Below are 144,179 nucleotides of genomic sequence, written 5' to 3'. Positions count from 1 at the left end.
AAAAATTTCAACATGAAATAACATTACATTTTTTTTCGAATAAGCAACGGAATTAAAGTACTTTCAAATTTGCTCAGTTAGATCTGAGTCATTGTGTTTCCGGATAATTTACAATTTCTACAGTTTGAAATTGAACTTATGTTTCATACCAAATTAAAAAAGAAGTACTTAAATTGTATCCAAACGGAACTTTTTTTTTAATTGAAAATAATTTTGGATTACGCAAACTAGAATCATGGATTGAAATTTAACCAAACGCATAGTTTTCCGGATAATTCTATTCGAGAATAGATCTTGTGGTGAAAAACATCAGGGCTTTCAGAAATGTGTCAAATTGTTTTATTTATTTGTAAAGTTGCCTCACAGGCAATTGTAACAGCTTTTTGGTTACTGAAAGTTTGGGCGATTATTTTACTCGTGCAAAAAAAGTTGGAACGATGTTTTTGATTGTAAAAATTACAGTTCGAATTCAGCAAAGTTCCAGTTTACTTTTTTTAGAAGGTCTTATAAACATTTGAAACACAATAACTTATAGGGCATTTTCAAAAAAATCTAGGAATGTAAAACTAAGATGCTTACAACGACAAGTGTCCAAATTTTGAGACAAGATTCAAAGGTTCAAATAAAACATTTTTGATCTGCACTGATTGCACGTAATTTGTAAGTTGCTTGAAGCAAAATCAGCAACAACGCACGCCTAGTTACCATCAATTACGATCACCCAAATCGCAACGCCACGTGGTGCCGTCAACGCCGACGACGACGAACGGTTTACCATATTAATTATGCCATGTTTATTGAGTGAAAGGATAAAGTGAGGGCGAGGAGAGGGTGCTGCACAATTAGTGTTGTGTTGTGACAAGTGAATATAACGGAGGTAGCAATTTTCGTCGCTTTGACAGTACAAAACTGGGGGAGAAAAGAACTTCACCGCGCGTTACAATAAAATCAAATCACAGGGTTGCGGTGGGCAAAAGTGTAATTTGGGATGCAAAAAGAGTTACGGGGATGCGCTGTAGAGTTACGTTTTGAGTTGAGAGCTGTGGCACCTGCTCATTAAAAATGTCACAATTGTAATTTTACTGGATGGAAGGAAAATTTAGCTTTTCAAGCATCGCATTCAACATTTTGCGGTTGAATGCTGTGTTGATGTTCTGACTGATGGCGGAGATTGATTTAATTATGATCCGGCTTTTGTACTATTAGGAGTTCCTTTTTTCCGTCTGAACCTGGGCATAATTTGAGCAAAAGGCTGACGGTTAGGGTTGAGTTCGGGGCATTTGTCTGGATATAATTGAGGGAGGGGAGGCTGAGCTGTGGGTTGGCAGGAGACATTCTTGTCGAGACGCGGACGGCCGGTCGGCGACATCATGTGGGTGAGCACAGGACAAATCGGAAATTGCATTAACCCAGGGCACAATACCTTTTGATGGATTTATTTATTGCTGCCACACTTTTGCTAGAATGGAAATGAATTTTGTAAGAGACTGAAGAAATGAGCAGAGATCTGATTTTATGAAGTACAACAATTCAAGAGTTATGTTTTTTTCTGGTTTCTGAATAATGAAGAAGAAGAAATCAAACTAAGTTACTTGATTTTATAATAATTTCAGATATTCTGTTATTCATATCCAATTTTCACGTGAAAATTAATCCGACGTGCCACCGACACCAGAAACAGAATCATTTGCACCTTGATATTGATTGATTGCAAATTTGCATTCTCCATCATCGTCACCATCGTCATCGCCAACAGAGGCCCGTCCATCTATTGCACTTTCGGATGATTCCATACCCATCCAAACCCAGTATAGAGATGCACTTTGAATATCAATTCTACGCACACGGTCCCAATTGGAAAAGTCCCGGCGACAAACAGTAGTACCTACCGGCGAGCCACCGTTCAATTCCGACCATTTGTCCCCGAGTCGGTGGAACGCGCGTGACCACGTATAAAATACTGGGGGCGAAATTAAATTAGAATCCCAATGCAGCTACCTGCAGTTTGAAAATTTCCACTTCCATATCGTAATCCACCAAGGAATCTCCCGACCCCAATCCCAGCACTCTTGAGGCCCCGACCGAGCCAGAAAAAGGCTGAGCAAAGAAATATTTCAATAATTGATTGGTTATGCATAATAAGATATCCCTTAAAGGCTATAACATTCGATTTGTTATTTTCAGATGAGATTTGCGAATAAAATAAATATATTACGGTTCCTTTATAAATTGCATTGGAGGCGAAGAAATGCAATTCTTGCGAGGCAGCTTGACCAGATGGAAGTTTGCGTTGAGCCCGCGTGTATAGTCGCACACAGTGCCTTCGAGCAACAGTGCAGAACAACAACTCAAAAAGGGTTAACATATGTACACACATAAAATCATGTTTACAGGTTGATTTACCGATTATTATTATTTAAAGTTGCTTCTTTAAAGTAATTCTGCGGGTTCGATTTTTCTTCCGCGAGCGGTTTTCGTCGCGGGGCCAATATTGGAACGACGAAACGGATCGTACTCGTTGTGAGTGGTTTTGATCTGGGTGCTGAATAGTGGTTCGCAAAACGGCCTCAATTTTGAACTGTCAAAATGGAACCAATGTACTGTTCGCCAAAAATAGAGAGTATTGTTATCGATCATTATAATTATTTTATTGTTTTTTTTTTTGCATGAATGAAAATTTGTGGCTTTTAAGGCCTGGAGTTGAATTTAAGATATCTCAAAAAAGTTGAAGGCCAGATCGTCATTTTAGATAATTATGAATGAAATTTGTTTAGGGAGTCGATGCGGTTATATGCATCTAGAAGCTGTCTTAATGATCCTTTTAAAAACCTGCTGGTTTAGTGAAAAAGAAAAAGGATCAGCTTTGCTAGAATAAGCGATGTTTTTTCGCTGGACCAGGAAGTGCTGCAGGATTCCAAAATCAGCCAGGAAATTTATCTGCGACATCGCAGAATGACACTCTCGCAGCAGTTCTTCGTCACACGTAAAATAGAAAAACCTCTTCTTACCGATCGAAATCGAAAGCACACACAATTTTCCAGCAAAAAAGTCAAAAACTAGAGAAAATAAATCACATACAACTGATTATAAAACAGCTCATTTACCAGTAAGAAAAAAGTCATGCTTGTGCTTGAACAGTATCCCACTTTGCAGATGTAAACAAAGTGGGATCATTCAAAAATCACGTTACGCATTCTCTCTATTCATCACCCAGGTTTTGATGATGTTTCCGTTTTTTGACGAGGGGTGGCCAAATCAGAAGAATGCCAAAATAATTATAACACTGTTTGAAAAGACAGACAACAATTTAGATTTGAATTTCAACAATTTGAACAAACTTTTATTTTTCATGAGAAAAACGTTTTAAAATAATAAAAAAGTTATGCAAAAAGTTGCAGAAACAAGTTTTTTTCAGCATGAGTCGGACATTTATCTATTGATGTTCATCGGAGGTTATTCTTTGAGAATAATTTTTTAGGCTCTACTAGATGATTTCTGCCCGAGCCCGAGAAAAAGGCTGATAAGCATTTTGATAGCTGATATTATTTCGCAAATTCCAGGCCAACAGGTAACTTTTTCACAAAACTCGATGTGTTAAACAATAGCTGGCATTCCCAGCTACCTTCTAACGCTGCGGGTTTTGTTGAATAGTTACCTGTTGTCTCGAAATTGGCAAAATAATTCTAGCTGTCAATTTTTGCTCCAGATTTGTGTTCTGTAGAGCTTATCGAAACACACATTTTTATTTTAAGAATATTTGTCAAAAAAAGGTCATAGCAAAAAAAAAAAACGCAATTTCGAAATCTTTATACTTAAACAATGAGAAGAAGCATCTGAAAGTACACATACTATAGTACATTTGCTCAAAAATATTTTGGGTGTTAATTTTGTTTAACGGTGCACATCAACCAGAGATTTTGCACCAAGATTTTTGTTACAGATATTTTAGTATTTTCGAAACTACGGGAACTATCGATACAATTTTTCATTCATCCCCTAAAGTACTGTCTACTTAGCGATTTACAACAAAATTTGCCTATTTTAAAATCAGATTGTTGCAGGATTGGGTCCGTAAGTTTGACAGATTTGGAATAAAAAGACAACATCTTCCTTGGTTGCTGTACACCCTTAACTCATTTTATTTTAATTTCAAAATAAGCCTTTTTAAACCACTTTTTTAACACTGTTGATAGAATTTATTAAGATTCTTACTTTTATCATAAACAATTTCACTTTTACAAGCTTTACAAATGAGCAATCCATCTCCAAATTCCGGAAATGGATTTAATTTGTATTGACGTAGACTTACGTCTTTGTCGAAGGTACTGGGGTGTCATTCCAAAAAACCCGGGCCGAAGGCCCTGGATTACTGCGTCATCCGTCAAACGCTTATATCTTCCTTCCCTCTAATCGAATCGACACGATTTATGTGCCATTCGATTCGAAAATTATTCAGCAATTTGCTATAAAACTTTCATTGTTGGCAAAATAGTTTAACTATTGAAACAATTGAATGTTTTAAAATGTTTTCAAAATGCAGAGATTTTGCAAGCAAAATGAGCGCTTCCCACTCACGGACGGGAATGTCAAGTACCTATTTTGAGGGGAAAATCATCCGAGCAACGCGACCGAGTGTCGGTCGCAAAAAGGAGGGGAAGTAGCGGGCCGAAATCATACATAAGAACGTGCGCCAGAGCCCATTCCATCATTCACGTCTCAGACGTCGGACCGGCAGCAGCAGCAGCAGCAGCAGGAAAGCTCAGCCCAGAGCAGCAGCAGCAGGAGAGAGACCAGAGCAGCAGCAGGAAAGCTCAGCCCAGAGCAGCAGCAGCAGGAGAGAGGGACCAGAACTGGAAAAGAAGTGCGCATCGCCTTCTCGTCGTCACCGTCAGCCAGTTGCCTCTCGATGGCCGGACCGTTTGGATCTTTCGTGGTTGCTGTGGTTCGGAGGTGCTTCAATCCCCATCCCTCGTCCCACCCGGGACGAGGCATCAACAAGATGATCAACAAGATCAAGCGCGCCTGCTGCCTTCCGCCGAAAAGCCTCTCGTGGGCCAACTAGCTCGTCGCATTCGCGGCGAGCGCTTCTGAAAGAGTTCATCTTGTCAAATTCTAGAGTGTTGAATGAGTTGCCTTCGTCCCACCCGGGACGAGGCAGCGAGCTAATTTCAATTTAAATTTCAGGAACAAATTTTGGTCTTCGGGGGCGACGGAATGCACAGCTTTCTGAGGCTGCTCTCGCCCCCAACCCCTATGCCCCCCCCCTCCCCCCCCCCATTCGGCTCGCTAAAATTCCTTCGTCTCTTTCTTTCCTCTCTTTGCCGTTCGAATGGGTGTTCCTTCCAATATATATAGCTAATTCTTCAAATTAATATATGGAAAACCCACATGTCCACATATCTAAATTTTACGTAAGTCTACGCCATTCCGGTTATGTCTGTGACTTAACTACTTTGACTTTTTTTTTATTTTGAACAACCTTTTTAAGGACCTTCCCTACGATCAAAGAAACCATTTTGGTTTACCCATTCAAGTCTCCATACACTTTTGGCAGCTGTCCATACTAAAATTATACGCCAATATTTGAAAATCTGTATCCTTTGATTTTTTTTGTAATGGTGTTGCTTTTTGAAAAAAGTTCCTCCTCTTTTAGAAGAACTTGTTTGGAATTTTGCATAGATGATTCCCATCATGTTCTACCCGTGCAATGCAATCAAAAAATATAACAGAAATTTTGATAAGGTGCATTTTTGAATTTTGCGACTAAAAGTTTGATTTTGACTCATAATTTATAGTTTTTCTTTTTTTTAAACAATTCCCATGAGTGACCATTTCTGAAATATTTTTTTTCCGAAAAGTTCACAAAATATCCTGAAATTTCATAAAAGAAACATTGAAGAATGGAACTCTGGTTGCTGAGACAGAGCGGATAAAAAAAACAAACAAGAAAATTGAAGTTTCAAATTCTATTGCCAACTAATATTCCAATTTGCAATGCTATAAAAATAAAACATTTATGAAATTTTCTGATCTTTTTGCAAAAAATGATTCGAAAATTATGGGATCAATACTAACATTTCAAAAGGGAAAAATATTCAATATATTTTTTAGGTAAAACTTTGGCTCAACAGTTGTAGGTTTTGTACCCGTAAACGTATAAAAAATATAGATTTTAGGAAAAAGATTAAAAACAATTGGTAATTTCAAAATCGTAAAAAAAATATTTTCATGTACCTATTTTTATGATAACTCTTCAATACCAACAACTTTGCTGAAATTGATCAGAAAATTCCTTCAAAATGTACATATTTTCGACTATTTACCAAATATTGACGTACCATTTTTGTATGGACAGCTGTCAAAATTCTATGGAGACTTGTATTGGTGAACCAATGTTGCAAAATGGCAACTTTGGCTATAAGGAAGGCCCCCACAAAGTTGAGTAAAATTAAAAAAGAGACAAAAAATAAAAATTTACAAATTCGACCGATTTTGTAGAGAATTTCTTAAAGAGTCTTGAAGGTCTCAAAGTTGTACAATGATCATGTTGTTTTAAATGATGGAAGAGTGTTAATTCAGTTAATTGTTTATTATTTTAACGCATAAACTTTTGGCAATTTGAACCATGAAACCAGCTTTAGAATCCTATGCGGTTGATGTATTATAGAGAAAAAAAAATCAAATATTAGCTTTCATTTATCCGTAAATTTATGTCTGGGTCTCCTTTCTTGAAACTTCTTAACAAATCTGTTCCTAACATACACATGATATTATATTTATATATATTTCACGAAAATGTACTTGATTCCATCGGTTTTCAAAGATTTTATCTTAGAAGTGCCCTTTAAAATTGAAATTAAATCATGCAGTAACAATATAATATTTCCCTCCACGAAATAATTTGATTTTCAAATAAAATGTCAAGAAAAATACCCCCTCTAGTGCGGTGGCAAATATATTTTATTCTGGAAACCTCGCTCGAAAAACTACACCATTATCAAGTTCAATAGTATAGTGCCCTGCATTGTATAAACGGCTGCTATTTTACTTTTTGCAAAATCGAGTTTATTCCGCCTGGTGTTAGAGGACGTTCCAAATGTTTCTCTGGAAATAGTATTTTATTGAAATATGGTTTGGTATTCCATTCTATAACGCGGTTTTCTCGGAATAATTGTTTTGGCATAACAGCTGAATATTAAATAACTTTTTTTTTGTGGAAACAAACCATTAAAAAATTGCAATAAAAGAAATTATTACATGATTATTTCCTGTAACATTTTTAAATATTTATACACATAAACTCCTGTTGGATCCCTCGTTCCCAACTCTGAATACCCATACCGTCCTGTTCCTGTGCAGCAGCAGTTTGTGCTCGGCATCGAGTAAAGTGCAATTTGAAGAGCATAAAAAATGCGCATCATCAGGAAATGTGCTTCCATCTCGCAGGAGCAAATCTCCACCGCCAAGAACCTTACACCATCAGGCCCCAGCGCAGATAGGGTTGAATTCGAAGCCGCTCAGCTCGCACAATGCAAATATGAGGAAATTTATGATTGTTATTTATTAATAAACATAATTTACGGCTTTCTTTCCTCACCTGGAGCTCCCGCGTGTGTGCTGCTGGAGAATGTGCCGAGCAACAGAGTTGTTGATTTACGCGAAAGAAGAGCGAAGATTTGCGCGCGGTTTTCGGACCAACTCCGGGATATCTTTAATTCAATTCCTTTAGCGCGGCCACGCGTGATATACTTCACTGAAAGGGTTTGCGGGACCAATTCGTCGCACTGGACGGCCGACGACGACGACGGTTCCGAAAAATTCCCGGTGACCTCTGGTGGCGGCACATCGCTTCTGGGTCGAAGCCCTCGCTAGGAGAGTCGCAGACCCTTGAAAAATCGACGATTTATGTTTCATTGAAAGACTCCCCCGAGACCGCGGAGCGCGAGCGATTTTCACGGTCGATAAATCTGGCTGGTCCGCACGCGGTGTTCCTGGCAGGATTAGGAATCGAAGAACCACTTGTAGGGATTTGCGTGTAAGAGGTGGGTGGACTACCTACTGACAGGAGGGAAATCAATTTTTATTCAATTTTGCATAGAGTGAGGATTACCAGTGCCAGGTTGAAATGGCAAAGAATGTGTAACATTGTTTAAAGTGCTTTAGAGAGAAGTTTTTTTTTTAAGAAACTGATTGTTGCTTAATCACGAATTTTAGATATATTAAATTAATCTCCCAATTTTATTCATTGACTCAAATCGTAAATCCTGTCTCGTGCCAAGCAAATTGATTCATTTGAAAATTGTCCCCCGCGGCCATCTCAACCCGGGGGCTCTCGAGTAGGCGGACACCACGTGCCACGTGCCGCGTTAACTCTGCCTCCCTAAGCCTGTAATTAGCCATATTTTCCACGTTTTCTCAATTTAAAGCACACACGACTGTGGGTAACGCCTTCGGGCCGCCGACTTTTTTTTATTCACGTTTGACGAACCGTTGCTAATTCCACGCTCCTTTTTTATGTTAGTCACCTCTTGTGGATTGCACCAATTCCCGGCTAATCCTTAGAAGAGATTGCTTATCTCTTACGAGAAGTCCATTGAAAATACGTCCCAAAAGTTCTCACGCTTCGTTAATCCGGTTGATGGATGAAGTGGCCATTTTACGAGCTCCGGACTCCCAAGCCATTCGTCGTAAAATTGTGCTGATTTTTATTGAAATTATTACAATAGTATAGTGCGCGGAGATCAACCTGTTTGTCGTTTCGAAGAGTGGCAGTTATCCTAGGTCGGACCGTTTTTACGATGCCTCTGTCGGTCCGGATTCCGGTTCCAGGTTCCTCCGGACGATTCTGGAAAGGTAGTGCCCAAAATAAAAGTGTTTCCCAATAACGACCATGCATTAAAAAGCGAAGTCTCCACTGCGCTTGCTCACGGTAACTCATGAGCTGGACTTTATGTTTGTTTGCTTTTTTCGGATTCCTGTCCAGTCGAGGTGGGACAGATTTATTGTTTTATTACGCCTTCATAAGCGATATCAATAAATTCTATTAACAATCTATTAAATGCTCCCAGAAAGAGATAGGTGCTTCGATTGTTTATGAGTGTCAGAAATCAAAACGCCTGTTTTAACATATATTTAAGAAACTATTTAGATAGACGTCTCCGAGACAGTTCGCGATGGCGTCAAGTTCCGTCTGGCGTCGTCGATTTGAAGTCGACATCGTCTTGTGGTCATCAAATGCACGATTTTATAGAGGTGTCAATAAAACTGATAGCTCTGTCAGCGTGTTCCTGACAGTCGGGTGCGCGCTTCGCTGGTTGGTGGGTGTAATAAACACACCGTGGACGAGAGTGGTTCAGCTGGGTCACCTAAAGGTTTTTGAAGAGCCGAAAATTCTTAAATTCAATAAAATGCAATACTTGCAAGAGATGCAAGTATTTTCAAACCGAAATTGCAAAAGATATTTTCGAGACTGAAAAATCTCTTCAAAATTTAAAAATGGTCAAAACCATGTTTTTAAAATTTTTGTTTTTAAAACCGCTGTATTTTTAATATTATAGGACTTAGGAAAGTGGTCAACTTCGAGACTTTTCTGTAAAATTCGGATTAAATTTTTTCACTTTTCAAGAATACGGTTTCATTTATTAATTTTAAATGAAATTGCGAGATACTACAACATTAACATAGCATACGTTCTTTTCGAATAACATTGTTGAGTGCAACTGGCTATTTATATACAAATATCGCTTATATTAGGCAAGCACAACATATTTACATATTTTTATTAATAACGTACACTGAGAAAAAAGAGTTTCAAAAATCGTGAACAACACAGAAAAAAATGATGGTAATATTCATCAGTACAAGGTGATGATTCTAGAGATTTTCTCTTTCCCGGGAATCGAGAGTTGATTTTTGCTATAACCCGGGATTTGGTTCAAAATTATTGGTACTGTGTCAAAAATCTGATTAAAAGTAATACATTTGTTATATTTTAATGAATTCAAATACATTTAGTTTCAGTTATTCAATCAAGCATTACTTTAAGTAACCTTATCGTTACGTCGTGGTATTCGATCTACACAGAAAATAATATGTGAATTCAATTGAAACGGAAAAAAATAATCACATGTAAACTCAGTTGATGTAAACTTGAGATTCGACGTAAACGGTTGAATCACACGTAATATAATGTTTTTACGTATAATTTGTTTAAAATTTACATCAAATTACATTTAAATTTCATTGTTTAATGACGTGCAAAAGTGTTACAGAATTTAAAAATTAAAATGGAAGATTTTAAACCCTTCCAGATGCATATAGAGTTTTGAAAATTAATTGAATTTTGCCTTAGTTGCAGCCATTTTAAGATTTTTGACATTTTTATACCTTTAAATTCGGAAATAAAATCATCTACATTATTACATCTTTGATTTTTTTTAACTGCGCAGAAAACGTATATCACTTATGTGATCCATAATTCAAACAGTGGTTTCTGATTTTTTTTTAGACTCGTTTATAAGATTTTCAAATTACCTATCCAAGGATAAGCCGTTTGATGAATCCGAAATCTTGTTTTCACACAGATTTGGCTGTCAAAAAAGTACATATTAATATTCCTTAAGTGAATATAGGGATGCCAGATCTTCAAACTTATTGATTAATTTGGAGGTTATTTCGATCAAAAGTCTAACGATAGGTCTAATGATAAAAAAAACTTTTTATAATAAGTGCACTTTTTAAGCAGCACCTTAGGAAGGCAATATGAAACATAAGTATTTTTAATGGTTTTTTAACCATTGTACTACTCGCCGCGCCGGGAACCGTGGTGTAGGGGTAGCGTGGTTGCCTCTTACCCAGTCGGCCTGGGTTTGATCCCAGACGGTCCCGGTGGCATTTTTCGAGACGAGATTTGTCTGATCACGCCTTCCGTCGGACGGGAAGTAAATGTTTGCCCCGGAATAACCTAAAAAAAAAGGTTAGGTCGTTAGCTCAGTCCATGTGTAGGAGTCGTCTCCCTGGGTCCTGTCTCGGTGGAGTCGCTGGTAGGCAGTTAGACTAAAAATCCAAAGATCGTCAGTTCGAATCTCGGGGTGGATGGAAGCTAACGTGTAAAAAGAGGTTTGCAATTGCCTCAACAATCAAGCCTTCGAACACCTAGTTTCGAGTTGGAATCTCGCAATCGAGAACGCCAAGGCAATGCTGTAGAGCGAATAGTTTGATTTTTTTTTATTTGATTTTGACTACTCGCCGCACAAAAAAACAATTTACTGAGATATTCACCTCCTCCTTTAGTTGAAAAATCAACCACAAAATAAAAAAATGTTTGTTGATGTAAAATTCGGAAATATTTTTTTGTTTGTAATTGTTGAAAATTCTTTTTAAATCTGCAATTACAAGATCATTTGTAGAGTTTTTTGGACTCAAAACTGTACTGTACTTTTTACAATTCTTCATGCTTATTAAATGTTTTTCCCTTTGTTTAAAAATCTGTTTCACGCAGTAACCATAAACTTGTTATAAGATTTTTGTACAAATGTTTAAAAAGCTTAGATATAAATATTAACAATTGGCTGAAAAGATGCAAAAGATGCAAGATTTTTAAATGTAAAACTAATAAAATTTTGGACCCAAAGTTAAAAAACTGGTTTAGTTTATTATATCTAGGTTGTAGGTAATTGCAAATTATTTTTAATGGAATAATTTGGGCTTCCCAACTTGGCAAAAAGTGCCAAGATTAATTTTACTTTTACTGAATTACAAATTTATAGAAGCATAAATACAATTGGCTTTTTTTTTATTTAAATCAGCGATTCTCAACGGGGGTACCGGGCCTACTTGATTTACACGGCAGGGGGTACCAGCCTAGAAGAAGGTTGAGAATGGCTGATTTAAATGTATAAAATATAACTTATCTTCAGCTTTATATTATTTTACTTCAATATTTATAAGAATCAATTTCCCGGAAATCGAGAGTTAAAAAAAACTTAGCGATTTCCCGGGATTTTTATCCAGTGAATTCCCGTTCGTCACCCTCTATTCACAAGGAAATGGTGACAAATTTTGTGTCAAAAAATGTGTAATATTACATCAGGAATTGGTAAATTTTCATCAGTTTCTGATGAATTTTCATCAGGTTCACATTTTTAAACATTTTTGAGTAATATTACTCAAAAAAGAGATAATATGCAGCCAACCAAAATATAACTTTTTTTTTTGCTGTGAAGCGTTCATGAAAATGGGAACCACGAACAAAGTATTTGGTCACTTGGTTCATTTTTCAAAAACGTACCATGGGATTTGAACATTTTGTTCGTGGTTCCCATTTTCATGAACGCTTGGTCACGATTTTAGGAACTCTTTTTTCTCCGTGTAGAAGGTCGAGTAAAACGTTCTTGTTTTGAGCTCAATTTTTTTTTACTACGAAGTGGTGTAAGGTTTACTTTTTATTCCAAAACACAAACACTAAAAACAGAGCCAAAAATTTACTAAAAACTAAGATGGGTAATTCTCCGGCAACTCACATAGCAGTTGCACCGACCCTTTTCGAATTGTGCGAAACTTTGTACTAAGGGTTTTTGACCCTGATCACGAATCCAAGCTCCATTTTTCGATATCTTGAGGGGCGGTACGACCCCTTCTATTTTGAAACTTTCAAAAAAGACGTGTTTTTCAAAAAAATGCAGCCTGATATGGAAATTTTGTGTCAAAGGGACTTTATGTAAAATTTGAATTTGATGGCGTACTCAGAATTCCGCAAAACGCAATTTTTATCGAAAAAAAATACAAAAAAAAGTTTCAAAAATTCTGCCAGTTTTTGTTACTCAACTATAATTTTTTTTGAACTTTTCACTTGATGGCAAATTTAATGTGTTTTTCGAATCTTTAATAACCCAGAAGGGATTTTTTTTATTCAAAATAAATATTTAAATTTTAAAATTTCATGTTTTTTGTAACTTTGCACAGTTATTTTTTAGAGTGTAACTATGTTTTAGAGTGGCAGTGCGTGGCCGAATGGTTACGCTGTCCGCTTTGTAAGCGGATAATTCTGGGTTCGATTCCCATCTGCTGCAACCTTTCATCGGATGAGGAAGTAAAATGTCGGTCCCGGCCTCCATGCCATAAGTACAAACAACACACAAAACCAAGCCTACTCCGGTGGAATCGCTGGCGGCGGTTGGACTCGCAATCCAAAGGTCGTCAGTTCAAACACTGGGTTGGAAGGTTCCTTGGAGTAGAAAGAGGTTTGGGTGCTCTCCGCATTCAAGCCTTCGGACTCCTAGGTTCGAGCAGAAACTTGCAATAGAGACCACAAAAGACCCGGGGGTCGTTAATGTGGATGGTTTGATTTTGATGTTTTAGAGAAATGTAGAGGAAACAATTATAAAATTACAAAAAATGTGAGGACATATCGTTGAGGGGTCGGGGCAACTTTTCCCGATTTCTTGTGAGTTGGCGGAGAATTACACAAATTCTAAAACAATGTAATAGTCCTAAAACCGAAATCTAAAAGGTACGCTCAAATCCATCATTTGGTTATAAAGATATATTCCAAATCTTGAGGCTCGCAATCGAACTGGCATGACGTCTCCCCGAAGTTTAACGTTCTGTGTTCACTAATTTATTGAAGAACAGATTCTATCCTGCTGAGATGGATATCTGACGTGGATGAATTCGTCATCGTTCACTAATCGACAGAATAAACCTTCCTTCTGAAGGTGTTCAGGAATTGATCAGTTTCTAAAAGTAGTTATTACAGTTGAGGCATTCGTTAGGCTATAAAGTGAATCAAATATTGAAATTAGCCAGCACTTAAGAGTAAGAACAAGCTGTTGTTCATGGAACAAGTTTGTTTCTTATAAATGACTAGATTTATTCCTGCATTTATTAGGATTGCACTATTGATCGAGCAACTTAATAATCCTTCACAGCAAATCCCCTTTTCATACAGAAAAGCCATCAATCGGCTTAGCTTGGATAACTTAACTCAGCCCGGTCGAGACCAGCCTACAATGTATCGCCACAAAGGACACGCCGGGTTGAGCCCCGTAATCACGTTTTTCACACCTTCACGCTCGGGTTGTTCGAAATCTCTTCAGAAATCTCGACGAATCAATCATGAAAGTCGCGGCCTGGGGTTGGGAGGTGATTTGTAGGCCACTTTGGTACGAGGGACTGACCGGGGCCTGGCGTTACTCGATTTTGATTGGCGATGATAAATCGCGTGGCTTCGGACGCTCAAGATCGCTGTGTTCAGGACAGTTTGGGGTGAAATGGACCAAGCTGTTTGGAAGTAAACATTTTGAACATCCTGTTTGAATCTCTTCTAAATCAAATGACCTGACGTTGTAAGGTATAAATTTACTTTTTTCCATGTGTAATCAAACTTTTTCCAAAAAACACATTTTGAGTTTTTAGAAAGTTTTGACAGTGTAATAATAACAGCAAATTTTATTGTTTTTTAAGTGCGAGTGAATCCTTTTTCTATCATTCAATAAATTTTGTTAGATTGTTTCAAATCGAATTATTTTTTTTGTTTAAAAAAACCAAATTTTATCAGAGGGCTTTCCCGCACCACACTCTTCAAGCTCAATAAAATGTTGCACAATTTGAGCTTTGAAAATTAAATAATCCATCTACAGGAAAGTATTGCTCCCTTTTATCTTCACTGACTGGTCAAAGTCTGACCGTACTAACATTTTTAATGGATTTTCATTTTTCACACTTCGAAATCGTCAGATTTTGCCCGGATCAAAGGTTGTCCTTCATCAATGCACAGTGGTCCGAAACCGAAATCTAGCGTGACAAAATTGATAGCGGCCACACGTTAAGATTTAGAGCTTTGGTGTCTTCGGGACAAATGATCAGGGTCAATAGGGGCATCTTTTGGTATGGTGGACATTAGGGTGGTCCAAATTTTAGGGTGGTTCAGAATTTTTATTTTGGCGAGATGACGAGATAGCGCTTTGGTGTCTTCAGAAAAGTTGTAGGGAACACCATTCTGAGCAACTTTGCTGAAGGGCTCAAAGCTCTATCTTCAAACGGGAAGTTTCTAGAGCCATTTTTGTAATTTAGGTTTAGGTGTTTATGAAAAAATGAGTTTTTTGAATTTATCAACTCAGGCTTATGTCGTAGCGAGTTGGTGTCTTCTAGACATTTGAAGAGCTTATCAAAACACACATTTATCTTCCAAGAGAGCGAAAATCGGACCTTTTAAACGAAAGTTATAGCCAAAATACGACGAAAAAGACGCCATTTTGAAATGTGAATAACTCGAAAAGGTGGTGGAGTTTGACCTCGCTCTTAGAAGCATCTGAAAGTACACATTCTAGAGTACATTTGCTGAAAATATCTCGGAGGTCTTTTTTTGTTTAACTCATTTAATCTTAATTTGAAAATGAGCATTTTTAAATCGTTTTTTGCCCATAACTTTTGATAGAATTGGCCAAAATTCGTTTTTCAAGAACACAAATGTTCATTTTGACAAGCTCTACAATTGTCTAGAAGGGCTCAAAAATGTACAAAATGATCTAGTGGTTGTAAAAGAAGAAACAAGTTTTTACTGAAATATTTCAGGAATAAATTTAATTATTTTGTTGATTCCTGAAATATTTAGCATAGCATAGCATAGCATTGGTGTCTACCCGTAGCTGCTACTTCGTTATTGACCAGGACCCCCAAAAATTGCTCCGTGGATCACAGATGAAAAGTAGGAACCAATCATCACCCCTTCGCAATTTTCAAAGGTCCCTATCATGCTGATCAATACCGACGCCGGCCACGACCAGTGGTAAGACACGGGGAAGTGGATGGGAATGTTAGTCCGATACTTGAGTGATGGGACCGCCAAATCGACTGCGTCTCCTGTTTATCTGTTGAAATTTTAAAAATCTTAGGCAGCCGGCTGCGGAAAGATACACAATCATTGATTTAGAAATAGTTTTCATTCGAACGCGGCGCCAAATTATCATTCATTCCCCCGTCGGCGTGCCTTCCGAGCAACGACGCTGTGAGAAGGGCTCCTCCTTTTACTATTTAAGCAATATATTAAATTGTATTTTCTGTGGTTTCCAAATGAATTATATCAAAACATTATAGTGAGGTTTGCAATGATTTCATCGTGTTGCAGGATTTTATGACGAAATGATCCGAAAATAGTAATCTACGAGACCGACAGAATTGCGAAAAATAGTAACTGAAAGTTTTCGTTACGAGCAGTTATTAATAAAGTGACACTATCACGAATGGTACATTTTTACGAATGGTGCATTTTTAAGCCGAAGTCGTTATAGTTAGTTATATCTTTTACGTTATATTTATGATTATCGGAAAAATAAGATCAGAGTAAGAGGAGAACGAATCCGTAAAAACGGCGCATGAACTCGAGTTAGACATTCTCGTTTAACGACCGATATATTATTTTTTACGTGACTTGAAAGAAGGAATTCCTTCTTTCAAGTCACGTAAAAAAGAAGAGGGAGAGTGGGGAAAAATATGTAAGATATAAGATACATACAAGGATAAATTAAAGTAAATAGATAGATTGAAATAAATAAGTTAAAATAAATTGATACACTAAAATAAATTGGTCAATAAAAAAAAAATAAAAATAAAATTAAATCCATTCATGCTTCCATCCATACATGAGCCAAATGATAGAGTTCACCAATTGTGGAAACTCACAAATGGCTCTTTCACAAAACTATTCATGCATCCACATCACTCGACTCACACATACATGCACACCAGCAAACTCACCCAGGGTTTCCAGTGTCGCATAAAACACGCTTATACACAGTTATAAGACACTCACCAAGGTATGCTTTTCCGCCTAAAACACCAACGTTTGCATGAGCTTTCCGAAAGCTTTGAGATTGACTTCTTCTGCTGCACTATGCGTCGACATTCATTGTTACGATTCAAAGCTTCCACCCACATATGTAAAGTAGTATTCGTGTCGGTTAGCTCTTAAACTCATACAACTAAAAACATGTAGCAATTATACGCTTGTCCACACTTAAGCATCGTGCCGTTGGCTTCAAAAGTTCACGAGGTAAAATTTGTTCTAACTTTATCTAGGAAAAATCATTACCTTAAAAATATTTTCCAGATGGAGCTTTACAAAAATAACTTAGGAGACCTCATGTGGGTGTTGCCCATACCTAAAGACGGCAATTGTCTATTCGGTGCCCTAGCACATCAATTGTACGGAGTCACCCCCAGCAGCGACTTGTTTCCTATCTTCCGGGATCAACTTCGTAAAAATGCTGTTGGAGAGATTCGAAGCCACCTTCCGCATTATTTCTTAAATCTCGTGACCAATGCTGCTGGGCTCCCTGGAAATGCCTGCCTTAAGGAGAAGGTTGAGACATTCCTCGTAAAGCTCGAGCAGCCCGGATTTTGGGGAGGGGAGGAAAGCATCGCGGCCCTGGCCAACTGCCACTCTACTCGGATTATTGTTGAGCAGGACGGCACCAAGATAACCTATTCCCCACGTAATACCACAGCAATCTCCGAATGCCACATTCTCTACCGCGGACAGACCCAAGTACGGAACCATTATGACAGTGTCTTGTGCTCGCGGTTGCGTCAAAGTGTCCTAGGTGCTCTAGCTGGTAAACGAGTTGACATTGTTAGACCCACCGTTCATACCCCCAGATGGAGGTTCTCGTTGTGAATCCTGGCCGCCAGTCGCTAGAAAGTGCCATACTACATCAGCTGACGCGAGAAGAAGCTGGTGTAGATATTTGTAGCAACCTTCGCTGTTTGATCGCTGAAGAAATAGAACGCCAGGATTCTACCACCTTGACCTCCTTAGGGATCCCTAGCAACCGTGATGCTCTGGAAAACTACACTTTTCACGTGAGAACCGGCCTGACCAATGGAGGAGATGCAACTCTTATCCTACTTTCTTCGATTTTGCGCGTAACTATCTACCTGCACAAGTTCAATGAGCCGTCTGTTCGACTGGACCCTGCCGATCGCCGAGGAACCCTTACAATACATCTCTACAGGAATGCCGAAGGTGACTACAGCAGTGTACTACGTCTCATGACCAGCCCAGAATCAGTTCAAGTACCTCGATCGCAATCACGCAAAGAGTCTATTTACCTTGCTGATAAAGTATGGCGAAAAGAACAAGAAGGTTCCCAGCCGGACATAGCCTCGAACCTGCCCATTGGGCCCCAGGGACTCCGTTTGTCCTCTCTGAATGTGAATGGGTGCCGAACAATCCAGAAACGGAATGAAATTGATGCACTTCTACACCAACACCAAGTCCACGTGGCTGTCCTCCAGGAGGCAAATCTACCATGCGACAAAGTACTGACCGAACACTATGAATGGAACATTGGCGGACGGGCCAAGAATCGCCGACGCGGACTAGCAATACTGCTTAATCGAAGTTATCAGCTGGAGATCTGGATCAGGAAGAATATTCATTGTGACCTTCAGTATGTACAGTTGATCTACAAGGTAAGTAATAAAATATATTGAAAAACATCAATCAAATTAGAAAAAAGATAATGGTATAAAACTTTTAGGAGAAGGACAACACACGATACTTGGATTTGGTAAATGTGCACGGGCCAAACCAGAACAACGCTCGTTTCTTCTCACGACTGGGGACACTAGTAGGTGAGTTGGCGAGTTTACATCAACTGATCATACTTGGCGACTTTAACAGTCAGCTGGCGAACGTAGGCCTGACCGAAGAGGAGAAGCAGCTGATCGGAACTTCTGTGGGACATAACAGCTTCAATGAGAACGGCTCACAAATGCGGTTTTTCCTCGGACTCCATTCCCTCGTTGCGCGGAACACCAAGGCCCCATCTTACTTCAAGGTCACGTGGAAAAGCGGTGATCGCCACAGTCACTTGCCGACGCAGTTGAAATTAATCACCAAACTTCAATGTTTAAAACAACAACAAAAAACCATTTCAATCGTTAAAAAAGAGCCCTCCTTGCCCTGATAAAAGTCTAACTAACAGGATATCGTTGCCAAATAAAATTACTATTACTACGAGCCGGCGACGACGTTTGAACTTTTTTGTTGTTGAATTCCACTATTTTGTTGATTCCTGAAATATTTCAGTAAAAACTTGTTTCTTCTTTTACAACCACTAGATCATTTTGTACATTTTTGAGCCCTTGTAGACAATTGTAGAGCTTGTCAAAATGAACATTTTCGTTCTTGAAAAACGAATTTTGGCCAATTCTATCAAAAGTTATGGGCAAAAAACGATTTAAAAATGCTCATTTTCAAATTAAGATTAAATGAGTTAAACAAAAAAAGACCTCCGAGATATTTTCAGCAAATGTACTCTAGAATGTGTACTTTCAGATGCTTCTAAGAGCGAGGTCAAACTCCACCACCTTTTCGAGTTATTCACATTTCAAAATGGCGTCTTTTTCGTCGTATTTTGGCTATAACTTTCGTTTAAAAGGTCCGATTTTCGCTCTCTTGGAAGATAAATGTGTGTTTTGATAAGCTCTTCAAATGTCTAGAAGACACCAACTCGCTACGACATAAGCCTGAGTTGATAAATTCAAAAAACTCATTTTTTCATAAACACCTAAACCTAAATTACAAAAATGGCTCTAGAAACTTCCCGTTTGAAGATAGAGCTTTGGGCCCTTCAGCAAAGTTGCTCAGAATGGTGTTCCCTACAACTTTTCTGAAGACACCAAAGCGCTATCTCGTCATCTCGCCAAAATAAAAATTCTGAACCACCCTAAAATTTGGACCACCCTAATGTCCACCATACCAAAAGATGCCCCTATTGACCCTGATCATTTGTCCCGAAGACACCAAAGCTCTAAATCTTAACGTGTGGCCGCTATCAATTTTGTCACGCTAGATTTCGGTTTCGGACCACTGTGCAATGGCGTCCTCTCGTCTGAATATCCCTTTGGATACATTTTCAAGCAAAAAAACATGCAGTGGGGAATAAGGAGAATGTGCAATAACTTTTGCCTCCATAAAGCTCCACGATTAATGGGGCTAATTTATCACAATAATAAAAATGAGCGAAAAGGGACCGACAAAAAAATCTTCCGGTCTACTGCTGGGATCAAACCTTGAGACCAAAGGGGTTGTGATAAACCTTTCCAAATTTGTTTCTTCAGCTTCTTGCATGAATGAACAAAAAAAAAGTTCATAAAGAATCCTTTATTTCAGGAACTCAGGAAATGAGTCGGAGGTCCTCAACAAAAAGACCACAAACTGTGTGCGTTAATTTGTATTGCGTGCTGCAGAACAATTTCCGCGAGGGGCTCCGCGTGATACCGGGCATAATTTAGAACACCCAAATGTTTTGGGTTGGGCCTTCAAGTAGGGGGGCGAACACCTTTAATCAGGCTGAGAAGTGCTACCGATAATAAAAAAAATTCAAACAAATTATCGATTTGTGTCTCAAATTTATAAATTTCCTGACATGAAACTAGCTAAAAAAAAAACAAAAGTGGGTTATAATTGAGAAAATTCACTTCTTAGTTCAATATCAACAGTAAAATATGCGTTTGCATTTTATCCCCTAAGTAGAAGGGAGAATGTGAACGAAGGGGCACAGTCGCGTCATCAGCACAAGTTCAAAGGGAACGCGAATCAGGCCTTTTAATCCAATAAAATCAGAATTTTAGATGACAAACGAGGTTTTCGCGTTGGTGAAATTACTGAGCTGGGTGGAATATGAATGAGAATTTGGCCGAATAGAAATATGGGTGTACTTTAATGTGATTGTTTATAATTCATAAAAATTGTCTTGCTAATAACTTTATACCAATATTTAATATTACATTGTCAAGATGTTCATTTAAACTTAAGTACCTATATCAACTGTCTAAGAACATACAAGAATGCATGTGAAAACACAATACAAAAATAACAGCTTGTTTTAGTTGATTAAAATTCTAGTTTTGGGTTGGCAGAAACTGAAGAACATTTCCAATTAAATTTGTTTTCTGTTAAAAATATATATTGTTGTATACAACATGACTAGAAATTGTAAATCTAGTTGGAACAAGTTATCGCAAGGTTGTGTCAAGCTAGAATGTTTTGAAATGTATCAGATAAAACATGTTTTCATACCGTAAAACATTGAAGTTTTTAAAATTTACGATTTTAAGGGATTTAGACTGTTGTAAATCTCTAAACCGATTTTTGTTTGCAAAAAGTCAACAAAGCAGGTACATGAAGTTATAATTACATGTAACGAATTTACACATAACTAAGATCGTTGCAAATATTTTTTGATGAAGATCGTTGCAAATATTTTTTGATATGTATTTTTTTCAACTGTGGTCAAAGTTTACTGGAATAAAAAAAAAGTTAATTGAAATATCAAACCCATGCTTTTATAATTTACACCAGTGCAGTGGTCCTCAGCCAACTGAACCTCGCTGGCCATTTTGGAAGTTTTTCGTAGAATCTTGGACCGATTGTAAAACACAAACAATTGGATTGTCTAAATGCAAAATTTTGATAAATTTAGGCTTTGCACATTTTTTTGAATATCGAATGTAATTAAATGTTTTCTAATTTTAAAATTAATAAAAATAAATAGCCATATCAATATTTCTTTCTTATAAAATTTCTTGTACAATAATTAAATTTTCATTCAAATCGATACATTTATATGAAAAAAAAAATAATAATTACACTTAACCAAGATATAAGATTTTTTTTGGTAAATAATCTCTTTTTTAATTCTACAAATATATTCAGAATGAACTTTTTTTTAGCATAATTTGAATGATTTGAGACTTATTTTTTTTCCTAATTGTTAATTTAAATCAAATTTCATTGAAAATTATTTTTTTCAATTGAATCTTACGGTCGTTGAAGGTGTCCTACACTTTTGGGGCAATGACTGTCAATGATGGTTCTGAATTCAGAATCCAGAAATAGTAAATTGAAATGAAAAAATCAAGGGTTTCCAGAAGCGTTTATTACTTGCCAGTCTGCCAGTTAATTACTCAAATTACTGGTCAAAATTGATTAATTACATTAATTACTTAATTACTTTTCACTACGATAAAAAACATTTAATTTAAACTAAAATATTTATCACCTAAACTCCCAAGCTCGAGAAAAAGGGGGAATTTGTATGGAAATTCCCCCTTTTTCTCGAGATTGGGAGTTTGGGTGTTTTAAATAGCTCATTCGATAGCTATTCGAAAAATTATGCTGTTCATTTTTTTTTGTGCCAATCTGGATATTATGAATTTTGCGTACAATTTTTATTAAAAATAGCTATAGGCGATCAAACGTCAAAAATGCCCTCCACTAGAGGGCGCTGAAACTTTGGGTAATGTTAACAGCGATGTTACAGCGAATTAATTGGTTTGAAATTTGGAATTGTTTTATTTTATTATAAAATTTACATTTTATTTAATTATACCATTTTCAGGTAAAAAATAACTAGCTCAATTGATATTAACAATAATATTTGTTTTATGGCCAATTTAACCTGTTCATTATCTGATTTGAAATTCCATTATGTTTCACGTTTCAATCAACCGAACCCTTATCAATTAATTGCAAAAGAAGATTATTTAAGTTGACTTACGTGTTTTGAAGTCGTGTTTGTCATAAAAGCAAAAAAAAAAATACTGTACTGTTTTACTTCAATGTATGAATTTTAATATAATTAATTAATAATTTAAAATTGTTTTCAGTTTAATGCAAATCGAATGCCATTAAAATATAGAAGTTGTTTGAAAAAAGGTCCCCTTATTTTTCGAGCCAAACATAAACTTTGACAAATATTTGCAGCAGCTCTTCATGAAAATGAAAATGGAGTCCCGCCCGTGTGGATCAATCGGACCGCGCACTGGACTCACAATCCAGAGGTCGCCGGTTCGAATCCCGCGGCGGGCGCTCTAAAATTCTTTGTGTAAATATGGGTATTCGGTGCCGTCGCTCCGTGCCATACTTTCATACACTTAGGAGCCCAGGGCGGCGAAGTCCTTGTAGATAAAAAGGAAGACACTAGTGGTTGGTACTAGCAATGGTGGCCGACAGCTATAAAGTCAACTTCGTTTTTCATGAAAATTGTGAAATTCATCAAAATAATGTTAAGTTTTAAAATGTTTTTCAAACATTGGTTTGACATTACTTTGCATGTTTTTTTTTCTCAAGCAAATTAAAAAAATCCATTACTGAAAATACGGATAATGTGAAATGTGACATTTACATTGGATTTAATTTCTGCATCTGAATATTGGTCGATTTTAGTTTCACTGAGTTTGTTTTTTAACATTGAAACATTTGTCTCAGAAATATTTGGGAATTTTTCGGGGAAATAGCTCTTAATAGAGAGATGTTACAGGACTGTCAATTCCTGCAGATTATGAAAAAATATATTTTTATTTTCATTGATTTTTAAATGGCTATCACTTGAAAACTTTGTTTTTATCAATGTATAAGTATATTTTGGTTTTAAATATTTGATCCACATAAAGTTAAAATAATTTTGACTGCCTATTAGAAGGAAAAGCATAAAAAATTAATCAATTCTAATGTAGTTCTTGCAAAAAAAAAGAAACATATTTTCATAATTACTTAATAAAAATGAATAGATTTTGGATTCAAAAAACATTTTTCACTGGGTAATATATCATGGCGTTGCCTTTTGTTGTTAATCAGCTTCGATAAACAACATGATTAAAAAAAATTTTAGGAGAGTTTTAGGAGAGAACTATGATGAATAAGGCCTTCCACATACAGAACCAGTATATTTTAATCTTTGTGTTTCACTCTTATTTGAAATTAATAAAATACTGTTATAATAGATTATATATAAAAAGTAAATAGTGTTGTTGAAGAAGTACAATTTAAAATAATCAATTACTTTAATTACTCAAAAATTACTTTAATTACCAATTAATTACTTTAAATTACTCTAATTGCCATGAATTACTAAGTAATTAAAGAATTACCTAATTACCAGCTGAAAATCAAAGTAATTATTAATTACTTGCCAGTCTGAGGCCTTGCTGGAAACCCTTGGAAAAAATAATCACGATATGTAAAATGCTTCTACAAACAACACAAAGAAAACCATTTTTTGATTGATACATTCTGAATCAAGATTTGAATGTTTTTCTAAATCAAACATGGCCGCCAAATGGCCGATTTGGAATGATGCCTTCCAGAGCCTTAAATGGTTCTCGTTGACGGATATTTGAAATTTGATTTATTTATGTTGTACTTTTTTAGAATCTGCATAAAAAATCTTTTTAGAAAATAAACCCTTGTTAAGTATTTCCCATAGTTAAGTTTTAAATGTAATTGCAAGTCCCATTTTTTGATGATCTTTTTTATCATTTTAAAACTAGTTCATTATTTTACTGGAGAACTTAACATGAGGATTTATAAGTGGGCCGGATTTCAATTGAGCTCAAATTAATTTTAAATTACATTTGCATTAAAATAATAATATAATACATATTTTTGAAAATTGTCTAGTATAAGCTGCAAAGCTGACCAGCATCTTCAACATTATTAAGTTTCAGAAAATAACATCTCAAACGGCCTTATCACAAAGTTGTGACTAATTGGAGAAGATTTAACGGGAAAGGTTTCACTAAGATTACATGAAAAAAAAATCCTGCTGGGTTGTTTCAGAGAGATTGTTTAAGTATCTAGTTTATTCCAGTTTCAATGAAAGACAAGAGTGGAAATTTTAAAATTAAGAAATTGTATTTCTTTAATTTGAGCGATTGTATTAGTTTTACCAATGAAATTTTTTTCATTATTTTTATATTTTCATTTAGTTTTAACGTCAATGCTACAAATGTTATGAGAAAAAAATTTGGTATTATAATTCAACAGGAATAAACTTGTTTGAATGCAGCAGAAACGGGAAAAAACAAACCACTTTATTGAGTGTTTTATTATAAAAATGTGTGATTTTTTCTAAGACACCTTTAAAAAATCTGACATTTCCAGTAAGAAAAAACCCCAAAAACACTGTCCACTTTAAAATCCCTCCCCAACTCGTACAGTATGTCCTTCCACGGCGAAAACCGAGCCCCGCTAAAGTCATTATTTATTCGCATGGGGTAATTCAATTTTCGATTGCTCTCAATAAAAAGGCAAACTTTCGACAACAACAGGACCTTTTTGCATCGAGGTGGGGGCGGAAAAGCCATCGCAAGCAAAAAAAAGCCGTCCCCCACTCGTGGGGTGCTATCTTTTGTGCAACTTTAGTGCTATAAGGGATCTCGCCGAGAGCCTTTGGGGTGAATAAATGCTTAAATATTTTTTCGAGGGTGTGTGTGTGTGTGGTCCAATCCAATACCCGCTAACCGGTAGCGAAATTATGGGAAAGTATAATTTGTATCAGACTGTGTACATGCCGAATGCTGATACAGCTTATCTCAGTCCCGGGTATTAGGTGGTGACAGCCCTCGCGCTGCTTCCAACGACCCATTTCAGAATGACAGAGCTCCTTGCGGTCCAATTCCGAGGTCGCTGGGCATTGTTCGGCCCCGCCTAAACATAGAAGCAAGCATCTGAAGGAAACTCGATCTATATTTAGACTTCCAATCCCCTCAGGCAAATCAGGGATCAGCGCGTATTTAATAATATGAGAAGAAGAGAATAACATGTTTCAACACTACGGATCAATTCACTGCTAGAGTGTAAACCTTCTGATGGTCGACTGCTTAGCGTCCCAGACCACCACCAATCCAAAGGTGTGAGTTCGAATCCCACCTGATTCATTTTAGTTTTTATTCATATTCAAGTTCCTGATTCCAAATTTCAAAGGTACCGACCGGGATTTTATCCCTGAACCTCCTGCTTGGGAGACAGAAGCCGTAACCATTAAGCCACGGAGCCGGTTTGCTTAAATATTTTTTCGAGGGTGAAAGAAAAGTGAGAGAAATTTCAATATTATAATAATGTTAAAAGAGAGAAAGAAAGAAAACTTAGTTGTATGTGTTGATATTTCCAGCCACGCCCATTTTTGTTTATTTTATGTTTCTCATTCGCTTTCAAATTACTCGACTTATGTACAAAATTCAAAAGAGAGCGAGAGAGAATTGTTTCCATGTTGGCTCTCTCCCGAAAGCTCGCTCTTTCATATGGCAAACATAAAAGAGAGCGAGCAAAGGAAGATGAGCTTGGCTTTCAAAATGAAAGGGCTCTTTTGTGTCCGACGGAGGGGGTGAGTGTTTTGTTCATGAATGGACCTCACAGCATCCGCTGATCATCTCGAGCGAGCATTATGATGAGCAAGCGTGTACGAAATGATGGAGTCGCAAGCGACGAACGCAAAATGAGCGAGCGCACGTAAACGAGAAGAAAAAGAGCGAACTTTATCTCGTGTGAACGGGCAAAATGAGCAGTCTTTCGATTTGATCGGATTCGGTCAGGTGTTTTGCGGCGGACGACGGCGTCGGCGGTTTTTCGTTTGAGTTCGCATTTGTTTGTGGTGGCGTTCCGTCGGCGATTTCGTCATCGTTGTTTTGCCGCGGGACTCGTGAGCGAAATTGACGCGCGATTGACAAGCCGCTGCGACGCGTTTCGTGTGCGTCACAGTTGAGCAAAGGCGTGAGCATTCATGAGTGAGTGAGAATTTGGTTAGCGACGGTACTTTTATAAACGGGAAACTTGGGTGAAATTTTCAGTAGTTGCTCGTCGTTTTTATCTTTGGGAGTACAGGAAAGACGTTGACAGTGATCATGAATTGAGTGGGGATAATGTGATAAGTGGTGTCAAGCGAAACGAATATTTGCATTGTTTTTAGTTGGTGTGAAAAGCAACTTATTTTTCGACGCATCATAGTTAAGTTAAATGGATATAAAAGTAGAACAAATGAAGGTAAGTTAAGAGATTTGATTTCAAACAAAAAATCTGTAACATTAGTTAATAAAATCTTACTGATGACTGGTTAGTTGATTCAGCTTAACAACAATATATTTTAAAAAAACTTCAAAATTTCAAAGGAAATTTAAGTGCAATAAGCTGAAATCATTTTAAAATGCATTCCCCTGCGTTTAGAATCATTTTAGCATGTTTGGGTTTATTCAAAAATCACTTAAATTTAGTGTATTTTCGAGGTACAGTACCGCAAAAAGTTTTTTTTACATAAAATTGTTTTCGTCAAATCTTATTTTTTTTAAACTAATGATTGCATCAAATGTACGGGTGTATAGTGCATTTAAAAAAAAAAATCATTGAAATATGGGAATTTTTGCTTGTAAATTTCAATTTTACTTATTTTTATGTATTTCCAGATTTCTAAATTTAAATTAATGTTTTTAAAGAAAATTTTCAGATTCCCGACATTCAAATGGGTTTGATTGCCAGCCTGAATGTAATGTGAATAATTGTTTTGAAAAAATCCACGAATATTACCGTTCAGACTAGTTTATTCAAAGTCCGTAAAAGCATTTTACTTTGGATAATCGAATCATAATTTTTGTTGCTGTTGTTATTTTACTTAAGATCTTTGTGTTCAAATATGAGTCCAAAGTTTAAAGTGTTTTGGGAATTTTGATTTTCATTTGACAGTTAATCATGGCCTATCTATAATCACTTTACTTAGAAAATTGCTCTTAGCTTAGGAATTTGAATCAATGGAAGGAAATGAATATATCTTCTAGAATGGAAAAGTAACCAAATTAGAAACTTGACGTGGAAAATTTCAAAATCTATTGTAGGTTGACGTTTCCATATCAAAGGTTAACAAACAACTGCATAGCAACCTATATCACCCAGCAAGTTTTCTAAGTTTATTATAGTTGACGGCCGTAAGTTGCGTACTTTTTTAAGTAACTTATCTATTTTACTTTACTTATATATTCTAAGCTAAATGATTGTAGATAAGCCATCACTCGAATTTGACTTATTTGGGGTTGCTATGCTCGAATTTGATCTGAAATTTAATAAAGTAATAAATAATAAATAATTTATTTATTTTTCCATCATCCACATTAAATCATCCGATGTTTCTTGGAAGACCCATCGGAAAAACGAACTTTGGATAATACAAACATTGAATAATTGAGGCTTCGGATGAGAATTTTTTTTGGTATGTTGAAATTCTGGCTTGTGATTTCAATTATTATATTTGTTTTATTCCCCTCTCGACCTCGACAAGAATCAAGGGACAAAAAATTTGAAAAATAATGTTATCCTAAGTAAAAAAATAACATTTTCCCAAATTTGGTGAACGTTGGGACCAAATAAACAAAAAATATGCCCAATATAAAAATATACACGTCATCCGCTAAAGACGTTCTTCATATTTAAATGACTTTAACAATCAATAAGATTTGTTCTAGAAACGTAAATCTTCCCAACACAATCCTCCAACCATAATAAGGATTCATTGATAAGAATCTAAGAAATTGAAAAAAACCGTAAAAATCACTTTGATCCGTTGTCACCCTCACTGACGCTTTTTAACAATTTGACTGCTTTTTTTAAGACCATAATCTAACCTATCCACCTTTCAGCTTCATTTCGTTCATTTAATATTTGAGAGTTTAATTTCACCAAAAAGCCCGCAATTCCATTCCAATTTAACTGCTTCTGTTAAGTATTTCTGAAAGTTTTATTTCGAGAAGAAATTGGATGGTCTGCATATCCGCTGACAATTAGGTCTCTATACACATGTGAGTGCAAAGTGAATAATTTATTTCATTTATGAGTTTAGAATGCATTCTTGAGATTTAATTGTCTTAATTTTAGGTATTTTTTCACTATTAGTGTATTTCACCAATGTTAGGATCTGTTAGCCTTTGAAGAATCCAAATTTATGAAACGCAAGATTACTCAACAGACAACATTTTGAAATGTATAAAGGCAGCGGTATATCTTTATTAATCAACATATGCCAACAAAAAGAAGTTAATCATCCCAATGCCTTTTTTTTATGCTAAAACATCGAAGCAAAAATGAGATTTTCCAACGCTCTTTTTTTTTACTTGAAAAAATTTCTTGGAAAATTGACGACAAACTTGAAATTACTTTTATTTTTCCCTGCAAATCGTGGTACCCCTTCAGAGTTTTTTTTTTAATTTGTTTAACAAAAACAATCGTCAAATGCCATTTTATTGCACCCGCTTTTTTTTATAACTTTTATCGCGCCTAGTGAATGCAGATTTTTCATTCAAAACTGCGATTTTGTCTTGAAATTTGTGAAGCATTTTTATTTAAAAATTGATTTATTTTTTATAGATTTAAACAAAAACATTGAAAAAAATAGCATTAAAAATATGTCGATGGAAGATGAAGAAATTCGAAGATCCCAGAACCCAGAACCAGGCATTTGCACCGAAAAGGATCAAAGAAAAATAAGTCAGCGAATAAAATATAAATAATTAGATGATATAAAAAAAGAATATTTTGCTACAATTTTACGAGTCTTATCTTTTGGCTGGCGGGCCAGACGTGGTTGTGTACGATATATTTAGTTCTGAATAATGTCCAGGATTGTTTGTCGAAAATTAACTAACTGTGTTACTTGATACTCGCATGATGATTCAACTAGTAAAATTAGAACAGAAGTAAAGTAAAACAATATAAATGTACTAAAAAACACGGAGTTACAGATAGAGAGAGTAAATTTAAATTTTAAGAATAAAATCTTAAGGTTTAACTTAAAAAAACAAACAAAAATTTTGGTTGTGTCAAAATATTTCCGGACGTAATGCACCTAGCTATTATTCAATTAAGCTTGATTCCAATGCCAAGGGATTTGTTATATAACTCTGCTAATAACTTTACGGCATCCCCCGTAAGGCTACAAGCTGATTTGCTTCCGCGTCATACCACGCGCGAGGCCAACCATAAAGCAATAAAGGGAAAAAGTGAGTTCCTCGTCCGTTCGAGCCTTGCAGTCGTTTGCAGTTTCTTTTTTCAAAATATAAAACAAATTTGACCTTTTTCCAAGATGAAAAGAATGAGTCGATTCCATCAAAACCCTCACACAGCAATTGGACGAGGTTAAGCACGGCCACGGTCTCGTCACACTCGATTCCGCCGTGAAAATTGGGATCTACCCGTGGAGAAATCACGGTCACAGTTTTTAAAGCCTTACGCCCCACGAAGAAGATGCCGAAGAAAAACAAAAAACCTAAATCTATCCACGCATAAAAATTATAAATGATCCAGGAATAATGTTGGAAATTTTTCTATAAAATCCTAATGCCTTCTCGATCCTCAAACGCTTTTTTGTCGGTTGGTCTCAGCATCCCGCGGTCAAGATTGAGTAATAGCTGAGTCGGTTACGGACTTTACCGAGACCTTGGAGATGCGCCTCGGCGAGATTTGGAAAAAAAACTGTAGCTGAATTTGGGGGCCTTTGGCGTTTTCTCTAGTTCTTGCGGCGCACCACTTGAAAAAAACAAACAAATGGCCATTCATCGATTCATTGCCGCCACCAGAATCCTGCTGAGTGTAACGAATTCTTTGGTTCTTTTGGGCGCGTGCAGTAACGGCAGATGAAAATCGGCCCTCCCTCCACTCTGTTATTCGTTGCCCATCATCGCCGGTCCTCAGCTGTCCCCGAAGCTCGTACCAAACTGCAGATTTTCACACTAATTTCCGATAAAAATGTTAATAAATAACAAATAGTGGAAAGATGGACCGAGACCGAAAAAACAAAAAATAACCATAAACGAACCCCTAATCTCACCTGGGCCTGACAGTTGTGAAATTTGGCAATCGAAGTCCTTCGAAAAAAAAACAACTAACAGTTTTACTACACACACTTTTGTCCTTTTTGGCCGAAATATGGGTGTGAGGAGGGAGCCGGAAAGGACGAATCACACAAAGGTGAATGACAAGAGAAAAATTACATCAAAAATTTTATTTGCTTTTGAAGGTCCGTTTTGTCTAGCGCTAACCTCACGTTAAGGGTGCGCGCTTGTTAAGTGGGCCGTTTGGCTTTTCGTACCTTGGGATTTGGCTTGTTTTGGAATGGTCGAGCACTTTTTGGAATAGGGTCAGTGCTTCTGCTGTTGATCTAAATTTTTGCTGTTTAATTCGCTTGAAGTCGAGAATAAAAATTTTTGCACATAAATTTCTTATGTTTCATTGGCAAAAAATCAAGAGTGCTCAAAAATTTTCTGAGGGTGTCTTAGCCGAAATAAATAGACCCGTATTTTTTTGTTTACCGTCCCAATAACTGCCATTTTCGTAAATTTTCGCAAAAACCACCTTTAAAAAAACATAACTCCGCACTATTTCAACCAATTTTAGTTGTCTTGGACGCAAATGAAAGGTGATTAGTTTGCCTTTCAAGGAAAACTAATTTGAGGACTGAAAAAACTTGCCAAACATTTGAAAAGGTCGTATATATGAAAACTTAAAATGGTGTTTTGACCGTGTCTGTATAGTCTGATAGTATCTTTGTCGGGTTCCTCGGAAAATTTTACATAACATATAGAAAAATTGGCGATGTCAAACCGTACATTTCCGAGATAAAAACAGAATTTTTCGACGCGCCTCGCGCGATTTTATAACAGTGCAAAATCTGGTTCCGGAATTATGATTATTGGGTTAAATTTTGGTGTTAGAAAATCTATTTTTATCCAGCAAAATTTAATTTGCAATCGGAAAAGTCTTCACAAATATTTATAAATGGTGCTTATTTTTGAAGTTTTATTGTTTTTGGTTAATTTTTTAACAAAAGTTCATGAAATATTATATTGAGGCTGAGAAAATTTCATTCAAATTTATCGCTGAGACTTCGTAGCCAAGATGTAAAATTTCAAAGAATTCAAATTGATAAAAAAAATAATTTTTTATACGTTACCGAAATAGCCTCAATTTTTAACTGACATTATCTTGACATCAGATCAGGTTCTTTTGATCAGCTTTTCAATCGTAAAATTTGTATTTCTTGTTATTTTTTCCGGGAAGCCGGGAACCGTGGTGTAGGGGTAAGCGTGATTGCCTCTCACCCAGTCGGCCTGGTTTCGATCCCAGACGGTCCCGGTGGCATTTTTCGAGGTGAGATTTGTCTGATCACGCCTTCCGTCCGACGGGAAGTAAATGTTGGCCCCGGACTAACCTAAAGGTTAGGTCGTTAGCTCAGTCCAGGTGTGGGAGAGTCGTCTCCCTGGGTCCTGCCTCGGTGGAGTCGCTTGTAGGCAGTTGGACTAACAATCCAAAGGTCGTCGGTTCGAATCCCGGGGTGGATGGAAGCTAAGGTGTAAAAAGAGGTTTGCAATTGCCTCAACAATCAAGCCTTCGGACACTTAGTTTCGAGTAGGAATCTCGCAATCGAGAACGCCAAGGCAATGCTGTAGAGCGAATAATTTGATATTTTTTTGTTAATTTTTCAGTGAAAATATACGGCAATACACATATTTTCTAATAGCTGCTTAACATTTTAAACTTATTTAAAATAATTGTTTGGGATTTTTGTTAAATTTTTGAGACAAAAACTTTAAATAATATTTGTACCAGCCTAATCGAATCACAAAAAAAATTCGTTGTCTTGTTTTTGATTGTTAAGCTTGAACATTCTGTAAAGTGATTCAGATTTTTTAAATCCAAGATGGCGGCCAAAATGTTGGTGATGAAATATTGGAAAAAAATGCTTTTCTCATGGAAGTGGCGTGTATTTTTCTTCCAGTGTATTTTTTTCAGAAAGCCCAGCGGCAACGGCTTCGAAATACAGTAATTTTTAAATTGCAAAATACAAAAATATTTAAATATCTTACGCCCTTCTCAAATGTTATTTTCGAGTACTATTGGCTCAAAATACACAAAAATGGCTTATATAGGCCTAGGATAACATGTCTACAAAGTTTCATTGAAATCGGAAAGGGTCGGGTACAAAAGTATCAGAAAAATTCCTGATTTGAGCAGGAATTGCTCTTATTTAAAAAACTATTCAGATTTGACTAAAACTGGGTAGCAGAACTCGATTTTTTTTTGTTGTTGATTCGATTATCCGAAGTCTCATACAAACCTTCGGATAATCGAGTGTGGACTTTACTAAATAGCTTTGTTGGGCAATGCGATAAACAAAGTTTCATCACAAAATACAACAAGTTTAATGGAAACCCAAATATAAAAGTAGACTTTGCGTTGCAAAACCAGTTAATTAATTTTTTTTGTTAAACATAGATCATGATATAAAAGGTATTTATCTTTTTTTATAGGCAAATACGTTAAATGTATGTTTATATTTACTTGAAAAATAACAGAAAATATATTATAGGTTGACATCCAAAACTCATATTTTTTTTTTAAATTCTGATTTTCATTTTATATGAAATAGATCAAACTAGAATGAAAAGGTAGTTGCAAACCAAAATTAAATAAAAACTGTTAAATTTTAAACTATGATTTGCATCAATTTAGAGAAATTTCGGTAGAGTTTTGTTCTAAACACAATCAAATGCACTTTTGAATATTTCAGTTTATTTTATTTCACAATTTATTTAATTTTTGAAGTATTTTAATTCTTTGATATTTGTTTTTTGCTTCCAGAAACGACCATAGTTGATTTAAAATACTGTAAAAAATGAGTTTTTATTCTAATGTTTTAATTGATTTTAGTCCAAAATTACTACCCTCACCCTGCCACCAACGTGTGTTCCCAACGACCGTTCAGCCCAGGGGTCTCCGTTTGCCGAAACGGCAGGGGGGCACTCTCGGGTGCCGAAATTTATTGCTTTGAAACAGATGATACCTCCTCTCGACGAGTGTGTCACTGCTGATGTTGTTGTTTTTTCATCCTGCCTTTGCTGATGGGTCTACCTTGTGTTGTGTTTTTCTAGTGAAACAGGGAAGTGATATTGGCCAATCGGTTTCTAATATGTTTCGTGAAGTGGGCTCGTGGTACGGGGCTTCTTTTTTTTGGTTTGGTTGGGCCCCGGAATAGAGTTCTGAAGTGCAGTCATAAATTTGCTCAAGGGTCCTCTCCGGGAAATATGGTGGTAATAAAAATAATAAATTCTCGAATATTTGTGAAATGTTGCGCGCGCAAAAAGTGAGAAACGTGCCCACATAAACATGGCGAGATATGACATTTTATGCAAATTAAGCCGGGGCAAGGTGAATTTGATGAGTGATTTAGTTCTAGTTGAAAACGATATAAAGTTGAGAAAAGGGTTCTAGGAATTATTTTTTTTTTGAAGAATTGTTAGGCACTGCCTCGTTTAGAGATATCAAGCACCATTAATATTCACTAATAATGCCAAATATCAGAACATCATACATCACGACAATGACTTGAAGTAAAGCCAGAGTTCCAAACAAAACCCCCCGAGTGAGCAAACACAACAGACTCAAATCCGCCCCAACCAAACGCCCCGTAAAGCTCAACGCTGTGGCATTTCAAATATTTTGACATGCCGCCCGTCAAAATCGCCGCGATACAAGTCTCCGGCTTCGTGGTTCTTGTGCGAGTTCAGCTGAGGTTGTCGCGATCGTCTGATCTCTCCGATCAGTGTCATTGGCAGCGCCTGATCCATCTTGACCGAACCGCGCCGGCAGATGATGACTGGCCAAATTGGGTTCGACCAAAATCACTACGCCACATTGTAGCAGAACCTTCACGTCATTCTCCGGCAGGTTTTGGGGGTCGCCGCCGTGGCCAAGCCGGTGCGCATCTTTCAACACCTTTTAGTTAAAAATACCGAACGTTGCTGGACCACACTCTGTCTATTGTGAGAACCGTTCAGGGAGGTTAGTTTGAAATGTTTAAAACCATTTGTATCAGAAAATTTACAGGAAGATAATCCTGGACCAGGCAGTCATTTGATTTTTTAAAATACTTTACGATAACTCAAGACGGAAGTTATTTTTAAATAAACTTACTTCAGCTTTGACAATTATTACAAAAATCTGCCCAAATTTCTCCACTTTACAGTATCGATTCGCCCGAAACAATTGTCAAAAGCAGCGCCGCGTGCGTTCGTGATGATCTGCGTGGCGATGCAAAGTGCGATAAAATCATATTAAAAGCTTAAATAATCGAAATGAAATGATTTGGTACTTTTTCCGCTGCTCCTCGGTATCGTCGGCATGCCCACAGACATTCCCAAGCCTGGTCAAGATATTTTTTCTCCATATTTTTATTGTTCATAAGTTCCAACATTTTATTTATTTTTTCGTCTCCCCAGCTCAGATCTTCTCATTGATGGGATTCCAGCTCGATATTCCCCCCTCATCAAAGTGCAATCGATGATGGTTAATGGTTGGGCCGATTGGAACCAGACTTGATTTCTCACCGATTTGCATCGCTGCAAGCATTTAATTCATTGAATGGTTTTTATGAAGGTCAATTGCTCGACATGGTGCCGTGGAGCCGGTGTAATGGCGATCGATTTGCAAGCATGCAAACGCAGTTGATTTCCAGTTTCTCAAAACAAACATTGAAACGAGGCATATCTGTAATAACAAGAAACCGTTTCGTTTGTTGACGTTGCAACCGACATGTTTTTTGCAGATCAACGTCATTTTAATGTTTGCTGAATTTGTTATTTTTTCATAACTTTGCTTCAAAACTCTGTAATCTTGGTATTCGAACTCACGTTAACGAACAAGAATCTTAAACTAGATGGCTGAATTTTTTTCCTCTTAAGAGATAAGCTTTTTTTTTTTAAAACGAATTATCAGAACTAAGTTTGTGTGAAGGCAATAAAAATGAATAAAATTGTTTTGGATATTTGGATACTTTTCCCCCATCATCAAGACCAAACTTCACTAACAGTCACCGATGAACAAGCTATCATAGACAAACAAACGTAAATCTCATTCAAATTCCACCAATCACAAATTTAACGGTCGAATCGAACGATAGGCTTTTGCCTCAGGAACAATATTTTCATACAACGAAAAAATCAGAAAAATCATTTAGAATTCGCGATTTACGATTTCCACAAAAAATACCTGTTTTTGTAGAGAATATCTTATAATGTTCTAAATCATTCAAAAATAAGTTCAAAATGCTCCTTATTTCCCGCCAATAATGTTCTGTATTTTTAATGCTCCAGGAAGTCGTCGTTTTCATTGGTTACATGTCAAAATTCAAAAATACAATTTTAATTGATCTGAATATGTGCGCTTTAAAGAAGAATGCATTTTAATTTAACCGTACCGTTATCAGGGGTGACATTGGGTCTGAGGGTAAGATTGGGTCATACAAAAATGCTATTTACTACATTAATTTTGTCAATAATTCGCCTTTTGTATACAGCGAAATCGGCCGTATTTTTTTGTATTTTTTGATTCCGCTCAAACTTTGTGAGGGCCTTTTCTATGACCAAAGAAACCATTTTGTGTCATTGATTCACGCATAAAAGTCTCCATACAATTTTGGCTGCTGTTGTGTGTGTGGTCCAATCCAATACCCGCTGGCCGTCAACAGATTATGCTTTTGGAATCAAGACTAATATTTCAAAAGGGCCAAACATTCAATACTACGCCCATTTGAAATGTTAGTCTTGATTCCAAAATTTTCAAAATAGTTTTTTTTTCGAAAATATCATAAAATTTCACAAATGTTTCATTTTTCAACATTGAAATTTGCACCATTGATTGCTGAGATATTGGCATTAGAAAATTTTGGAATATTTGGGCGAGACTTAAAAAAACATGAATTTTCTTGTTTCTGTTATTCGCTGTATGTCAGCGAATGAGGTCTAATCTTTAATATCTTTAATCATGAACACTATTTAAAAAATGGAAAAGGCTAAATTCAGATAAAATCAAACTTTAAGTGGTTATATTTTGAAAACGGTGCACATTATTGAATAATCTGTAAACTACTTTGCGATAGCATATTTGATTTTACATTTAAAACTGAAGTAAATAAAAAAAGACTAAAATTTATTTTTTTTCACAATTTTTTGCAATAAATCATACTTCTCGATGGCTCTATGGCTTTCCTTCCTTAAAAAAAAGATTTTGGGAAATTGATTTCCTGTTAAAAAAGGTAATATTAAATTCGGCAAATGTTTTTTTCGTGAACCTATTTTTTCTGTATAGTTCTCATCAATACATGGGTAATTCTCTACCAACTCACACAAAATCGGGTAAAGTTTTTAAAACTTTTTGAGTGTTTTTTTTTCGATGAAAAATACGTTTTTTCGGAATTCTGAGTACGCCATCAACTCGGGCGTACAATTTTACATAAAAGTCTCTTTGACACCAAATTTCTATCTCATCACCGTTTCAGGCTGCAAATTATTGAAAAACACATCTTTTTTAGCATGTTCAAAAATGAAAGGGGTCGTACCGTCCCTCCGTCACGAGATATCAAAAAACGGACCTCGGATTCGTGATCAGGGACAAAAGTTACCCCTTAGGACAAAATTTCACGCAAATCGAAGAGGGGTCGGGGCAACTGCTGTGTGAGTTGGTAGAAATCAGAAAATTCCTTCAAATTTTTTTTTCGAATATTTACGAACCATTGACACAAAATGGCTTCTTTGGTCATAGGGAAGGACATCACAAGGTTTGAACCAAATCAAAAATGTATAAATAAAAAGCCTTTCCAGTTTAAGTGGAGAATTGCTCTATGATAATATATTATTAACAAAAATGCTTTGATTTGAATCCTGACTTGACATTGGTTATACCATTTTTGTGTTCATATTTTTTACGAGCTTTTTGACATCAGTTGTCAGTTCGACGTCGTCGTGCTATCTTGTCGCACCCGCCATTTTGATGTTCCGAGAAAAAACGCGTTTTAATGTTTGACCTTGAATATACAAAAACGAGTGCACGCAATGTAAACAATAACAAACACGTTTTGTTTGGCTGACCATTCTGTGCATTGTCCCAAAGTTTGGTTGAAGTTGGTTGCTGGAGTCCCGAGTTATAATTACAAATGTTTACGGTAGTCTAGCTTGTACGTGCGACAAACGCATCCTGACTTTTCTGGCCTGAAATCCCTTTGGCCTTTTGTCGCACTTACATCAATTTTCATGGAGTGACAAGATAGCACGACAAGATTGAAACTACTTTCATATGTAAAGTGACAAAAATGCACGGAGTTTTTTCGGTTTTTGTTGAATATCTCAGGATTGGAATCGAATTTTGGGGATCTGTGAAGGTCAAAAGGTGAGGCATTATGAGCTGCACAAAATGGCGTTCTTAACTCAATTTGGCCCAAAATGCACGTACGACAAGTTAGCACGATGGCGACGAGTTGTTAGATGATTTGGCACCCGTGTGGGTGTACTGTACGCTGACTTTCTTCAGACAACCCAGCTATGTGCAACAAAGAGGTTTTATTCGTGCTACTCTTCATGCTGCACTGTGCACAATGTGGATGCATTATATCATTATTAAAAACTGTTAATTTATGTCAACAGATTAATTCCAATCAAAATCAAATTTTCACCCAATCAAAATAATGGTCACCCACTACCGACCGCGGCGAGGGGTTTTCCATTTTCAGACGATCACAAAGCCCCACCGCGCATTCATCTGTGACAAAACTGTGTAGATATGATGTCCATCGGCGACGGCTTCACGCCGTGGCCCCTTCCGGCCGCCTGTAATCTTTAAAGACAGTTATTAATTTCTGTATCATAGGCTGCGCGCGCTGGGCACCAAAAGCCATGTCATCGGCGACAACTGGGTACCAGTCCAAGAAATTAATTTATTTCGTTTATGATTTCCTGACCGCGCGAGCGCGATGAAGACGACGACCGGCCCGGCTGAGATCAAGACGACGCCGGTCAGTGTCACATCCCAGCAGGCGGTTTCCTTTCTCCGTGAGACCTTGTGAATCTTAGGGGAGGACCGTCCTAAATGGGATGGTACATTTTACAAGATTGTCAATGGATAGTTGTTTATTATCTTGGTTGGTTGCTCTCCCCTAACTCTATCCCAGTTCCAAATACGACACAATAATCTCCCGAAGTGATGCTTTGGATGAACCTGATCGAGCAACTTAAGGTCCACCTTCTCCTCCCCCTGCTATATCGTTGATGGCATTATAAGGCACTATAAGTTTCGTTTAAGGTACGTGAAGACCTGACTCGGGCTTGGAATCTCCCGGATTTGGGGTCTCAAAAAATGATCCTCGATCGTTCGCGCTCCTCGCTGGATAAAGACCTTCTGCCGGGATGCTCTTTTTATTGATTTATTGTTTTATTGAAATCATATATATTTCATGTTTTTATGATAATAGTTATTAATCGCTGTGGCGGTCGATCGCTTCGAAGCGAGCATCATGTATCGAACCGATTTGAGTAGGATGTGCCGGCTTCGGAGGTTCGCAGCTATAGAGGCGTGTGGGAACTCTGAAGATCGCAGTGGCAGTGGTATCATTTCTGTACAATAAATACGGGTTTTTGTTACAAACAGGTGGCAGCGTTTTTTTTTTCACCGCCGTAAATCATCGCCAACGTATTGGCTTTTGGAGGGGGGTTCAGAGTGTTTATGGATTTTTGGGCGGAAGTCGTTGGATTGATCGCTACCTGTGGTCGGGCGAACGCTTTAGGATGGATACATTTGGGTGGTGAAAGTGATTTCATTATTGTAGAAGTGAATCTTCTGGAATTTTGAACTTTTCTTATTCCTATATCTACCTCAATCCTCAAAGTTTTCGAAAACTGCTTAAACATGTACCAAATTTTAAGAAATGTGCCCTAAACATTCCTAAAATTGTCCAAATCACAATCTTCAAGCGATCATAACAACCCCTAGAAAACATCAAAACAAACCATGTTTGGAGCTTTCATTCACACACGTTGTCCAAACAGAACTCATTGTTTGCCAATCCACGTCCAAACTCATCTCAACCACCTTCTCAAGAAGCATTAGACTTGTCAGCCCCTGACAGGCTGGACAAACGCCCCGAAAGCTTGGCGCGCACAGTTCAAAGCTCCAACCGCCCCAAGTGCTCTGATATAGTGCGGCGGGGTCTCACCCGAAAAAAAGCAACCGATCCTCCTCGAAACTCGGCTAGGTTTCAAGAGGAGTCCCCACTTGTGGAAGCTACACGCGAGAGAGAGAGGTTAGAAGATCGCGCACATCTGTGGAACCGCGCGCCTCGGACATCTTTATAAAAATTTCTTTCGCGCGAAGAGGGCTCCCTCTTGAAACGTCAAACCACTTGGGGCTGGCGGGGACTCAAGCGCCCCGAAAACGTGGGCCAGGTTTTGGGAGGAGTGCCGGAGGAGACCGGCCGGCGGTTGTTTAGAAGAAGCTCAAGTGGTAGCACTCAAGTGGCCCTATCGGTAACAGTTTTGTTTTGGATCCGTGAGATCTTGGCGCTTTGGCCGGGCCTTCGGGGTTCGATCTTACCGCCCGATCCTCGAGTGGGCTCGGGCTCGGCCCAAGGCTGGTTTCAGGGTGCCGCCGCGATCAAGAGGAAGAACGTACTACAATGTTGTGAGAGTGTGTGATCTGTTGGCCAGATCGAAGCTGACTGTAGCAGGGTGACAATTCTTTTTGTATCTATTTTTTGGAAGATTTTTTTTTCATTTTTCGGAAATTAAAACATATTCCTTAAGAGTTTACATGTAATTCAGACCAAGAAATTTTTTTAGTAAAAATTATCTAAAAAATCAAATTATTCGCTCTACAGCATTGCCTTGGCGTTCTCGATTGCGAGATTCCTACTCGAAACTAGGTGTTCGAAGGCTTGATTGTTGAGGCAATTGCAAACCTTTTTTTACACCTTAGCTTCCATCCAACCCGGGATTCGAACTGACGACCTTTTGATGGTGAGTCCAACTGCCTACCAGCGACTCTACCGAGGCAGGACCCAGGGAGACGACTCCTACTCCTGGACTGAGCTAACGACCTAACCTTTTTTAGGTTAGACCGGGACCAACATTTACTTCCCTGTCCGACGGAAGGCGTGATCAGACAAATCTCGTCTCAAAATTTGCCACCGGGACCTTCTGGGATCAAACCCAGGCCAACTGGATGAAAGGCAATCACGCTTACCCCTACACCACGGTCACGGTCATCTCATTTGGCTGTAAATTAGGCTTTCTATCACTTCTGAACATTTTATAATTTAAGCGAGATACATACGACTAAGTTTGTTATCAACCTAAGTGGTTATCAACCTTATTCGATTCATTCCCCCTTTGACTTTTCAACAAATTCAATTCACACATGTCAAAATTTAGACTGTAATGTTTGTAGAAGTTTTGCCTTTCTTACTAAAGAAAGGTATAGGTTTTACTTTAAGCCAGGACGTCATTTCCATCTTCGTAATTATGTCGATTCAGCGTGAATTTTAATCGGAAAAATCGTCAAAAAATCACACTGCATCGATTTTCGACGCTCTATCGATTCACCTTGACAGAACTCGTCTATCTCGAATCCTCGAATTTTGAGAAAATAAATTCCGTGGAGGTCGAGTGATGTTCGTATGTGGTAAAATTTTGCCAAATTTTGTGTCGCGCCGTTCTCAGCTCCCATAAATCCGATTTCGATTCTTCTGAGTGCAGATGAAAGCTAGTGTGCTGAACCTGGGCGAGTTGCCACGCAAATTTCGAAATATCCATCTGTTTTCGGATGCGGCCAGACTTTTCAACAAAATACACAGTTTTCAAATGAAAATATGGTAATTTTTTTCATTTTCATATTTTTATTTATCTCAAAATTGCATTTTCGAGTTCTACAACCTCCCAAATTTTCATCCAGATCCATAATCTGGTTCTGGAGTTAGAGCCGTTTGATTAACCTACCAAAAGAAAAAAAAATCCCTAAAAAAAGGTAAAAGCCCACCTGGTGACCTTCGCCAACATTTTTCATTTCTGATTTTATTCGAAATTTCTTGCTACATTCATAGTACAGACCATGAGTGAGCATCTGAAACAAATTCGACATCGATCGGCAATCCCGATCAATTTTTAGAACGATTTACTTTTTGCCTTTCTTACTAAAGAAAGGTATAGGTTTTACTTTAAGCCAGGACGTCATTTCCATCTTCGTAATTATGTCGATTCAGCGTGAATTTTAATCGGAAAAATCGTCAAAAAATCACACTGCATCGATTTTCGACGCTCTATCGATTCACCTTGACAGAACTCGTCTATCTCGAATCCTCGAATTTTGAGAAAATAAATTCCGTGGAGGTCGAGTGATGTTCGTATGTGGTAAAATTTTGCCAAATTTTGTGTCGCGCCGTTCTCAGCTCCCATAAATCCGATTTCGATTCTTCTGAGTGCAGATGAAAGCTAGTGTGCTGAACCTGGGCGAGTTGCCACGCAAATTTCGAAATATCCATCTGTTTTCGGATGCGGCCAGACTTTTCAACAAAATACACAGTTTTCAAATGAAAATATGGTAATTTTTTTTCATTTTCATATTTTTTATTTATCTCAAAAATTGCATTTTTCGAGTTCTACAACCTCCCAAATTTTCATCCAGATCCATAATCTGGTTCTGGAGTTAGAGCCGTTTGATTAACCTACCAAAAGAAAAAAAATCCCTAAAAAAAGGTAAAAGCCCACCTGGTGACCTTCGCCAACATTTTTCATTTCTGATTTTATTCGAAATTTCTTGCTACATTCATAGTACAGACCATGAGTGAGCATCTGAAACAAATTCGACATCGATCGGCAATCCCGATCAATTTTTAGAACGATTTACTTTTTGCCTTTCTTACTAAAGAAAGGTATAGGTTTTACTTTAAGCCAGGACGTCATTTCCATCTTCGTAATTATGTCGATTCAGCGTGAATTTTAATCGGAAAAATCGTCAAAAAATCACACTGCATCGATTTTCGACGCTTCGTCGCCAAGTCGCCAAGTTGTCAAGTTGAGCTTCGAATACTGGCGCGAGAATGCTGGCGCATATATTTTGAGGCTCGACTTATACTCGTTTTGTATTAGCTTGTCTACCGATGTTTTCTACAACATGTAAGATATCGTAGCTTTTCGGTTTCTTTTGCCCTGTCCGTTTTTGCATTTCTGTCCAATGTTTATTCAAAAATTTTTGTGACATAGGACATTCATCCGGCTACAATCAATTTGTTTCCCGTGCGCTCCTTAAAACGCCTAAATGTAGACTTCATTTGTCGTAAGTTTATCTAACAGGGTTCATTGGATTCCAATAGGAGCTTTCCAAGCTTTCATCGTTTATATCGTTTTCAAAGTTTTCAATGCTGGCGACGCCAATGGCTTTCTACCTAAGGTTCTCGCGATTGAGTGTGTAGTGGTGCGGTTGTTGAAATTAGCTATCTCTGACTCTGTCACTTTCTTAGAAGCTTCTTAGGCTAGCTTCCCTGCACCGTGCGGCACACGCGTTTCACCGAGGCTAAAAAAACCAAAACCGCCGTGTGCGTTGTCACTGGCGCATGGGAAGCTTGCTATGATCGCGTTTGGCATAAACGCTTGTTTGATTACAAACGTACAAGCATATTGTACGATTGAATATTTTCTTTTGGTGAAAATTGCGTTTTTTATTTCTTTTGGAAATCATATCATTTATAATACTTTGCTTTCATCATAAGACTTTCTTGACGTTATAAATAAACAAAGTCGATGTTATGAATTGAAAAAAGTTCTACCATTGTTATATTCTTTAGTAAGAAAGGCTCTGTCTCACCCCAGGTGGGATTAAATCGGGTTTTTTTTTTATACTTTTGCATCAATTTACAAATAACACCGACCAACAAAATTTCTACGCAGACTCAACTCGAGAGGAGGCATAAGCTTTGGAGTCCCCAGAATTCTACAATTGTTTTCGTAGAATCTCACAATTTTTTGAAAACTAATGATTGCAAAACATCTGAACTAGTGTAAAATGCATTTAATTTTTTTTTTTGCATGCAAATGTTGAAACTTTGGCTTTTTATTTTAATATTTATATATTTTTTGGTATTTATTTGACAGATAGTAGAGTAAAAATTTAAAGTAAGGAAAACTTGCAAACTAATCAACTGTTGTATTTTGCTTAGGGTGTACTCTCATTTTGGCATTTTTGTATGACCCAATTAGAGCGTTCCAATTACAAAATTCCTGGGAAATGGGAATTTTTCAACAAATTTCCCGAAAACTCCCGGGAAATTTGAAATGTAATGAAAATTATTCTGATCCTGTTTCTGATTATTATTTTGCAACAGAATTGTATAGATCAGCAACTTTAATGGTCAAAATTAGTGTGATGATCAATTAATGGCTTGACTGCTTGTAAAAAATCATGTAGCATTGAGAAACATATAAATATTCTATTTTTTTATGCTGACTTTAAATCATAACTAAATAAATAAAAATATTGTTAGTATTTTTTGTTGAGAAGTATTTTTTTAATCAAAGTGTTTGGACAGTGAAAATCTATGCTCCACAACAATAAAATTGCTTTTAAATTTGTCTCAGTGACCATAAAGTTGAAATGGAAAAAAATCATGCAGAAATAATGTTTTTCATGACAAATAACTTATTCCAGAACAAGTATTTTCAACCCGTGAATAAATAGATAATCATTGAATTTGCCTTAAAAATCTAATTTCTAGCGTTTTTTTACTTGAAACACTATTTCATGAAATCACAGCTCAAAGTTTTAAAATATTTTAAAGCGAGTTTTTGAAATATGGTTGCATTCTTCGGGTAAATTTCATATGATACGAAGTTGTTTTTTAATGATCTTTCATGGTTCCATTTATGGTATGCTTTTAATTATATGGTTATATGGCCTGATAAATTAATGAGATTAAAAAAATTTCATAGTGTAAAAGTGGTAAAAATTGAACGATTTTTTCATATTTAACCCTCTTACACCCTGTTAAAATAGGTTGTCAAAAATAAAATAGTTAATATTTATTCCATAAACCGTAAATTTTGTTGCCCAACTATTATGTGAATCAAACCTTTACATGAAATTTACAGACAAGCTGATTAGTTCAATATGAACAGTAGATTGAAATGAATAAAATCAAATCAGGTAAAATAATTATTATTTTTTGCATAATTTCAAAAAATTCGTGCCAAAAAGGTAGGAAAATGTATACTTTCGCTTGTATTTCGGGAATTCCCAGGAAATTTACAATTTCCCGGGAAACGGGATATATTTTTTCCGGGAAATCCCGGGAATTCCCAGGATTTTTTCCCGGGACGAGAAATTGGACGCTCTAGACCCAATCTCACCCCAAATTTGGAAAATCGCATTACATTTCAAAAGGGCGTAATATTGAATGTTTGGCCCGTTTGAAATGATAGTCTTGATTTAAAAATTTTGAAAATATTTTTTTCGAAAAGATCGGAAAATTTTACGAATGTTTCATATTTTAACATTGAAAATCGGACCATTAGTTGCTGAGATATCGACATTAGAAAATGGTGGGTTGTTTGGGTGAGACTTAGAAAACATCAATTTTCCTGTTTTTTAACCTTTGCATGGCAATATCTCAGCAACTAAGGGTCGTATCAACAAAGTTCAAAAAAGCAAAATATAGAGAATTTTCTCAGCTTTTCAAAAATATTTTTTTCAGAGGTGGGCAAACATGGGCACTAATCTGAAAAAATGAAAAACTGCGACTATTTACAACAAAGTTACCTAAAATGGCTATAACTTATAAACGGTGCACTTTATCAAAAATTCTCTAAAGTACTTTTTGATCGCAAATTCGATTTTACATCGAATACTGAAGTTGAAAATTTTTTGCCACCAATATTTCGATTTTTTGAAAAAATCTGTATTGATTCAAAAAATCATAACTCGGTCAAAGATTTTTGCCCATTCTGAAAAGTTGGCATTTGATGTCCTCTTAAACATATCAAAAAATAAAAAAAATCAAAATAGTGTTTATGTGCAAATCAAGTTTTAGTGACAAATAGTGAAATTAAAAATCACCATTTTTTTTTTCAGTGTAGTCCTTATCCATACCTACAACTTTGCCGAAGACACCAAATCGATCAAAAAATTCCTTGAAAAGATACAGATTTTTGGATTTTCACATATCATTTTTAACAGCTACCAAATTTGTACATTTTTACAGCTGCCAAATTTGTATGGAAAATTATATGAACGAACTAATGATGCAACATGGATTCTTTGGGCATACCGAAGGTACCAAAAAAGTTTCAGCCGGATTAAAAAATACAAAAATTAAAATTAAAGAAAAAAAAAACCGATTCCGTAGAGAATTGCTCTTATCTAGAATATTACTGCTAAGTGGCCACCCTGTACTGCACCACTAGCGGAAAGAGTGAAAGGGTGTCTGGACCTCGGCAGCCTCGGCCACACGGCCATCATCTCGATGGCATCGCCAAACAGCCACCGGATAACGACCGTGGTCGACTACGGCCCCGGTTCGAGCCCGAGATCAACAGATCTCTGCCTCCAGTGGTGTATCGATTTCAACGCACCTTCCTCCTCGAGAGTTATGGTCCCAGACGCGCAAAACTGAATGGGAATGGGACTCTCTCTACGCGCGCTAATTGTCATTCAGAGAAAAGGCGAATCGTCGTGTAACCCAATATTCGAGACTATTAAAAGGCCATAAACGACCTCGCCGGGGCCAGATTCGGGTTCTGATCGGCATTGGTAGCGTCCAGCAGCAAACGTCAAGATCAAAACACAAAAGCTAAAGAGCTGTCACGGGGAGGGGGAAAAGAAAACTAGTTCGGATTTTCGTCTTGTTATTTTATTTTTTGGGAAACTTGTGAACCATTCTTAGCTTGTTGTTCCGCGCCGCGCCGCCACCGGCAGCTTATCCGTGCAAACCGATTTCGTATGTAAATCGTAGCATAAATAATGTAAAAAGTCACAGCATTAGCATAAATATGAATAAAATGTAAATTATCTCGTCGTACGTGCTCTCTTTTGGGTGGAACCTGGACCTGGAAGTTAGTCCATCTTCCAGGCGAGTACCAACCATTTAGAAGAGGGTTTTCTTGAGGAGAGAACGTCTTCGGTAGATCATGATGAAGAACATTACCGAGCTCAAGATGAATGCTGAAGAAAATAATCGAATTGTATTATCTCGGTTAGCAATTTGTTGGAGCTTTGTTTCGTGATTTCGCAACTTTCATGTTGAGATTAGGTTTTTAGTGGAGATCTGATTTTAGAACTCTTCTCAAAGATTTCAAGAAAGCAAAATTTAAAGCTTATTTCAATTAATTTTGGTTATAACAAATATTAAAAAGAAGCCACAGAGTAACCCAGAGGAAACACGGGCAATTTAATTTTAGTTCAACTATGCGTTACATCGCAGGTACATGAAGGCACTGTTTCGATTACTTAAATTCAGCCAAAAAACACAACATCTTCAAACCCCAATCCGATAGAACATTCCATTAAGCGATCCCGAGTTGATCTCGTTCAATTTGAAATCAATACCCGCCATTTCACGACCCGATCGCGTTTCAGTATCCCCGTCAATAAAACCGGCAGCAAATCCCCAAGCTAAACGGCTCAGAGCTGAGCTTTATAGTGGCAATGATTTACGTGGAAAATATGGTTACTAAAAATGAAGCCTCCCTAAACGTTTATTGTACCTCGGGCTGCCCCTTTGTGCCGGGTTCTGCTGATGACGGTTTGACGAGGTATTAAAACTCTATAAATCAATAAATTCATAACTTAGCAATATGCTCCGGAGGAAGTGCAGTAGCAACAGGGAGGTGATGAATATTTGTGGTTTGGGGAAGCTGATTTTATAATAATTTAGCCTTTTAACCTTGAATTTGTTATATTCTTATTCAACAAAGGTTTTGGAGTCAGAGATTCAGAGACCCCGAATCCGGCTTCTGAAAGTACTAGAATCCGACTCCAACTCCGGCTTGTGGAGATTAAGTGACTTCGACTTCAGCTTTCCACAAAGAACCAATTCCACCGACTCCGACTTCGACTGCAACTCCCATATAAAATTGATCAACATTTCGACGATGTCGTGCTATTTTGTCGTCTTGTGACGTTCCAAGAAAAACGCGTTTTAATGTTTGACCTTGAATAAACAAAAACGATAGCACGCAATGTAAACAATAACAAACACGTTTTATTTGGTTGACAATTCTGTGTCCTGAAGTTTGGTTGAATTTGGTTGCTGGAGTCCCGAGTTATAACTGAAAATGTTTTTTTAGTTGAGCTCGTACTTGTGTCAAACGCGTTCTGACCTGAAATCCCTTTGGCCAAATGTCGCACTTACATCAATTTTCATAGCACGACAAGATTGAAACTTCTTTCATATGGAAAGTGACAACAATTCACGGAGTTTTTTTTGTTATTTTTAAATATCTCAGGACTGAAATCGAATTTTAGGGATCTGTGATGGTCAAAAAGTGAGGCATTGTGAGCTACAAAAAATGGCGTTCCTAACGAGGGGGGTGACACTTCCGCGCTAACCGAGCGATAAAGCTTCCTTTTCAATCCTTTGCAGCGTTCACTTTCATCTTTCCGCTTTATATTGCTTTAACTCGCGTTAACCACGATAACTCGCTTTTTGGCTTACCCTTGGGCTTACCTTTTGTTGCGTTTGCGCATCAGACTGCTCGATTTTTTTGACAGCGAGAACTGTCAAAAGCAAATGACAGTTCTCGTTGTCAAATGATTCGAGCAGTTTGTTTGTTTTTTTAAAGAAAGGTCTCAGGGGGAGATCATCCGTCGGAACCGTTCTGTGCGTTCCTGTGCCTGCTTGGGTCTCGTTCCACTGGTTTGATACGGTTCCACCACTGGTTCTTGAGCCATTCGTCAGTCTCCCGGTGGAGAAAGCCTTCTCAGGTTGAGAAAATTGCATGAAATGAAGGCGCGAACCGGCCCCGAAGGGCACGATTGAAACCGATTTTCCAAAGCGCCGATTTCCTGACCTGAAGCCATCGGAACGACGGATGTAAGTTAAACAAATCTTTGTTTCTTGTAACTTGTCTTTAACAATCATTCATTTTCCAGCAGAGGAAAATTTCGAAACATACTTCGACGAATCTGGTGGGTTTGGAGCTGGGCTAAGCAACACTACACAGAGGTTGCCGAGCAGGACGATTCTGTGAAAAGGTATGAAAATACCGCCGGCATGAAGGAGCTACTACCAGTACCTCAAGGAGGTTCCAGTGAATCCAGATACTATTCCGACTGCGACTGAACAACTATGCGCCATGTTTACAACTTTACGCCGGGAGACCATCCTAGCCAGTACGGTGCAAGTGCTAGCAGCGACTACCAGAACCGCTTCCCGGACTGCCAGCGCAAGGCGTAGTGATGCATGAAGCAGTGCCCCTCCTATCTCGTGAAGGTGAATGCAACCCAAGTCTGTGCCAGGGCTGGGGAATCTTCATATAGGATCGCCCCGCCAAGGTGATCATTCATTGAGCAGCTCAAGGTTGTCGGCAAAAGTTGAGGTTCTCTTATTCTCAAACAAACAAATACGTAATCATGTATTCAATAAATTTTGATAAATTGTAGTGTGATGCGTTTGCTTTTAGAAATAAATCTTCCGTTGACGAAAACCAAACCGTTTAAAAAAAACATTTTCATTATTTTATTAAATTTTTGTCCATCTGAGGAGACAGCGGGCCAGGTTGTGGCCGAGGTGGTTCAGGCGCAGCGGGACCGGGAGACCGTTCTCGATGCGCTTCGGCTGGTGCACACCAGGCTTCTTGTCTAGCAGGAAACCCTCGTCCAGGAACGATTCCTTCAAGCAACCGCCGGCATCGACGACCAGCTTCCTTGGCAAAGTACTCTTATGCTGGGACAGAATCTTCGAGCTGAGCGTCGTCCGGGCAATGTTCATCAAATCCTCCCGGAACTTTTCCGCTCTTCACCCGGCGTAATAGTCTGCGGGTGCAACTTTTGCTCGATCAGCTTTTCCACCACGCGCAGCAACTCCGACGCCAGAAGTCACGGAAGTCGTTTCATCACCAACCTCATCGTCCTGCACTCGACTCATGTCCACGAGGATCTTCGCCGCCGGATTTTCTACGCCGATCGCCATCAAAATCGTCGCCTCGTCGTTGGTCTCCTCAGCCGGGGCGATTTCGCCATTCTCCCCCTCGGCAAACATTTCGGCGATTCGCTGGGGGAAGTTCACAACCAGGGCAAAAGCTGATGATAAATTGCCCTTGATATAAGCAGCGTGGTGGAGCACCGACACTGGAATGGCCCAAGTCTAGGCTTATCTACACCCAAGCGCGTCGATTATCTGCCTACAAAATTAAATAATAAAAATCAAAACCAAAATCTCTTAATCGCACTACTAAAAAAAACATTACCCAAAAACTTTGCTCCTCCTTGAGTTTGCGCTAGGATTTCCGCCAAAGTCCGTTTTAAGCACTTGATGTTAGAGCCGCCGATCACACCAACACACCGGGAGTAAAGTTAACTTTTCCGGTCGTCAAAACGTGCACCGATGACGGTAGAGCCGGCGAACACACCGGAGCAAACTTTTCCGGCCGTTGAGAAAAATCGCAATTTTGCTTTGTTTTTTTCTTTCTGTCAAAACTGCTTGAAAAAACCAAAACAAATACCGAGTTGCCAAACATGACCAAAAACTGCTCGACGGCAAGGTTGCAAGATAGATTTCTCTGGTTCAAAAGTCGAGCAGACGCTGGTCGCTTTAACTCGCTTTAACGCGCGTTAACATGCGATAACTTGCTTTAAGGTGGCGTTATGTGAAAACTCGGCACGATGAGTAGCGTTGATGCTTTTCGAGCTCGTTTTTGTGCGTTTTAGTGTGTTATCGCGGAGTGACGTCCCCCTCGGTTCCTAACTCAATTTGGCACAAAATGCACGAACGACAAGTTAGCACGACGGCTATGATTTGTCGACTCTGACTCCGGTTCCGGGTTCTCAAAAAGTACCAAACTCCCACTCCATAGTTTAGGTACATATTGAGTTGCCAACGATCTACGATCAGAGTTTTCAAAATCATCAAGAAAACACTGATGTGCGTATCAAAGTTTCGAGTTCCAAGACTACAAAAAAGCGTTCATTCATATGTGTGGCCACCGCCAACGATGACCTCTGGCCGATAGAGTAGGTCGTAACTGGTCAGCTCTCCAATGTCCCGGGGTTTGTGCGAATGTGGTGGCCCAGGTTTTCGGTTGTCATCAATCAATGCACCCTGACGGACGGTGAAGCTATTGGGATGGACCAGCATCGCGTTAAAGTCATGTTATTGGGAATCGTGGCTGGCGAAAGCCTTAAAACAACAGACTAGAGGTAACTGGTAGCGATTTTGGAGGTCAGAGGACGTAAAGTTTCGTTTTAACGATGTACCAAATTTGATGATGTGAAAGGTCGTTGCTGACGTTAGTGGTTGAGGTTGAGTTGAGTTTGATGTGCTTGAAGAAAAGCTTTCCCAGGTGTAGTCAATTCTCCTGCGTTGAAATCTCCTAATACACTCAATATTTTTGCAATATTTCCAAACAAAATCGATGATTGATACGCGATGAGCATATTGTGTCAAAAAAAATTGTTGTTTTGATTTGATGAAATACAAAGCGTAACGCCTGCGAACGGTTTGAGAATTTTCTCTACCCCAAAAATATTATTCAAAAAGTCAATATATTTTAAAGGTCATCAATCGACCAATCAAACCAGTCTGAACTCTGTCACGATGAAACGATGATCTTTAAAGGCTTTCTAAGCGCCACCTAACATTCTTGACTAACCATCAATTTTCATGTAGTGGTCATAACCTTTCAGCCTGCAAGCTGAAAACGACAACTGTTTTACGGCCACGGATGACTCCGTTAACTGCCCGCGTCGCGTCGTCCAGATACAACGATTATATTGGCCACCAGCCTCCGGGAACTCTGCAATAGAACCATCAACCGGCGTCATTCGTCAACCTGGCCCCGTGGAGATTTATCTGATTTCAATTTTGGAAGCATTTTTATTGGCACATATTTCGTCCATCCGTTGTTATGGATGATGGCCGTTGATGACTACATCGGCAGCACCAGCTGCGTGGAGCCCCCGAGTCGCCTACAACAACAATTGACAAATGTTTGGCCCCCTCGCGAAGGCATAAAAGCGACCAGGGCACAGGTTCCCATTAGAATCGGACACGGAAAACGTTGGCTTCAAAAATTGTTCAAAGGCAACGTAACGTAACTCCCGTTGCTAACGCCTATTTGTCAATGTAAACTTTGAAACTGACAAAGTTTCAGCCAAATCTAAACTGGAAAAAAAACTGTTCTCACCCGCTGAGAAATGTAACGCCCCCATCAGTCTAATTTTTTTTAATAAAATAGGGCAGGAGTGAGGCCGATCAGGGCGTTACATTTCTCAGTGGGAAGCCTTAGAATGTGCACAGGAGTTATGCGTTACGCCTGTCAATGAGTTAGTACAGACAAACCTCTTTTGACGTAGAGGCGTTACGATTTTTATTTACTCGTTTTTTTCTTAAACCATAGAATATTTTTGAAAGCTCCAACAAGTTTTGTAGATCTGAACAAAACCTACAAATTGATTTTAAGAGATTGCAAAAGAGGTTTCTCTGTACAGCCATCAGACTGATCGGGGCGTTACATTTCTCAGAGGGAGAGTGTGCGCAGGTGTTATGCGTTACGTAACGTTACTGAGTGGTTAACTCTGGGATGAGAGACTCAATGTAGTAAAAATCAGGACAAAGTTTTTGAATTAAATGATGAAAGTCCTACCGATCACTACACTATTCATGACTAAAATTGTTCACGATACCGTGAACATTCTTTTCCGTGTGTCCGTTTCGGATTCATGGGCTGTGGGATAATGTCCGCCGAGTGGCTTGACGTGGCGCGTCGCGCAGCTTCCAGCGGTGCGAGTTTTACTACGCGCCGTTAAACGTTGACAGCGTATTAAAATTGTTGAACATGTCAATAAAAGCAACAGTTCGTGCGAGCAGAGGGGCGGCTTACACAAATTTGTTTCCGAGCTTGTTGTTCTTCGGGACTCAACCATCGGCGATAAGCCTGCAAATGGCCAAAGGTTAAGAGGGTGCTAGGGGAAGGTGTCAGCGGGGAGCGGGGAGGGATCTGTTCGACAAAGTAATGGGTCTGGACCGAATTTAAACACCTTCGATAGTCACTCCACTTTCAAGCCTATTAAATCTGGTTGTCTTAATAAAAACAAAAGAGTTGACGACCAAGTTTGGACAGACTAGGTTAGCCATAGAAAAACGTAGACACTTTTAGAAGGGAGAACGGAGAAGCTTGTTTTAAATGGTACACAAAATCCGTGATGCTGATAAGAATTTTACGGACGACCGATGGACCAATGGACGACGTCCAGGTGATTATAATGTGTGACAATTAAGTTAACACAGCAAACACGAAAGAACTGCTTGTTTGACTGGGTGTTCTGCGATCGCTTCGAGCCGATCGTAGGGGTTAATTTAATAAAAGTCATTCATTAATGGCTACCGGGAAATTGCTTGCTAATGGGCCACTTAAGCTCAAATGTTTTTGCTCCCTTGATTATGGTGGACAAATCAAACACAAGTGAGAGTTTTTCTCGTATAAAATAATTTATTAAAGCAATCAGAGGTCAACACGGATCCTCTCAATTTCAGTCTCTCATTACTATGCCACACATGACTTACAGCCAGATACCAGATGTTTGCAAATCGCCTGGCAGAGTTCATTTGGTCCACAGCCCATGCTCTGGCTACCACCTACTTGTTGATCTCCCGGCGACGAGCTTCCTCCGGTTGACTGACCTCCTCCAGAGGGGTCTGTCGATCCGCTACTCATGTTTCCGGACCCGGTAGAGCTACCATCGGATGTTACGGGCACATTTGGAGTTGTGACTCCCATTGAAGATCCGGCTGAGCTATCACCGAATGTTACGGGCACATTTGGAGGGCTCGGAGTGACTCCCATTGAAGATCCGGTTGAACTACCGTCCGACGATCCGCCACCGGTGCTTCCGGACCCGGTAGAGCTACCACCGGGTGTTACGGGGACATTTGGAGGGCAGGGTGTGGTTCCTGTTGAAGATCCTGCGCCGGTATTGCTTCCAGAAGATCCAGAACCAGGCTGATCAACGTTGCTGCCGGATGATCCTGATCCGGGCTGACCGACGTTACTACCAGACGATCCGGTACCAGGCTGTCCAACGTTATTTCCCGTTGATCCAGTGCCAGGTTGGCCGTCGTTACTCCCCGGAGATCCTGTGCCAGGTTGACCATAGTCATATACATAAGATCCGGTTCCAGGTTGACCGACGTTATTTCCAGAGGTACCGGCACCAGGTTGACCGACGTTATTTCCAGTTCCCGACTGACCAGCGTTATTTCCAGATGACTCTGTTCCCGACTGACCAGCGTTGTTTCCCGATGGTTCGGACCCTGGCTGACCAACGTTACTTCCCGTTGATCCAGATCCAGGCTGACCAACGTTATTTTCCGGTGATCCAATACACTGTTGACCAGCGTTACTTCCAGATGGTTCTGTTCCCGACTGACCAGCGTTATTTCCCGATGGTTCTGATCCAGGCTGACCAGCGTTATTTCCAGAAGTTCCCATACTAGGCTGACCAGCGTTATTGCCCGATGGTCCTGACCCAGACTGACCGACGTTATTTCCGGGTGATCCATTGCCAGGTTGACTACCGGTATTGCCAGAATTTCCCATACCAAGCTGGCCGACGTTATTTCCTGACGGATTACTACCCGTTGGGCTGCCAGGCTGGGGAATACTTGCTAATATAGAATCGCCATTAAGTGGAAAGCAAAGAAGTGGTAATTTTGAAGGTGCACTGGGAGATTCCGCTCCTCCAGAGCCCATTCCAGATCCCTGGATTCCAGTTCCAGGTTGACCAATCATCGTTCCTCCCGATCCCATGCCAGTTCCGGGTTGGCCAGTCATCGTTCCGGCTGATCCCATTCCAGATCCCTGGTTGCCGGTTGTGGGTTGGCCAGTCATCGCTCCTCCAGAAACCATTCCACCCTCGCTGCAAGGATCAGGTTGGCCAGTCATTGCTCCTACCGGTCCCATGCCAGTTCCGGGTTGGCCAGTCATCATTCCGGCCGATCCCATTCCAGATCCCTGGTTACCAGTTGCGAGTTGGCCAGTCATCGCTCCTCCCGATCCCATGCCAGTTCCGGGTTGGCCAGTCATCGTTCCGGCTGATCCCATTCCAGATCCCTGGTTGCCGGTTGCGGGTTGGCCAGTCATCGCTCCTCCAGAAACCATTCCACCCTCGCTGCAAGGATCAGGTTGGCCAGTCATTGCTCCTACCGATCCCATACCAGTTCCAGGTTGGCCAGTCATCATTCCGGCCGATCCCATTCCTGATCCCTGACTACCGAATCCGGGTTGACTGACAATCCCTCCTGAAGAACCCATGCCAGATCCGGGTTGGCCAACCATCGCTCCTGTCGATCCCATTCCAGATCCCTGGCTACCGCTTCCGGGTTGACTAACAATCCCTCCTGAAGTTCCCACACCATTGCCCGAACTATTTCCAGGTTGGCCTGCACTCTGAGGATCTTCCCACAAGGTTGCCACCTGCTGGTATGGTCCGTTGGAGGATCCGCCCGAGGGTCCGCCCACGGGTGGCTGAACCTGAGGGCAAGCCGTCGCTGGAATGCACTGGCCGTAGTACCGCACAAACGTGGGATTACAGACGCACGTTGGTCGGGCGATCTGGCTCTGGATCGGGGCACATGTTCGGTAGCAGGTAGATTCACACATCGGAAGGAAGGGCACGATGTATTCGTTTGGACCGCAGCTAACTGTGAATTTGTGAGGTTAGAAGATGTGTTGTAGTTTATGGTAATATAGATGGGATACTTACGAATAGCTTGGGTTTCGGATGATACTTCGATCATCAGTGCACTCAGGCAGACGATCAATGTCACCTGGAGTTCCATTGTAGTTTCAAGGCAGACTGTACATGAAACTTGATACTGTAACGGTTTATATAGAGCGTCTTCTCAAATATTCATTGTGTGTATTACACGGAAGATCTCCAAACGCTTGTTTTCGAACATTTCAAATAGTTCAACATTGTTTAACGAACTACGAAACAAGACGTTGGAGTTGTTGACATAATGTTACACACATTTGCAAGAACAGTAGCGTGTGCTGAATTCAGTCACGTTTCACCCAAATAAATCAGAGCCGGTTGTCCAGAAGTGTGTCATGTTTGGGTTGAATATTGTTATGTCTTCTCGGCACACGCCGCCCCGGCTTGCATTCCAACCTCATGCTCTGCAAGGTGGATCGCTCGCCAAATTTTCATTGATCGATTACTATCGATCATTGGGTCACCCCGAAAGAAAAAAAAACACATTACCACGCTAGCGCCAAAAAAACTATCGCTCATTCGAGATAGTGAAAATCATTTTTCTTCAAAACCTTTGTATAAAGGAAACCGCCACCGGTTATTTCGCTTTCGTGGCCGCCGGTAGCCATCCAGATTGGGCGTTACGTGCTCGGTGAACTCTCCTCTCCTTACAGCCAACCCGTAAGTCGTCACGGTCGTCGTTTTGAACTGTAAATTACCCAAAATGTGCGCGCGCACGCTCGACGTAAGTAAGCAATTTGGTAAATCGCTCATCAATCATTTTTCAAACACTTTGAGTTGTTTTATTCTCACTTTTTTTTCTTAACGTCGACCGATTTGTGATCGTAATACCTGTAACTGCTGCTTTGTGTTTCGTGGCGCGGTCGGCACAGTCGGTCCCGACCAGATTGTGGGTCCATTTACGGATTTTGATCGCTTTCAAATCCGGGGACCGAAGCCGTACAAAGAAATCCTAGCGATTACATGAAAAAACGAACTGCTCCAGTTTGGGAAGCTTGGTTGGAAAGTGAGTTATTAAGTGTAATTTTGAGGAAATCGAAAGTTTTGGGGGAGTTGTTCGAAAAAATGAAAGTGTATAAAGGTGAGGCTGAGAAAAGCTTGACGACCACTTATCTAGAATGAACATCTTCCGAGTACGACAGAAGTGGATTAAACCTTTGACGGATAACACGTTGTTCTTAAAACTCCAACTCAGCCAAGATATGATTGACATATCTATCTCACATTAGTCGTGCGACATGAGCCACCAGACCAGATCTATCAAGAGATTACCCCCAAAAAAACACGTGAGACTTCTCAGAATCACTCCAAGAGTTCACTGTTCCAGCTCAACCGCGAGATTGATCCACACACTTCCATTGAGACAAAGCAGTCAGCATTTATGTTTTAATAACACCAATTCGTTGCTCTCGCTCTACAGACTGCGGCCCCGGGTCCCGGCAAATCCCGACGGGGACCCCCGACCGCGTTTATTTACCGGCCGGCTTTCTACACCTTGTCCCGTGACAGTTATTAACCATCGTGGCAAGTTATTGTGACGATTACCGATAAATTTAGATAATATCGAAAGCTCAAGCTCTGTGCCGTTCCGTTCCGTTCCGACGATCGGGGGCTTCGAAGCCGGTCCAAACCCAAAGTCCCATTAAACGGGCTGTGTGAACGATCTTTTCTGAAGCGATGATGATCATCGCCAACGACATCCCCGCGCGCCCGCTCGGGAAGACCAAAGGCCGCGACCGACGACGCTTGGACACTTGGATTTGGATTGTTGGGTTTGGTGGAACAGAAATATCACCGTGACTAGTTTTTTGTCCTTCTTTCAACCTGTGTGTAAGTTGTTTGATTTGAAGAAAAAAAAAGTTTGAGAACCTGTGAGTAAGTTCGCACCATAGGGGCGCTGCTGCACTGGTGGAATATGCCGGGCAAGGTATCACTGTGAATTGGGATTCCGATAATTGCTAGATCGATTCGGTAGGGGTGACAATATTTTTTTTATTTGTTAAGTTGATTAAAAATCAAATGTTTAGAATATCTCGATTTTCTATTACCACAAAAGTATAATCAAACCATTTTGAGCACAGCCTAAACAGAGAAACTATAATTTGCCTTTTTGAGAAAAAAAAAAGACCAATAGAAGAATCCTAAAAGAGAAATTTAAAGATGATTTAATTTCTCTCATATACGAAACATCGGTAAAACGAATCTTAAATAATCAATTTCATGATTATTTGGAGGAATTTTGATTTCAATCATACTTTTGCAAGCAAAACATCACACGCCGCAAACTTATCTATCAATTTTAGTACAATAACATTGTTGGTTAAACAATGATAATTTAACTCTCTAACGTGCAGCTCTGTTTGCTAAGCGTAAATCTAGTAAATGGTAACATTTTCGGTTTAATCGTTTTTTTAAACATGAAATCTTGTTTTCTTGGAATTAATTGACCCAGTTGTCCGAAAATGTTTCAAAGTATGTTTAACTCTTCGTTTTCTTAAATTTCATTTTTCTTAATTCTGATTTATTTGCATTTCCAGTTTTTTTTTAATTTTTCATCGTCTTACAACTTACAAACAACAATATCCGTTATAAAAATAACGAAAAAAATCAAACCATAGATTGAATAACAACGTTTTGCCATGTTTTTGAATGGTGATGTTAATGTACCTTTGTCAAAAATAAGGTTTAGATAAAAATTCTTATTCTTATTTCGATTAAATTCTTATATTTAAAAAACGATTTGAGGATCAAATGTCTTGTTTAAGGTTTTAAAATAGTTTTTTTGTTTTTGAATTTTTTAACTTTGTAATAATTTAATTTATTTTGTAATGTTTTACTTTTCAGCTTTTTATTTTAATGTTTTATGTTTTTTTTGCGATTTTATGCTTGCTCTGTATTTGTTATGTAAACAATCTAAATCATTTTGAATTTAATTTTTGTTGTTCAAATCAACCTAAATTTATATAAACGAATAAACGAATTTCTCGAAATCTTAATCAATCGATGAAAAAATTACTAGTGCTTTTACAAAACAAAAGGGTCACTGAGCACTCACTGAGAGATAAAATCGAATAAGAACGCTTCTCTCCTTTCGTTTTGTGAGATATTGGTGTGATAAAAATCAATGAACGAGTTGGGAGATATCCGTATCCCAAACTTACTAATGACTGTTAAAATGTTAGATGCCACTAAATTGCTGTAATTTGTCGTAGAGGACAATATTTGAATAAAAATTCCATAACAATCAATTTTGGTGATTTAAAGGATTAATAAAAAAATCAAACTTCATCGATGATTTTTTTGAGAGTCCTAGTGGGATTTTTTATCGTGTTTCTAACCGTGCCGGCTTGAATGAAATTTTGAAAGCTAAAATTTGGTTTGTTATTTTAAAAAAATGACATGTTGAAAGTTACGTGAGTGGGTAACTAATGAACAAAAAATGATACATCTCCTGTAATTTCTTCAAAAGAAAAAAATATTGAAACGCTATCGCAAAACTTTTCAAGTAAGTGATGGTTTCGAGCCATTTAAGTACTTTGCAAGCAGGATTTTTAAATGAATAGTTTTTGAGACGTATACACCAAATTTCACGGTAATTTTGCGGAAAGTGATAAATGTTAAAATAACCGTGAAAATATTATGTAAAAATAACAGAAACTGGTGTTTTGCTTCATTGTATATTATTTTTCAATTAGCTAATATAAATTTTTCACAAAAATTGAAAGTGACCCAATTTTTTCCTTAATTTCCAAAAAAAGTTTCCACGTGGTTTATTGATGGACTCTATATTTATTTTGAAATGTAGGGAAAACGTATTCTCACTTTTCAAATACTAAAATAAAAATCAAGATGCAAAACTAATATAATCTGTTACGAAATCTTCAAATTTTTAAATTTTCAAATTTTAACAGAACTTAGCAAAAATCTGAAATATTCTTAAAAAGTAATTTTTTTAGATCAAAAATACTAATCATTTAGTCTTGAATGAACCATGCATGAATCTTCTAATTTAATTCAAAATTTTGTTTTTCAAAATTTAAAATTGCTATAACAGCGAATGGAAATATTACAAAATTTAGATAGAAAAAACGATAAACTATTATTGATATTTTTATAAACAATCTATTTTCTCAATATTTTACTCTACTGTAATGTAAATAATTTATTTCATTCTATTCTTATTGCATGCTCCTCCGGTCAATGGTACATTGACTTAAGAAAGATGACTGTTGCTATTGCATGCTTTTAATTGATTTCTAAAAATAAATCTTTCAAAAAGTTATCACAAATACTTGTTTAGTTAATTTTTATAAGTTTTGGAATAAAAGCCAAAATAAGCAATAAAAAACTTTTTGGTAACTGCAATCAAATGATTGACGATATCATCCTTGTGATAATTATATTTTTTACTTTGATTAATTTATGTTGACATCATTTAAGTATTCGTAGTGAATACTTCTCAGTAAAAGATGTAGCAATTTTATGTTAATGTATGTATGTTTTGCTAACAATTCTTCAAATGGCTTTTCAATTGAAAACTAATAAAATTTACTTAAAAATTCTTCATTGATGAAATATTTATTATGTTGTAAGAAATGATTTGAAAAAATTGATAAATTTGACGGAATTTAACGGAAATCTTCAAATTTCACGAATTTCACGCTGTCCGCGAAATTGTGAAAATTCACTAGCCCTACTATTTTGTTTCCAAATCAAGAAATCTCAGAAACTAGCCTAAAGTTCAGGTCATCACTCTTCTTTGGTAGAGGTTGTTTACTTTTTTTTATTGCAGATTTTATCATTTTTGCCAAGAGATTAGAAGAATTCATTGTTTAAGTATTATTTTCAGTTGTACATAATATACCATTTTATTATATGTTTTTTTCTATAAACTTTATTTTTTATGGCATATGAAAAACCACCATAATGGTTTTTAATATATTGTTGAAATTTCATAGGATTTATAAAGAGCAAATTGATAAAATTTTCAGTTCTTTTGTAGCACCCCCAGAAACCGCGCTGTGACTATTCTTCCAGCACCATTGCGTCGTTGCGGCCCATCGGAATGATAATCGCGTTCATATATATTTTTAAATAATATTCAAATCGATATGCGAAGACGATGACGACGATCACGGCAGCAGCGGGGTCCCAAACTGGTCCACACGACTGGAGCCATTCAATGTGCGAGATCCCGGTGAGAAGCTGAAAAACGTATTTTCATTTGTTTTTAATTCTGTTTCCGTTTCTCGATTTCTTATCTCTGGGTCACTCATTGGGGCTGCGGATGGAACCGTGTGAACTGGGTGATTTGGCCGCCGGGGGGAAATTGTGGCCGATTCGCAAAAAATGCCGCCGTTTTGATGGTGTAATAGATTTTATGGGTGTTTTAGGAAGTTTTAAGCGTGAACCGTGATCGAGATTCGGCATAATTTTTCAATATACATGCGTCACAATGTGGTTCAGCATAGTTGTGAACCAGCGCGGGGAAGGAAGCAAAACCGGAATAATTCCAATAATAACATTTTAATCCGATTACACGATGTTTTCTCCGTTCTGCGCTAAAACAGTTTGACATCATACTCAAATGGTTATGATGAAAGATAAAGCTAGAGACAGAGGGTTATAGAGAGAAAGAAAAAGAGAGAGAAAACGCACCAAAGGGACTCAATAATGCCTTTGAAAGTGACATAAGGAGACATATTTAAAATTCTAGGGGTTGTCCAGGGAAATTGAACGAGAATAACACCGATAAATGAATAGAACAAACAGTTGTTCCAAAAAAGCTTTCGAATGTCGGCTTATCCGTCAGTGTGTTTGACCGGTAGCGGCTTCCTTCTGTCTTTCTGTTTAGTCTGTGCAGCTGTCTGTGTGGAGTACCGCGCTGCTGAGCTGTCAAAAGAGTTTCACAAAGGCCCCGGAGGAGAATTCGACATAGGTGCGTGTTTTGTTGTCCAGGCGTCTCCGTCCTCTTGAGGAGCTCACATTCATTCAGAATTTTTTGCATATTTTAAGAAGCCAATGTGACACATGTAACAATAGCTTGCATTGGTTTCGGGTTTTTTTTTTCTCTACGGTTGGAGGACGGTGTATAATTCTGAGGATGTTCTTAGGTAAAACACAACAAGAGTATATAAGTCATATATATTGAACTTCTTAAATTTATTGAAATAATGTTTTATTTAATTCCTCATTTTTCACTTTCAAAAGTTTTTTTATTTTCAGTTTCAAAAAATATGCTGTTGTAATTAATATTTAATAACGTACTTCAAATGTTGAAAACGCATTTAAATAAAACATATTTTTTTATACACATGCTCTGCCCCTGATCGCATAAATGTCCCTCATGCATTTTCATCGATTTTGAGTTATTGATGCAGTTTGGTTCAAAATCGTGTGCCCTTTCAGAAAAGCCTACAACATCCAGCATTTTGTTCTAGAAATCAAGAGGAAATCCAGTTTTTTCGCGAAAACTTAACACGTAGCCTCATGTGTGGGACAAACTTCAAATGCGTTTTTCTCAGCTTACTGTTTTTGCATATGGGATATTTATGCAAACATGGGCAGAACAGCAAGCTGAGAAAAACGAGTTTGTCCCACACATAAGGCTACGTGTTAAGTTTTCGCGAAAAAACTGGATTTCCTCTTGATTTCTAGAACAAAGTGCTGGATGTTGTAGGCATTTCTGAAAATTCACACGATTTTGGAACAAATTGCATAATTAACTTAAAAGCGATAAAAATGCATATGAGACATTTATGCGATCAGGGGCAGTGTTTTTGCATATGGGACATTAATGAGAACATGGGCAGTGCTCATGCTTATTTTATCAATTATTTGAACATAATTTCGCATAACATTGGACAAAACTGTGTTATTTTTTTTTTGAGGCAGCAGCCAATGCCAAAAGATTTTAAAATTAAATAAAATTAATGAGCTTAAATTGTGTAACATTTTCAAACTTTTCAAAGGCCTCCTAAGCACGGGAGAGCAAAGCAGAAATTTAAGGTTCTGAATTCCTTAAATACTGGCAAATTGTTGTACAAAATATCGATTGTTTTGCTATTAACAGCTTGTTTGAGACCTAAAGAATGTCATTTAATAAAATTATTGTCCCAATTTGTGCGATTTATATGCAAAAACGAGCTTCCGGATTTCGAAAGAGCCTTTCTCAGTGTTTGGGATTTGAAACTCAACAAATCATTTAAACTTTAAAATTCTGATATAATATTGTTTGAAAATACATTTTTGAATTAATTCTCTGAAGACTGACTGTTTATAGTACATCTTGATGATAATTTAGATTTTCATCCTATTACGAGATTTTTTTGCCAGCTATAACAAAAATAATAAGCTACTAATTGTCCGGATTACAATTCGTGTCAGTTGATTTTTGTAATTTAAGAAACTAGAATCAATTATAAACTATTCAGAATACATTGAATAATGCTTATTCATATAAGTTTAATCAAATAAAAACTTTCGAAGCTTTAAAAAAATAATAGAATTTTGGGATTACAGATCGGTTAAAGACGTTAAACCCAAAAAATCTTTTTTCTTTTTTTTCCTTTTTTTTTTGTTTTAATTTTTGTTTTAAAAATTCGATAATCAGGCTGTAAATTTTAAATTGAACATCATAATAAAGTTCCCTTGACCAACAGTTAATTGAATTCTATACAACCCAACCCCGCATCATCAGCCTAAAATTTCGCTATAACACATTTTTCATCCAACTTTTTTGTATTATCAAGCATTGGAAAGATTTATATCAAACAGTATTTCACAGGATTGGAATGATTTTTTTTATTATTGTAATTTAAAAAGTTTGACTTTTAAAGAAAGAAGTTAAAAATAATAAACAGATTGCTGAAATATTGAATAATTGGTAAATAAATTTAATAATACTTAAAAAGAAAACGTAAAAGAAAAATTTAAGAACCAAATCTTAAAATACGACAGTAAAAGGCGTATTATTGAATACTTGGCCCTTTTGAAATGTTAGTCTTGATTCCGAAATTTTCAAAATGTTTTGTTTGAAAAAATCAGAAAATTTCACAAATGTTTCAGTCGAAAATTTTTGAGAAAAATATGCTTAGGAATGGTCATGAGAGCTATTTCGAAAAATTGCAAAATCAAACTTTAAGTGGCCATATCTCGAAAACAGTGCAAATTTCTGGTGAGTACTTTTCGAGTGCAAATTCGATTTCACATTAAAAATTTTGATTTAAATAATGTATTGAGCTAAATTTATATTTTTCCAAAGAAACACATTTTTTTTAGAAGATCATACTTTATGGCTAAAAAGTTGCGGGTTTTGTCCACTAAATCAAATAAAAACAGTTAAAAAAATTAAAAATATACGGATTTTAGGAATAAGATTTTTTGTAAAAATGTTAATTTTCATTAAAAAACCGTAAACGAAATTCCATGTACCTTTTCTTCAGAATAGTCTTCAACAATATCTTTGCCAACTCGATCAGGAGATCAGGAGACTTGTATGGCTGAACCAATGACACTGAACCAATGAGCCAAATAAAAAAAATACAAATAAATCCATTTCAGGAATTCGCGGAGAGTTGCTATTGTTTTAAATGTATTGTAAAAAAAATATTTTAAGTTTTTGGAATAGATTTTGAGATTCATTGTTTTGATCTCTGATTTCTTCAAATTTTGTGCTCTAATTTTGAAATTTTGTTACTGATCTTTTTTTATTCATCGGTTGCTAAATTGTCCAATTGATTCCCAAAACATGTCATATGTTTGTTTTTGTTTTTTGCATTTTTCTCTCCACACCACACTAGGGGAAATTCTCGTATGTTTGGCAGGTTAAGCACTCGCTCCTAACTCCATCCAATTTGCTGATTTTCACTATTTAAACTACTAATTTTTAAAAACTTTTGATAGAAACTTGCTTGCTCACTTCTTATTGAGCTATTTATCACTCGATTTCAGTGGAAAACGCTTCTAATTAGCTTTAATTGAATGTGAAAGTTCTTACCTGCCAACATTAGAGGCACGCTGGAATTAGATGCTGTTCCCCTAACACGTGGCCGATCGTGTTGTAAGCTTCAAACACTCAAGCTGCTCTGTTTTGAGTACATTCAATTCGAGTTGACCATCGTTACCTTCCACTGCATTGTGGAGTAGGATGAGAGGATAATCCGGTCGGCCTTTGGAGATTGATTTTTCATCAATGTCAGCTTTACGATCGGCTAAGTCCGGAGACTCGCTTCAGCACAAATAGGAGCGCTTGGTCTGGGTTATGCTAATAAAAAAGAATGTTTGCTTTCCTGACTGAGCTTGTAGAACGATATTGAGTGGTAAATACTTAAGAACACAGGACAGGATTATAACGATTTCCAGAAATCGATTTGACACCTCTTCAAACCGAGAGATCTTCGCCAACTCGGTGGACCAAACAAAATTGACCGATTTTTTTGTCCGCCTCTTGAATACTTCTCTAGGCCGGCCAATGAACTAATTCCCAGCGGAACCCGAAAAAATCGTATGATTTATTGAAGACCTCGTTTTTTTTCCTCCACCATCCCTCACCTGTTCAGTTCACAACCCCTTAAAAACGAACGAGAAAACGATACCGTCTTCCCTCCTTATGGTGGCGGGATCAAAGTTTCACATTTTTCATAAATCCCATGCAAAGACAAAACGATTTAGAATATTTTAGTCATAAATTTTGAACCTGTTCACATGTTATTTTCGAATTCCTCCACTCGGAATAGCTGTTTCGGTTGGACCAAGCCGACCTTCCTTTCCCGTCCCTGGTCCTCCGTTCGGACCATGGGGCCCAGTTCAGAAATAAATTCAGGTCGTTTTTTATTGCGCTTTGTATCGGAATCCCTGGCGAACCCGCTGCCACCTCAACCGACCATGATCCTCCTCACCCTTTGAGGCACTCTCTGGGAAAACGAATATTTTTGAACTCTTTGTTAGAAATTTCTTTTTTTGTTAAAAAATAAATCGTTAGCTTTTTGCAGTGCTCCCAGATCGACAGAATATTCTGCATCTAAAAAAATGCAATAAAAGTCTGTAATTCGATGACCTGCCAATGTCGCAGAGAACTTTTCCTTTCGGGAAAGGATTTATTTTCGTACAACCGATCTTTTCGGTTCACGCTCTCTTCCACTCTTTTTTTTTTTTGAAATGTTTTGTTTGCCTTTCGTCGATCGATCGACCTGCTCAGTGGTCCTAACCCGGGGTCTACCGCTGGCCAGCTGGTCAGAAGTAGGGCCCTCGGCGGCGACGACGCGCTGCTGGAAATCCTTCAGTGGGTGACGATGTTTTTACGGATGTTTTAAATAAAAATTCGATACTGCTCCGCCCCTCACAGGGCCGGGTTCCCCGGGGATCACCGCTGCTTTTGTCTTCAAAGTTGCTTTGTAGAGTTTATGTGTTTTTTTTTGTTGTGTGTGTAGTGTACCTGCTGTTATTTATAACTTTATTTTCCCAACGAGATTTCGATAAGTGCTTAGTGGTTACAAAGTGGATTTTTATTTGGGTACCTGCCTCGGGCCCGGATTTTGGGGAATTTCGGGCGATTTCAAGCAATTTTTGAGGCCTTTGCCTGGAACTGGTCAACGTTTTGTTTGAATAATGATTACCTACTAAACGATAGCCAAACATATGTGTATGTTTAGTAACCGCCCTCAGGTTTGAAAATGTTTGGCCAAAGGTATGGGCGTGACAAGTTGAGATAGCTTTTTGTTAATATTTATTTGAAATCTAGATTTTAAGATGATCCTTTTATGATCGGAAATTTTCCTAGACAGGTTAAGTTGTTAGAGTTATATTGTCAAACAGTCATTTAAATTTGGAGTCAAAAAGAAATTACAACGGTTCAATGTTTAGTTAGTTGTTTTTAATTACCTTACCCGCCTTTTATGGAATTGATATTTCGTATTTTTATGAATTTGATTGACAAAAATCAACAAAGTGTTTTAGTGTAAACAGTCTAGACTTGAAAAAAAAAAATGTACTCCTGGGTAATTCTCGGCAAACTCACACAGCAGTTGCCCCGACTTCTCTTCGATTTGCGTGAAACTTTTTCCTAAGGGGTAATTTTTGAACCTGATCACGAATCGAAGCATTTTTCGGTATCTCGTGACGGAAGCGCGAGGGGTCGGGGCAACTTTTTCCGATTTCGTGGGAGTTGGCATCCTATCATCTCAAAAAATAAAATAAAAAACTAACTTAATCCACCTATGTGGTTGATGCCTTCCTCACTTTTTACCAACAATGGGTAATATGAGTGGTTTGGAAACATATTTCAGCTATTTTTTTGAATCCAGAAAAAAACGTACACACATATAACTCCGGCTTCAAAAAAGTGCATCAATATCACTTAAGTGAACATATCTCGAGACAGGGTTGCCAGATCTTCAGTGTTTTGGACTCGTAGGAAAGGGTTTTGATTACCTAACCAAGGATGGGTCGGATGGTAGATCCGGACATAGTTTACATACATTTAAGTGAGATCCGGCTTCAAAAAAGTACATAAATATCACTTAAGTGGTCATAACTCGAGACAGGGTTGCCAGATCTTCAATGTTTTGGACTCTTTGGAAAGGCCTTTCAATTACCTAACCAACGATTGGTCGAATGATGGATCCGGACATAGTTTACATACATTTAAGTGAGATCCGGCTTCCAAAAAGTACATAAATATTTCTTAAGTGGACATATCTCGAGACAGGGTTGCCAGATCTTCAATTTTTTGGACTCGTTGGAAAGGTTTTTCGATTACCTAACCAACGATTGGTCAGATGATGGATCCGGACATCGTTTACATACATTTAAGTGGGATCCGGCTTCAAAAAAGTACCTCAATATCACTTAAGTGGACATATCTCGAGACATGGTTGCCAGATCTTCAATGTTTTGGACTTGTTGGAAAAGTCTCTCGATTAACTAACCAACGATGGGTCGGATGGTGGATCCGGACATAGTTTACATACATTAAAGTGAGATCCGGCTTCCAAAAAGAGCATCAATATCACTTAAGTGGCCATATCTCGAGACAGGGTGGCCAGATCTTCAATGTTTTGGATTCGTTGGAAAGGTTTTTCGATAACCTAACCAACGATGGGTCGGATGATGGATCCGGACATAGTTTACATACATTTAAGTGAGATCCGGCTTCAAAAAAGTGCATAAATATTACTTAAGTGGCCATATCTCGAGACAGGGTTGCCAGATCTTCAGTTTTTTGGATTCGTTGGAAAGTTTTTTCGATAACCTAACCAACGATGGGTCGGATGGTGGATCTGGACATAGTTTACATACATTTAAGTGAGATCCGGCTTCCAAAAAGTGCATCAATATCACTTAAGTGGCCATATCTCGAGACAGGGTTGCCAGATCTTCAGTGTTTTGGATTCGTTGGAAAGGTTTTTCGATTACCTAACCAACGATGGGTTGGATGATGGATCCGGACATAGTTTTTATGCATATAAGTGAGATCCGGATAAATGTGAAAACACATTTTTATATATAACTTTTGAACTACTTATCGAAACTTCAAACAATTCAATAGCGATGTATGGGACCCTAAACCAAGTCGAATGCAACCGGTTTGATCAAAATCGGTCCAGCCAGTGCTGAGAAAACTTGGCAAGAATTTTGAACACATACATACATACACACACACACATACACACACACACATACACACACACACAGACATTTGTTCAGTTTTCGATTCTGAGTCGATAGGTATACATGAATATAGGTCTACGAGCTGTATTTCAAAAGTTCATTTTTCGAGCAGGATTATAGCCTTACCTCAGTGAGGAAGGCAAAATAGGTAAAAGAATAATTTCAGGAGCATTTGATTTTTTAAATGGTTCAAATGGTCAAATTATTAAAAAAAACAGCAAACTTTTTTTGTTTTCGTCAAATTCGTCAAAAGATTTGGTCGAATCCGTTATTTAATCAATTTTGATGAAATATTGCAACGATGAGCATTTTTATGCATTTCAGTTTACAAAAAAAAAATCTAAGAAATTACATTCATGTAAAGTGAACAATTTTGTTGAAAAAAATCAATCTGCCTCAAAAAAATATGTGTCATTTTTTTATTTTTTTTGTGGAAAATTTTGCGATTGAAGTTTTAAAATGCATTTTTAAGCTTTTGGACGAGCGCTTACGAGAAAACCGACAATTCTGGTGTTTTTGAAAAGGTCTAATAAACCAAATTTCCAGTTTTTGCTTTTTGGGTGTTTTTGAAACCACCTTGAGTCAGGGGATTTAAAATAACACTCAAAAAGCAAATACTGAAAATTTGGTTTATTGGACCGTTTAGAAAAAAAACTCCAGAATTGCATTCGATTGCTGGTTTTTTTGCATAATTTTTAAGCAAAACCTCAGGGTAAATTGAGTATTTCTTGAGATATCACATTACAAAGTTGGAAAGTCCTGTTTTGCTTAGCATATGTTTTACTCATCCGTCCATTTTCTACATTATATTGCATTAGAGCACAGTAGGGCTTGAAATGTATTGTAGTATGGTAGGTAATTCTGATTTTTTTTTGAAAAGGTCCAATAAACCAAATTTTCAGTTTTTGCATTTTGGGTGTTTTTTAATACCCCTGACTCAAGGCGGTTTCAAAAAACACCCAAAAAGTGAAAACTGGAAATTTGGTTTATTGGACCTTTTTTTAAAAAAAAACTGCAGATTATTTCCCTAATGGTATTAATGCCAAAACATAGTTTTAAGATTAATGTGTTCCTTCAAAGCAAAAAAATCGATTGATTTTTGTTAAAAAACAGATTTTTTATTTCCCTTAAAATGACATGTTCCAAAAAAATTTCAGTCGAGTAACGGAAATGGCAGAGTTTAAAAACTTTTTTAGTGTTTTTTTGATGAAAAATTCGTTTTTTTCGAATATCTGAGTACATCATCAAATCGGGCGTCTAATTTTACATAAAAGTCCCTTTGACACCAAATTTCTATCTCATCACCGTTTCAGGATGCAAATTATTGAAAAACGCCTCTTTTTTTCGCATGTTCAAAAATGTAAGGGGTCGTACCGCCCGTCACGAGATATCAAAAAACGGACCTCGGATTCGTGATCAGGGACAAAAGTTACCCCTTAGGACAAAGTTTCACGCAAATTCATGCAAAAAACTCTCAGAAATCGAATGCAATTGTCAGTTTTCTCAGTTGGCGTACTCAAAATTTACGTACAGTGTTGCCAGTTTGATACGTCGCATGACTAGTTTACGCTGTTTCCTTATGCGGTTCCGGATGTGGCCACCGGAGATCGGTGGAACCGGTTCCGATGGGTCCTTTGGTATTTAATATTATTCTAGGATTGTTTTGCATGTCTAATCATGGTAGAAGAAAGCTTACCAGTTCACAATTGGATAAATCTGACACTTTTCCAAAAATCCGGATCTTCCGGTGGCCTGTACTCCGGCCACCGGTCCGTGCAGTGCGATTTTTCATCGGATTATTGTTCCTGGTGCAAAAACGAAGCTTTTGGTGTATAGCAATCGATTGTTTGCGCGAAATCAAGTTGCGGTAATTTTTTGGGCCCTTTTTTCCCACTGTGCATTGACCCATATACAACTTTATTAGTATAAAAAGCAAAAAACCAAATAATCTGAATTTGAAAACTATGAGAGGCAAAAATGAGTGATTTTTTGGTTAAAAGAGGATTTTGATGCTGACTAAAATTTGTATACTAATCAGTTTGGTTCGATAACAAAATATTAAAAAATGACAAAAAGATATCAGTTAAGCAAAACCTCGATAAAAATTGATTTTTTTAATTTTTATTTTTCATGTCTACCTATGAATTCATTAAAAGTTTTGATCTCATGGCTACTTATTCATATATTAAAAAAATGTTTCAAATGTTTTTCGAATGATAAGTTAATGTAATGAATTGTGAGGATCGCAAATTGTTAAAAAAAAGTTTAATTCTTAATCCAGCTGAATAAGATGGCTATTTATTTAATTTTGATAGTTAACTAAGTTTTTTTATGGTTCAAATTTCTGTACTCTATGTTTAAAAATGTATTGAATTCATTGACCATTGTTTCCTTGCTCAATTATTCTCAAACACTCTGTCCATCTTTCCATACAATTTAAATACCAACAATTGACCACCACAAAACATCTCCAGACGCGTGACGCTACCGAATCCTACGCAGCAGTGATCGATCGCCACCGCAATCAGCTAATTCAAGTCGAAATCGATCAATGCTGTCGCGCCAACCGCCACCAGACGACCAGACCAGACAAGATCGAACGCAAATCCCAGAAGCTGCTTCCGGTCTTACCGGTGGTGCTACCGCTGCGACATGCGATGCTGCTGCTACCCAATCGACTTGACAATGTTCGATGACGACGTTCGACGCACACCAGAGAGACAGTCTCTGCCCAATCTGCGACATTCATCCAACTGAGGAGTGACTCTGATCCACAGGACACAGAAAAAAGTTTACATTAAAATATTTTTTTGCAAAAACTGTGGTTAATACAGTTTTGCTTTTTTCTAGTTAAAAAAAAAGCTGTTCATCTTAAAATGAAACAAAAATGTATTAAAATAAAGTTTTTATTGTGCACAGCCAAGCCAGTAATTCTCACTCACTTCAATTTGATGTAAATACCCGTAGAGTCCGTCGAAGCTTACGCGCGCGCGCGCTGTGCACATCCCACGCAGCATCTGTCAAGTCGCGCGCGCTCACAACATCGAACTGCTTATCTTCCTTGCGCCGCGACCTTCCCTTCCCAAGACCATGTTCCAAAAAGTACGCGCGAACAACCTTACGCGAAGTCTTGGCGGCGGCGGCTCCTTAAAGTGTCAAGATCGAAATCCCGTATTTATCTTTTCTTACGGCTTGTTTTCTCGGCTCGGCTTTTCATTTTCGAAAATTTCATTGTACGCGAGAGACGCAAGACCATCCCACTTGTTGAACCATGTGCCACACGGATTGGATTGGCAGCCACAGCATCCAGCGGCCTCGGAACGCACACCTTGGCCGAAAGCTGGCAGAAGTTGGTCTTGTTGGAATTGGGATGGTAGACAATATTTTGAAAAACTTATGATAGGAACTTGCGTGCACATTTTTGACACTTTTGAACACACACTTTTGAATTAACTATGAAGTTTTAATAATAATTAAATATCTTATTTTTATTTTTAGTTATTTTTTTTGTAATTTCGGGGTAAGCTGCGTATACTGCGTGATCTCTCTTGGAACAACCCAATAATTCCTGGAGTTATAGCCCAAGTGTTTACGGCCATAAAGAGCAAGAGGTCGCTAGATTTTCAACCCGGATCATATCCGTAATTCTTCAGAGAGTATGGTAGACTACTATGATGATATGTTGGGATGTCCTAGGTCATCCAAAAACTCCTGGGAGTCAATATTTGTGTCTATAGAATTAAGATCTACCGGGTCTACCGCTGTAACTAGCAATAAGTCGTCGGATTTTGACCACGGATCATATCCGTATTACCTCAGAGAGTATGGTAGACTACTTTACTGAAACAATGGGATGTTCTAGGTCAGCCGAGGACTTCCTGGAGTTGATACCTGTTGGTCTACCGCTATAATGAGCAAGAGGTCGTTGGATTTTGACCCCGGATTATATCCGTATTACCTCAGAGAGTATGGTAGTGATTGGTGCGCTGGAAGTGGGGACGCGAAGTCGTGATTATTCAAGTTATTTTTTTTTTTTGTGTGCTTTTGTGTCGCTGTTCGTATGGGGTGAGTGATCGTGGTAATCGAATAATAGCATCATTGGTGCGCTGGAAGTGGGGACGCGAAGTCGTGATTATTCAAGTTAATTTTTTTGGGTACTTTTGTGTCGCTGTTCGTATGGTGAGTGATTGTGGTAATTTTACTGTCTGCATGTAAATTTATCAACTCACTATATGATTTATATAAATGTTTATATTATTCCTTATCCTTTTCCTTTCCTGTAACACACCATCTACTCATACCATATATGATCAAACTGTTTAAATTAACGAAACTTTCTAGGACAGCATGGGAACCATCTGGAGCATTTATATTTTAAATTACTGCTATTTTTTTACAGCTTCCTGGAATCATCTTGATTTTATTTATTATATGTATTATATTTGTTTCATTTATTATTTTTACAAAACTACATGCTTATTATATAATACACTAAAGACTCACATTTACACGTACAAACTTCCAAATCATTTAATACATTACGCATTCAACAATTTTCATCGGCCCGATGAAATTCCCCTAACCCCCATTCCAAACCTCCCAAAAATATTCCGTTCACTTTTAAAAGTCGCATGGGTTCCCTGCACTTTTGCCACTAGTAAACAACAAAAACATCCCGTCCCAAATCCCCACGGGACTGTATGGGCGTAGCCTTGGAGCACAGTGTGGAAATTTACGTTCTTAGATATTTTTGGATGTACCGGGCAGCAATCAAATTGTCTAAGAATATTGAATTGACCATTGTGGCACCCCCTACAGCGGGGTGCAGACCCGTTATGCTATGCTATGCTATGCTATGCTATTACCTCAGAGAGTATGGTAGTCTATTTTGCTGATACAATGGGATGTTCTAGGTCATCCGAGGACTTTCTGGAGTTAAGACCTATTGGTCTACCGCTATAACAGACAAGAGGTCGTCGGATTTTGACCCCGGATCATATCCGTATTACCTCAGAGAGTATGGTGGACACAGCGTGTGAAAAACGTAACTAAAACGTGATTTATTCGGATTTTTTTTTTCCATTTTTGACCAGTTTTGAGCACGCTGAATCTTTTGACAGCACATGATATCTCTAAACTTTTTTTGGGAAAATAAATAAAACCAATTTTAAACCTATTCTGTTTTTATATGAAAATTTGATAAGAGTGTCAATTTTATAAATCAAATTACTAAAAACATTGTTTTTCCTTATAAATCGCTTTGCGTAATTTGGGTATTCAACCAAATTGTTGTTCCAAACCCCAAACCGAATATCAAAATGATTTATGTTTTCAATTATCAAAGTATTGAATCTAAATGAGTTTAGGTATCAAAAAGGTTCTACCGAAATGTAATCAAATGAATTCGAAGATAAAAATGCTACTGAATTGCCACATATTACTTTAATTTCTCAACTTTACGTTGAGGGAAATGTTTTGAGCTGACATTTTTTTTTGTATTCTGGATTGGATAAATTATTCACTTTGCTACGAAAAAAAATATTTAGAAAAAATAAATTGATGTGATTGAGGAGAGTTGTTCAACACTCAGAATGAGGCCCAAGGCGTCATCCATAAAGTACGTACGTGAGACTGTGGGCTGACAAAATCGAGTTTTTGAACGAGTATTTTTTGCAATTTCGGTGTTAAACTATTTACTTTTCCTACAAAGTTTTTTCGATGCTTTTTTGGCCTGAAACAACGAGTATTTTTTGCAATTTCGGTGTTAAACTACTTACTTTTCCTACAAAGTTTTTTCGATGCTTTTTTGGCCTGAAACAGCCCCCTAAATTAAAACCGATTAGTAAGTCCACACTTTGCACCACCTTGGATTTTTTTTATTGAAACTTGTATGGGATAACCCATCTTAAGATTAGATTTTTGTAATTTTTGTATTGTGCTATTTTTTTAAACTAACATGATAGCGTTAATTTTGAGAAATTCTATAAATCTTTTCCAAAAAAAGTATGAAAAAATTCTCAAAATCTTTCTAATCTAATCTAATCAGACCCTAGCGCAGCCAATCTTTCGAAGGGATCCTGGAGAGTGTCTTAGGTTAGATGACGCCTAGCACTCTGCTTGTCATTTATTAACATTTGTAGTGCGCCATTGCATTAGAATGCATTGAAACAACACAAGCGTTAAAGCGGCCAGGCCTACGTAATTGGGTTGAGTTTGAGCACTGAGTGTTCGAACAACAATACAATTCTGAATCGACAGGGGAGGAAGAAGCGTGGGGACACACCACCATACGCTCCGAGATTTTTGGTTGTATTCGTTAGGAGCACCATGCTTAGAAATTTGGTACTCCGGGACCCTCTGGGATGGGACATTGTATTTCTACGAATGCCCTGGACACCACGGCAAATAGGTTATAGCGCCACAACTCGCTCTCTGTAACAGTATTCTTAATTCCAGTCCACGCTTACCAAGTCGGCATGGCCTAGTGGTTAGCATTTTTGCTCACCAATCCAAAGGACGGAGGATCGAACCCCGTTTCGAGCGACTTTGATTTTTCGTTCATATTCATCATTTCAAATTTATGTGTTCTTGACTTTCTCGTTAAGAGCAGAAAAAAATCTCAAAATCTTTACCAACAAAGTATGGAGCTATCATGCTCCTGACAAAGAAAAAACGTGTTCAACACTGGTCTAAAATGCTTTTTCGATTTAATATTTATGTACCGTATTGAATATACACTGTTTGGAATAAAGTCACCACCTATTTACCCAGAGATGCTTTGAAAGCGTTTGACAGAAAACTTCTTACATGTTTTTCTTTTGTGAAAACAAACAAATATTGTTGATATCTCCAAAACTTACTAGATATTATTTTTTACTGTTTTATCAGATAAGGTAAGTAAGAAAAGTTTATGTTAAATTTATTTAAGGATTTGTTATGTTCAACTTCAAAACGAACCAAGCCTTTCCCAAACATCCCATAAGTCCACAAAGCACAGTACGGAGAAAAAGGAGAGGACTCTTTATCCTCCTGGCCCGAGACCGAGGTCGCACTTGCCCTGGCTTGGCCCCCAGTTCGGTGTGTGGTTGGTGTGCGCAGAAGCGAAAAAGGATAATCCCCTTCCGAGACCGGAGACCGGATTAAGATTAATGTCTGCCTGACTTTCGGGATTAACGTAAGTATAAGCTTTACGCGATAATCACTTATTATTGTTATTATTTAAAAAAAACTGTTTGCTGTTGGAGTTTGGAGTGTGGCAAGGTTGAAAGTATGATTGTTGTTTACGCCGACCTTGTTTGGGTTGGTTGGAATTTCTGAGGTGTTTTTTGAGTGCAAAAGTTCAATGTGATCGACATAAGTTGGGAAAAATATTTGAACTTTATGGAAATAGTTTTATGTCATGCTAAAATAAATTGAAATTCATGAGTTAGTTCAGTTCGTCCCAAATATTTTTTTAATTATTGTATTTTATGTTAATTTTGTTTTTCAAGTATTTCTACATGGAACGTTCAAATTGATTTATAATACATATCATATTTCTTTCGAAAACATCGAATCAAACTCCTCTCCTCAAATCACAAAACATATGTTTTCCCACCTAATTATTCTCTCCAGTTGACGGTTGTCAAGGGACTGTTCTGCGGCGCTTGACTTTGTCCATAACCGTCACACAAACGCACGCGTTCCCTCTTAAGACCGTAATGGAGTGGAACAAAACGACCGTTTTGCGTTTGCAGTCACCATACAGTACCAACGACAACAACAAAAAAAGCCATCATCTATCTTCTCTCGAGAGATCCTGACAGGACAGAGAGAGCGAGAGGTTCGCACCCTGAACGCGCGACGACCCTTCAAGCTCTTTTGGTAAATCAGTGTGAAGCTGGGCGCGGTTGGTACTTAATATCAAGATAATAAATAATAAATTTGTTCTGAATGACACATCCGCAAACCCTCGGTTTTTGTATGAACCGGTGGTGGTGGTGTTGTAAAACAACACAAAAAGCCATGATATGGTTACGGGGTTGTCTGTCTAAATCGGAGGGGAGTGAGCATAAAGCATAACTGCTGGCAAATTCTGGTGAATTTTTGGCCAAATCATTCCGGCAGCTGGTGAAGAGCTAGGTTGGATGTTAGGGATGTTCAGACCAGTAATCTTTCAGTTATTATGAAAAAGTAGAAAAAAACACATTATGCCATTGGTCGCAACACTTGCTTAGAGCGTATCCTAGACCTTATTCCTTCTTAAAAATGCTCAATTCCAAGCAAAACTAGTCTTGGGATACCGTGGAGATTTTCCCTTATCCCCTTAAAAAAGTGGAGCATCAACGCTTCCCGTCTTCCAAATCCTTTGTTCCTGGTGTACAGCTAATGTTATCAAGATTGAACTCCCGATCTACCGCTTACAACGCGGAAGCATTACCATTGAACTACATGGCTCGGACTAACATAATTTCAGGGTGTCATTTTTTGCAACATTTTGCCAGAAAAGTAATAGAATAGTAAATACACTTCTTAAACTATCTAGTCTTGAAAAGTCAACTGAATCAAATAAAAGCAATTTTCTAGAACATTACTACACAAAAAGGAGTCATCTTCTTTTCATCCAATCCAAAATGTGTAACCAGACCCTTCTTGAAATCCTCGCACATTAACCGACAATTTTAAACCAGAGGGTGCCTTTGTTACATAAGTGACAGTTTATTGTTTTTGGCCAGATTCGCCCTTTCAATTCAGAGAGGGGTGCTGCGAACATCCAGGACGTCCCAACGAGTCCACCAACCGCTGCTGCTTGTGGCGTGATGATGCGGAAGATTAAAGTTATGATCGTGTCGTCGTTATGTTCTACCAGTCCGGGTCGGAACGATTTATCACGTTGGAAAATGTGCGATTTCCTGCGTTCGATGTCAAGGGAAAGCCATTTGTCCCTGAACCGGGAACCATTATGGAATCCCGAATAAAGTCCTGGAATGAGGGTCACACAGCGGATCTTGTGGTGTGAACTAGACTTCTTTCGTGGGAAATTTGCAGCAATTTTTTTTTGCATTCGAAAATGGCTAATTTTGTTCTAACTTTCTCACAATTCTTTCTCCTTTCCAGACTGAGCTAAGGACGTGCGTGGCCTGCGGGGAACCGATCGCCGATAAGTACCTCTTTGACGTTGATGGATGCTCGTGGCACGGTTCCTGTCTGCGGTGTTCCGTCTGTCTGACCTTGCTGGAGCGCCAGCCGTCCTGCTACTTTCGCGACCGGCAGGTCTACTGCCGGTCGGACTATGCAAAGTGAGTACCTATGCTGTTTCTCGGCACATTCCTATCAGCATCACTTTGACCATGAATTACAGTGTTCATAAAGTGTTTTTGACTTATCCAAAGTAACTCATGTGTTTGTTTGAAAAGTGGAAAACTACAAAAGTGATGAGGAATAGGTCGATAGGCTTAGTGTGACGAAAACGGGTATTTTTCCCTAAATGGCTTGTGTTTTGAACCATAAATTGTGAACTGATTTTTATTGATGATTGCATTTAGAAGGATTGTTTATAACTTCTTCAATTATACTAAAGCAATTACACCTTTTCTCAAAACCTCGCTCCACAAGCTGAATATTGTTCCTTGAGCTATTTTAGGACTCTGAACCAAAAATGAGCAATATCGAACAACATTTACACATTGATACTAGGGGAACAGCACTTAATTCCAGCGTGCCTCTTATGTTGGCAGGTCAGAACTTTGACATTCAATTAAAGCTAATTAAAGCGTTTTCAACTGAAATCGAGTGATAAATAGCTCTATAAGAAGTGAGCAAGCAAGTTTCTATCAAAAGTTTTGCAAAATTAGTTGTTTAAATAGTGAAAATCAGCAAATTGGATGGAGTTAGGAGCGAGTGCTTAACCTGCCAAACATATGCGAAAAATCCAATAAATGTATGGAAAACACAATTTTCTTACGGTTTGGTGCGCTACTTCCATCCAAAAATTCCCTAAAGTGAGATTCTCATTTAAAATTTAATGCTCTACAACATTGTCAAACATACCAAAGCTATAAAACTCGATCCAGAAAAGTTATTAGCGATTTAAAAAAGTCATTTTTGTATGAAAAACATATTTTTCACCAACTTGAGGCTCGGGTATCAATGGGTTAATCTCAACCAATTTCAATCAAAATTTGCACAGCTATGCTTAAAATAGCCCAATAAGCCGTTTTCCGCTTGTTTAGCAGGAGGTCATTTTTTCTGGGGACCCCAAATACAGTCATGCCTCGGTTTAGCACCGCATCTGGGGGCTTATGGGATTTTGGCTATATGGGAGACATTGGCTATAATCCTCTGAAAAATCATCCAAACTTAAAAAAATATAGTCTTTTGTAATCGCAATTTTAATTACATGAAAATTTTCACAAAATTTGCGTATTTTCCTGTATTTTTAAAATGATTTTTTTTGCTCGAAAAAATCACAAGATCATTGTTTTTGCATCTAAATTTTTTCACACATTTCGGAAGTAATAAATTTTTTGAAAGTACTTAAAATTTTCACAAATCTACGTATTTTTGAAAAAATACTCAATATTTCAGCAGTTTTACAATTTGGGTACCGTCATTCAAATTTTAGCATTTTTATATGACCCAATCTCACCCCCAGACCCAATGTCAACTCTGATGACGGTATCAAATAATCTGGATTTTTTTTAAGCATTTTGAAAAAATAACTCAATTTTTTTAAATACTTAAAAAATTACAAAACTTCGTATCTTTGCAAAAAAAATCGGTTTTGTACAATATGGGTATCAAATGATTGGGAATTTTTCATACAATTCGAAAAAAATAACATATATTTTTGAAAATACTCATTATTTTATACATAGTTTTTTTTTCTAAAAAATATTCAATATTTCAGTATTTTGCAACATGGGTATTAAATGATCTGATTTTTTTTTCATACATTTCTAAAGTAATAACTCATTTTTTCTGAAAATACTCAAAATTCATCTTATGTAAAATATAAAATTTTGAATATTTTTCGAAAATTCGTAGTCTTGTGAAAATTTTGAGTATTTTCAAAAAAAGTTTCATAACTTTCGAATTAAATGAAAAAATCCCGATCATTTGATATCCTTATTGTAAAATCCGTAATTTTGATTTTTTTTCAAAAATACTTAGTTTTATAAAATTTTGAGTATTTTCAAAAAAATTTTCATATCTTTCGGAATAAATGAAAAAATCCCGATCATTTGAAATCCGTACCGTAAACTGGGGTGACTTTGATAGCCCGGGTTGAATTTGATAGGTTTTCAAATGCCCGTCAAATTAATATCTAAACATTTTTGAGAATTTTGAGTATGTAAGCATTAAGGATTATTATCAAACATATATGCAAAAATGTGACCAAATGGCCAAATCAAATTTCTATCAATGTCACCCCGGGCTACCAAAGTCACTCCAGTTTACGGTATTGTAAAAACTGTAATTTTGAGTATTTTTTTTCAAAAAATCGTAGTTTTATCAAATTTTGAGTATTTTCAAAATATTGCGTTATTATTTTCAAAATGTATGAAAAAGTCCCGATTATTTGATACCCATATTGTAAAATCTGAAATGTTGAGTATTTTTTCGCAAATACGTAGTTTTGTGAAAATTTTGAGTATTTTCAAAAAATTGTGTTATAACTTTCGAAATGTATGAAAACACCCCGATCATCTGATATGACTGTAGGTCAACGCTGAAATTTTGAAGTTGTCGCAGTTTTAGTGAAAAAAGTTGATTTTTTGCCGATTTTTCCATTTTCCCGGTTTTGCGCGTGACGCGTCGAAAATCTCGAATTTTATATTCAAAAATCATATCTTGGAATCCTTTTGATGAACTCCTCCCATTTTTTAGTATGTTACGTAAAATTGTCCGAGAAATCTGATAAAACTATTTTTAGACATAGGCTCTTTGGTCCAGACACCATCAAAACGGCATTTTAATATTTCGCAAGAACTTTTCAAATGTTAGGCTAGATTTTTGAAACTTCTTACTATTTTTCTATGAAGGACAAACTTATCACCTTTCATTTGCGTATAAGACAATTAAAATCGGTTAAAATTGCAAGGAGTTATGATTTTTCGAAAAAAGTGGTTTTTGCGAAAATCGACGAAAACGGCCATTTTTCACCACACGGCGTAGATCACCCTAATGGCCAAACAAAAAATACGAGCACTTTTGTTTTTTCCATGCTGTTTTCGTGGGGAATTGCTGTATTGTAATTTGTTCAACATGTTCTAAGTGTGCATAGCGAAATATATTATTATTTGTTGATATTGCTAGAACTTTGAGAAATTTAAGAAAATCGAGAGTCTACTAATTTAATATTCAGTTTAAAAAAAATCGATTGAAAAAACCAGAATTGTGAATAAATTGTTGAAAAGTATTAAAATTTGTTCTTTTGCTTTTCGCTAACTTAAAAAATTTCAACCTGTAAACATTAAATACATTAAAAAAAAACGACATTTCTCATTTTTTAAACAAAAAACTTGTTTAGCTGCAATTAACACAGCAAAAAATTTTGGCATGAAATGTGAGAAATTTTTACGGTTTATTTTAATATCAGCTTTCGCCTGAATATATATTCGCCGTTAATATATGTTTTACAAATATTTTTTCATTGTGCAATAACAAGACTTCCTCGAAGCCCAGCCACGGGTGGCTGATGCGCGCACCGCATGTGTGTAACGCGAAACCAATTATCATATTTATCAATTAAACTCTATAAATAAAACAATATTCCACTCCGATCACGTCGGGTCAGTAATAAAAAAATAAATCCATCAATCTTGAGCGGGGATGCTGCGCCAACCGTACTCAGCACAAAAAAAGAAGTTAAATAAATATTCATAAGAACCGAGAAGAGAAATATCGCGAGCATCATCGCTGCCAGCAGGAAGGTGTGGTGAACACATCAGCTCAAATTCAGCAGCGGACACGAAGACGAACTTGCAGTAGCAGCAGAAGCCATCTCCTGTAATGGACACACGCAGATTTCGAGGGATTCGAAGGACAACGCATGTTCCGCCGTCTCTTGCTGGTGACGTTTGCTTACTGTCGTGGCTGCAGTTGACGATCATTGTTCTGGCTGTCCAATTCCGGGGACTACCGCGAAACATCGGTTCTGGACTTGTAGGGTGGTCCAAGGTTGAAATTGTTATTTCTAAAGTTCACAGCAGTTTTTGGAATTTGGGACTCACCCTATTGACCAGGGTGATCCCAGCAAGACTCACTCCAACCCGCGTGTCAGCTTTTTATTCCGCTTTTTTTATCCTCCTTCTTTTGGCCGTCAGGAAGCAAAAAGGAGACAAAATTAAAGCTCATATCAAATTGTAATTAAGCAAGACATATCGCGCCTTGTATCGCATTGTAGTTGGTCCTCTCCTCTTCCTTGCGACCTCCAGTCGACTTGAAGTCGGTAGCATTTGGCACGGAAGGGTCTTCCTCGGCAGAGTGAGCCCTGAAACGAAAGGATTGTCGAAGGAGAGTTAGCTTGAAAAATGTGTGTGTGTGTGTGTGTGCCAAAACTAAATCTGGTCAGGCGAGCCTCGGTTCAGGTCTTGGACTTCAGTTGGGCAGAACAATCGTCAGTAAAGTTATTGTAATCGTCACAATGGCCTTCTGTGAGTCGTTTCAGTTATTTGAAAAGAAATTTGATAAGAAATAGTAAGAGAATTTTCGTATGCATCACATATAATTACTTTTGCGAAAAGTTTTTTTTTAAATCGTTGCACAATTTGCATTAAGTTTTGAAAACTTTCAAATTTTTGAAATTTGGAAGATGTTTTTCACAAAGTTCGAAGAAAACCTGACCAATGTTGGCCAAAACCTGTTCTTAACTTTTAAAAATTTAACATTATTTTACTATCACATAGACAAAATCCCTTTTATCTCTTTTTGAGGCAATAATTAGAGCAGCATTTGAAATTTTCGACCATTGAGCTTTTCCAATTCGACTTTTCCATCTTTTATTTAAAATGTAACTTGAAGAAGAGAAAATCTCTCAAAAGATTAAAATTTTTGCTTCTTTTGTTTCAAATTTAATCTTAAGAAGGGATGTAGATTTTGGTCTTCTTTAAACATTTCAAAATTATGTTTTTTAATGCAATTGTCAAGCAATTGTCCTTTTTTATATTCAATCTTAAGAAGAGATTTTTTTATAGATTTACTCTTTAATCATTCCTCTTCATTTCTGAAATTTTTTACTTTGATGAGTTTTTTTTTGCAAATAAATTGTCTATGCATTTTTTTTTTTACAAAAAAAAACATTTTTTTTTTAACAAAAAAAAACATGAATGCAGATAAAGAGCTTTTTCAATAAACGTGAGGAAAATTCATAAAAATAACGCAAATTTCAAACATTTAAATAATGGCAAAAAGTGAATCTTCAAACAAAATTTACCTTCTATAAGTTGAATTTTAAATCAAAGAAGGGATAATTTCATAGACAACTCAATTGTCGAATTTTGAAAAAAATGCAGAATATAGAGAGGAGGGCAAAATGTATAGATTTTGAAAGATTTTGCCTCAATTAAGTTTTTTTAATAACAGAAGGGAAAATAAAAAAATACACAACTTGAAATAACAAGCCATAATCTCAACATTTGAATGAAAAATGTGTTTTGGAGTGCATTCTACACTAGTTCAGTTGTTTGGCAATCATTAGTTTTCAAAAAATTAAAATTTGAGGAAAACAAAAATTATTACGAAAAAAAACTTTTTGCGCTACTGTACATCGAAAATTTTAAAAAATTCAAAGGATTTTTGAACAAACCCAAACATGTTGAAAATGATTCTAAACGCAGGGGAAGGTATTTAAAATTTATTTCAGCTGATTGCACTTCAATATCCATTAAAATTTCGAAGTTTTTTGAAAAAATAATGTTTTTCTCCTAGATTTTTCGGGCCGATTTTGATGGAGACAAAGCCTTATAGGCTGGATTAAAAAAAGTAGGAAGAATTGCATAAAAACCTTATGGAAAGTATTCAAAGAAGGGCAAAATTTACATCACTTTATCAGGTTGAATGATTCTTTACGAATTCGCAAATTGACATTCTTTTTATTTGGAATATTTCCATAAATCAAAAAAGTCATTTTGCATAATAAGAAGGCTTAGTTATTTTTCGCACTGAAAAAATGCAATTTTCACGGGCCCATAGTTTCAAAATACTAAATTACACAGAAATTTCTTGGAACGTAGAAAAAGTTTCAATAGTCTCGAAATTATCCCACAAAATCAAGAATCATAAAATTAAACAAAAAAGGGTGTACCCATTTGGCAAGACACCTTTTCCAGAAGGGCATTTGTCATAATGGACGTTTGGCATAATTGTCCTAGGCCAAGGAATTAGGGACATTTGACATAACGGACTTTTGTCATAATGGACGTTTGGCATCACTCGTTCAAAAACCATCTTGGAAGATTGGCAAAATAATTTTGCTGTATATGTTTGGTTTGATTAATTATTTTAAAAATAGTATTTTATAGTTTTTTTTTATATTTTTTTACAGATAATTTCACTAATTATTTTTCCAAAAATTAAGTATCTCTGTAATTTTTAAGCAATCTATGTATTTTTTCTCTTTTTTATATGTCTCAATGAGGCCGTTGCAAATATTTTTCAAAGTTTATGTGTACAATTTTCGTCAATACTTAGACATTTTGGAAATTAATGATTTCAAAACAACTGGACAGGTGTATAATGCATTTTAACACTTTTTTCATTCAGATGTTGACAGTGTAGCTTATATTTTTTTTTACTTTTTTGCCCTCCCTTCTCGACTTTGATCAGAGTCGAGTGTCATAAACTTCAAAAAATATTTGCAACGGCCTAAAACTTTTTTATGCAATTTTTAATACATTTATATAAATTATTAATTTTAAAAAGAAAAATCTCTTAATTTTGTACATTTGCAAATATTTTGCTACATTTTTTAAACATTTTTTCTTTCTATATTTAGTGAATTTTTGATAAAGTGCACCGTTTTCAAGTTATAGCAATTTTTAGGTAACTTTTTTGAAAATAGTCGCAGTTTTTCATTTTTTAAAATTAGTTCCCATGTTTGCCCACCTTTGAAAAAAATATTTTTGAAAAGCAATTCTCTATATTTTGCTTTTGTAAACTATGTTGATACGACCCTTAGTTGCTGAGATATTGCCATGCAAATGTTAAAAAACAGGAAAATTTATGTCTCACCCTCCGCCCTTTATCAAAAATTCACTTAAGTACTTTTTGATTGCAAATTCGATTTTACATTGAAAAATGAGGTTGAAAAATTTTTGCGACCAATATTTCGATTTTTTGAAAAAAATCTGTATTGATTCAAAAAATCATAACTCGGTCAAAGATTTTTTGCCCATTCTGGAAATTTCTGAAATGTTGGAATTTGATGTCCTCTAAAACATATAAAAACAAAATAATAGTAGTGTTTTTTTTGCAAATCAAGTTTTAGTGACAAAAAGTGAAATTAAAAATCACCAAATTTTTTTTCACCGTGTATCAGTTTTTTTTCAGTGTAGTCCTTATCCATACCTACAACTTTGCCGAAGACACCAAATCGATCAAAAAATTCCTTCAAAAGATACAGATTTTTGAATTTTCACATACCATTTTTGTATGGACAGCTGCCAAATTTGTATGGAAAGTTATATGGACAAACTAATGATGCAAAATGGCTTCTTTGGGCATACCGAAGGCACCACAAAAGTTTCAGCCGGATTAAAAAATACAAAAAAAAAATCGAATGACCGAAATCTCAGAGAATTGCTCTTTAATTTGTCCCACTGTTCCACAACACTTCCACCAGAGTCCACCTGGATCTTATGCGTTCTTGCATGTTCTTCGCTGCAACCGTGCTGGATCTCAGGAATTCTCAGTGCGCCTCGATCTGCTGTTGCTTGTGCAGTGCACCCAGAAGCATCACTAATGCGAATGCACATGTGCAATCGCAGTTTATTTTATTTATTTTTTGCTTGCACTTCTCTGCATCGATTGTAGCAACTCATTCAGCAGAGTGTGGTGTAGTAAGCAGCTTATGTTTAAATGCAATCACTCGGGAAGAACCAGAATGTGTGTTCGATAAAAGAATAACAGCTTTCTGAGCAAATTTAATGTTCTCGCACGCGGGTTGAGGAAGTTGCAAGTGTGGTACACAGGTATTGCATGTGTTCTGGACTTGAGATTAGATCTTCGCGAGGTTCAAGTTTAGCGTCATTGTGGACCTGCAATTGGAAGCTGCAAGCAAAATTAGAGTGCAATTACTATACGGCCCGGGTTGTCGAAGATCAATCAATATCCATTGCTTCGGGCAATCCCAAAAAGAACTCGAACTTCACCAGCGGCGCTATATTCGGCAAGGTGCCAGAATAAATGGCCACTTGGTTAGGCTGACCGGGAGGCCTCGGCACGACTTACTTCGACGATAAAAAACCCCGCGTCCCGAGAACCAGTTGAGTGATGCCACATTGAGTGATAAATGTGTTTTGTATTGCGCCGTGTAATTCCTCTGTTACGAGTGTGTTATGATTTATAGTGGGACTACGCAGACGACAGGCATATTGGTGTTTCCGCTGCAGTTTTTTTCCTCTCTTGCTCTTGCTTAAATAAATTTTAACGACTTCTTCTGGGCTGCTGCGCAGACCTGCAGACCGTGTAGATTAGCGAATGATAAGCGCCTCGAAGATGTGGTATCGTGTTGCACATATCGGTGTTGCATTTATCATACGCGCGGGTTGAAGACCGTGTAACATTCTTGTTGTTTAGAGCCACGAGATTTATACGATGTGGTGTCAATTTGGTTTTATGAGCAGTACATGCATTCTTGCACGCAATGTTTTGTTGCTTAGCGATGTGTTTTGTAGGCATCTACTTCTAGTTACGGTAATTAATCATAGATAAGTGACTGGTTAAAACAAACATCAAATTTGTTCACAAATATATCAATATGCTTAATAAATTATACAAACATCTCAAACTACGATTTCAGAAAATTGAATTGAAACCATTATTCTTCCAAGAAAGATTGAGTTGCAATCTCCATGTAATCATAAAAGTTCAAGGTCTGCGAAACACAACACATCTGCAGACGCCAAACAACAGACTCAAAAACCTGCAGTCATCATGTGGCCTCACTCTGCGCATAAACCCCGTCTGGAATCCAATAACATTTATTGAATAAACGTCAGATAAAATAGTTTGATATAATAATTTCATTTTCGAATAAATAAATAACTGTCACAACAAGTCACTCGGCTGGCAGGGCTTATCCACTGTCCTTCGATCCCCTTCCCAGCACCGATTCTCCACCCACCCCCAGTCATCACAGCTCGAGCTCGTTTTTCATAGAGAAGTTATTGAGATCGCACACAACGAAACACACACACACCTTCCTTGCTGGAGCGCGATTAAGAGAGAACTTCATTGACGGTGTGCAGGCGGTGAGGTGTGTGTGTCTGTGCACTGTGCACTCTCGATCATACCCCCGAGAGCATAAACACACATCAAAAGGGTACACTAAACCGCGGAAGATTAATAATCCTTTGCGCGGGAGAATTGAACCAACAGGCATGGAAGGGAAAGAGCGGGGAGAAGGGGAAGGTTCGATCGATGGACAGTGGCGTTTCTTAATTTTAGATTAAAATAAGATCGTAGTTTTTTTTAAACAAGTTTACAAAAAGAATTAACGGTACACATCAAGCAGAGCTTTTGCATAAAGATTACAGACGTTTTAGTACCTCCAAAACTCGATATAATTTTTACTTCATCCCTTAAAGTACTGTTTACAAAACAGGATGCAACAAAGTTGTTTTCAAGATTTTAATGGAAATTGCTTTTTTTTTTATTTCAAAAATAAACATATGTATTTATGTAACTAATATGTTTTCATTAAAAAACTATTTTCATCAAATTCTTGAAAAAAAATGTGATTTTGTTGTACTAAAGGCGGTTAATTTAAAATACATTTCTTTGTCATGGCGCTTACGTCACATGGCCAAATTAATGAAAACTACAGATTTTGCTTGTAAATTGCTGTTGTAAAAAAAGCAAAAGGTTTGGAAGGTTTGCAATAGCTGAAACAGTGATGTGTGTAATAAAATTTAGTTTTCTTATGGAATTTTGAAAATTTGCCATTTTTGTTTTACTAAAATGGCTATATCTTGACGAAAACTAATAGTTAAAAAAGCAATATTGTTCAGAACACGGTTACTACAAGATGATGGTATTGGGCTTGGAGCCAATTTTTTTTAGATGGATTTTTGAAAGATATTTGTAAAAATTTCAGTAAAAGAAAAAAACATTTTTTCAACTTTAACATGCTGCCAATGAAAAATGAAAACATTTTGGACCAATAGAACATCATTTTTAGGACTCCTAACTATGAGTTAAAGTGAAATACGGGGCAATTTAAACGCTTTTTTCATGGTTATAGAACAATTCATAATATTTTAATGAAAGCAGATCATTTTTAGTAAACCGCCAATCGCGAGTTTTAAACATTTTTTGGGAACTTTTTGTTGTATGAAAATATTGTTCCTCAGGCAAAAATCTATTGAAATCCGGATGAGCCCGTAGGATTCCGCCACATTGCCTTTTTGGGACACACTAATGATCATTCGTCAGATGCATGATTTTTTGAATAAATAGTGTTTTTTTCGGAAAAAAATGAAAATCTGGACAAAAAATATTAAACACAATTTGACATATAGCTCAACGTTTGAAAAGGTCTAAACCTAAATAATGTTCCTTATTAAACAAAATAATAAAATATTTGAAAAATGTTGTTGAAAAGACTCGAACATTTCGGAAAACTACAATTTTTCATTGAAAATCAAACCAATAGTTCCGAGAAATTGTCAGTGGAAAATTACAGGCAAATGAGGCGATACTTTGAAAAATTCATGTTCATCGATTCGATTTTTTTTTGTTAAGCTGTATCTCAGAAACTAATTGTTCGAAGTTGTCTATTTTGATCCTCTAAAATGAATCTTAATTTTCAAAATAATGTTTTCGCGCAAATCGATATTTTCGTGTAAAAATGGGAAATAAAAAAGTGTAAATTGTAATGTTCTTTACAGAGTACCTATTTTTCCAAATTGTCCTTACCTAAACTTTCAACTTTGCCTAAGACAACAAATTCATCATAAATTAAATTCTCAAGATACAAATTCTAGAATATTTAGATTCCTTTTTTGTAAGGAGAACTGTCAAATTTGTATCGACGAAAAAAATACGCAAAATTACTCGCTGTGTCTTGCTTTCAATGTTTGGTTTTATTTTAAATTTAACTTTGAATCCAGATTAGCAGTGTTATTATATAATGTGTTGAGAATATTGTTGTCTCAGCCGAAAAAATATTTGATCCAATAAATCACCAATTTCAACTCTCAAAGACCCAACCTCGTCTCTAGACGGGCTTTGCTCAACAAAATCGCTAAAAAAATTTTTTTATTGATTTTGATTCTAATTTTTTATTTGAATTGCAGAACTCTGGAGTTTTTTTAAAAGGTCCAAAATGTTAAATTTTTGCTTTGTGGGTTTTTTATTTGTCTTAAGATAAGGGTTTTCAAAAATACTCAAAAAGGAAAAAAATGCTAATATCATTTCAAAAAATAAAATCTAAAACTGATGATTAAACTTGTTCCAACATTTTTATATTACAGCTATTCCAATTTGCAGTTTTTTGCGGATATATTTCTGCAATGCAGTAATTTTATTTAACTAATTTGACTGGCTTAAAAGGTAGTGGCATAAGTTTATTTAATAATCTGAAAACATGCAATAAAAAAAAACTTTCAAATGGGTAAAAAAGAAAACTGCATATTGGCAAACGATAGTGATTGGAGCCTAAAAATACCAAAAAACCCATAGTTTCGTCTTTTTCGCGAAAATTGTTAATAAAAAATCACTGCAGATCCTCCATTCCAAACTGCGATATCTCTTGAACCACACATCGTAAAAGGTTTGACCAGGTCTCATTAAGAATAGCATAGGATGTAGAAATGGTTGAAGCAGTTTATTCTAAAATTGAACATGGCTAATTTGACACATTGATTTAACCAACTAAAGTTTTGACCTCACTACTGTGTTACTGAGAAAACTTTACGAAGGATTCCTTATTTTGGTAAATGTTTTCTTCTTAGTTCACGAGATATTGTATTATGAAGGTTAGACTAAGAAATTTAAAATTGAGATTCTCGCTTGATTTGGAGCTATATACCACCAGTAAATATGTTGATTTCAATTTTACTCTTTGCTGTGTACGATTGAGGTGGAATAGCTCATGTAAAAATACTTAAAATTAGTGAAGAAAAACATAAAAAAGATATTAAAAGTTATTGTATTTTTTTTAATTTATTATTGGTGAAATAAACTGTTTTCAGAAAAATAAAAAGTAACATCTTTCCCTGACTTTTCATTCGGGACGTCACTGGTAATCTTTTAGTGGGAGGACTGAGGGCCATCGAGGGACAACAATCGGGGAAGGGTGCCCGGTGGGGTAGCCCGCCCGTGACTCTCGACCTGGCGCACTGCACGTGAGAAGGAATGTGTACCCCTTTTCAGCAAGACCGGCGAAAAAAAAAAGCCGAGATCCGTATATGAACGATCAACAACGGAGCCCCGCGCGAGAGCCCGGGGGAAACGAATATCAATAAATTATTCCACTTTATAAGCCCCGGTAGAATGATTAATTTCCTTCGATCAATAAAGCACGAACATATCACACGAATTCACCACACCAGAGGCGAGGGCCGAGGGACGAAAGAGTTGGACTTATTTTATTTTTGCCTTTGCATGTCACTTTTTTTTCGCCGTTTTGTAGCCGTTTTTTGAGTTATTGATGGAAATATCTCACTTCGGGGTCCGGTGTGGTCACTTTGAAGGGTCTCTCCTCTTCCCGGGCAGGGTCATCTGTTTTTGTGAGTTATGACTGACGACGATCGACTCGCGGTGGTTTTTGTGTGTTTGCCTTGGCTCTCGACTCATGGGCATTAGCCGTGATTGACAGGTTCTGTAGGGTACTTTCCAGTTATTAATGTTCCTAAATCGCTTAAATAGTTTTGGCGATTGGGGCTGCGACTTAGTGGGAACTAGGTTTGTGGAATGGTGGTGTCTCACGCAAGAAAGTAAAATCTCAATTAACCTACACCAAACACGTGCTTCGTAATTGATGGCAGATAGTGGAAACGTCTAAAACAAATGGTTCATTCGTCATTGAGACATCAATCACTGGCAGTAATAGTTGATAATGCTCAGAAGTTTGTCTAAACCTGTGAATTGTGTATTTTTTAAATGTTTACTTTCTGAAGGAACCTCTGAAGACATTTTCACAAATAAAAAAAAGTGTTTTTTAAAAAGACGAAATACCGGTCTAAAAGCTACACAACTTTTTGTTCAAATCAACTTTCCGTGAAATAATAGACATAAATTGTATAACTTTGCTGGATTTGTTCTCATTCTCTTCCTCAACTCGTTTTTAATTATCAGTTTCATTATAGTTAAAGTTGGACGTGCTGCTTATTCATTGCCAATTTTACTTTTCTTTCACTCTCCTTTGCAAATCTTGTTTAAAGTCAGCGGGCCAGCGCGCGCGACTCGCGCGTTTTTTGCTTATATTTATTCCGTTTGTTATTTATTTAATTTTAATTGAGGGAAATGCTCTTACAAAAGTTGCACGGCACGGGGAGGGGGAATTGTTTTCGTTCCTGGTTTGAAGGGACATTTTCCAGTCTGGTTGATCGTTGTTTGGAATTTCGCTGTTACTGCCACATGTTGGCTGTGGAACATGCTTCAGGACTTTGTGTTGGACACAAACATGAATGTGTTGGCAGAAATGTTTGCTGTAAACTTCTGCTTCTGAATCGAAAAATTTGCATATTACAACAAGATCGAATTATCGTGCTAATGTTTTGTTCGTTTGAATTGATTTAACAGTGTATTCCCCCCCCCCCCTACAATAATGCAATACTGAATGGATACAGATGATTTTTTTTTATTTTTAGGTTGCTTATAGGTTCTAACATTTGAAGAGCCATGATTTGATTTGTTCAGTTTGGGAATAGCTTACCTCAGCTTAGCTCACCTTACTTATTTAAAAAATGATGTGCAGTGATGTCATAATGTTGCATTAAATTAAATTAGAATTAATTTTGTTTTAGAGTTTTATAAATGAACTTCTTGATGAAAGAATTGTTTTTATGTTGATATTAGTAGGAAAGCCTTGGTAAAAATATGTGCAAACAGCATTGAATTTGCATTTTCCCCAAAAATAAAATATATTAAGTTTTTGTAATTTCCTGAAATTCTCATTAATTAGAGTAGAAGTCTGGCTGACTGGTTACGATGCTAGCCTTGTATGAGATTTGTCCTGGGTTTGACTCAAGGAATTCTGAAATGATTTGATATCGATGTTGCTCACGGCGAGATTCGATCCACCGTCCTTTGGATTGGTAATCAAAATGCTTTTGATAAATTGGTATCAAGGGTCCTGTTCAAAGATCAGAAATCACTCACTCAACACCGAACGAATCTTTGCCCACTGGAGCGCGCAACCACCCGGTGAAAAATCCCGGTGAAAAATGTAGAACTGGGTAGGACAGACTGTAGGACTACCATCTTGTTCGACGCAGTCGCTCTACCGTAGGACTACTATCGCGCTGTTTTTAAACAGTTTCGTTAGACAGTCGAGCTTCGAACTGTCAACAAGAGGTTGACAGTGTACGTCCTACAGTAGTCCTACATCGTACCACAGACAACAGACGTAGCGGCTAGAACAAAATAATTTGAAAATCTTGTGTAAAAACATGGCTGCCGCATCCTGCTAATCTACTAGCGCCATCTGTTAGCCTATTGCCACTCTCTAAAGCAGCCATGATGGTTTTCTGAGAAGGTGTGTTTGAGAATGCATCACCTAGAAATATATTAAAAATATATTATTTCAATTTTTCGAAAAAACATGTAAATATGTAAAGATTACGTTTTTATGCTGTAGTAAATCTACTTAAATAATTAATCAACGCGATTTACGAGCATATGGATGTATTTTTTTCCATTTAATTATCGATATTAAAATAAGAGTCTAGCCTGATGCTTTTTAAACACAGCAACCAAGGCCGCGCTTGAGGCTGTCAAATTCTTGCTGGTTATGTTTATCAACAAAACCAAAAGAGGAGAGCGAAAAGGAGAAGGAGACCTGGTGGAAATCGGGAGGATGGGCAAACGTTTCTTAGAGGAAAAAAGATGGTTCCGGACCAGAAATGAAACAATCCGGAACTGTCGAAGATGGAGAAACAGCACGTTATGACACGACAAAGTGTGAAAGTCATCGGCGCCGTCAGCAAGAGCTACTATCGCGGCCAACCTCGTAAACGTTTTGGCCCCGAACGACCGCATTCCGAAGATTATCTCCGGAACCGACAAACTAGCTTCCACGAACACCTCACCCCTCACCTCCAAGACACCAACCTCTTCAACGCCCTCGAAAACCACACCATCTTCTAGTGCCGACACTTCCGGCGAACCCTCGTCGCATCTCGAATGTTCTCCCCGGCACGTCAGTTTCCCCCACCGGATATCCAGTTCAAGCGATCCTCCAACCCCCACCCTTCCCCTTCCCATCCTCTTCCGCCAGTGCCAAAGCGGTGTCGTATTTGGTCAAGTAAGGATCAGTAGAGATTAAACCGATGGCCTTGTGCGACTTGTGGTTCTTCAAATGTTACCGGGCGACCGTATTTTCCGAGGGAATCTTGATTGGAACGTCGGTCGTTTGCACACCTTCTCCATAACAACGCCGTACACCAATCGGCTATCCGTCGGTGCTAAAATCGGTTCAGGAACCAGATTGGCCACTTTGGTTGCCTCACATTTGTCAAGCAGCTGCAAGTGCGAGAGATTTTGCTGAAATCGGCCGAAATCAACTTTTCATCCAGAACAAACGAACAACAAACAAACGTTGAAAACCGATAAATCTTATGGCGAAACGAAAATGACAGTAGGCGGAAAGCGATATTTTGACAGCGGGCAATGTGTCAGGGCAAAGCGACTGCAGCGCCACAAACGGATTGCCACAACTAAAAAAACCGTTGCATTGATTTACACAAGGTAAGAATCGAGCCCAAACGTCTGTTGTCTGTGATCGTACTACATGGTTGTATGGGGTGTCTAGCCCTTGTCGCCCTTGTTTATTTTTTTTTTGGTTTTTGGCAGAATAAAAGCGTAGAGTTGTTTTATTTAATTGAAATCCAATATTTATTCATTGTTAAATAAGCACCAATCACTTTCCTTACCCCGGGTGGACGATTTCACCAAACACTTTAAACCAACAAGCCTGCTGATCCAACCAAGCAATCTGAAGCTAGCATTCATGCCGGACTGTATTTTTTTCGGTTTCTTTGTTATGTAAAAGTAATAATAGCTAATTAGAATACATTTTCGAAGATTACTTGAATTATGTACTTACATAAACATTATCTTGAATTTTTTGAACTTGACTCCTGCAAAAACACGTTCTTGCTTTTATCTGTCAAAATAAAGAGGGAAACATATTCCAAGAAATACAAACATATTCCTTCTCTTTCTCTCTTACGGAAAGCATACCAACGTCAAATCTGTCCGACCTGTATGTGGAATTATGAAGATCTGACTACCCAATCTGATGATATGAATAATAAATCAAGTTGATAGAACACTGAAAAGTAGGATCTTTTGTATCTATTTTGAATAGCATTACCCTCTAAATGTGAGGAAGGCATCAACCACCTAAGGGCGGATTAAGTAACGTTTTTTTCTGGGCAGTCGCGAGCGAACACGGTCAATCACTTCACTCAGCGAAACAAATACTTCGTGAATTTATTTTCCTACTCCGTCCGTCAACCCGAGTCACACACGAATATGCTCAGAGAGGAGAGAGCCTAGAAATACTAGCACGGCGCTCACTTGGCCTGCGATACAACAGTTTGCCGTCAATTGCTACCAAACGTGTCTTTAATGTAAAATTGCAAAATATTATTGATACCAATGATTTTAGGCAATTTCTTGCATGATCAAAGCAAAGCCTATCGCAAACTATTTTCAGTCAGCTTTGAGCGACTCAACGAAATCGGTCTCTCTGAACCATTCGCTGTACTACCCGATTGGAGTGAGCGGGAGAGCAAAGAGACAGTGTTTATTAGCGATTGGTGTCGAAGTGACAAACGGTAGGGTTACATCAGAGCAGTTTTTCGTCGCGCTAGATTTGTGCTCGAGAGTGACTGAGTCTTTTTGGAGCAATCAGGACCCTTGATTGGCATGCTGGCATGATTGCTATGAAAAGTTTATGAAAAAGACTTAACTTATACATGCCTTTAAGTTGTTTTTATTCTTTCAAAATAATGTATTGTTGCTCCAGTAATATTTTTGTGAGTTTTTCCATTATGTCCAACATAAGCAATAGCGTGATCCGTTTTGCAAACAGTTTCAAAGATCATTCTAAACATTTGGTGGTCGTTTCTCCGTGCAAAAATATGCCGATGGACGACATTTAAGACAAGTTCGTGAAACCCATAAACCTAGGGGGTTTAAATTTAGATTTTGCATGAAATTCGTTGATTTTTCGGGTATTCAATTTCAATCAAAGTAGGCGTCCCTTAAGGTCAAAACACAGCTTGGTGAAAATTTCTGCAAAGTTGCAGATTTGGCAATTTTGTCGAAAGAAGTTTTCTTTTACATTTGTCGCTCCTGGAACACCAAAGTACATATGAATAATTCTCTAAGTTTTCGGAAATCGTTTTTTTGTATTTTTTTTTTTTGAATGAATCTTATTTCATGAAGTCCATCAACAAAGTCAAAAATGGTAGTTTATGCAACAAGTTGCAAAAAGAGGATTTTTTCAGCACGAGTCGTACATTTATCCAACGAGGTTCACCAAGTTGTATAAATACGACGAGTGCTGAAAAAATCAAGTTTTGCAACGAGTTCCATACAATTTTTTTTGCAATTCTGAAAAAACACCCATTGAGTGAAATTTTAAGTCAAATTTTCATGTATTTTGTCAATAAATCGTTCAAATCAAAAAAATGTTGAAAAGTTATACTTTTCGAAACAAGTGCTGAAAAGTTCAACTTTTCAGCACCCATTTCAGTGCTGAAAAGTAGAACTTTTCAGCATTTATTTTGAAAAGTGTTACAATTCGATTCTGTTATTTTTGGTACAGAAAAGTAGGCTGTTTCGTCGTTCAAGAATGACAGGAAAAGGAAGTATTTTCACGACGGAATTGCAAAAAGGATTTTTTTTTCAGCTTTTCGAAAATAATTTATGCATGGTTGCTTTTCCTTCATGAAGTATTCTTAAATTGTAAAAAAAAACTTTAACTTGAAAACACTGCACCTCAAAACATTTACAATGATTTTTGAAGTTTTGTTCAACAATATTTTAGATATTTTCTTATATCAAAATTTATTTAAAAAAATCATGTACCAGATTTTTCAGGATCTTAATCTCTAGTGCAAAAGATGATTTTTGAAATACCCTAAAATATATAATAAAATCTAAAAATAAGAAATAGCAATTTTATATTTTTCTGAATAGTTCTTATCATAACCAACAACTTTGCTCCAGACACCAAATTGATCTGAAAATTCTATCTGAAATGTCGTCATCTGGGGCGAATCGGGACTACAGTCTGAACAGGGACAGCAATTTCAAGAGCACTTAAAGCTTTTAAATTTGGAAATGGATGTACACGTTTCGTTGCTCTGGGTCTGTTCTAACCGAAACCAACCAGAAAAATCCAAATATTGTGCTATAATACTCCAAATTTGTCCCATGTGTCCCGATTCACCCCAGTTGACGGTACTGATTTTCGAATATTCATATGCTCATGCCAGCAAAATGGATATGGAGCCTTATATGAAAAAACTAATGATGCAATATTGCTTCTTTTGTCATAGAAAAATCATGGACAAAGTTTCATAAAAAAAAATCAAAGTTAAAAATCTTGATTTTTTTGTGAAATTCTAGAGAATTACCCTTTTTTGTAGCTTTTTTAGTAGAATAACAAGTCTGAAAATATGGAAAATAAAATTCAAAAAAATCCTCTCTATTCTCCTCTCCCCCTTGCACAGAACCTTCGGCGCCAAGTGCTCCAAGTGCAGCCGCTCGATCGCCCCCTCGGACTGGGTTCGGAAGGCCCGCGATCTGGTGTTTCACCTGGCGTGCTTTTCCTGTGACACGTGCGGCCGGCAGCTTTCGACGGGGGAGCAGTTTGCGCTGATCGACGACAAGGTCATGTGCAAGATCCACTACCAGGACACGGGCGACGAGGCTTCCAACTCCAGTGATGGTGAGTTTGGTTGGAGAGGGAGGGGTCTGACTATGGATCAATTTAGTGTAACTTTAAATGTTTTGTGTGGTAGATGGTTGCAGCACCGACGGCTTCAACAAGAACAAGTCCAAGCGGGTACGGACGACGTTCACCGAGGAGCAGCTTCACATCCTGCAGGCCAACTTCCAAATTGACAGCAACCCGGACGGGCAAGATCTGGAGCGGATAGCCCAGCTGACGGGACTCAGCAAAAGGGTCACCCAGGTGTGGTTCCAGAACTCGAGGGCGCGCCAGAAAAAGCACACCCACAGTAAGTGTTGACCGGCTTCAAGTTGGTTCAGCTAGCTCTAGAAATGCCCAATTTTCCTTTCGCAGTTCCACGAGACGTTCATGGTTCGGCGATGTTCAGCGCGCTGAGGCAGGATCTCAACAACAATAGCAACACGAGCCTCAGTGATAACGACAGTGGCATGGGCAAGCCACCGTCTATGTTCAATTCGCACGGTAAATTAAAGCAACTTAAAACTTCCCTGCTCAATCTAATAACAACCCTAACTTTGCAGTGAATCTGATCAATCTGATGGTGTAACATATGGGAATGCAATCATTGTTGCACCTGCCGCCGGGAGGAAGCAGTCCAATGCTTGATGATTGCTAGAAAGCGAGAGTCGTTTAACGGGATTGGTGGAAAATTGATTGAAAAAAAAAAAAAACAAATAAACCAAAGATTTGAAACTGGAACTGGGCGTATGGGGATGAGTGCGAGTGATTGGCAGCAGCAGCAATGTCGATGTCGAAATTTTAGTTGAATTTTATTATTTATCTGTTGTGAGTCGAATTTAGGAGAAGTACAGATTTTAAATTTGTGCTACGGATAAGCATTGATGTAAGTCGAAATATTGTTATAAAAAGATATTTGTGTACGTGTAAATATTCCAAGCTATTGAAGTCATTAATTCATGTAAATAAAAAATGTTCACGGAAAATAGTGTTTGTTCCTAATCCGAAAATATAAGTCTTCATTCACGTGATACAATAGATTAAATATCTTCCAATTCTTGGTAAGTAGTTCAACCTTTTCAAATTTTAGGAAAGATTCACAAATTTTATAAATATATTTTCGGAGAGATCGGTAAATTTCACAATTTTTTCGCTTCTTTACGTTGAAATTCTGACGAATGGTTATCGAAATATCATCATTTGAGTCATTTTAAATTCCAAGCCCAAAACAAAACTTTTTAGTTACTTTTTTAACCGACCCTGTTATCCAACACATATATAAGCAATTTTTAAGTATATGGAGCCAGCTGCACTCGAAAATGACATTTGAGAATGGCGTGAGTTATTTAAATATTTTTTGTATTTCATAATTTTGGTATTGCTTTATCTCGAAATCGGAAATTGGACGGGCCTTCCGAAAAAAAAATACACATAAAGAAAATAAAAACAGTCCACTTCTATGAGGTTTTTTTGGAATTTCAAATTTAAAAGTTAAATTTGAAGGTGAGCTCAAGATTTTTTGTATAAGCTTAATTACACTGCTCATCATTGACAAGACACTTTGAAAAGGTGTAACTCAGCACCCAAAACCAAAATTGTCTCAGAATATCGAAAAAAAAAATCAATAGTGAAAAGGTCAACTATTTTTTTAAAATTAAATAATTTCCTGTTTTATCCATAAATTAGGCTTGACATGGCTATAACTTGAAAATGATACAAATTGTAATGAACGTTTCAATTACAACATTTCGATTGTTCATAAATCAAGATTTTTTAAAAAATATGTATTTAAAAAAAAAAACTTTATTAAAAAATCTGTGAAAAGTTTTTTTTTTACATGTACAGTCCAGACTCGATTATCCGAAGACCTTGCTAAAAATTAACTTCGGATAATCGAATCACGAATTTTTTTTTCTTTGTCTAATTTTTGATTGTCGAGCTTAGGTATGACCCCTAAACTTCGCTAAAATGATTTATAATTTTCAAATCCAAGATGGCGGCCAAAATGGCGGCGATGCAATATTGAAAAAATGCCTTTTATATGTTAATAGGCAATCATCAACTCAAATTTGACTAAAATGGGGTCGTAGAACTCAAATTTTATGTTAAAAACAAGAAAATGAAAAAATATAAAAAATACGAAACTTTTTTTTGTTCGTGATTCGATTATCCGAAGTTCCATACAAACCTTCGTATAATTGAAAATTCGGATAATCGAGGCTACGGATAATCGAGTCGGGACTGTACCTATTTTTTTCTGAATACTCCTCATCAGTGTTGTAAATTAGTGATAGAAAAAAACAGTAATTTAATGATTCGTGCACCAACATATCAGAAGGTATAGGAACCGTCACTATAGCTTGTGAAATCTCTTCTTTTATCTCGTGATTGACAGCCAGGAGCCCTCATCAATACCTACAACTTTGCCGAAGACACCAAATCGATTAAACAAATTCTTCAAAAGATAAGTTCAAAAAACTTTTGAAGTTAGAGTTAATTATTGATATCTAGATTAAATTTTCAAAACAACCTATCCCTCATGGGTTTCCTATGCAGATAGGACCTTTTGAAAATTTAATCGAGATATATTCTCGTATTGTTTCATATAACATAGTATTTTTTTTTGCAAAGAATTGACTTTTTGCGCGAAATTTTGGACTTGTAAACTCACAAATTCAAAATGAATCAATACATGAGCAATTCTCTGAGATTTCGATCATTCGATTTTTTTTGTATTTTTTAATCCGGCTGAAACTTTTTTGGTGCCTTCGGTATGCCCAATGAAGCCATTTTGCATCATTAGTTTGTCCATATAATTTTCCATACAAATTTGACAGCTGTCCATACAAAAATGATATGTGAAAATTCAAAAATCTGTATCTTTTGAAGGAATTTTTTGATCGATTTGGTGTCTTCGGCAAAGTTGTAGGTATGGATATCGACTACACTGAAAAAAAATGATACACGGTAAAAAAAAATTGGTGATTTTTTATTTAACTTTTTGTCACTAAAACTTGATTTGCAAAAAAACACTATTTTTAATTTTTTTATTTTTTGATATGTTTTAGAGGACATAAAATGCCAACTTTTCAGAAATTTCCAGAATGGGCAAAAAATCTTTGACCGAGTTATGAATTTTTGAATCAATACAGATTTTTTCAAAAAATCGAAATATTGGTCGCAAAAATTTTTCACCTTCATTTTTCGATGTAAAATCGAATTTGCAATCAAAAAGTACTTTAGTGAATTTTTGATAAACTGCACCGTTTTCAAGTTATAACCATTTTTAGGTAACTTTTTTGAAAATAGTCGCAGTTTTTAATTTAAAAAAAATAGTGCCCATGTTTGCCCACCTTTGAAAAAAATATTTTTGAAAAGCTGAGAAAATTCTCTATATTTTGCTCTATTGAACTTTGTTGATACGACCCATAGTTGCTGAGATAGGGGAAGGTGGGGCAAGACGACCATATGGGGCAAGAGGAACAATCGCTCGTACGGCCGTAATTTTTTCAATTTTGATTATTTCCAGTATGAGGAATTGTTGCTAGCAATGCAATTAGCTGATTCTACTACCACATAACCGCCAAAACATCGTAAACGCCACGGAGCATAAGATTTAATAAAGTATTTTTCAAACCCTTTGTTTTCTTATAATATTTGGAAAGTATAAAATAAGGTTTAGGGTTCGTTTTAAGGCTCATTTTATCAAAATTGTATTTTTCCTAGATCAGTAGTGTCCCTACCAATGACTTGCACCTATTATAAAGTATTATTTAACTTTTGGTTATTTTTGTTGAGAGCTTTTAAAAAATCTTGTTCAGGTGGGGCAAGTGTACCATATGGATTTTTAGTATGGAAAAAAATACCAATTGCTGCAACAACATATTTTATTGGAAAATAAATACATAAACGTACTTAAAAACTGATAAACAATTGTTAAAAAAAATTGTCCATACAAAATATAGTGATATTATGAAAATTTCCCTTTTTTCATCTGAGTAATATTTTTTTTCGTAAAAACGATAAAATTTTTAGTAAAATACTATTATTTAATCTAAAAATGAAAGAAACGTTTCAAATACATCCTAATCTGATGTATCTAATTGATAACAGTTCAATTGTTAGCAAATTAACATGTTTTTTCATGCATTGTTCCTCTTGCCCCAACGGGTTGTTCGTCTTGCCCCACTAGTTGAGTAGAACGTACGGAAAATCATTTTTTTTAAATCATTTTTTTGCATTAAAAAACAGGATTTTTTAAAAACTTGTTCTACCTAAGTCTTAGTCAAGACCTGAAATAAGATGATTATTAAAAAATCCGAAAGATTTTTAACGTTTTTGGTGGGTTACAACGATTATTTCCTTAGCTTGTTACACTTGCCCCACTTTCCCCTATTGCCATGCAAAGGTTAAAAAACAGGAAAATTGATGTTTTCTAAGTCTCACCCAAACAACCCACCATTTTCTAATGTCGATATCTCAGCAGCTATAGGTCCGATTTACAATGTTAAAACATGAAACATTCGTGAAATTTTCCGATCTTTTCGAAAAAAATATTTAAAAAAATTTAAAATCAAGACTAACATATCAAACGGGCCAAACATTCAATATTACGCCCATTTGAAATGTTAGTCTTGATTTTAAATTTTTGAAAATATTTTTTTCGAAAAGATCGGAAAATTTCACGAATGTTTCATGTTTTAACATTGTAGATCGGACCTATAGTTGCTGAGATATCGACATTAGAAAATGGTGGGTTGTTTGGGTGAGACTTAGAAAACATCAATTTTCCTGTTTTTTAACCTTTGCATGGCAATATCTCAGCAACTATGGGTCGTATCAACAAAGTTCAATAGAGCAAAATATAGAGAATTTTCTCAGCTTTTCAAAAATATTTTTTTCAAAGGTGGGCAAACATGGGCACTATTTTAAAAAAATGAAAAACTGCGACTATTTTCAAAAAAGTTACCCAAAAATTGTTATAACTTAAAAACGGTGCACTTTATCAAAAAATCACTAAAGTACTTTTTGATTGCAAATTCGATTTAACATCGAAAAATGAAGTTGAAAAATTTTTGCGACCAGTATTTCGATTTTTTGAAAAAATCTGTATTGATTTAAAAATTCATAACTCGGTCAAAGATTTTTTGCCCATTCTGGAAATTTCTGAAAAGTTGGCATTTTATGTCCTCTAAAACATATCAAAAATAAAAAAATTAAAAATAGTGTTTTTTGCAAATCAAGTTTTAGTGACAAAAGTTAAATAAAAAATCACCAAATTTTTTTTACCGTGTATCATTTTTTTCAGTGTAGTCCATATCCATACCTACAACTTTGCCCAAGACACCAAATCGATCAAAAAATTCCTTCAAAAGATACAGATTTTTGAATTTTAACATATCATTTTTGTATGGACAGCTGCCAAATTTGTATGGAAAATTATATGGACAAACTAATGATGCAAAATGGCTTCTTTGGGCATACCGAAGGCACCAAAAAAGTTTTAGCCGGATTAAAAAACACAAAAATTAAAATTAAAGAAAAAAGACCGATTCCGTAGAGAACTGCTCACATATACTGTCTAACAAACTGAATTAATATTTGTAAAACATTATCAATATTCTAGATTAAAATGTAAACCATCAAACCTGAATACGGAGAAATCCCATCGAAGGCAATGTTTCAACTTGAAAAGTTTGATTTCAAAAGGACCTCCTTAAAGTCTTTATCCTTCAACACGGGACTTTTATTCCGTACTCAAGTACGTTTTGCTCACTGTTTTGTATCCGTTGTGAGTAAAATCCACAAAATCCAGCAACAGAAAAAATAGCTGAGGAAAAAGGAACAGATTATGACGGCTTACGTCTAGCCAGGATGGTTTGATTCCGGAGAACTTCCGCTTTGTGACGTCTGCGGCGCAGCTGAGTGGAATGCCAAATCGTCGTCGGTTCCTTCCAGGTAGGAGCTGTGTAGATGATTTTGAATTGCAAAAAGGGACTATTCCACTGGAGACATGCTTTCAATTGCATAATTACGCGCCATTCATATGGTAATAACGGGAATGAGAGGAATTGGTGTTTGCGAGCGTGTTGAAAGTGGAACATTTTTGTTAAAAATTTTGATTTAGGATTTAGGAAAATAACTGACATTTGTACTTTTTAATGATTCCAAATGCAAATACAGACTTCTGTATCGCTCGGTTGCATTCGTCCCGTAATCCAACAAATCGCTGGAATGATGCCAGATGTACAACTTGTTCGTTTGTCCGAATTACGCCAACTAAACAAGATTATCGTTCAGCGCGCTTAAACTTGTGGAAATCGGAAACTTTCCCGAAAACAGAAAACAACCCTCCCCCAAAACAGCACAACCCGAAAACTGTGAACTGAGAGGCGTGAAAGGCGTCACAAGTTTGAACATTCAAACAATCATTATTGTTTGTTTGTTTGCCGATTTACTTTTTCGCTTCGAAACATACTTTTTCCGCACTTTTCGCTGGGTTTTCCTGGGCTGCAAATCAAATAAAATAAATACCCACAACATGAAAAGACACAAATAGGAGCAGCAGGAAATGCACGCACCCTCATCGCTGTTTTCGTGCGGGGGTGGATTGATTCTACGTGGTGACAGCGACAGCAACACGAGAACGAACGATTTATATTCACCTAATTTAATTACCAATTTGGTCCCTTTCTCATCGAAGCACATCGGGCTTGGAAATTTGCTTGGAATGGCTCATAGAAGAGAGAAGGATACGTGCCTGGCATACTTCCAGCATCGACTGCCGAGTGACGACAGGATCTGACGCTTCTGTGGAAAGGATTCTGAAATTCGGCAAATTCTGAAATGCGGGTGGTTCGATGCTGGATGGGATGGGATTAAACAATTCCCTTGTTGGTGATGTGTGCTTAAGTGATGTCTAGGGGATAGAATGGAATGAATACTCTAGTTTGATTTTGGATCAGAGATGTTTGATTTTCGCTAACATTGCTAACTCGTTGGTTTTCGAAAATATCTATAATCTATCTATAATATCATATATAATAATATTATATATGATATTATATATGAGGAGCAAGCAAGAGCAATTCCAGCCCAAAACAGGACTTTTTTCGGTACTTTTTTCTCGACCCTCTCCGATTTCAATGAAACTTTGTAGACATGTTATCCTACGCTTATATAAGCCATTTTTGTGTATATGGAGCCTGTTACACTCGATAATGGCATTTGAGAAGGGCGTAAGTGTTTTAAATATTTTTGTATTTCGTAATTTAAATATTGCTGTACCTCGAAGCCGTTGCATCGTATCAAAAAGTGGTCAAATACAAACTTGTAGGAAGTTAGACGGGTTTTTTGAATAAAATTCACTGAAAGAAAAATGCACGCCAGTTCTATGAGATTTTTTCAATTTTTATGTTTAAAAGTTAAATTTAAAGGGATGTCACGATTTTTTTTCGTTCAAAATTTTTGTGAAAATAGCCTAAAATGTGACAAAAAGGCTCACGAAAAATGCAGGATGGAGCAACTCACCTAAAAAATACAAAAATCATTTACTGAAATTGTTTTTTTTTTTCAAAAGTGCACTAAACATCGAAATTTTCAAAACCGAACACGAGAGTCGATTCTCCAGACAATTTTACATAAAAGTCTCCATATTGACCATTGTCCTAAGTCTAATCCTTGTGAAGTTACAGCGGTTTTAAAAATAAAAACTAACTTAATCCTCCTATGTGGTTGGAGCCTTCCTCACTCATTACCGTCAATGGCTGCACACAAATTTCATCTATTTTTTAGATCTGGATTAAAAAAGAACATAAATATCACTTAAGTGGCCATATCTCGAGACAGGGTTGCCAGATCTTCTATGTTTTGGACTCGATGGAAAGGTCTTTTGATAACCTAACCAACGATAGGTCGGATAGTGGATCCGGACATAGTTTACATACATTTAAGTGAGATCTGGCTTCCAAAAAGTACATCAATATCACTTAATTGGTCATATCTCGAGACAGGGTTGCCAGATCTTCAATGTTTTGGACTCGTTGGGAAGGTCTTTTGATAACCTAACCAACGATGGGTTTGATGGTGGATCCGGACATAGTTTTAATACATTTAATTGCGATCCGAATATATGTGAAAACACATTTTTATACTTAACTTTTGAACTACTTATCGAAACTTCAATCTGTATAAAACTCGATCTATGGGACCCTAAACCAAGTCGAATGCAACAGGTTCGGGTCAAATCGGTTCAGCCAGTGCCGAGAAACATGAGCTAGTTTGTTGGTCACATACATACATACACACACATACACACACATACACACACACACACACACACACACACACACACACACACACACACACACACACACACACACACACACACACACACACACACACACACACACACACACACACACACACACACACACACACACACACACACACACACACACACACACACACACACACACACACACACACACATACACACACACATACACACAGACATTTGTTCAGTTTTCGATTCTGAGTCGATATGTATAAATGAAGGTGGGTCTACGACGTTTTTATACAAAGTTCATTTTTAGAGCAGGATTATAGCCTTACCTCAGTGAGGAAGGCAAAAAAGGTTTTTTAGTGGTTTTTGGCAATTTCTATAACACAGACTTGGTTTTTTAGTCTCGAAAATATTTTTGCCGGAAAGCTCGTCCAATTTCCCATAAGTTTGTCTTTGACCACATTTCAATTGGATGTATGGGCTTACAGATACAAGCTAATTACATTGCTCATAACTGAAAATAGAATATTTTTTTCAGTGTGGTAGAAACCTGGATAATAAATAAGCTTACGTAAATATTTAAAAGAGTCAAATTAAAAAGCTGTCAAAGACGAACTTATGGGAAATTGGACGAGCTTTCCGATAAAAATATTCACGAGACTGAAAAATCAAGTCTGTCATATAGAAATTGCCAAAAACCATCAAAAAACCTTTTTTTTCAACATTTTTATTTTTAATACCGCTGTATCTTCACAAGGATTGGACTTAGGACAATGGTCAATATGGAGACTTTTATGTAAAAATGTCTGGGAAATCGACTCCGACTATCGGTTTTTGAAAATTTTGACGTTTAGAATTTTAGACCACTATTCAAAAAAACAGTTTTAGTAAATGATTTTTGTATTTTTTAGGAGAGACATACCATCCTGAATTTTTCGTGAGTCTTTTTGTCACATTTAAGGCTATTTCCACAAAAAATTTGAGCGAAAAAAAATCGTCACATCACCTTAACATTTAACTTTTAAACATAAAAATTGAAAAATCTCATAGAATTGGCGTGTATTTTTCTTTCAGTGTATTTTTTCAAAAAACCCGTATAATTTCCTACAAGTTTGTCTTTGAACACTTTTTGATATTTATTGTTTTTTCCTATTCTCTACGATTTTAAACCACAAACATCATTTGGCCGAAAAAATAGCAATAAAAAATCACTACTTTTCCTGCCCAATGATGTATGTATACATTGCTCGATCAAAGCTGGCTTTATTTTTTGTGCCAGCTTTTTTGATAGCTGAGTGGATCCCGTAATGCATTGTCCACGTGGGGAGGGTATTAGGAGAGTTCTTTTATTACGTAACGCAGTTGGGGGGGAGGGGGGGGGTTCGGAGGCCGTGTTACGCTCCATACAATTTTTTTAAAATTTGTATGGAAATTTTGTTACGAGGGGGGGTCTAAAAATCCGATTTTTTGCGTTACGTAATAAAAGAACGCTCCCTTAGCGATTGTCTATGCTTCATAAACACATTTTTTGCATGAACAATTGTCCGCAAGGGAGGTGGGTGGGTCTAGAATTTTCAAAAAAGTGTCTACGTGGATGTGAATAAGGTGTCATTCATTAAGTACGTCACATTAAAATCAGCCAAAATTTACTCCCCCCCCTTTGTCACGATTTACCTATGCTTTTAACACGCAACGCTTGCTCAAAACCCCCCTCTTCCCTAAGAACGTGACGTACTTTATGGATGATGCCTAATGGACGTCCCCTTAAGAATTAAATCGAAATAATGTAATAAAATATTGCCCAGTCTTGATTTGGTCCCAAAACCTCAAATCAACATTCAAACAGTATTGAATTTGACTTCTATCAAGTCTCAATGTATGCATACATCATGATGAGTAAAATTGGCGTATACATCATAGTTTGTTTGCTTAATAAAATGGGCCCCAGAGCAGTTTTTTGAAAAATTCTTTCGTCAGGAGGTAGCTTTTAGGATTCTTTATCAGACTGTACAATAAAATTGAAAATGTCCAAAATGGCAAATACATCATATCGCCGTAAAACGGCAGTTTAGGCCTAGGATAACATGTCTTAAAAGTTTCATTGAAATCCGAGAGGGTCGGGTACAAAAGTACCAGAAAAAATCCTGATTTGAGCTGGAATTGCTCAGATACTAAAATGCCTGTAACAAAAATCTTGGTGCAAAAGCTCTGGTTGATGTGCACTGTTGAATATAAAACTGTAACGAAAAAAAACGTATTCGATTTAAAAAAAAAAATGTCAAAAATTTCCATGACCTTATTTTCTATTTCGGAGAAATAATCACCTTTTTAGTCCCCTAAAACCTTAAATATTTGTTTTCAGTGACAAAAAGTAATAAATAGTAAAAGTCTTACTTTGAAAAACTCATTGTTTAATTGAAATCTCAAAAAACATTGTGAAATTCTTGTGGTAAATCTCTTTTTTTGGCAAAACATTTGCAAAAACAACAGGTTCTAAACATACCAATCTCCCAAGAGTAACATTCAATTGATTGCTAATGAAACGCACTTCCTTGCGGGTAAGTGTTTCAATTATCACACACTTATCGGCTTGTTTAACAACTCCCTCGGGGCCAAAAAAAAAAACGAGCTCAAGAAAATTCAACCCTCCAGTGCAACGTGTAAAGGGGGAAAAAGTACGTTTAACCATTTTTCCCTGCCAAAGAGTGACGAGACTAGAGCTGCAGTACAAATGGCTCGCAGCTTGTTAAAATGCTTTCCAGCACTCACTCTTCAACAGCAGCAGCAGCAGCAGCAGTTATCGGTTAGAGAGGTTTAAATTGCACGCAGTTTGTTGCTTCGTGCGTGTAACCTGAACTCGGTGCATAAAAGCACGGAAAGTTTTTTTTTACAGTGAATTTCATGTAGTGCATGCTTTATTTTGATGTAGTTTTACGTTAGGCTGAATTGTTTTTTTGTTAACTTAATTTTTTTTGATTTTGTTGTATTTAAATGTTTTGTGAGATTGGAATTAAAATTTTGTGCATTTTTATATTAAATGATTTGTCATTGCTTTATTTTTCCGTGCAACTCCCAATAAACAAATGATCAATTTCAACTCCGGGTGTGTTTGTACTGTGTGTTGCCTGCCAGTTAGCATCGCCTCAGGTGATCATCGATTTATAACCCGATGATGGTGGAAGAGTGCTGGGTATTCGTAAAGGTTGCTGGCACGTCTCGTATTTCAAAGAGCTGTCCTCCCCCACACCCAAACCCAGCCCGCTACATCTGAAGCCTCGTAGAACGTTAGAGATGTCTCTGTCTGCTGCTGGTGGAGTTGCTCTAATAAAGACATTAAAGTGAATGGTGGTGGTGGCGAATCGATTTGAACGCGGCCACACGAACGCGCGACAGAAGGTGGCAGAAGGCAACAGTCACTAGCGGGTTCACCCCCTTTGCTGCTGCTGCTAAGTGAGGAGGGTGGGTGTTGATGATGTTGATGAATAACAATCAACTGTCCTAAGGTAGGGAGAGGGACATTTGGTGCGCTTCCGGAAACCGGTAGACAATTGCTGCCGTTTTTTTGTGTGTTGAAGCTTAAAGGATTATAAGGGTGTATTAGGGGTGATTTAGGCTCTTAAATATTTATTTAAGAAATTGTTTTCAGTTTGATTCATTCTATCGCTTTTTTATAGAATATAAAATCTGTTGCGTTTTTAAGCATCTATTTCACCTTTGTTTTGTTAAATAAACAATTTTAGATATCATTGAAAAACATTCGGTATCGATAAAATGCATAATAAAATGAAAAATCATGATGACCATCCCATCACATTTTTGTAATACAGTGGACTCTCTGGTTGTCGATCTTCTCGATATCAATATTGCTCCAGCTGTCAATAAATTTTTCAGTCCCTTCAAACAGATTGCTTTGATTTTCCGTTCTATAATTTGATAACTCCCGCTCTCGACGGTCCCTTCAATATCGACAACGAGAGAGTCCACTGTACCACTAAGTCTTGACAAGATTATTTGAAGTCTTCTCTAATTTGAGGACAAAGCAAAGCAATCCACTTTAACGACCCCCGGGTCTTTTGTGGGCTCTGTTGCAAGTTTCTACTCATTTCTAGGCGTCCGAAGGTTATGTGTATGGTGAGTAACTCAAAACCTCTTTTACGCTAATGGACCGACGTTTTACTTCCCCATCCGATAGAAGGCGTGATCAGGCAAATCTCGTCTCGAAAAATGCCACCGGGTCCGTCTGGGATCGAACCCAGGCCATACTGGGGTGAGAGGCTACCACGCTAACCACTGCGCCACCGGACCCGGCTAATTTGAGGACGCTTTACCTAAATAGGGGCAGGGGGGCAGAATGGACCAGGGGGGCAGAATGGGCCACCCTTGGTTTTGGGCTTTAGAATGGATTTAGACCAACTGTAAGGCAAGGGTCTTATAAAGGACGTCAAATAACATCACCATACCGAAAACGACGTATAAATTCATTGTATTTTTCGAATTATGAGCAAAAATGTAAATAATTGACAAAACCACGCAAATGTTGTTTATTTCGAGGTTTCTAAATAAGCTTTCTGAATAGTATGATTGTTTGTAAAAGTTTGTTCAATGCTTATTATGTTACTAGAGGTTACTACCAAGGTAAACAAACAACAACGGAACCTTCAAATCATTTAGAGGCTTGGTGGTGGAAGTGTTAAATTAAATTCCACTTGGGGGCAGAATGGACCACCCTTTTCCTGCCTTATAAAAACAATCAAAAGTCACGAAATTTGAGCTAAATGGATTGTTTCACTCCTTGTAGCTTCACAAATCACGTTTAATGCAACATTAGTTGATTTTTTACTTGTTTTGATGCTTATTTGTAAAAATAGTGTCTTATTTCAACATTTTAACACTATTTTCAAAAATGTTTGTTTTGTTAAGTGACTATTTTTATAAAAATTGTCTAACTTCATGGAAACTATGTTAGACAGGTCCCTTAACTCATTTCTTATCTCCCTTCAACGTTGTATTAGACGAAATGGCTTGTTTTCTAAGGTGGCCCATTCTGCCCCACAGGGTGGTCCATTCTGCCCCGCACCCTGGAATAGTAGTCGAAAAAACTTTTTTTTTAAAGTGGCTCAAAAATAGTTCTAAGCTCAAAATTTTCATCAACCAAGTATACAACATTGAAGGGAACATCCCAAAGCATAAGTCTACTACACTGAATTCATAATTTTTTATGTTTTTCTATGGTTTTTGGCGCATTTTACTTAGGCGGACCATTCTGCCCCCCCTGCCCCTATGATCTTGTGGTCTTGAGGTTGTGAGGGGCCCATTACCCACCCTCTGTTCGTCACTGCAAGTTAAAAAAAAAACGCTCAGCTGTACTTTAGAAGGACTTTTTTAATTCATTAAAAACAAGGTGACAACAATACAGGAAGCAAACCGATATAAAACTTTATTGGATGATGTTTTGGGGCTTTGTTGTATTTGATAAAGTTGTAGCGGAGAAATATCGTGAATATCTACTAGCGTGGTTCACGTTTCTATGAAAAAGACAAAAGTTGTTATTTTGTCTTGCATCAACCGGAATTTCGTTCTTTTATGTCCCCAGAAGCACTCCTGAAAATTTGAGCCCATTTGGTAAGGTCTAGGAGCTCCAGTTTTAATTTGAAATTTATATGGGATTTTGATTTATTTTCCATGGGAAACTATCTTTTTTTACATTGTATTAGGATTTTTTTTTTATAAATCGATGAAATGACTTGATTCTTATAGTAGGAGATAGGTTTTGAACTGGGGAACAACTTTGTAGAACATACCAACATGCTAGGAAGTGACCCTTTAAAGATACAGATACTTTTAGATGGTGGCTGGCCCCTTCAAACTCACCGCTGTGAAAACTGGACGATCAAAGCCAATAAGTTTGCATTTATAAATAACACTTTCAGTCCAGATGTTAATATTTTTTAATGTTTATGTTGCCAATGCCTACTATTAAAATGTTTCAAAAGTTCAGTTGTTTTTTTAAAAACATCAATGAAATAAGAAGTTAATTGCATTTGAAAAAAATAAAATGCGATTTCCGGCGTTGTTTATCTTTTTAAGTTAGTTTGAGTTCATTTTAAAGTACCTACTTTGAATGAAAGTGCAAATAAGACGGCCAATACAAATATATATATTACTTTTAACTAGTCAACGGGTTAAAAATATTGAAATAAGGGTTATCAAAATCACTTAACAAGAGTCAAAGCCTCACCAAAAACTTTGAATATATTTATTTTATTACTCTCGAAAATATGTTTTTATTACTATCGTGTTTTTTTCTTCTTTTCGAAATAAATTGTGGTTTAATCCTCTAATTTAGGTAAAACCAAATAATGTTTATACTTTTGAGCAGGGACTCTAAAAATAGTAACTTATGCAATACATTAAAAACAGAAGATTTTTCAGCAGAGTCGTCCATTTATCCAACGGAGCTCCGAGTTGAATAAATACGGCAAGTTATGAAAAAAAAACATGTTTTGAAACGAACAAGTGAATTGATTTTTTTTTCAGGGAGGCTTTTGTTTTATCTCTTGAATATTATTTGCCGCCAAGCTACAAAATAGGATCAAAAAGTATTACTTCTTGATACAAATGATGCAATTTGATCTTTTAAGCACTAGGTAGGGTAGTCATCGATGAGACACTGTTGGTTTTTAACTTTGATTTTTGTATTTTGTTCATCAGCATTATAATGAGCTTTTTGCTGATTTTTTTCTAGTCTTAAATTTACCAAAATATGAGATTAATCCGACTTTTACTGTCAGAGGTATTCAACTGTCTTATTGTAGACGCACTTGGCAGGAACAATCAAATTTGTTAAAAGAAAAACATGATGTTTTTGTATTGTTTCATTGAATTTTCTTTGACATTTAAAAACAATGTTTCCAACATGAAACTTCAATCACCAAAAGTTATACTAAAAAGTAGTTTTTTTATTAGTTAAATTATATAAAATCCTTACCTCAATAAAAAACTTTATATCGTTAGTAAAATGTAGATTAAACTTAACAAATGTACCAACAAACAGTTTTGCCTTCCTCACCTTACTAAGGAAAGGCTATAAAATCACTCGAAAAATGAACTTTAATTAGACCTCCTAGACCTACCGTCATTTATACATATCGACTCAGAATCACCAGCTGAACAAATGTCTGTGTGTTTGGTTGTATGTAGACATGTGTACCGAATCAATGTCACTGGAATATCTCGTCACTGACTGAGACGATTTTGACCGTATTGGCCTCATTCCATAAGTCCCTATTGAATTTTAAAAGATTTAGTGAAGCACATCAAAAGTTATGCTTAAAAAACTGCTACATACAAATTTCACAATTTGCAAAAAGGGTGGTTTTTCTGAAATGACCTTTCTTGTGGATTAAGAATTTTCAAGATCTGACTTACCTATCTAAAATTACAAGCAATTTAAAAAATGCTCTGAATGTACATAACCTCATTCTATTTTGTCACGGCGGTGTATGTACAATCTTTGCAAAAAGTCTGTAGGCAGTCTGTTTTTTTTAAATCATCACTTATTTTTATTAGGACCTCTTTGGTGCTGCGATCACGTTAGGGGCGATCCATAAACCACGTGGACACTTTAGGGGGGTTGGAATCACTCTATAAATGAGAGGAAGGCACCAACCACCTAAAGGTGCATAAAGTAACGTTTTTAATTAACGTTTTGGAAGATTGCAAAAGATGTTGAATAGTTTGATGAAGAAAAATCGAAGTGTCTCAATGTTACCCATTGGCTGAAAACAGCGGGTAATAATTAGGAAGCTAAGTTGTATTGATAGACAGTCCAGACTCGATTATCCGAAGTTTCGATTATCCGAAGTTCGATTATGCGAAGGTTTGTATGGGACTTCGAATAATCGAATCACGATTGTATTTTTTTATTTTCTTGCTTTTTACATGAAATTCAAGTTCTGCGACCCCATTTGTGTCAAATTTGAATATTTGTTTGCCTTTTAAACAAATAAAAGCATTTTTTCAATCCGTTTTCTCCGCCATTTTGGCCGCCATCTTGGATTTAAAAATTCTAAATCACTTTAGAGTAGTTAAGAGGTCATACTTAGGCTCGACAATCAAAAATTTTGCGTGATTCGATTATCCGAAGCGAAATTTTTCCGAGGCCTTATCAGCAGATTCGGAGTGTTTTAATGATTTAATGATGATTTTAACCAGAAACGAGTAAAATAATTCAAAAATGCTTTCAATAAAAATCCTTCACTAGAAAAAAAATGCTCAGGGGATATTTGTCTCGTGTTATTGTTAAATTTAAATTTCCAATATTTTTTTTTCATAAGTCACAGAAGATATGAGGTATGGTTAACAGTGTCTGCATTCCTTCAAACTACTAAACTAAGTTTACTTTATACAATTGTAACATAAATCAAACTCTCCAAGACCAATTTCTCTATGACGAATGGCTCCGTGGTGGCAAACATTGCGTACCATCCATCCAACCATTTGAATTGCATTTAAATCCGTAACAAACCGCCGTTCCCAACCGCAGGTCATATTTCAAAACATGATTGAAAAATTCAAAACACTCGCGCGCGCATGCTGTACATGATTCCAACAATCACACAAATTTCCCTTCTACTTTTCCATGGATACTTTTTAAAGGGAAAAAAATTCGTTACGCTCATCCATCGCCCGTCTCGAGGGTCTCTGAACGATAGTTGAAACTGGAAACAAAAAACACAACAACAAGCACTTTAGATCACATACATTGTATCCATTCAGCACACTCGGAAGCCAAGCACTGAGCTGTAGTCTGTCGAATTCAACATGGAAGCAGAAGAAAAAACAAACAAGTTTACACACGAGACCCGGTTCAAAAAGCATAACTTTTACCCTCTTTGCAGACTTGAACGGCACAGACAGAGGACTCAACGGGCACGGCCGAAACTTTGAGGGGGTAGCAGACGCGCGGATAGTTGTGAAATCGAGACTCCAGAAAGTTAAGGGAAAAGGGCAGGCAGGCAAACTCTGAAAAGAGGGACGAAACGGTGCGATGCAATAAAATCGCAAGTCAGGGAGGGGTGAACTGAACACTCACCAAACAGAGGGCACTCGACACTCGAAACACAGAACCAGAAGGCAAGAAGGGAACGTACGCGCAGACGAAAATTCAGGAGGGTAACAAAGCAAGAGGGAAAAACCCAGAGTCAACTTGGGAGAGGAAACAAAAAAAGAGAGGCAGAGCGAGCATAAACCGAAGGGGCGTGTTATGTTGGCAGTGTGCAAGGTGAGGTGATCATCTCGAGAGTTATGTACAACAGAGCTTCGAGAGCATCCACCACACTGAGAGTATGGGACACAATTTTAGAGAGATCAGGTTGAGCAGGACGGCTGGCAGCATCGCGACTTCAGTCAAGCTTTGGGGTCCGTCGAGAGAACACGCACGCTTTCGGGGAAACAACAAAAAACGCTTGTGTAGTGACGACTGCTTGGAGAGGTACCTGAGCACGCAGAGGAACTGCTGGAAGAAGATTCCCGGGGTGGCTAAAGTGAACAGATGTGCTGCTGACCCGTTAGTTGAAGTGTGGAGGCCAGCTAGGAAGGTTGATAGGTTGTTGAAAAGGAAGGAAGGAAGAGCTGCTGAGCCTACGGTTTGAAGTGTGTGTGTGTGTTTTGGGTTCCGAAGATCTTTGCGGGATATCAGTGCGAGAAAAGGCATACAACACAGTCAAGTGTGACAACTTTGTGGATACGGCAGTCGGATACTTGGAGTGAACTCGGGTGAAAACAAATCTTTACCTTCGGAGGAGTTTGCTGAGCGAAAGCTGGGCACTTAAGAGAAATTAAAATGAAGGTAAGCAAAGTTTACATTGTTACAAAGATTACTTTTGAACCGATCCGATTGAACTTTTTTTTTTCAAATATTCATTGTTTTATGCTTGAGTTGAAAAAAGATTGCTAACGATTGGTATTTCCAACTTTTACTTATTTTAGAAGCTTAGTGTTTTCGTGATTGTAAACCACAAGCTGGTGATTATCGAAACGCAGATTAAAATTAGAGTTGATAGAGATTAATGTTTACCACTTATTTTGAACCTTAATTAGATTTACCTATTTTTGGTAGAGAAATCGAAAAGAATAACCTATTCCACAAAAAAAAAATTCAACTTTAGAATTCAAATAAAACTTTTGTTCAGGAAACTAATGAAATAGTATCAAGTTTTTGTTGTTTGTTCATTTATTTGAGCCATCTTGATCATTCACTGCCTCAATAATTAAGTTAAGGGAGATAAATGCAATGCTTAGCCATTGTGGCTAAGTATTGAATTTATTGTTATGCAATAAGTAACTGATATAAATTGCAAGTTTTCCTCGTTAGGTAATGTATTAGCAATCAATTGATATAGTTAATTTTCTATCAAATCCTCCAAATTAGGCTATCATCATAATAAAGATAGAGCAAGACAGTCCAAAAGAACGTCATTTTATAATTTGTTTCACCTATTTTTCTTATTGATTTTCTGCTCCGTAATCTGTAGATTTCCTAAAAGATCTAGATTTGCAATTCTACAGTTTGTTTAAATGATTTTCGATTTTTTTCGTGCTCTGGCATTTTTTTTCTTAACTTTTCTACAAAACACGACGGTTAGTGTATTTGAAGCACGGAGTGATGAACGAGCATTTATGGAATTTTTATTGCAATATTTGTTTGTCTCTTAAAACTTTGAATAAAACGAATCAGAATTATCCAGATTTATCTAGGTAACTCTGGAGCTATATTTGAACAGTGCCTGTAAGTATTTGGACAGTTTACTTGATGTCAGGGAATCTGCAAAAAAAAATTAGCTGTCAAAATGCTTATAGGCCTTGTCTTCATGTTAGTCTAGAACTGCAAATAGGGTTCATATTTTTTGCCTTTTACGCTAGATGTATATAAAAACTAAATCTGTTTTTTTTTCTTCTGTGAAATAAAAAGAAATTAATAATCTTTATAAACCCAATCATGCCTGAATTTTCTTTAAAAAAAACTTTTTGAAATGGCGATGGAAAATTAATTTACAATTGTATAAATGCCATGTAGGACCTATTAGGCCTGAAAGGGTTAAGAAGATTTAAACGGCTTGATTAAGTTCAAAGTTTATCGAGTATCGAGTTGGTGAAATTTTTACACATTAAGTACAATCTACTGCCAGAATTGCACCAAATGGTAATAGTTATGGGTTACATAATGTAACTTACATTCAATTGAAATATTGATCTTCCCATATTTGGTATCAAACTATCTTTAGAACATTTTCGGTGGAAGCAAAGAATACTACAAAGTATTTTCTCATTTTACAAAATTGATTATCTCTTTTGGTTTCGATAGAAAATTGGGATCAAGCTGTTACTTAAGGGATGCATTATACGTTATGTCCTAGGAATATTTACATTTTTTAAGTGAACATAATCAATTGGTAATACCTAAATGGTTAGTGAATTTCAGCAAATAGTGTTATAATGAGTATGTAAAATTTTGTTTATGAGACACTAGAAATATTTATTTCTCTTTTTTATTCTATTGAACGTTTAAACTCTTTTTTAAAGTTTTTGCAATATTTTTTAAAAAAGACATAACACTTTTATTTAAAATATTATTTTGTTAAAAACTTTGGTTGTTAAAAAAATTTGGTTAAATTATCTAAAACCTACATAAATAAATTTGGTTAAATTATCTAAAACCTACATAAATAAATCAAATGCTTTGAATACGAAAACCAACAAAGCTCAAAATATACAAGCATTGTTAAACATTAATCAATCAGTTCAATACATTTTTCAGAAGTGTTCTGATGAACCTGGATCTTTTTTGAAAGAAATAATGTGAAATAAGCATAAGCATAAGCATAGGTGCCCACCCGCAGTTGCTACTCCGTTATTGACCAGGACCTCCAGAAGTTACATCCACGAGCCGTGGAAGATGAGTGGGTGCTATCTTTCCTCGCTTCGCAACTTCTCAAAGGCCCCTATCATGCTGATCAATACCGGCGCTGGCCACGACCAGTGGTAAGGTCACGGGGAAGTGGATGGGAATGTTAGTCCGATACTTGAGTGATAGAGACCGCCCAATCGACTGCTTCTCCGACAAAGTATACATGAGTTTTGAGGGGGTTAGTAGATGGGTATGAGGTTTCACGAGTGGCAGTGATGTGACCATTAGCATTATTTCTTTCAAAAAAGAACCTGGATCTTTTTTGAAAGAAATAATGTGAAATACAAAAATTTTAAATGAAATAATCTGGCATATCATTGACAATCTTTGTTTGTGCACATTATTTTGTAGAACAATTACGTTTAAAAATATGAATGAAAAATTAAATATTTCTCTTACTATAAATTTTATTCATTTTACTATTGCAAGTTTAAATTTTATTTAAAGTTTTTGTTCCTCGGCTCTGGTCAAAGTCAACTACATTTTAAATTTTAAAAACGCTTTCAAATATGGTGGGACCGTGGTGTAGGGGTAAGCGTGATTGCCTCTCACCCAGTCGGCCTGGGTTCGATCCCAGACGGTCCCGGTGGCATTTTTCGAGACGAGATTTGTCTGATCACGCCTTCCGTCGGACGGGAAGTAAATGTTGGCCCCGGACTAACCTAATGGTTAGGTTGTTAGCTCAGTCCAGGTGTAGGAGTCGTCTCCCTGGGTCCTGCCTCGGCAGTTGGACTAACAATCCAAATGTCGTCAGTTCGAATCCCGGGGTGGATGGAAGCTAAGGTGTAAAAAGAGGTTTGCAATTGCCTCAAAAATCAAGCCTTCGGACACCTAGTTTCGAGCAGGAATCTCGCAATCGAGAACGCCAAGGCAATGCTGTAGAGCGAATAATTTGTTTTGTTTTTTTTTTTCAAATAAAAAGTATCACAAAATGGTTTATTTATTATGACAGTTACGCTACTGTTAATTATGAGTAAAATATAAATGAATGTATGAAAATATTTATTTTTCTTAAGTATTTCGTCCTTTTCCGATTTGTGATCACAAAATTCCTGATTAGTAAAAAAACCTAAAAGTTCCTTACCCAAGTAACATTTTTTCCCAGGAGTTCTACAAGAGCTCTTCAAGATAGCTACAGCATAGCAGTTTGGACCGCGGTAGGATAAAATTCTCTTCAAAACTTCTTCAGGAGTTTGGAAGAGTACTTGAAGAGAGTTTTATCCTACCGCGGTCCAAACTGCTATGCTGTAGCTATCTTGAAGAGCTCTTGTAGAACTCCTGGAAAAAAATGTTACTTGGGTATGTTATTCAAATTATAGATATAAATTTTAAACAAAGGATTCTCAATAGTGTACAACAGATTGGACAAGTTTTTCTAATTAAATTTTACTTTACAAATTACTTTATATTTAAGATGAAACATAAAATATCAAATTGGTTGCAAAGTTACTCAGAATAATTAATGAGCACATGGAAGAGGAAAAGCTTTTTTCGTGATTTGATTATCCAAAGTTTCTTTGAATGCTTCGGAAAATCGAAAAATCGGATAATTGAGGACTTTAGTTCAATCTGGAATGAATAAATTGTTGTGCTGTAGTATTCACCAATCATTTTTTTTAATAAATTACTTTGCATTTGCAGAATATTTTAATGTTTTAGGCATCAGATTAGAAAGAGTAAATAAAATTAATAGTAAAATGATCTTCTTTGATTTCCCAAACAAATGGTTGCGAAATTGTTGTCTCGGAAAAGATTTTCTTTGTAGATTTCAGTGTATGTTTTCTATTGATATGATTGTTGGAAATAATTACCGTCATATGAGGCGAACTGGGACTACAGTCTGAATATAGTCAGCAGTTTTATAGAACTTAAAAGCTTGAAAATTGGGAATCGATGCACTATTTTTGTTAATCTGTGTCTGTTCTATCCGAAACTAATCAAACATATCCAAATATTGCGCAGTAACAAGGCTAAAACAGCTGTTCTAATTCGCCCCATGTGTCCCGTTTCACTCCAGATGACGGTATCACAGCTAAAAAAGTAGTAATCCAGCTGCGTGTAAAAGGCCTGGGTGTAAAATAAATGTTGCATTATTTTATGCAATTTTATGTAATTTTACACCCTGAAATATGTAGCCCATCAGTATGGGAAACCTACTTGACCGAAATGTCAAGCTCATATATGCGTTTATTCTTTCAGCTTTATATCGGTCTGATGGCCGAGTGGGCTAAGGCGCCAGTCCTTACTGTTGGTGCTGGGTTTGAATCCCGTCGGTTGCATTTTTTTTTGTCTTTGCAAAAACTGTACATGCAGTGTGTAATATTAAGTGTTTATTTTGACGAAGGTGATGTGCATGCTTTTGCATGCGATTTTACCATCGGATTTTTTGCTGTGTATCTGAAAACTTGGAGTTTTTACGACTGATAACTTTTAGTGCTGTAGTTTGTGTGTTTTTTGTTTGCTTTTAAGCTTTCCCGAGACTATATTTTTGGAAATCAAATTTGATTAAACTCCACGGTTAATTATCGTTTAATTTAGGGAGTCAATGAAAAACAGCTTACAGCTAAAAGTTATTTTTGGCCAAATGTTTAAAGCAAAAAGGCAGTATGCTAAAACATTTTTTGAAAGATCTTGTAAAAGCATGAATTTTTTTTTCAAAATAATCGCATTACAATTGTTTGACATATTTGTAATTAATTTCTTGTGTTTGTTGCATTCTTCCTCCTTCCAGACCGAGTTCAAATCCTGCGGCGGCTGCTCGGAGCAAATCACCGACCGGTACATCTTCGAGGTGAGCGGGTGCGCGTGGCACGGCGCCTGCCTCCGGTGCAGCGTCTGCTACTGTCCGCTCGAGCGGCAGGTTTCGTGCTACTTCAAGGACGGCGAGGTGTACTGCAAAACGGACTACATCAAGTGAGTTCAAGCTCTGGAACCTCGCGGGAACTTTCGTGTGACTAATATGAGGTTTTTTTTTGCATTTCCCGTTACAGAAAGTACAAAGCAGCTTGCACGAAATGTTCTCGCTCGATTTCGCCGTCGGACTGGGTTCGGAGGGCACGGGACTTTGTGTTCCATTTGGCGTGCTTTTCGTGTGACACGTGCAGTCGGCAGCTGTCCACGGGGGAACAGTTTGCGATCATCGACGACCGGGTGCTTTGTAAGGCGCACTACATGGAGCTGATTGACGACGGGACGACTTCCAGTGAGGATGGCTGTGACGTGGACGGGACTGGGAAGAACAAAACGAAGCGGATAAGGACGACCTTTACGGAGGAGCAGATACAGATTCTGCAGGCCAACTTTCAGATCGATAGCAATCCCGATGGGCAGGACCTGGAGCGGATAGCACTGGCCACCGGGCTGAGCAAACGCGTGACCCAGGTGTGGTTCCAGAACTCGAGGGCACGGCAGAAGAAGCACGGTGAGCTAACCTCCCCAGTCATGATGGACTCCATGGCCATGGGACATGTCGATTCTAACCGCTTTGTGTCGTTTGCAGTCCCGCGGGGTCAGGAGCTGTTCAACGGTCTGCGGTCGGACATGAACAACAACAGCAGCAGCAACGACAGCCCCAGAGGAACTCCGATGGACGAGTGCGCAATGGCCAAGGCTTCGATCTTCAACCACCACGGGTTTATCAATTTGATGGTGTGACACGAGGCCGCCGCCGCCAGCAGCAACAGCAGCGGACATCATCACCATCCGACGACGATGGGTGGCCTTGAGCATCACCAGCAACAGCAACAGCACGTTGGCTACTCCTGAGGATAGTTGACCACGCCGGAATGGACCACCTTCGGGAGGCCCTAAAGGTTCTGCAACGATCCGAGAGCACGTTAGCCCACCGAAAATTGCCAGCACGACAACCTGGGAAGACGAAGGAAACCTGAACACGAGATAGCCACAAAACCAGGGACATTTCGAAAGTTTGCATCGCGCAATACGAAGTTTGTACAGTTCTCACCGTTGGCATTCTTTATTTCACAGAGTTTCAAGTGATTTTTTCAGTTTGTTTCATGTGTAATGACTAGACAAATGGTGCTTAGCTTAGATGAATTTGAAAGCTTTCTCTCCACAAAGAGGCTAATGTAAATTTTGTTTACTCGAATAAAGTATTACGTGCACACACTCACACTGATGTATGTATGATTCACTAGAGATCACTGGGTTTTGTTGCTTCTTTTTGAGTAGTTTAATATCACGCCAGAATGTTTGCCGTAGAGTCACAAATCATCATGACGCTGCCGTCCGTGTAGGCGACCTTTTTGGAGTTCTGAAAATTGAGAAAAAAATAGCAATTAATAACTCATCTACCCAAGCAACACACTTTGTCAGATAAACGTATTTCCTAACTGGTTGTATAACCAATCCCCCTCGTTACCACAACTTGTTCTACAACTCCTGTGAACTGGAAAAAGCGCACTTTTTTCTGTTGTATAACTTGCCAAAAAAGATGCAAGTTATCAGAGTAAGTTGTACAAATGTATTTGACAACACTGTGCAAGATCAGTGTCTTGCGAACCTTCGTGGTGAACGGACACTAGAGCTGCGGTATTTTTTACTACCTAAGCTCAGAGTTATTTCAAACAAAATTCACAGTCTTTTTAAAGACTACCTGAGTTATTTTCCAAAATTCTAAACAGTCTTTTCAAGACTAACCCCACCTGAAATTTTGTTGTATTTTACAAACGAAGCCATCTTTTAAAGAGAACTTTGCTTGCAAAATGCGTCAAAACAAAGGTAAACGCAAATCTTCTGAAGATTTGGTCGTTACGTCGGTGAAGCGTTTGAACGCTAAATCGGCTAACGGAAACAGAAAAAGAAAACAGCCTCATCCGAGGTCTGATTCTGATTCTGAAAGTGAGGTCAATCCTCCAATTCCATTGGCAAATAGTTTCGGTGTTTTATCCGAAACTGTTGACAAGGATCCTTCTCCTCGTACTGAGCCTTCTGCTGTCGAGAAACGAGTAAAGGCTCCGCCAATTGTAGTGACTTCCGTCTCCGATTTGGCCAGCTTTCGAACGCAACTGAAGAATTGCAAGGAAACTTGCAATTTGAAGGTTTCGTTCCAGCTTGGTCGAAGAGGAGAATGTCGCTTGTTGACGGAATCTTTACAAGATCACCAAACTTTTGTTGGTTATTTGAAAAACCACAAACACAATTTCTACACGTATGAGACCAAGAATGCTCGTCCATTCAAAGCGGTCCTGAAAGGTCTCTCCAACGACTTGTCGGTGGATGAGATCAAAAACGAACTTAAGGTGTTGCTTGGCTTTGCCCCATCCCAAGTAATACCAATGAAGAAAAAATCAAACGGGAATATTTCTCGCTTTGGTTTGACTTCACAATTTTATCTGATTCATTTCAACAGAAATGAAATCAACAATTTGAAACTTTTGGACAAGGTTCAGTTTTTGTTCCATGTACGGGTAAAGTGGGAGCATTTTAAGAAACATGGCGGTAATGGCCAGAATCTGACCCAGTGCCGGCGTTGCCAGGCATTCGGTCACGGTACTGATCATTGCGCCATGATTCCAAAATGCATGGTTTGCGGGGATTCTTCTCACGACAAGGACAATTGTCCCGTGAAAGAAGTCACCCAATTTAAATGTGCAAATTGTGGTGGAAATCACAAATCAAATTTCTGGGATTGCCCCATCAGAAAAAAGGTTTTGGATTCTCGTGCTAAGCATCAGCCGAAATCCAAACCGAAATTTTCTCAAAGTCAGGTTGTACCTGCATCTTTAAATCAAACGTTCGTGCTGTCTCACTCGAACAATACCCCTACCATGGAAAAGTTAGGTAACACTAATGGTATTTCTTATGCCAACGTCGTTTCGGGTTCGGGTTCATCCACGAATTTTAAATCCTCTACCAATCTTCCTGAAATTGGGCAGGTACCTCAAATTTCATTTGAAAATTTTTCTGCTGGCAACGCTTTGGGATCTTCTGATCTCGGCGATGTTACGTTTGAAAAAATGACTTTTTTGCAAAACTCACTGTTTGGTTTGATTCAAACAATGAGTAATGCTACATCCATGATGGAAGCTATCCAGATTGGATTAAAATTTGCGAATGATGTTGTTCTTACCTTGAAGTTTAATCATGGATCTAAGTAATTACATCAATATTATGAATTTTAATGCTCGCTCTTTAAAAGCGAAAGAAAATGAATTTTTCAACTTTTTACGAGTTCATAACGTGCATGTTGCTGTTATAACCGAAACATTTTTAAAAACTGGCACTTATTTGAAAAGTGATCCAGATTATAAAGTTATAACCAATAACAGAATGAATCGAAATGGCGGTGGAGTTGCAATAGTTATCCACCGTAGTATGACTTATAGTACGTTACGTGACTTTAAGTTAAAAGTTATTGAAAGTTTGGGCATTGAACTTGAAACTTCTTTTGGGAAAATTATGATTGCAGCTGCATATTTGCCTTTCCAATGCACTGGGGAAAATAAAAATTATTTCAAAGGGGATTTGAATAAACTTACTCGGCATAGATCTCGATTTTTGATCATCGGTGATTTTAATGCCAAACACCAATCTTGGAATAATTCAAAAGTAAATTCCAATGGTAAAATTCTATTCAGAGATTGCACTTCTGGTCTTTATTCGGTTTTATACCCGAATGGGCCAACTTGCTTTTCTTCTGTTAGAAATCCATCAACAATTGATTTGGTTTTGACAAATCAAAGTCAGTATTGTGGTCCTTTAGTGACTCATGCTGATTTTGATTCTGATCACCTTCCAGTAACATTTTCACTTTCTCATGAAGCAGTTACCAGACCCAATAGTTCTGTGTTTAATTACCACAAAGCTAATTGGGACAGGTATCAGCATCATATTGAGAATAATTTAAATCATGATTTTGTTTTAGAAACCAAAGCTGATATTGATTCAGCCTTGGAATCTTTAACTAATGCAATTTTGGATGCTAGGAATATTGCTATTCCTAAAGTCCAAGTCAAATTTGATTCTCCCATTATTGATGACGATCTTCAGCTTCTGATTCGTCTGAAAAATGTTCGCCGAAGACAGTATCAACGTTCTCGTGATCCTGCACTGAAGCGAATTCAAAAGATTTGCAAAAGGTTATTGACCACAGATTCACTCTCCTGCGAAATGAAAAGTTCGCAAGAGATGTCGAACAAATTAAACCTTATTCCAAACCTTTTGGAAACTTTCAAAGGTTCTTAAGAAACCTCAAAACCAATCCCTTCTTTAAAAGATGGTGATAATATTCTATTAACTAATGGGAGAAAGCTCAAAAACTTGCTCAGCAGTTTGAGAGTGCTCATAATTTCAACTTAAATGTTTTGAGTCCTATTGAAAATCAAATTTCAATAGAATTTCAGAATATTGTTGAACAAGAATTTTCATCAGATGAAGTTTTTAATACGGATCTGAATGAAATAAAATCTATTATCAAAAAATTTAAAAATATGAAAGCCCCTGGTGAGGATGGCATTTTTTACATTTTAATTAAAAAATTACCAGAAGCAACTTTAAGTAGCTTGGTCAAAATTTTCAACAAATGTTTTGATTTGGCATATTTTCCCAGTAGTTGGAAAAATGCCAAAGTAGTTCCGATTTTGAAACCGGATAAAAATCCTGCTGAAGCTTCAAGCTATCGGCCCATTAGTTTGCTTTCATCTATTAGTAAATTATTCGAAAGAATAATTCTTAATAGAATGATGACGCACATTAATGAAAATTCAATTTTCGCTGATGAGCAGTTTGGATTTCGCCTTGGGCATTCAACTACTCATCAGTTGTTGAGAGTTTCAAATTTAATTCGAAGCAACAAATCTGAGGGCTATTCTACTGGCGCTGCTCTTCTAGACATAGAAAAAGCATTTGACAGTGTTTGGCATAAAGGTTTGATTGCGAAATTGAAAAGGTTTAATTTTCCGATTTATATCGTGAAAATTATTCAAAATTATTTGACGGATCGTACTCTGCAGGTATGTTATCAGAATAGCAAATCTGATCAACTACCTGTACGTGCTGGCGTCCCTCAAGGAAGCATTTTGGGTCCAATTTTATACAATATTTTTACTTCTGACTTGCCTGATTTGCCCCCAGGATGTCAGAAATCACTTTTTGCTGATGATACAAGCATCTCCGCCAAAGGTAGAAGCCTTCGTGTCATCACAAGAAGATTACAAAAAAGCTTGGATATTTTCAATTCTTATTTGAAAGAATGGAAAATTACTCCAAATGCTGCAAAAACTCAACTTATTATTTTCCCTCACAAACCAAGGGCTGATTTTCTTAAACCAAAAGTCATCACATTATAAAGATGAATGAGGTAAATTTAAAGTGGGAGGATCAAGTGAAATATCTTGGACTTGCTTTTGACAAAAACCTTACTTACAAGGATCACATTGAAAGTATCCAGGTTAAATGTAACAAATATATTAAATGTTTGTATCCACTTATAAACAGGAATTCTAGACTTTGTCTCAAGAATAAACTGTTAATTTATAAACAAATTTTCAGACCTGCCATGCTTTATGCTGTGCCGATCTGGACAAGCTGTTGCTTAACCAGGAAGAAAAAACTTCAGAGGATTCAGAACAAAATTCTGAAAATGATTCTGAAACTTCCTCCCTGGTTCAGCACCAGTGAACTTCATCAATTAGCCGAAGTTGACACTTTGGATGTTATGTCCAATAAGATAATTGATGCATTTCGACAAAAATCATTGCAGTCTTCAGCTGCATTGATCCGCTCTTTATATAGTTTATAAGTTAGTTTTAAGGTATCCCTTTTCCCTTTTGTACATGTAGGACCTCCTACATTTGAAATCACTGAATAGCGAAAGCTAAATATTTCATGAATAAATGAAAGTTGCTAGTATTTAAAATTGAGGTGAAAAGTCATCGATTGTGATTGGACACTCAATAATATTTTAACTGAATGAATGTACATGGAAAAGAAAAACTGAATAAATATAAATTAAAAAAAAAAAAAAAAAAAAACACTGTGCAAGAGTTTCGACGAAAAAAGGGGGCGTGGTTTACGGCTGTGCTGTCAAATCAAAGCGCACACTGGAAAGGTAAGTTAGATTGAAAACAGCTGTCTAACCGTCGACTAACTTACATGTAAACAAACGTTTCTTATTAGAATTTCAATCAACGACGAAGCTAATAAAAAAAGTACGCTTGTTTCTGCAAGATTTATTTAAAATAATTTGAAATTGAAATTAAAAAAAAAGAAAAACAATCATGGCGCGCTTGTGATTAGTCGGAAATTCCCTGCATGACGAACTTTTAGATTTTCCTTTTTTGGTGAACTTCCTCTTTCCCAAGATTCGATCCGATGACTTCGACGATTTGTTGTTATCTCCACGGCAGGTCCAGGCGCGCTTCCACATCTCTCCACGGGGCTTCATAGTAAACAAGCTGGCCCAAGCGTCAATAAGAAGGCTGCTGTCTGTTTTGATAGCCAAAGAACTTAACTCCAACGAAGGCAGTCATTGAAATTGAAGTTATATAAGTTTGTTTCAAGTCAGTTTTTATAACTCCACTATATAACTTTAATATAACACACCGTTTCAACTGTCATTTCGATTACCGTACCACGGAGTAATATTGAAAATTATGGTTTTGATTTGTTGTTTTCTCTATCATAAACTCAATAAGCTGATAATTTTTATAGCTTTTACCAGCGATATGTTCACAAATTAATCAGTCAACAATCAAAACTATTGCAATCTTCAAAAAATAAACATTATTGAAACTCTAAATTCCTCATGTACAAATTTACACCATCTAACAACACGCAATGTCAAGTTGAATATGTATGTTGAGCATCAGTCATATAATCTATTCTCCGATAACATTTGTGTAACAAAGCGAGAAAACCTAAGGTTATTTATAGAATGGTTGGCCGCGCCCATTTTTCAGCAGATGCCGTCACATGACAATGTTAGATAAGCAGTGAAACAAACAGTGCAATATTGTTTTTATTCAACAAACTGTTTTCGAGTAAACATTGCAGATAAGGGAACAGCATCTTGGCATATCAGCACTTTGACGTTCAATTACAGCTCATAAAAAGTATTTTCAAGTGAAATAAAGTGATAAATAGCTCAATAGGAAGTGAGCAAGCAAGTTTCTATCAAAAGTGTTCCAAAATAAATTGTTTAAATAGTGAAAATCAGCAAATTTGATCGAGTTAGGAGCAAGTGCTTACCCTCCCAAACATGTGAAAATATTTCCTATGTTGTGTGTTAAAGTTGGAAAAGAGTGAAGTTGACTGTGTTGTAACACTTGTGTGGCACAAATCTCAAGAGTTACATAAGTCAGGTATACAAGTAGTGAAATAAACTGTTATTTAACTAACGTTGGCATTTTTTCTCGTATGTTGATCAAAAACAGCTGTCTAACTGTTATTCAACAGACGACAAGTTATGAATGCTACTTGGGTAATAATTTTGAGAAGAAAACAATTATTGAACCATTTTATCAAAAATCCACCAATTAATATTCACTATTCTAAGTCGGTCATTCTCGGCCAACTCACAAAGCAGTTGTCTCCACCCTTCTTCGATTTGCGTGAAACTTTGTTCAAAGGTAGTTTTGGTTCCTGATCACGAATCTGAGGGCCATTCTTCGATATCTTGTGACGATGGGGCGGTAAAAACCCTTTCATTTTTCTGGATTTTTACTAAGACACGTTTTTCAGTGATTTGTAGCTCGAAACCGTGAAGAGATAGAAATTTGATGTTAAAGGAACTTTTATGTAAAATTGGACGCCCGATTTGATGGCGTTCTCAAAATTAAGAAAAAAAACTTATTTTCATCAAAAAAGTTGGAAAAATGATCCAAAAATCGAGAAACATTTCATTTTAATGAAAAATTCATTCATATTTTTCTAATCTGCAATAACCCAGAAAGGTCTTTTTTCATGTAGAACTAAATTTTTCATTCTAAAATTACCTGTTTTTGTAACTTTGCAGGGTTATTTTTTGAGTGTAACAATGTTCTACAAAGTTCTTAGACAAAATTTGCTGAACTTTCCAAAAAAAAACTTTCAAAAGCACACGATTGAGTTTTAGGGGTAAAAAATCGAAAAACTGGTCAAAAATTGTCAAAATCATCACTTTTTCAAAAAAAAACTAATTTGTTAAATACTGATAACTCGTGAAGAATACATACAAACCCCTATCTCTTCACGGTTTCGTGCTATAAATCACTGAAAATGTGTCTTAGTAAAAATTCAGATAAATGAAAGGGGTCGTACCGCCCCACCGTCACGAGAATTCGAGATTTCGAAAAATGGACCTCGGATTCATGATCAGGGACTTAAGGGGTTACATACATGTAAATCGACAAAAAAGTCAACGATTGGTATGAGCACACACATAATTTTATTTAAAATTTGTTTTCAGGGCATTGAAATATACATTATCATCTATAAACAAAACAAATTTGAAGACATTCGGTTGTATCATTGGCGAGATATAGCTATTTGAAGTGAGCAGTTTAAAAAAAACGGGTGCCACGATATATCAACACTGCCTCGACCAAATTGGCTCAAAATTTTAGTGAAGACTCGTTAAACCAGTCCTAAGTGCATGGCAAGGCCGATTTTCAAAAAGTTTATTTTTAAAGAGGATAAAAAGTTTTTCATATAAAACATCGTCAGTTTTTGATTTTTGATATTTAAAAAAAAGCAAAATTTAAAAATCGGACTTCGCACACGGGATATATCTTGAGAGTCTTCACCCCAAATTTCAGCCAATTTGGTCCACCCCATCTCGAGATATCGTGGCACCCGTAAGTCAACTCGGTGTTCAGAGAAAAACGCTCAGAATGTTTGACAGTTCGCTTTGCGCATGGCAAAATTTTGAGCTTAAATCGTTTCTTACTCAGTTTAATCATGAAGTATCTTCATGAAACTTTCAGGAGTGATTGAAAATCATCTTTTTAGTGGATTTAATAAATTTCTGAATTACGAAATTTTGTTATTTTCTACATGTATGTAACCCCTTAAATCACCCCGTAGAGCAAAGTTGCACGAAAATCGTAGAAGTGTCGGGGGATCATTTGAAATTTCACAGGATCCCGAGAAAAAACGCAAAAGTGTAACTCGTGAATCCCGAAAATTTCAAAATCTCGAAAATCGTCTTCCTTTAAGACCAACAACTGGTCATGAACCAGCCTTTACATCAGTCATTAACCAAATATCCACTTGAAACCAATTGAATGCGTCGTTATGCTCAGAAAAAATAGTTTTTTTCCGTGGATGTACTAAAATCTGCAATACAGTCCAGACTCGATTTTCCGAAGGCCTCGGAAAAATTTCACTTCGGATAATCGAAACTCTGGATCATTACGAAAAAAAAATCTTCGTCTTATTGTTGAGCTTAAGTTTTTTTTTCCTAAACTACTTTAAATTGATTTAGAATTTTGAATTCCAAGATGGCGGCCAATATAGTGGGGACGAAACATTGAAAATCAACTGTTCAAATTTGACAAAAATAGGGTCGCAGAACTCGAATTTTATGTAAAAAACAAGATAATTAAAACGAAAAAAATTGTTTGTTCGTGATTCGATTATCCGAAATCCCATACAAACCTTCGGATAATCGACCTTCGGATAATCAAAACTTCGGATAATCGAGGCTTCGGATAATCGAGTCTGGACAGCAATATTTTAAATTTTAAATGTAGATCTTAAATGATTTTTGAGCTTATCGCAAAATATGTTTGTAAAGTATTTGTTGTAAACAAGATTGTTGATTAAATATTCAAGGTTACTTAACATTTTTTCAGTGTTGTGATCCAGGAACCCTCTATCACAAATGCTGGATTTCAACTAGTTTTGGAAATCCAAGAATTCACGAAAATAAACCTCAATGAGTGACGTGTGCTCAGAATATCCAGCTAGCTTTTATCACAAACTTCCCGCTTCCCTTCTTTTCCCCGCTTCACTCACCTCCCTGGTCAGCTTCGCCTCCATGTCCGATTGCGTCATACGCTTGAAAAACTGGCGCTAAAATAGAGAAAGAAGGAAACCCACTCTTACTAAACTGCTCACACTTAGTAGTGCTGATAAAGCATGGCGCACGTTTCGCGGAATTAACCACAACGGTTACTAACCTTGTGCAGTAGATGCGTAATCACGGCCAAAATGAGCGCCCCCAGCAGCACCGATAGCACGTAGACCCACATGGGAACTCCCGAGCCGGTTCGATAAAAGACGATGCTGCCTTGCGTCGATTTGTGGATTTCGGTTTGGGCATTGACGAATTCGACCGTTACGAACAGGGATACGAGGGTGTTGTCCTCGTCCGGGAAGAGCTTGAGCAGGGCTTTGGGCTGAAGGTCAAGTTCGAGTTCGATCTGGAGCGGGATTTGCGGACTGGGGGTGAAATCGGCGATGAAGAAGGTCACGTTTCGGCAGAGCACGTACGCCTGGTGACAACTGAGGATCACTTCTTGCTTGTTGCGTAGAAAGTCCAGGTTGGAGTGCGTGGATTCGTTGAAGGGTTTGAGATTGCTTTGCGAGGTTGAGGAATGGGTTGTGGGGGATGAGCTGAAGGTGAACTCTTGCTCTCCGTTGAGGATCTGTTGAATATGGTTTGGGTTAGGAACGGATGAAGAGGTGAGTTTGTGTAACGAAATTACCTTGACAGATTTAACCGCCTCTATCAGAGGACACGATCTCGCTCCATTGTCGAACGTTTCCGGTATCAACACCGATACCGTCGTGTTCTGAATGTTTGATGGACCCAAATTTTCCACAATCAGCTTCGATTTGATAACGCTGGTACCGTCTTGCTTATCAATGTCGAAGTACGACGGATTGTATAGTCCTCGCACATCCACTTCACTGAATCGCTTCAGCTCGATCGCATGCGTATGTCTGTTGTCGGCATCCTCGATCTCCTTGCCGCTGCTTGATAATTGAGCAGTGATCACCAATTGATCACCCATTAAAGTTGAGCCATCGAGTGTTACGTTCACAACTATTACGGTGTTATTCCGCAGTGCTCGCCCGTTGTTGATGTTACAGGTCATGATCACGTCCGTAGATTCGCAGTATCCGTTCATTTTCAAGATTTTCACACTTTGTGAAAAGTTTACGTTGAGTTTGGTAGCGTAAGCGACATCTCCCATATTGGTGATTTTATACATTAGTTCCAGAGATTTCGTACCATTCACCACCAAAGAAGTGTTGAAATTTCTCAGTTCACCAAACAGTTTCATATCAACTCTACAATCGTCAGTATCACATTCTTTTCCGAACACTACGCTATGTTTCACGAAATTGACTGTGTTTGGGGTTTTTTCAAGAATAGCACAGCTATCGCAGAACTGTTCGCCAGTGGTTTTCTGATTGATAAACTTGTAGGTCAGCCCGAATACGATTGGAATGTCCACGTAGTAAAAGGACGTGTTAACCGTAATTTTCTTGCGAATGCACTGCTTTTTATTCGAGAATCGTAACAGCTTAAGATCGCTATCAGTGGTTGCACGGATAACTGAACTTTGAGTGTCTAACGACAGAGTTGTTTCAAAATCTGAAAAATAAGATTGATGACCATCAAGCAGGTTCCGACTTGTATTGCAGAGTATCTTACCATATTCATGATCCATTTTACTGTTCCCAACAATCTCATATTGGTAGCAGATCTCAAGCTCGAATTCGTCCATCACTGTATCGTTACCAGCGCTCACATTCCTCAGATTAATCTGGCTTTTGGTCGCGTTCATGCTGACCATCGGACGAAGAATCGGATACGTTTTGAACAGAAAAACCCGATCCGCAAAGGGTGCTCCAACGGCGATGTCTCCGTAGTAATTGCCATCAATATCTACAGCTCTGGCGAGCGCCGCTCCAAACATTGCACTTGTTTCGTTTGAGCTAGAGATCTTTAAGATTTGTGATGGATTTGGAGAGATTCCGGTGGCACTGCCATGATGGATGTAGACTGCTCCACCGTGCTGCTCAAAAGGAGCTCCAACAGCAATATCTGGACAAATATTTGGGATTAGTCATCGTCACCTAAGATTTGTACTCGCTTACTCACCATTGAATCCGTCATTGTTGATGTCTCCCAGGGACGCAATCGAATATCCAAAGTGTCCACTTCCGGTATAATTTGAAGCCAGTATCAACTGTCGTTCAAACTTCAGAGTTCCGTTCAAGGCGAACCCTCGGTTGAGGAACACAAACACCGCACCATGGTCATCGCGAGAGTTCTTTGAATAGTACGGCGCTCCCACAAGCACATCCGGCAGTCCATCGCCGTTGATATCCTCGGTGCACAGCGAGTACCCAAAGTAATCTCTGATTTCATCTCCTACTAGAACCACCTTATTGTGAGCATCGAGCTGTTTCGTATTCGCCACTTTGGTTTCAAATATGAAAACTTTCCCTGGGCTTCCGTTGGATCTTGGAGCGCTAGCCACATAGACGGTCTTGTTTTGTACCACCATGGAATTTACACTGTACCCGAAGTATCCTCCGGGCGTTTCCTGCACCGAGTGTAGAACGGCTCCGAACGTTCCGGTGTAAATAATAACAACACCAGAAAAGTCGTGCAACGGTAACCCGGTCATGATCTTCAAACCTTTTTCGACTCCCTGTACCATGTGAACGGAGAATCCCTCCGATGAATAATCGAAGATAGATTTCGCTGTATAAATGAAATTTAAACATTACATCGATTCTGTCAACACCATTAGATAATAATATTACTTTTCCGCGAATCAAAAGCTTCCTTCAACGTTACCGTTGAATTATTCATTCTAGCGTAACAGATCCCAGTCATTGCTCGTTCTGAAATTTCCCTTCCATCATAGTCTTCGTAAACAAACCGCGGCGCACAACTAACCAGTTCTTCCCTGTCCACTATTCCGTCCAAGCTGGCCCCAAAGTACTGCCCGGACTTGTTCATGTGCATGTCCCGCCCTCCCTTATCCAACTGATCGTACTGAACACAGCTTCCATCGATCACATTGCACCTGAACACCGCTCCAGGTTCCGCGATCTTGCGCTGCTTCTGCAGGCTCGACTCCGCCCGTGGAGCTCCAACAAACAGTCTGTCCTTCTTCAAATGTATCGCGTAACCAAAGTAAGAACCGACCTTGGTCCCATTAAACACAACATTCGGCACCGGAGACACATTGTATGCACTTAGTAACGGCACTACGGCAAGCACACCTAGCACGAGTAAAACCGGCCGCGGATGAGTCATCGCTAACGCCAGAGTTGGAGTCAGCTGAGCCGGGCTGAGCTGAGATTGTCGCGTCGTTGCGGGCGCGTGTCCAGAATGGTACTGAGCCGTGTACTTGCGAGTGAGTTCTGGGGTTGAATTGTTTGCAATGAGTAAGTGCTGCTGTTAGAACTGTTGGGGAATGTTGAAGTAATTGTGCTTCGGGGTAGATATTGACTCATGCGCGTAAACTCTCCCCGCGGATCGCCGTTCTACGTAATTGGCATTTCTAATTATATTCACTGTAAAGATTTGTGTTGACGTACCGAGAGATTGAGACGTTTCGATGGCATCGCGCACAGTTTTATTGTCAACTTACTCTATGTGTGACTGCGGTGTTACAACTGAAGTGAGTTCACCGATCTCATGATACTACCTTTCACATTAGAATTCGTAAGATTATTTAATTGCTGAGGTAGTGCGTCAAGCGATTGAATCGTTGCCACGGTCAAGTAAGCTGTATTGATCCATCATTTGTACAAACAATACAGACAGTAGTCATCAACTTTTTACTTGTTTAGATCACTTTGCTAGATGCTGGACGTGTAGAGAAAAAATCATTTTTATTTAATCCATTCGGTGGGATTATGCTATGCTGTCCCACGTAGCTTTTAAATTTTCGAGAAAACACGTTTCAATTCGACGCATTGTAAAACATAACAAACACGAGTCTTTTGTCTTTTGTCTTTTGTCTTTTGTCTTTTGTCTTTTGTCTTTTGTCTTTTGTCTTTTGTCTTTTGTCTTTTGTCTTTTGTCTTTTGTCTTTTGTCTTTTGTCTTTTGTCTTTTGTCTTTTGTCTTTTGTCTTTTGTCTTTTGTCTTTGTCTTTTGTCTTTTGTCTTTTTCTTTTGTCTTTTGTCTTTTGTCTTTTGTCTTTTGTCTTTTGTCTTTTGTCTTTTGTCTTTTGTCTTTTGTCTTTTGTCTTTTTGTCTTTAGTTTTTAGTTTTTAGTTTTTAGTTTTTAGTTTTTAGTTTTTAGTTTTTAGTTTTAGTTTTTAGTTTTTAGTTTTTAGTTTTTAGTTTTTAGTTTTTAGTTTTTAGTTTTTAGTTTTTAGTTTTTAGTTTTTAGTTTTTAGTTTTTAGTTTTTAGTTTTTAGTTTTTAGTTTTTAGTTTTTAGTTTTTAGTTTTTAGTTTTAGTTTTTAGTTTTAGTTTTTAGTTTTTAGTTTTAGTTTTTAGTTTTTAGTTTTTAGTTTTTAGTTTTTAGTTTTTAGTTTTTAGTTTTTAGTTTTTAGTTTTTAGTTTTTAGTTTTTAGTTTTTAGTTTTTAGTTTTTAGTTTTTAGTTTTTAGTTTTTAGTTTTAGTTTTTAGTTTTTAGTTTTTAGTTTTTAGTTTTTAGTTTTTAGTTTTTAGTTTTTAGTTTTTAGTTTTTAGTTTTTAGTTTTTAGTTTTTAGTTTTTAGTTTTTAGTTTTTAGTTTTTAGTTTTTAGTTTTTAGTTTTTAGTTTTTAGTTTTTAGTTTTTAGTTTTTAGTTTTTAGTTTTTAGTTTTAGTTTTTAGTTTTTAGTTTTTAGTTTTTAGTTTTTAGTTTTTAGTTTTTAGTTTTTAGTTTTTAGTTTTTAGTTTTTAGTTTTAGTTTTTAGTTTTAGTTTTTAGTTTTTAGTTTTTAGTTTTTAGTTTTTAGTTTTTAGTTTTTAGTTTTTAGTTTTTAGTTTTTAGTTTTTAGTTTTTAGTTTTTAGTTTTTAGTTTTTAGTTTTTAGTTTTTAGTTTTTAGTTTTTAGTTTTAGTTTTTAGTTTTTAGTTTTTAGTTTTTAGTTTTAGTTTTTAGTTTTTAGTTTTTAGTTTTTAGTTTTTAGTTTTTAGTTTTAGTTTTTAGTTTTTAGTTTTTAGTTTTTAGTTTTTAGTTTTTAGTTTTTAGTTTTTTTTTAGTTTTTAGTTTTTAGTTTTTAGTTTTTAGTTTTTAGTTTTTAGTTTTAGTTTTTAGTTTTTAGTTTTTAGTTTTTAGTTTTTAGTTTTTAGTTTTTAGTTTTTAGTTTTTAGTTTTTAGTTTTTAGTTTTTAGTTTTTAGTTTTTAGTTTTTAGTTTTTAGTTTTTAGTTTTTAGTTTTTAGTTTTTAGTTTTAGTTTTTAGTTTTTAGTTTTTAGTTTTTAGTTTTTAGTTTTAGTTTTTAGTTTTTAGTTTTAGTTTTTAGTTTTTAGTTTTTAGTTTTTAGTTTTTAGTTTTTAGTTTTTAGTTTTTAGTTTTTAGTTTTTAGTTTTTAGTTTTTAGTTTTTAGTTTTTAGTTTTTAGTTTTAGTTTTTAGTTTTAGTTTTTAGTTTTTAGTTTTTAGTTTTAGTTTTTAGTTTTTAGTTTTTAGTTTTTAGTTTTTAGTTTTTAGTTTTTAGTTTTTAGTTTTTAGTTTTTAGTTTTTAGTTTTTAGTTTTTAGTTTTTAGTTTTTAGTTTTTAGTTTTTAGTTTTTAGTTTTTAGTTTTAGTTTTTAGTTTTTAGTTTTAGTTTTTAGTTTTTAGTTTTTAGTTTTTAGTTTTTAGTTTTTAGTTTTTAGTTTTTAGTTTTTAGTTTTTAGTTTTTAGTTTTTAGTTTTTAGTTTTTAGTTTTTAGTTTTTAGTTTTTAGTTTTTAGTTTTTAGTTTTTAGTTTTTAGTTTTTAGTTTTTAGTTTTTAGTTTTTAGTTTTTAGTTTTTAGTTTTTAGTTTTTAGTTTTTAGTTTTTAGTTTTTAGTTTTTAGTTTTTAGTTTTTAGTTTTAGTTTTTAGTTTTTAGTTTTTAGTTTTTAGTTTTTAGTTTTAGTTTTTAGTTTTAGTTTTTAGTTTTTAGTTTTTAGTTTTAGTTTTTAGTTTTTAGTTTTTAGTTTTTAGTTTTAGTAGTTTTTAGTTTTTAGTTTTTAGTTTTTAGTTTTTAGTTTTTAGTTTTAGTTTTAGTTTTTAGTTTTTAGTTTTAGTTTTTAGTTTTTAGTTTTAGTTTTTAGTTTTTAGTTTTTAGTTTTTAGTTTTTAGTTTTTAGTTTTTAGTTTTTAGTTTTTAGTTTTTAGTTTTTAGTTTTTAGTTTTTAGTTTTTAGTTTTTAGTTTTTAGTTTTTAGTTTTTAGTTTTTAGTTTTTAGTTTTTAGTTTTTAGTTTTTAGTTTTTAGTTTTTAGTTTTTAGTTTTTAGTTTTTAGTTTTTAGTTTTAGTTTTTAGTTTTTAGTTTTTAGTTTTTAGTTTTTAGTTTTTAGTTTTTAGTTTTTAGTTTTTAGTTTTTAGTTTTTAGTTTTTAGTTTTTAGTTTTTAGTTTTTAGTTTTTAGTTTTTAGTTTTTAGTTTTTAGTTTTTAGTTTTTAGTTTTTAGTTTTTAGTTTTTAGTTTTTAGTTTTTAGTTTTTAGTTTTTAGTTTTTAGTTTTTAGTTTTTAGTTTTTAGTTTTTAGTTTTTAGTTTTAGTTTTTAGTTTTAGTTTTTAGTTTTTAGTTTTTAGTTTTAGTTTTTAGTTTTTAGTTTTTAGTTTTTAGTTTTTAGTTTTTAGTTTTTAGTTTTTAGTTTTTAGTTTTTAGTTTTTAGTTTTTAGTTTTTAGTTTTTAGTTTTTAGTTTTTAGTTTTTAGTTTTTAGTTTTTAGTTTTTAGTTTTTAGTTTTTAGTTTTTAGTTTTTAGTTTTTAGTTTTTAGTTTTTAGTTTTTAGTTTTTAGTTTTTAGTTTTTAGTTTTTAGTTTTTAGTTTTTAGTTTTTAGTTTTTAGTTTTAGTTTTTAGTTTTTAGTTTTTAGTTTTTAGTTTTTAGTTTTTAGTTTTTAGTTTTTAGTTTTTAGTTTTTAGTTTTAGTTTTTAGTTTTTAGTTTTAGTTTTTAGTTTTTAGTTTTTAGTTTTTAGTTTTTAGTTTTAGTTTTAGTTTTAGTTTTTAGTTTTTAGTTTTTAGTTTTTAGTTTTTAGTTTTTAGTTTTTAGTTTTTAGTTTTTAGTTTTTAGTTTTTAGTTTTTAGTTTTTAGTTTTTAGTTTTTAGTTTTAGTTTTTAGTTTTTAGTTTTTAGTTTTTAGTTTTAGTTTTAGTTTTTAGTTTTAGTTTTTAGTTTTTAGTTTTTAGTTTTAGTTTTTAGTTTTTAGTTTTTAGTTTTAGTTTTTAGTTTTAGTTTTTAGTTTTTAGTTTTTAGTTTTTAGTTTTTAGTTTTTAGTTTTTAGTTTTTAGTTTTTAGTTTTTAGTTTTTAGTTTTTAGTTTTTAGTTTTAGTTTTAGTTTTTAGTTTTTAGTTTTTAGTTTTTAGTTTTTAGTTTTTAGTTTTAGTTTAGTTTTTAGTTTTTAGTTTTTAGTTTTTAGTTTTTAGTTTTAGTTTTTAGTTTTTAGTTTTAGTTTTTAGTTTTTAGTTTTTAGTTTTTAGTTTTTAGTTTTAGTTTTTAGTTTTAGTTTTTAGTTTTTAGTTTTTAGTTTTTAGTTTTTAGTTTTAGTTTTTAGTTTTTAGTTTTAGTTTAGTTTTTAGTTTTTAGTTTTTAGTTTTTAGTTTTTAGTTTTTAGTTTTTAGTTTTTAGTTTTTAGTTTTTAGTTTTTAGTTTTTAGTTTTTAGTTTTTAGTTTTTAGTTTTTAGTTTTTAGTTTTTAGTTTTTAGTTTTTAGTTTTTAGTTTTTTAGTTTTAGTTTTTAGTTTTTAGTTTTTAGTTTTTTTTAGTTTTAGTTTTTAGTTTTTAGTTTTTAGTTTTAGTTTTAGTTTTTAGTTTTTAGTTTTTAGTTTTTAGTTTTAGTTTTTAGTTTTAGTTTTTAGTTTTAGTTTTAGTTTTTAGTTTTTAGTTTTAGTTTTTAGTTTTTAGTTTTAGTTTTTAGTTTTAGTTTTAGTTTTTAGTTTTTAGTTTTTAGTTTTTAGTTTTTAGTTTTTAGTTTTTAGTTTTTAGTTTTAGTTTTTAGTTTTTAGTTTTAGTTTTTAGTTTTAGTTTTTAGTTTTTAGTTTTTAGTTTTTAGTTTTTAGTTTTTAGTTTTTAGTTTTTAGTTTTTAGTTTTTAGTTTTTAGTTTTTAGTTTTTAGTTTTTAGTTTTTAGTTTTTAGTTTTTAGTTTTTAGTTTTTAGTTTTTAGTTTTTAGTTTTTAGTTTTTAGTTTTTAGTTTTTAGATTTTAGTTTTTAATTTTTAGTTTAAATTCTGGATGATTAAATTTAAAATAAGTAAAAAAAAATCAAGGGAATATACTCCAAAGAAGAGGTAGATTCCATTATTTTTTGGTTATTAGGGGAGTTTGGGGTAATATGGACAGGGGGGTAATTTGGACACCCCTTTAAAAATCAAGTTTTCTTCGTATATAAAGTGAAAACGGCAATTTAAGTGATAAGGCTAGTACTAGTAATGGCCTAGGAGTATGGACAAACCAAAAATGTTAGAATAGGTTAAGTAGTTTTGGTGTAATATGTAAAAGTTTCCAAAGGCCGGTTGGCACTGCCTTAAATTCTAATATTTGAAGGTTAGGAAATAAGGTTTTGCAGGAGTTATATGGCAAAAAAGTGGACATTTTATGTTTAAGGGGGTTGCTTGGACGATGCCTGAGATATGTACGTATAAAAATTGTGCATTTTATCCATTTTTATCATCAAAAATTGCAATTTATGATAGAATATGCTATGGGGGTAATTTGGACATGGCTTGTGGGGTAATTTGGACATACCTGAAAGTCTACCTGTCAGGCAACAAAAAAGTAACTTTCATGGTTGGATGAGTATTTAAAGCGATTTAGATAAATTTAGAGGGTTTTAATATGTCAAAACAATCAAAAAGGAATGTGAGCAATGAGAACTTTCACAAACCCCCTATTTTTTAATTTGGATAAATTTATTCCAATATTCGAATTGATGAAAATCTGATTACTGTACATTTGGCGTTCAACAAGACTCTAATGTTGATGCTCTTAATTAATTCCTTTGACATTTCTAATTTCTATGCTGGTTTACAATAATATTTAAATTTGAAGGGCTACAGAATGTTAAATTTAAAAAAAATGATATTTTCAGGCTAATAAATTATATATAAAGATTGATTTATATAAACATAAAAGATACCTTAATCACTAAAAACTATACTTGTGCCTAATCCAGAATCAATGTTTAAATCATTTCAGTATTAATGAATAAATTATGTATACTACACTGAACTATTTGTCATCTTCCTATTGAATTAAAGTTCTATCACAAAATCATTATTTAAACCTTTGATGAAATATTGTGAGCAAAACAACACTTCAAAATATAAAGCAATTACAAAACCAGGTTGAAGGATAAAAAACATGCTCAAAAAATCAAATGTTAAACTTATTCGTCAACATGTGTCCAAATTACCCCTCAAAAGGTGTTCATATTACCCCACAAGGTATGTCCATATTACCCCACAAGGCATGTCCAAATTACCCCACAAGGCATGTTCAAATTACCCCATAGGGTAAATTATATTACCCCCACACAAAAATGTGGGGGTAATTTGACACCTTTTAATTTTTGGGATAAAAATGGGTTTTTCATCAAAATTTATCGAAATAAATGACATTTTTCCATCAAATATGGTCGCTATTATCCTCTGGTGTCATCCACACTCCTTTAAAATATCCATACAGCCCGTGACAGAGCAATTTCCTTAGGGTGTCCAAATTACCCCACACTCCCCTAAATGATTTATTGAGAAAAGATAATAAATAAATAAATAAACATACATCTAATCAGTAAATTTCGGTGCGCTACCAACTGTACAAGGATGAAGTTCTCCCCTAGCCCTTGCTACCACCGTCCAAGTTACTGGTTGTACCGTGGCTTCAGCGACGATCCACAGCTTTGGCAGGTTCCTCCGGGACGGCCTTGCTGCTGAACGTACGGCGGCAGCTGTCCACTGGCTCCGGTCGAACCGCTACTCTCGTAGGTTGGATACCGCGGCGTTAGGTGGGCGGGAATCGAAGACGGGGTCGTTGGTATCGGTTCCTGTTCATAGACTACATGCTCAACGGGGTTAACCGGACCGGCGGGTTGAGGCGCGTAGACCGGAGACTCAGCGTAGACTTGTGGGGGTTGCGGAGGGTAGCTTGGTTGAGGCGAGTAGATTGGCTGCTGAGGTGCTGGAGCAGCTTGTGGTGGTGGTGGTGCGTAGGTCGGTTGGGGTGAATACACGGGTACTTGAACGGGCGTGTACACTGGCAGCGATCCCGGCTCCGGAACGGCAGGATCAACCACGGGATCTACGTCTTGGCGGCTTTCGGTCAGCGAGAATATGATCTGCTGCAAAATGCTCTTAGACAGCTTGAGAGGAGTCTTCGGTGGAAGTTGTACGCAAACCGACACTGGAAGCTGGTTCTCATCGTTTGCTGGTGGTGGCGGTTGCGGACACAATGGGCCAACTTCCTTTGATGGTCCACCGTAGCTACTCTCAGGAGCTTCGTTGGATTCGTAGTTGCCGCCCTCGGATTCTCCCGGATATCCAGGAGACACTCCTACACGAATCGATGGATATCGCGGTTCAAACGGCAGAGAATTAGGATGACCACCACAGAAACTACCCCCACTACATGGCTTCTGGGGCGCAGAGTAACTGCTGTACGAGTTGCTTTCCACTTGACCAACCGCGAAGGTCAGCGCTGCTGAACACACGAGAAACAGTATCATTTTGGAGGAATCACTGATCACACAGACCAAGAAGTGTTGTACTTGAAAACTGAATCTGGATTATGCTGACCATTCGTTATCACGGCACTTTTATACCTTAGATCAACTAGATGCCTCTTGGTATCTAGTTCATTCACGTTCTGAACACCGCGAGCCAAAACAAACATCATTCAGTTCATATCTTGACCAGAGTGCGTTGTCAGGTAGCTTTCTACCGAACGTGCGTAAACGATATACACCACGGCACGGCAAGCTTTCTACTGCGGTTGGCTGATGTTTTACCAAAACAGCTAAGTCGTATCAGATTAAGTTCTTTGAACTTCAAGATAGTGTTCGTTATCAAGCACGCTGGTCAGTATGGAGGAATGGGAGAATTCCGTGAATGCCAGAGAAAGTTTGATAACAAGGCGAGAAGTTTTGCGCATTTTTATAATCATCTTGTAAATTTGTATGTTCAACTTCCGGATTTAAACTAAATAAGAACAGTAATTGTTGGTTGGTTTGCAATGTTACTGTAATGCGATCGCTCATTTTTTTTTCAAGGATCGATATTTTGTTTAGAATTTAAATGATCTTTCATTGAACGCCGTCAAAAATATGTCATTTTATGTAAAGCCATTGTAAATTTTAATATAAAAGTTCCTTAAGAAATCCTGTTTTGCGCTGAAATTGGCAATGTTTATAGATTTCATGAAAATTTATCAATAACAAATGTTAACAAACTGTCAATAATGAAACTTTGAAATACTCTAATTTCCCTTATGCTGAAAACCATCACAACAAACACAATTTTACTATACTTATTTTAATGACTGTACTTTTGGTGAATCTTTTGTTTAGGATGTGCTTCGTTTTGGAGATATTTTAGAACATTCATTTTCTTAAATTTCGTTAAAGATAGGATTCACGATTCAGCTATCCTTATTTCACTGAGATTTGGCAAATGAATATTCTGCAAAGTTTTGTTCTTTAACTACTGAGCAGTTATCTCAGATTTCGGTCATTCGATTTTTTTTTGTATTTTTTAATCCGGCTGAAACTTTTTTGGTGCCTTCTGTATGCCCAAAGAAGCCATTTTGCATCATTAGTTTGTCCATATTTTTTTTCTGTTTGAGTTTTAAGCCACTTAATCCTTATTACGAGAACTATTGTAGCGTGTTACCCATTTTTACTGTTATTAAGCATTTCCAGATTTATAACACAGTCCCTATTGAGAGGGAAAGTGCTGTTCCATCCAGATGCTGTAAACTCCTTTCCTTGTGCCTTGTGCGCTATGTATCGCTAGAACCGCGGTGACAATTTTTTCGTGTCATTTTTCAAGCTCTTCCCAGCAGCTATTATTTGCCGCGCGGGGTCTTTTAAAGACAATTGTCTTTTGTGGTGCTATATTTGCGGTGTTCCCTTTGCTCTGATCTGGACAATGCGACTGGACTGCAGTGCAATACCGATCGGCTGGGCATTATTTACATACGAAGACACGAGGAGAGTATTTTGGGAAAGAGGCGCAAAGGAATATCCCAAGATCGATCACATGCTTGAAGAGCACGTGAAGTAACCGTTTTATACTCATGCGGTTGCTCTGCTACCTCTGAACTTAAACCTAAGGCTGCCACCCTGAGAAGAACCCATGACATTCCGCTTATGAGGCGAAACCCGTAACCATTCGGCCACAGAAGGTTGGCATATAACTTTCCATACAAATTTGGCAGCTGTCCATACAAAAATGATATGTGAAAATTCAAAAATCTGTATCTTTTGAAGGAATTTTTTGATCGATTTGGTGTCTTGGGCAAAGTTGTTGGTATGGGTACGGACTACACTGGAAAAAAATGATACACGGTAAAAAAAATCTGGTGATTTTTTATTTAACTTTTTGTCACTAAAACATGATTTGCAAAAAAACACATTTTTTTTTTATTTTTTAACATCAAATGTCAACTTTTTAGAAAATTCCTGGTTGTGCAAAAAATCTTTGATCAAGTTATGAATTTTTGAATCAATACTATTTTTTTCAAAAAATTGAAATTTTGATCAAAAATTTTTCAACTTCATTTTTCGATGTAAAATCAAATTTGCAATCAAAAAGTACTTCAGTAAAATTTTGATAAAGTGTACCGTTTTCAAGATAAATCCATTTTTAGGTAACTTTTTTGAAAATAGTCGCAGTTTTTCATTTTTTAAAATTAGTGCCCACTTTTGAAAGAAATATTTTTGAAAAGCTGAGAAAATTCTCTATATTTTGCTCTTTGAACTTTGTTGATACGACCCTTAGTTGCTGAGATATTGCCATGCTAAGATTTAAAAACAGGAAAATTGATGTTTTTAAAGTCTCACCCAAACAACCCACCATTATCTAACGTCGATATCTCAGCAACTTATGGTCCGATTTTCAACATTAAAAAATGAAACAATCGTGAAATTTTCCGATCTTTTCGAAAAAAATATTTTCAAAGCTTTAAACCAAGACTAACATTTCAAAAGGGCCAAAAGTTCAATATTACGCTCTTTTAAAATGTTAGTCTTGGTTTAAAAAATGTATAGTTTAATATTGAAAATCAGACCATAAGTTGCTGAGATATCGACGTTAGAAAATGGTGGGTTGTTTGGGTGAGACTTAAAAAACATCAATTTTTCTGTTTTTGAACCTTTACATGGCAATATCTCAGCAAATAAGGGTCGTGTCAACAAAGTTTTAAAAAGGAAAAATATAGAGAATTTTCTCAGCTTTTCAAAAATATTTTTTTTCTAAAGTGGGATAATATGTGCATTTATTTAAAAAAACGAAAATCTGCGACTATTTTTAAAAAAGTTACCTAAAAATGGATTTAACATGAAAACGGTGCACTTTATCAAAATTTGATTTCACATCGAAAAATGAAGTTGAAAAATGTTTGCGACCAAAATTTCGATTTTTTGAAAAAAATAGTATTGATTAAAAAATTCATAACTCGGTCAAAGATTTTTTGCACAACCTGGAAATTTCTGAAAAGTTGGCATTTGATGTCCTCTAAAACATATGAAAAAATAAAAAAAAATAAAAATAGTGTTTTTTTTACAAATTAAGTTTTAGTGACAAAAAGTTAAATAAAAAATCACCAAAATTTTTTTTACCGTGTATCGTTTCTTTTTTCAGTGTAGTCCTTATCCATACCTACAACTTTGCTGAGGACACCAAATCGATCAAAAAATTCCTTTTCAAGATACAGATTTTTGAATTTTCACACATCATTTTTGTATGAACAGTAGGGTGCCCAGAATATGGAACTTTTTTTCAAAACTTTTTTTCTTGACATATTTTAGGACTCTGTCCAAAATATGAGCAAAATCTGTCAACATTTACCCATTGATACTCGAAGGTAAAGTTTGTATGGGAAAAAGCGAAAAAATGTATGAAAAATTCAGTTTCCTTACGGTTTGGTCTGCATGACCTGCTACTTCCATCCAAATATGCCTAAAAGTGAGATTCTTATTGGAAATTCAATGCTCTACAATTTTGTACAACATACCAAAGCTGTAAAACACAATCCTGAAAAGTTATTAGCGATTTAAAAATGTCAATTTTGCATGAAAATCATT

General features: G+C 36.6%; 4 protein-coding genes across 5 annotated transcripts; 2 read left to right on the top strand and 2 right to left on the bottom strand.

Annotated features, from left to right (window-relative positions):
* The first annotated feature begins 26,703 nt into the window (after nt 1-26,703).
* On the top strand, nt 26,704-97,303 carry LOC6034580 (LIM/homeobox protein Awh). The gene is made up of 6 exons (XM_038264226.1): nt 26,704-26,827; nt 77,384-77,565; nt 96,400-96,617; nt 96,691-96,909; nt 96,975-97,103; nt 97,163-97,303. The coding sequence occupies exons 1-6, from the start codon at nt 26,801-26,803 to the stop codon at nt 97,186-97,188; spliced, it is 801 nt and encodes a 266-aa protein (XP_038120154.1). The 5' UTR covers nt 26,704-26,800; the 3' UTR covers nt 97,189-97,303.
* A 17,422-nt stretch (nt 97,304-114,725) lies between these two features.
* Nucleotides 114,726-120,822, top strand: LOC6034579 (LIM/homeobox protein Awh). 2 transcript variants are annotated; one of them, XM_001844823.2, is made up of 4 exons: nt 114,726-114,733; nt 119,583-119,764; nt 119,842-120,272; nt 120,351-120,822. In XM_001844823.2, the coding sequence occupies exons 1-4, from the start codon at nt 114,728-114,730 to the stop codon at nt 120,503-120,505; spliced, it is 774 nt and encodes a 257-aa protein (XP_001844875.2). In that variant the 5' UTR covers nt 114,726-114,727; the 3' UTR covers nt 120,506-120,822. The 2 variants fall into 2 exon arrangements, with proteins under 2 accessions (XP_001844875.2, XP_038120153.1); XM_038264225.1 differs by having other exon boundaries at nt 119,842-120,822.
* Nucleotides 120,804-133,301, bottom strand: LOC6034578 (integrin alpha-PS3). Its single transcript, XM_038264212.1, has 7 exons — nt 132,578-133,301; nt 131,907-132,515; nt 131,457-131,849; nt 130,501-131,396; nt 129,973-130,440; nt 129,809-129,865; nt 120,804-121,124 (listed from the first exon to the last, which is right to left on the bottom strand). Exons 1-7 carry the CDS (start codon nt 133,074-133,076, stop codon nt 121,050-121,052), a joined length of 2,997 nt encoding a protein of 998 aa, XP_038120140.1. The 5' UTR covers nt 133,077-133,301; the 3' UTR covers nt 120,804-121,049.
* Nucleotides 133,302-139,742: 6,441 nt separating this feature from the next.
* LOC119769268 (extensin-like) lies at nt 139,743-140,603 on the bottom strand. Its single transcript, XM_038261222.1, has one exon. The coding sequence runs from the start codon at nt 140,601-140,603 to the stop codon at nt 139,743-139,745; it is 861 nt and encodes a 286-aa protein (XP_038117150.1).
* Nucleotides 140,604-144,179: the final 3,576 nt, after the last annotated feature.

The sequence above is a fragment of the Culex quinquefasciatus genome, chromosome 3 (assembly GCF_015732765.1).
Source record: "Culex quinquefasciatus strain JHB chromosome 3, VPISU_Cqui_1.0_pri_paternal, whole genome shotgun sequence".
Taxonomy (NCBI): Eukaryota; Metazoa; Arthropoda; class Insecta; order Diptera; family Culicidae; genus Culex; species Culex quinquefasciatus.
Note: the sequence above shows the minus strand (reverse complement) of the source record. Positions and strands in the feature narration are given on the sequence as shown.

Excerpts from the sequence above, each read along its gene's own strand:
- LOC6034578 (XM_038264212.1), bottom strand. The coding sequence starts at position 133,076 with ATGACTCATCCGCGGCCGGTTTTACTCGTGCTAGGTGTGCTTGCCGTA. Across the intron at positions 131,850-131,906 it reads CAACAATGACGGATTCAATG|ATATTGCTGTTGGAGCTCCT; the intron begins GTGAGTAAGCGA and ends ATATTTGTCCAG. Across the intron at positions 129,866-129,972 it reads TTACGCATCTACTGCACAAG|CGCCAGTTTTTCAAGCGTAT; the intron begins GTTAGTAACCGT and ends TCTCTATTTTAG.
- LOC6034580 (XM_038264226.1), top strand. The coding sequence starts at position 26,801 with ATGGATATAAAAGTAGAACAAATGAAG. Across the intron at positions 96,910-96,974 it reads CCAGAAAAAGCACACCCACA|TTCCACGAGACGTTCATGGT; the intron begins GTAAGTGTTGAC and ends TTCCTTTCGCAG. Across the intron at positions 97,104-97,162 it reads GTCTATGTTCAATTCGCACG|TGAATCTGATCAATCTGATG; the intron begins GTAAATTAAAGC and ends CTAACTTTGCAG.
- LOC6034579 (XM_038264225.1), top strand. Across the intron at positions 119,765-119,841 it reads TGCAAAACGGACTACATCAA|AAAGTACAAAGCAGCTTGCA; the intron begins GTGAGTTCAAGC and ends TTCCCGTTACAG.
- LOC119769268 (XM_038261222.1), bottom strand. The coding sequence starts at position 140,603 with ATGATACTGTTTCTCGTGTGTTCAGCAGCGCTGACCTTCGCGGTTGGT.